Consider the following 144,179-nt stretch of genomic DNA (forward strand, 5'->3'; position numbering starts at 1 on the left):
AATACTGACATGAGGTGGCTGGCCCCGCCCCGGGCACAGGGCACGTGCGCCGCCCCAGGAGCCCGATTGGCTGGCTCTGCCGCTGGTGGGAGGGAGCTCCATGGCTCAACCATGTGGCATGTGACGAAGGACTTCCTTTTATCTCTTCTGACTCTTCCAACATTCAGTTCCATTGGACATCTTTGAGTTCTCGTTTAATGAGAGAGAGAGAGAAACACTTTTATCTATCCACTTTCTCCATGCCACGTGAGACTTTATAAATTTCTATCAGGTAACCTCTTACGTCGTTACAAAAACTGTCGGCTCCATAGTTCAGGAAAAGCAAAATGATTAATAAACAAAGGAATGGGGACACATTTTCCTTCTGGTGTGGCGCCACTGGAAACTGGTGAAGTAAGAAACCTAACTGTGCCTTGTCCAAATCTACAGGGCTCTGGATCACATTTTATTTCCTCTCCAGGCTTGCTGGGTAGGTCTAAGGCAGGTATGGCCAAACCTGGCCCTCCAGATGTTTTGGGACTACAACTCCCATCATCCCTGGCTAACAGGACCAGTGGTCAGGGATGATGGGAATTGTAGTCCCAGAACATCTGGAGGGCCAAGTTAGGGGAAATGTGAAACACAGCAATGGATTCCATTCAGGACCAGCCTGGAACGAGAACTCAGGAGCCTCTCAGAGAAGCTGTAATTCCTTCCTCGCAGGGGGTTGGACTGGATGACCCTCAGGGCCCCTTCCAGCTCTATGGTTCTGTGGTTCTGTAAGCGAATGAGCCTCACCGAGAGGCTCCCAAGAGTCATGTGCAGCCCAAATCTTGGCAACATCTGGAGTCTGCTGGTAGCCTGCTAAAGTTTGATTTAAATTTGCAGCTCACACACGTGCCTCTCTTTACAGTAAATAAAAGGCCTTCAATAAGATCGGCAGCCATCTCCTTTGGAGATCCAGAAAGATAGAGGTAATTAAAAGAGCGGAAGGAGGTACATTCATGCCTCGTTATCTTTTAGTTGTTAAAAAGCCGTGATTAAATAAAGTTGATGGAAGCTGCCAGTAAGACAGATTATCTTGCGCAAAAGGGCTCCATCATTTTTTATTTTATTTTCTAATTTCTCCATAGAACTGATCAGAACAAGACTCTGCATTTAATGGTCCAAATTAGAGGCTAATGAGCACTACAGAAGCAATATCCACCCATCTCCCTCTATGCAGATACTTTAAGCCGCTAAGCGAGAGGAAACGAGTAAGTCGGCAGGTCTGCTTCCTTCTCCAGAGGCTAGAGGTCCCCACCTCCATCCATGCAGGGTTCACACAAGCCAGACCACAGTACATGGTGCATGCAGAGAAGAGCAGAATGGGACCAAAGGGTCGTCTAGTCCAACCCCCTGCAATGGAGGGATCACACCTGGAAGTGGCAGCTGGGTGTGGCAACCCACATTTCTGACATTTGTCCACTGTAAAAGACCCTGGCTAGCTTCTTGCTTCATCTCCGCTGCCCACTGATGAAGAGGAGGAATCCATCTCCTTCTCCCTGACAAACTCCTTCACTCACCAAGGCAGGAGAAGGAGCAGGAGCAGACAGGTGGAGGCCTGGAGCCTGGGGCTTATTGAATATGTGGGGCGGGAGATCACTCATTTGCTTGCAAGGAGAAGAGCAAGAGTCCCTGGCAACACTGGCGACAGGAGCTCCTCAGGGTTCAGCTGTGAGAAGAAGGCAGAATTGGTGGCTGTCGAATCTGTGGTTTGCACAAATCTTAGAATTGTCAAGTTGGAAAGTCCAACCCCTGTGACGCAGGAGTCATGGCTACATAACCCATACAACCTCTGTTGAAGAACCTCCAAGGCAGGAGAGTCCACTGCCTTCCAAGGGAGTCCGTTCTGCTTCTACCCACAGAAAGTTCTTCCGAAGGTTTAATTGGAATCTCCTTTCTTGTAATTTGATTCCATTGATTTAGGTCCTCCCCTCTGGAGCAGCAGAAAACAAGCTTGCTCCCATCTTTGACAGCAGGCGTTCTCTCTCTCCCTCCTTCCCTCTCTTTGGCTTTCTTTGTGGAGATATCCAAGAAATGGGAAGCCCTCCCGGTTGCTCTCCTCATCCATACGATACGTTAATCTTTATTGTCATTGTCCCATACAGAACAACAAAATTGAAAAAAATCTACATCAGACGTTCAAAAACCAACCAGCCTGCTATCCCAGCTATCCCAGCCTGGTTAGCCCCCTAAAACCTCTGACACCCCATAATTAAATACAATATACTCCCATAGAGACTACTTTACACTGCGTTTAAAACCAAAATTGCATTTGGATAGAAACTGTTTCTCAGGCGGCTAGTCCTGGTCTTTATAACCCTGTACCTTCTTCCAAAAGGCAAAAGCTGAAAGAGATAATTTCTGGGGTGCGCACTAACCTGCACTATCTCTGCAGCTTTCTTATGGCACCTGGAAGCATAGATTTGATCCAAGGTGGGAAGAGTGCACCCAATTATTCTCTCCATCTGCATCTTATGGTTGGGGGTAGGACTATAAGAAGAGCCTGCTGGATCAGGCCAGGGGCTGAGCAGATGCCCAACTGGGAAACCCACAAGCAGAATCTGAGTGCAAGACCCCTCTCCTTTCTCTCCTCCTGTGGTTTCCAGAAGCATTGTGGAGGCAGACCATAGCCTCTCTTGTGGCTAGGAGCCATCAGTAGCCCTCTCCTCCTCCAGGAATTTTTGCCACCCCATTTTAAAGCCATCAAGGTTGGGGATCAGCACTGCCTCCCGTGAGAATAAGTCCCATTGTTTATCAATGTGTGGTTTTGTCCCACATTTCTTGAAGGAAGTAAGAGTGAATAGATAGAGTGGAATCTGCCCAGACTGATGTTTCTCAGTTTCTCATTTTTCCCCATCTTCATTTCTCTACATTCTCGTTGGCTGGTCATCGTGCCAATGAGAAAACACCACAGGATGTGAGTTCTTATTTCTCCATGGGACCTCTTGGGAAGAGAAAATTTGCATGGACATCATTCACCTTTCCCCTTCATGGATCACTGCCTTGCCGTGGCGAAGGGGCTTGAATAACTCAGGGAAGCTATGAGCTATGCTGTGCAGGGCCACCCAAGATGGACAGGTCATAGTGGAGAGTTTTGACCAAACGTGATCCACCTGGAGCAGGAACCGGCAAGCCACTCCAGTATCCCTGCCAAGAAAACTCCATGGACAAAGACAACTGCGGGAGGCAGTAGAAGACAGGAGGGCCTGGCGTGCTCTGGTCCAGGGGGTCTCGAAGAGTCGGACACGACTAAACGACTAAACAACAACAACAATTCACCTTTGCAAACCAGCCCTATGAAATTTCCAGAACACAGAGACACGTGGTCTTTCAAATCAAGTTGGTTAGCTCCTAAGAGTTGTAATAAGAACATAAGGGTGTATGAAGAGCCTACTGGATCAGGCCAGTGGCCCATCTAGTCCAGTGGCCAACCAGATGCCAGTGAGAAACCCACAAACAGGATCTGATCGCTACATCAACTCTCCCCTCCTGTGATTTCCAGGAATTGGTATTCAGAAGCGATGCTGAATCTGACCAGGGATGCAGATCATAGCTACTGATAGCCCTCTCCTCCTCCATGAATTTCTCCAATCCTCTTCAAAGCCATCCAAGTTGGTGTCCCCCACTGCCTCCTCTGGTAGCGAGTGCCATGGATTAAATAAGCGCTGCATGAAAAAGTCCTTGTCACCAAACTTCTTTCCGCCTTAAAACTCCCCTCCTTCTTCACATGCTCAGGCGCTGCCTGGTTTTCCACAGCTGTGGAGCAGTTTCCTGGTTCCCCCCAGAGTTAAGGGTAGAGGTTATGATGGGACAGATAAGGCCCTCTGGCAGAGTTTTCTGGAGAAATTGTGTCGCATCTCCATCCAACAAGTCCCCAGGGTGCCCTAAGACACAAATATTATTTTTGTCTGACTTGTTTTTCAGTTCATTAAGCTTCTCTTCCAGCTCACTCATTTTTTGTTGTCGTTTGGAGGCGAAAAGCAAAACATGCAGAAGGATTTCAGACTTAAATTCCTTCATTTCAGCAAAGAGTTTGCCGTGTTCCTTAATCCCGGTCGGTCTCTAGAGGCGGAGTCCTAGGGACTTTTCATGGAGGCAGTTTGTCCTGCCACATTTTCTGCAATCAGCTTCCTCTAATGCAGCACATTTTTGTACACAATTTTCACTAAGCCAATTATGCCCACTCTCCCTCACCTTCCACACATTCCCCCACTTTCTATGTTTTTATATGGAGAACTACATTCCAAGGTTCAGAAATGTGAGACACACACCTCAGGGCCATTGAGATGTGCCTTTGCCCGACCTCCCCCCCCCCCCAGGGGAACCTGATCCTGGCTGCTGAATCGGAGGAAATGTCTGCCAGGTTTTCTCCGGATTGACATTTGCTCTGATTCATTGTGAAAGAGTGAGTTTTCCAGAGGAATGCAGCGGGGCAAGACCAAAACTGATGGGACCTGCATCTAGAATAATAAATATAATAGTAATTTATTACTTATACCCCGCCCATCTGGCCGGGTCTCCCCAACCACTCTGGGCAGCTTCTAACAGGATATTAAAAACACAGTAAAAGATCAAACATTTAAAACTTTCCTAAACAGGGACAAAGGGAAAACTGCTCAGATTCATGCTTTCTAGACACGGGACAAGTGCAAGTCTGTTACGTCCCATTTGGACCACTGTAACATGCGGGTGGCACTGTGGGTTAAACCACAGAGCCTAGGGCTTGCCGATCAGAAGGTCGGCGGTTCGAATCCCCGCGACGGGGTGAGCTCCCGTTGCTCGGTCCCTGCTCCTGCCAAGCTAGCAGTTCAAAAGCACGTCAAAGTGCAAGTAGATAAATAGGTCCCGCTCCAGCGGGAAGGTAAACGCCCTTTCCGTGCGCTGCTCTGGTTCGCCAGAAGCGGCTTAGTCATGCTGGCCAGATGAGCGCCGCAACCCCAGAGTCGGACACGACTGGACCTAATGGTCAGGGGTCCCTTTACCTTTACCTTTAACATGCCCTATGTGGGGCTGCTTTTAAAAAGTGCTGGGACTCCTTGACTATCCCAAAGTACTGCAGCCAGACTGTTGACTGGAGCTGGGCACAGGGGAATCATCCGGGCTGTCTTTGGGGCCAGTTCTTGCCTTGTTAGAGGAGGGAGAAAGGTTGTTTTCTGCTGCTCCAGAGAAGCGGACACGGAGCAATGGATCCAAACTACAAGAAAGAAGATTCCACCTAAACATTAGGAAGAACTTCCTGACAGTAAGAGCTGTTTGACAGTGGAATTTGCTGCCAAGGAGTGTGGTGGAGTCTCCTTCTTTGGACGTCTTTAAGCAGAGGCTTGACAGCCATATGTCAGGAGTGCTCTGATGGTGTTTCCTGCTTGGCAGGCGGTTGGACTCGATGGCCCTTGTGGTCTCTTCCAACTCTATGATTCTATGATTCTATGTTTCAGGTAACTTGCATTACCTAGGCTTGCATTAAAATGTCAGCCAAACCAAATTTCTTCCCCATCCCTGTCAAGGGACCTTCAGAAGGCATCGTCTCATCCAGTTCCCTGCTGATGCAAGAAATCCACAGCATCCCTGATGATCATCCAGCCCCTGTGTCAGAGAATTTCTTTTTTCTTTGCCCTGCCAGGAAAATCCACTCTTTAACACAACAGGAAAAACAGAAATTTGGGTTTTCTGCAGAGTTTTGCTCCAATTTGTGGGAAAGTCCAGGGAGACAGGAGAGGATATCTTGTTTAATAATATCCTTCCTAACTTGCACTAGCAGGTTCTATAACTTAGCAGAGTTTTAACATTCACCTTTTAAATGCACAGCAGATAGCTGTTTGCAGGCTTGCTTAACCCTCTCACTATTGGGTTCCTGGTAAGTTCCCTCTTAAAAGAATAAACACGCCACAATCTTGTGTAAAGTATAGAAAAGAGGTTTACTCACATTCAGTTCACAGTTGGATCCCTGAAGGCAGACTTAGTTACAAAGTTAGCTTGTTGCAGGCTAGTTTTAGCCTCTCAATACAAGATTCCTGGTAATTCCCTTATATCCCTCTTAAAAAGTATAGACATGACACAATCTTGTTTAAAAAGTTTAAAAGAAGCCCCCCCCCCCGGCTCCCCGCTCAGCTGTACGGTGGCAGGCAGACTCCTCCTCGCCACAAGGCATGCAATCTCTGCAGAAAAAACTCAACAACTCTGGCTCCCCCCCCCAAAAAAAGCTCAACAACTTTGTCTCCCCCCCAAAAAAAAATTGAAATAAATTCAAACTATATTTGCAGGCAAAAAAAAAAAAATCAATGGGGGGGTGACAAGAAATTCCCCCCACTGGGTACCACCTGACCTTGCTACGCCACTGGGGCCATTTAGCCCAACCCCTTGAAATGCAGGAATCTCAGCTAAACAGCTCTCCCATCAGAAAGTTATTCCCAGATTCTTCATTAAAATTGAGCCTTGGAGGGTTGCCTCTGGCCCCTGAGCTGAAGATTCCCCACCCCCAATTTAAACCTTGAAAATCAACCCCCAAAATAAGCCCTGATGGGGATTTTTCAGCTGTGATTCCTGCATTGCAGAGAGGTGGACTGGATGGCCTTTGGGGTTCCCTTCCAAGTCTACATGATTCCACGCTCTTTACAGTGCCTTTGTGGAGTGTTTAGGAGAGGGGCCGGAAGCTAAGAAAGAGGGGAAATGAATATTCTTGTTTAAAGCAAATTACATCTTGCGTGCTGCTGTCTTGCAGGAAATCTGTAAGGCAACAACGGAGTGAAAACACGTCCATCATACTTAAGACATCTGACGCTTGATAAGCAGTTCCCCTCCTGCCTCCCCTTGGACTCTGCTTTCGCATCTGCCGCCAGCATTTGGGTAGATTATGGAGCGGATTGATGGGCTGCTGGGGTCTAATTCTTGCGCTTGAAGTGCTCGCGTCCTTCCGTCCTGACACCGGCCAGGAGCGCCTGCCCCAGAGAGAGTCAACCGGGGTGTAATTAAGTTGCAAAAGACTCTAATTCAAGTGTGACATTGCCGCGCTCTTCTCCTCCAAGCCCGCCTCGGCTCGGGAGAACAATAATTAATATATTCATCAGGAAATGTTTAATGTTAGGCTTTCAGCTTCTCGAGACATGTCTGAAGGATGGAGCCGCAATCAAGAAGCTTTAGCTATATTGAAAGCAAATCCCAGGCTATCCGGGTGTTCCTGGAAGCGCAGGAGCCAGGAAGGGGGCTTTGGGCTTTGGACGGCATTCTCTCCGGAGACGCCTCGCCTCCTTCCTCTCCCTGGCACCAAACGGGGCCAGATCGGCTTCCCGAGAGGCACTTTAATTATGGGTCCACTGGCAGCTAATTGGCAGCATGTGGAGGGGGCACAAAAGGCAGGGATCCATCCTGCACAATGCAGAATTAACAGGAGGCGAGAGATGCAGAGAAAGGCAAATGGGCCATTTTTCGCTTCTCTGTTCCTCGGCTTCCCAATTTCAGTAAGTATTTCTATTGAAAGATCTCAACACAAAATGCAATATAGGTAAAGGTGAAGGGACCTCTGACCACTAGGTCCAGTCGTGGCCGACTCTGGGGTTGCGACGCTCATCTCGCTTTATTGGCCGAGGGAGGCGGCGTACAGCAGGACTAAGCCGCTTCTGGCGAACCAGAGCAGTGCACAGAAACACCGTTTACCTTCCCGCCGGAGTGGTACCTATTGATCTACGTGCACTTTGACGTGCTTTCGAACTGCTAGGTTGGCAGGAGCAGGGACAACGGGAGCTCACCCTGTTGCGGGGATTCGAACCGCCCACCTTCTGATCGGCAAGTCCTAGGCTCTGTGGTTTAACCCACAGTGCCACTCGCATCCCTATGAGATATATATATATATATATATATATATATATATATATATATAAATGCAATATAAATCAAACCAATCGCAATAACAAAAACAAGAAGAAACCAAGAGATGCAACTCTGGCTCTGGTTAAGAGCTGTTTGGCAGTGGAACGGTCTCCCTCAGGAGGTGGTGGACTCTCCTTCCTTGGAGGTTTTTCAGAAGAGGTTGGGTGGCCAAATGTCAGGGATGCTTTAAAAAATAATAATATTTATTTGTGTGTTTTTTCTGATTAAAATTTTACAATCATATATCAAACATAGATCATAAAAACAAGATTCCAAGGAATCTCCTGGACTTCCATCTTCCCCTTTGTGGGTCCTATTATTAATCATTTTCTCCTGCATCTTTTATCCAAAATTCATCGTTTAACTGCAAGTGATATTCCAATTCTACTAACAATTTTAACTGTTTACAATGCTCTTTAAGATAAGTTTTAAATTTCCCCCATTCTTTATTAAAATTTTGATCTTCCTGATTTCTGATTCTTCCAGTCATTTTAGCCATTTCGACATAGTCCATCAACTTCACCTGCCATTCTTCTCTGGTGTAGACTTTATCTTCTTTCCATCTCTGGGCCAATAACATCCGCACAGCCATGGTTGCATACATAAAAAGTATTTTCTGCTCCCATGGGATTTTGGCACCTAGAATTCCTAAAAGGAAGGCTTCTATTTTTTTAAAGCAAAGGTTATTTTAAACATTTTTTAAACTCATTATATATCATTTCCCAAAATCCTTTTACTACCTTACATTTCCACCACATATGATTAAAGGTGCCTTCTTTTTCCTTACATTTCCAGCATACATTTGAGCCTGTTTTATACATTTTCGCTAATTTGCGAGGAGTTAAATACCAGCTTTCTGACAGTAAGAGCTGTTTGGCAGTGGAAGAGATTCCCACAAGATTTGGTGGACTCTCCTTCCTTGGAGGGTTTTAAGCAGAGGTTGGATGGCCATCTGTCCTGGAAGCTTGAGCTGAGATTCCTGCCTTACAGGGGGTTGGACTGGATGACCCTCGGGGTCCCTTCCAACTCTACCATTCTTTGATTCTATAAGATGCAACCAGGCAAATCCTGCATTGTATATCAGGTCTCCAGTCAAAAGCAAGGTACAGAAATATTACACGGCTATTTGCAAGCCGTGCAAAGCAATGCTGAGATTATGTAGGGGAAAATAGTGCAGATATAGCAGCTGATGGAGCATGGCTGATGCTCGTGTGCATTGAATGCCATGAGACTCATTTCCATGTGCTTTCAGGAATGCCTGATGTTTCGGCATGAACATTATGCCTTTCTTGACAACTCTGATGAACTGGAAGCTTACCGGTGAAAATGATGCTGAGGAGCCAGGAGAAGGCGCCTATCATTACTTATCCTTTGCTTGGGCTGAACTTTGGAAGATTACGGGCAGAGTAAAGAAAATCCTTCTTCACTCTGCGCACAATTAAACTGTGGAACTCCCTCCCACAGGAGGCGGAGGTGGCCACCAATTGGGATAGCTTTGAAAGAGGGTTGGAGAAGTTCATGGAGGAGGAGGAGGAGAGGACTATCGATGGGACTGTGGTCACAGGCAGGAATGCTATGACTACCAGTTTCTGGAAATGTCAGGAGGGGAGAGTTGCTCTTGTGCTCAGCCCCTGCTTGTGGGTTTCCTATTGGGGCATGTGGCTGGCCACTGTGGGATGAGGATGCTGGACTAGATGGGCCGCTGGCCTGATCCGGCGGAGACTGCAGTGGGGCAGCCTCTCCAGAAGGGACAATACTCGCTTCCTGCTGGATAACCTCAAATCTGTAGCAGAACCTCCTCTTAGGGCTCACCCACAATTTCTGCAATTTAAAACACTCCATCCCAAAGCTTTTCTTTTCCCCCTTTAGTCCTGGAGTCCTGCTGAATTGGAATGAACAGCAATTGAGGGTTTCCACGGACTGCTGTTTGCTCTGGTGCAGCAGGAAAGAGTGAAAGCACAGGGCCAAAAGGAAAAGGAAAAGCACTCGGACGCAGCGCTTGGAAGTGCAGAGCTGTGCCTGGGAAGTGTGGACAGAAGGGAAGACAGCTCTGCTTTATTGCTTTGATTGTATCCCTTTATTGCATCACTTACTTGCTTTTCTTTCGCAATTATATAAAGAAAGGGAGAAAAGAAATCCTTTAAATATTCGCCATCCCCAGCACCTTTATATTGGAAATGCAATTTTTAAAACCATTTTTTTACAAAGAGCTCCAACAATTTACATTCATATCTTGAATGGTTTGCCATGACACATGGAAGGGGCATTTTTAAATAGGAAAAAAAAAAACAACTGCTGGCACTTCAAATTACCACCCCACCCCAACCCCCTCCTTGTTATATCATTTTGCAGCTTCCTGCAGTTCAGAGGCTGCTGCTCCCATTCTAAGAGCACAAGCACGACTGTGGAGAGGAAATGCTGGCGCCATCTTGCCTCTTGGTGGCCCAATCGTTCCACCTTTTACCAGCACCATCAAACTTCCTTTCTCCTGCTCTGGAGGGTAGGACTCGCACCATTGGCTTCAAGTTCCAAGAAAGGAGATTTGACAGTGGTAGAGACTTCCTCAAAAAGTGGTAGGCTCTCCTTCCTTGGAGGTTTTTAAGCAGAAGTTGGATGGCCATCTGTCAAGTATGCTTTAACCGAGATTCCTTCATGGCAGGGGGCTGGTCGAGATGGTCCATGGGGTCACTTCCAACCCAACCATTCTAATATTATTATTATAAGTAAAAATACAAAATTGATTTCAATGTTATCCAGCCCAAGACCATTGGGACTGGTTGGGGTATGGATTCAAACTGTTGTTGCTGTTGGCATCAACACCAGACAAACAGACACACACTTTTTGGGCAGGTTATCAATGCTGCTCACCTTGCCAACAAAGGTCCATATAGTAAAAGCTATGGTTTCCCAGTAGTGATGTATGGAAGTGAGAGCTGGACCATAAAGAAGGCTGATCGCCGAAGAATGGATGCTTTTGAATTATGGTGCTGGAGGAGACTCTTGAGAGTCCCATGGACTGCAAGAAGATCAAACCTATCCATTCTGAAGGAAATCAGCCCTGGGTGCTCACTGGAAGGACAGATCCTGAAGCTGAGGGTCCAAGACTTTGGCCACCTCATGAGAAGAGAAGACTCCCTGGAAAAGACCCTGATGTTGGGAAAGATGGAGGGCACAAGGAGAAGGGGACGACAGAGAACAAGATGGTTGGATAGTGTTCTCGAAGCTACAAACATGAGTCTGACCAGACTGAGGGAGGCAGTGGAAGACAGGAGTGCCTGTTGTGCTCTGGTCCAGGGGGTCGCAAAGAGGCGGACACGACTAAATGACTAAACAACAACAATCAATGCTGCAAGCTCACCTTGGTTTTCTGATACCAGTGCACCTGTCCTGGCTTTCCCCAAAAAGTCTGGGAGCTGTAGTTTGGAGAGGGTGCCAAATATTCTGCCTTAAAGCTCCCCTTCACCCCTTCCAAAACTACAGCCCCCTGGGGGAGGTGCAATGCCCATGAACCCCACTGGCCCAGAGCTGAATCAGAAACGGATGTTTTGCTTGATGATGCCAGCCTGCCAGTCTGGACCAGACGATGCCTCTTCCATTGGAGTGAGTTTGGGGGAGAGTTCCTTGGGCGCTGCCAGGGTTGAGCCCTCCTTCCCAGCCGGCCTGCCCTCATTGCAGAGCTGTGTTGTCTCTCTCCCCACGCAAGGAGGAGGCATGAATTTTTAACTTCATACATCATTTACAATTTGCTCAATTTGCTGCAACAATTCCGCAGAATCAGTAAGCTTTGAAAAGTTAATGAAAGGGAATATGCATTTTCTCTCTCTTTCGCGGCCTGTCATTGCATGTTCTGTAATTAGCCGCACTGGTATCAGGAGGCCTTTATTTATCATGTTTGTGGAAGGCAGAAGGCGAAGGCGGGCAGAGAAGCTCAAGACGCTGCGGGAGAAAACAACTTGGCCATGTTTCCTGGGGTTTCTCTTTGGCAGGGAGCCTGAGGTTGGGGTGTCTGTGAGGCACCCTAGAAATTTCTTGCAACTCAGGAGGAGGCATGGAACGGCAAAAGCTGCCATAGAGGGGCTCCCCCAAGAGGAAAGCTTGGGACTATTCGCTTTAGAGAAAAAGCAAGTCGGAGGTGACACAATAGAAGCTTATAAAAAGCCTTCTTCCCTCATTCATAACACTAGAACTCATGGAATATGAATGTTGGGGGATTCCAGGCAGATAAAATAATGTACTTCTTCACACGGCACTTAGTTAAATGGTGGAACTCCCTCCCACAAGAGGCAGGCATGGCTACTACCTTGGATGGCTTGGAAAAACCACTTCCGAGCTGGAGAGGAGGTGGGGTTGCGGGCCCACCCCCTCCCCACGCACGCGGGGGCTGGCTCACAGCCCCCGTGAAAGTAAGGGAATCCTCGAGTGCGTCACCACCCCGGCCAGCCAATCGGTGGGCCAGGGAGGCGTGGCCTAGAACATTTCAGGCTGGCGTGCCCGGGGACTTTCCTCTCTTCCCCGTTCCAGCTGCTCCGGTTTCCCACCCCGCCCTCCCTTAGGTTTAGCTCCCTGACCTTGCTATGGACTCCGGTTGGTCGCTGCAAGGGGCCTGGTAGCAATTTTCCCACTTGGCAATTTTCCAGCCATTTGGTTTTTTCGCCTACCTCGTAGTAAACGTCGCAACTTTCCTGGTATTGGTGGTTAGGCATTGGAAGGGATTAATTGTTATGCAAATGAAGGGAGAAGGAAGTGCCATCACCTTCCCCCAAAGCAAAGGGTAATCCGGTAGAGGACTCCGGGGGGCATTGCCCTGTCCGAAGCCTATGGAGGTGAGGGCCTAAGACACGCCCCCGAGTGGTGACACCTGTGGGATCCTAGTTGGTGCACTTCAGCAGGACTCCCCCAGTTGGTGGTTAACCCTTCCCGGTCCCCATGCCGGGTAGTCGATAGGAACCAATGCCTAAGGCCAATACCTTTCAATTCCTGTAATCAATAAAGTTGTGGCCTTTTACACCCATTAACCTTAAATAAAGTGTCCTGTGACTTCATTTCACAAGGGGGGAGGGTACTTGCCATGCAAGAGGATTTTCACATTCCCCTAGAAGAGGGCTAGTTATGGAGACCAGCTGGATTCAGCCCTGCTGGAAGCCAGAGGAGGGCAGAGTTGTGCTTGTGCTTGGATCCTGCTTGTGGGGTTCCCATTGGGGCAGCTGGTTGGCCACTGGGAGAAGAGGATGCTGGACTCGTTAGGCCACTGGCCTGACCCAGCAGACGTTTCTTATCTTCTTACGCCATTGGCTAGATTGAGATGCCTCCACATCACTGTGAAGCAATAAGAACAATTTACATGAAACTTCAGGTGCTTCAATTAAAGTCACATGAAAAGTCATCAGCATTTTAGTTCAATTTTATACACATGTTTGCTGATCAGTTCTCTGCAATATAAAGCATTTTGTATTTTTGTTATTGTTGTTATTATTATTGACATATCATGCACACTTGACTTTGGAATATGCATTTTTGTACACAGTAGTTGACGGGAGAGCTGCATCCCTAGAAGCGTGGATTTCCAAAGTGGGCTGTGTTTTGCTCCTGGCATCACTTCGGAAAAGGCAAATCAAGGTTCAGCTTTGGATGCAAACTGAAGGAAGAGTAGCCATCCGCACATCACATCCATCCACTCAACAACCTGCAAAGTAGGCCAGCGCTGTTATTAGGAATTCCTTTCGCAAAACAAAAGGCACTGCTCTGGGAGTGTAGGCAAAGTTTTCTGCGAAAGAGCTGTGCTCCCCTTGCTGGTGGGGTGTGGGGCATTCTTGGCTAAATCCTGCTTGTCTTCCTTTCTTCCCAAGGCCCTTGGAAAGAGACGGGGAAGGGCCACTTTGGGCATGTGGATCAAAGTGTCACAGACTAAGGAGGCGTGTGCAGGGTCAGGACTGGCCCAGGGCATCGAACAGCGAGAGACAAAACAGAAAGCGTCCCCACCTCTGCCAACTCCATTTCCTCCTCTGCTACATGCTGTCCACCGTGGATCCACCCACCGCCAGCACCCAGGCAGCCACCAAGTGCTGCCCACTGCTACTGGGCACACAAACATGGCAGACCCGCAGCGGAAGAAGAGGCGTTGGTCAGAGCCTGCCACCCAGAGGCCACTGCCTCATGGGTCGGCCGGCTGGTCATGTCTAGGAAGACTTGACCACCTTTGCTGAGCTTCGCAAAAGAGCAGGATGGCTCTCCTGACTTCTTGGAGCAAACCCCTCTGGCATCACCCAAACCCAGAGGGTTAGATCTGACCCAAGCAGTGGTCATTGGTGGGCATGATGCAGCCCTTTTTCATCTGGCTGAGAGTCTCCCGATCTCAATTCCTTGGCATGTCCCATCTGCTGAAATGACGAATTGTACGGATGGTTGTTTGCTTATTTGAAGAGCATTCTCAAGAGCGACTTCCTTCCACATTTCCCACAACAGGGGAGAACTTTTGTAATCTTTCATAATGCGAGCCCAAAATTTGGTGGCCCCAAAGGCATCTTCTCAACTATAGCTCTTCTCAATTTTGTTCCTCCTTAGCTCGGTGCCCTGTGGAGTGGAATCGCCCGCCTTGCCCCAAGTCCACCTTTTCTCTCTCTACCCCTGTGGTGTCCCAGACTTCCTGGTGTGCTTCATATCCCTTTCAAACTTCTAGTCCTCACTGTTTCCACTCTCACATTGCTCTACAGGGATTTTCTCTTGCCCCTGCTCTCCCCCCTCAATGCACACCCTTGCCTTCCCACCCCCCCCCCAGTATCCTTCATTCCCCCCCCCCTCTCCCTGGCATGCGAGGTTGCATGCGCCCTTCCACACCCAAGAAAGCACAATTTTGAGTTGTTCCCAGAATGCCGCGGGAGATGTTTGAGCACTCCACTCCCGCTATGAGTTGGGAAACTGCCGGATAGATACATCCATTATGCAAGGCGCATGAAAGGCAGAATAAAATGTCAACTAGACCTTGAGATACTCCTTTTGGGGAGATGGCAGCTCTGATTGATTTATAGGCGTCTTCTCCGGATCGTGCGCCGTCTAACTATTCTCCGCCGTGAAATGCTGAATAACAAGGGGACAAAGGCACGGCGGTGGGATGATCAACTTCGTCTTTCATCCAGATTCCGAGCTCTTCTTCCCAGGCTCTTCAGCGAGGACGTCGGAGTGAGGCTTAGTCACGGAACCACCGAGGCAGCTCTTTGAATCCAGACTCTCCAATTAAAACGGGGCTGTTGAAGTGAGGAAGGCAAAAAGGGATGTGGGTGGGTGTGTTGCAAAAGGAGGGAGGGATGAGATTGGGGACAAGAGACTCTTGCAAAGAATCCACAGGGAAAGGACTCCTGAAAGGACAGTGTGGCTTTGCCCTGTGCCCTCACCCCGGCAGGATTTCCACGGCTGACGCCTGGGCATCTCTAGAGGATGCCGAGGTGCAGAGTGGGAAGGGATGGGGGCCAGGCGACAGTGTTTTTAAGAAATTTCCAAATTCCAAGAAATGAGATTCCACTAAGCATTAGGAGGAAATTTCTGGTGATGTGAGCTGTTGGACAGTGGACCGGTCTCCCTCAAAAGGTGGTGGTCTCTCCTTCCTAGGAGGTTTTTAAGCAGAGGTTGGAGGACCATCTGCCAAGGATTCCAGATTTTCTTCATACGTAAGCAGAAATGTTATGAAAGCATTCACCACAGATGGCCATTTAACCTCCGCTCTTAACATCAGAAAGTTCTTCCTGGAGTTCAGTTGGAGTCTCCTTTCTCGTCATGGTTTTGGTCCTCCCCTCAAGAGCAGGAGAAAACAAGATGGTTCCTCTTCTGTGGGACAGCCCTTGAGATATTTGAAGATGACTCTCATATCTCTTCTTTTCCAGGCTAAACATACCCACCTCCTTCGAGCGTTCCTCATCAGGCTTGGTTTCCAGACCCGGGATCCTCTTGGTCGCCCTCCTCTGCACACCTTCCCGCTTGTCAATATGTCCCTTAAACTGGGCTGCCCAGAACTGGACCCAGTATTCTTGGTGTGGTCTGACCAAGGCAGGGGCAAAGGAAGGGGAACTGACACCCAGCGTGGGGTGTCGGGGCAAACTGCCCAGCAGTGCATGTGCGTGCACAATATGTACGGCGCATGTGTGGCACCACTAGGTACAGTGCATGCACTGCGCTGCTGTGTACAATGCATGCACGTGCACCGTACAATGATGCATGCATGGTGCTGTACGTATCACTCATACACATGTGCTGTACATGTACATAGCGGTGCAGCTAATGCGCCGCTAGGCAGTTTGCTGACAGCGCCACTTGATTGCAGTGCAGACGGCGGTGGGATCCTCTGCTTGTGGCTGCAACAGTGGTGGAAGGATCCCGCCACCATCCATACAGTACTCGAGCACAACCGCACATGTGCCGTACGTATGGTGCACACACATGTGCCGTACATACGGCACATCTGCATGCGCCACCGGGCGGTTTGCTGACGGGACGGTGGTGGGATCCCTCCACTATCACTGCAACCACAAGCAGAGGATCCTCCACACGGCTTGTGCCGCAGTGCCTGGAGACGGTGGTGTGAGCATCCTGCAGGGTGCCTTGTCGTCCCCCCCCAGAGATGGCACCCGGGGGAGGCCACCCCTGCCCCCTTCCTCCACCACTGGACCAAGGCAGAATAGAACAGGACCATGTCTTCCCTTGATCTGGACACTAGACTTCTGTTGATGCAGCCTAGAATAGCATTAGCTTTCCCCCCCTGCTGCATCACACTGCTGACTCCTGTTAAGCCTGTGGTCCACCAAGATCCCTAGATCCTTTTCACATGTACTACCAGCAAGCCAGGTGTCCCCCAACTTGTATTTGTGCAGCTGGTTCTTCCTGCCGCAGTGTAGAAACTTTCATATGTCCCTACTGAGATTCCTTTTGTTAATTTAGGCCCAGTTTTCCAATCTGTTAGGGTCAGCTTGACTCCTGATTCTGTATTATCTACCCCTCCCACTTTGGCAGCATCTGCAAATTTGATGATCTGATTCTTTTGCTTGGTGGTTTTTTGAGGAAACCTCTTGTGTTGTACCGTGAGAGGTGCCGGAGGACCAACCCGCCCCTAAGCCACAGGTTCAAACTTGCCCTCCTTCCAGCTTGCCTCTTTGCACCTCTGCTGTCACCGAGAAAAATAAACTTGGTCTGCAGCAACATTTCCACTTATAAAGGAAATCCATACAGAGTGATGAATAAGAGCGAGGAGTTCCCGGGAGTGCCCTTTTGTCTTCTTGACCTCTGCGAGTGGTTTGCGCTTGCAGGCATTCGAAATATCATTTCTGGGTGGCGCCTGGGTTCCTGGTTATGAGCGCAGAGCCAGGCTGATCATTATCTCAGATGGATTCCTCTGGAGCGAGGCAGTGCGCTCATGCGCACATAACACCCGCATAACAACCAAGGGCTCGGCAGCAGCAGTTCAAGCAAAAAGGCCAGGTTTGGGAAAGACTCATGATAATTTTTGTGGGGTGGTGGGGGGAAGCCTGCTAAGAACACCAGCCTAAGAGCCTTTCCAGACCTCTTGCTTCATCACAGAGCTGACAGGGACCCCCAAGAGTCATGTTGTGCAACCCCCTGCAATGAAGGAACCACAGCTAAGGAGTCCCTGGCAGATGGCCCTCCCACGGGTGAAGGGGAAGGAGAGACTCCCAGAGGAAGAAAGGGTGCGATAAGTTGGCCTTCTTGGCTTTAAAAATGGTGAATAAGGGCTTATCCCCACTTACCTTTTGCCCCATGCTCTCTAGGCACAGGTCTGAGCTCTCCTGCTCTGTGTCGGAGAACTTTTTTTCCCTTTGCCCAGGAGAGGATCTATTGTTTATTAATATCCTTCCTAACTTGCACTAGCAAGTTCTAGAACTTAGCAGAGTTTCACATTCCCTTTTTAAACTCACAGCGGGTAGCTGGTTGCAGGCTTACTTAACCCTCTCACTATTAGGTTCCTGGTAAGTTCCCTCTTAAAAGAATAAACACGTTACAATCTTGTGTAGAGTATAGAAAAGAAGTTTACTCACATTCAGTTCACAGTTGGATCCCTGAAGGCAGACTTAGTTACAAAGTATATGCATGTGGATCTACCCCATATGGGGATAATCCCAGTGCCTCTGTTGGTTGGAAACCAACAGAGCATCTCTAGCTAAAAAGCTGATCCAATGATGAAGGAAGTCAGAGAGAGAGAGAGAGAGAGAGAGAGAGAGAGAGAGCTGTGTGCCTTGTCCCTTTTGTTACCTGGACAGGTAAGGTCACACCCGCCTCTAGTCACATGCAAAGGAAGTATGTCCCAGCCAGGAGGAAGCAGGAAGTCTTCCCCTGGCTGCACCAAACATTCCCCTGCATGTCCACTCTAGGAAAATAAGGAATGTTGTATTTGGCTGCTACTAACATATCACATCCCACACAATTCAGCTGCAAAGACCAGGTTTTCATTGGGAAAGTGGTCTGGAAAGTCTAGAGCTGTGCCTAAAGAATGTGGAGCAGACTTAGATGAGCTTGAAAGAGGATTAGAAAAATATATGGAGAAGGAGATGGCTATTGATGGTTATGGACCCCAATGGCCCTGCTCTACCGCCACAGTTGGAGACAGCCATGCTTCTGTTGGGAAACTGTGTACGTGCAGCTACTCACACAGAGTCAATGAAGGTTTGGCCGACAGCCAGAAGGGCATGTGAAGGAGTAAGTCTGCCTGGTGATAACAGAGACATGGAGACAGCTCCCTGATTGGTCAAGCTCTCTCAAAGGAGTGATAATTAATGGCCTACTAACTGGAATGTGTTAGTTCAGTATTTCAGGGTTCAGTGGTTCAGTGTGTCAGTGAGTGTAGGAGTTGTGAGTCGTGTCAGATGGAGCTAGCTAAAGATCCATGTTCTGTTCCTGTAAATAGTCCACTGTATATAACAAACACCTAACTACAAGTTCCTGCTTCCTTGTTCCTGCTTCCGTGGATTCTGCGTATACTCTGCTAGGTCTGGCTAAGGTCCTGCAAGTAGTCAGAAAGTTGCGAAACACCAAATAGGTTTCTGAATCTCAGCTGCTGGAAACGGCAGGAGGGGAGAGTGTTGCCCCTGTGCTTGAATCTTGCAGGTTTCCCACAAGCATCAGGCTGGCTCCTGTGAGAAGAGGATGCTGAACTAGGTGTCCACCAGCCTGATCCACCAAGCGCTTCTTATGTTCTTACACGCGGCCTCAGGTCAGGAACACGTTTCGGAGAATTCCTCAATGTCTCCCTTCCCTTTGTCCTCCCAGCTGCGCTCGTTTCTGTCTGTGCAGGTTAATTAGTTCCTTTTGCAGCGTGTCCTTTCCGCGTCTCAGCAAACTACTTAGCTCTGTTTGGAGGCCTTGCGCTCTCTTCTTCTCATTACGGTATCCTAGCAATAATTAACTTGTTAGCTTGTCAGGTTCACACGGAGAACACCAGTTTCTGCTGGCAAGGCTGGGAACTGCCTTCCTCTGGGTCAGAGCAGCATCTCTCTCCAGGGTCCTGGGTGGGGCTTCCCATTGTGTCCGGCTCACTGGCTGCTCTTGAGCACAGACGTGACCCCTTGCTTGCAAAGAATGTTCAATTTGGATTTAGGGAAAGGGGAGAATAGAAATGAATTCAGAAGGGAAATATGTTGTTGTTGTTGTTTAGTCATTTAGTCGTGTCCGACTCTTCGTGACCCCCTGGACCAGAGCACGCCAGGCCCTCCTGTCTTCCACTGCCTCCCACAGTTTGGTCAGACTCATGCTGGTAGCTTTAAGAACACTGTCCCACCATCTCGTCCTCTGTCGTCCCCTTCTCCTTGTGCCCTCCATCTTTCCCAACATCAGGGTCTTTTCCAGGGAGTCTTCTCTTCTCATGAGGTGGCCAAAGTACTGGAGCCTCAGCTTCAGCTTCGGTGGCTAACTCACTTAAAACTTCTGAGACAGGAAATAATGGCCTGTTTCTTCCATCATGTGCTTGTGGGTCAGGAGAAAAATCACAGGAGAATCCATATCCCTGAATACAAACCCCTCGTGGATTTCCCCAGGTTTCGTAGATTTTTGCATGCTAGTCTTTTATCCCACCAATGGATTTCTCATTTTTCAGGTATTTCAACCAGATGCACCAATGAGAAACTAGAAAGTGGGATTTGAGCGCAAGAGCAATTCTCCCCTCCTGTGGCTTCCAGCATCCCATAATCAGGAGTGGTTCTGCCTCCGACTGTGCAGGCAGAGTGCAGCCATCCTGGCTAGGAGCCATCAACAGCCCTCTCCTCCTCCATGAATTTCTCCAATCTTCTTTCAAAGCCATCTAGATTGGTGGCCATCCCTGTCTCCTGCGGGAAGGAGTTCCTGTTGGGATTTTTGACTACGTGCCATTCTGTGTAGCATCACACAAAGTTGGCCGAAAGCCAAGGATGACTGAGCAGAGGAGTTATTCTGCCTGAAGATATGGGACCTTGGATACAGCTCTACCATTGGTTGAGGTCTCACACAGGCATGATGACTTATGACCTTGCTGACTGGACAGGTTGTTGGTCAGTGTGGTGTTCTGAGTTCTGAGAGTTGTTAAGAGTTTGTTAAGAGAGAGCTAGTTAAGATCCGTTTCTGTTCATGTATATAGTACAGTCATACCTCAAGTTGAATGTGCTTCAAGTTGAGCGCATTCGAGTTGTGCTCCACGGCAACCCAGAAGTAACGGAGCATGTTACTTCCTGGTTTCACTGCTCACGCATGTGCAGACACTCAAAATGATGTCACACATATGCGTGGAAGCAGCAAAACACAACCCGCGCACCCGCAGACGTGCCATTGTGTCTTACGTTCTGTTCAGGATGCAAACGGGGCTCCGGAATGGATCCCATTCGCATCCCGAGGTACCACCGTAACTTGTAGAGTCTGCTGTAAATAATAAACACCTCTAAGTAACCAAGTTACTAGTAGCAGCGTCTTGTTCCTGCTTCGTCCATCCTGCCTGCAACTGATTGCTTTCTGGAACTCTGCGTATGCTCTGCTAAGGTCTGGCTAAGGTCCTGCAACAGGTCAAAGTTGCAAAACACCAATAGTTCCACAGTTTAACTCTGTACTGCGTAAAGAGTTGTGGGTTCAAGCCCCGTGTTGGGCAAAAGATTTCTGCCTTGCAGTGGGTTAGACTTGATGACCCTGGTGTTCCTTCCAGTTCTACAATTATATTGAGCTCCTTAAAGGAATAGGTAGGATGTACATGCAAGAAATAAATGACTAAAATGTTGAGAAGAGTGTCCTGATGGCATGTGTGGAAGGGGCATCTTTGCCTGTAGGGTTGGCAGAAACACCAGCATGAATCCTGAGCAACTTTGCTGAGTTTGTTCTCTCACGCCACAAGGAAGAGACTTTGCAAAAAAACAACTCCAGAGAGAATGCAGATCCTTAATCAGGGATTGTTCCATGCCCCCAATTCTTTGTCTAGAGATCCGGCAAGAAAGTGTGAACAAGCAATTAGGTGGAAGAATTTTGTACCCAAAGTTGGGCTGGATGACAAGCAGTTCAGATGAAGTTCAGTCATTCGATGCAGTTCGGCAATTTCTGAATTTCCAGCAGCACTGCATTGCATCCTGAGCTCTATTAGCAAAGGACACTCGTTTGCAGATGGAGATAATAATTTTCATTAAGAAAAGGATGGGTGTTGAAGCTGCAGTAAATTGGAGAAAGTGAAGACCTCTGATGTGCTGGGATCATAAAATCATATAATTATAGAGTTGGAAGGGACCCAAGGGTCATCTAGTCCAACCCCCTGCAATGCAGGAATCGCAGCTCAAGAATCCCTGACAGGTGTCCATCCAACCTCCATTAAAAAATGTCCAATGAAGGAGAGTCCACCACTTTCTGCGGGAGTCTAAACAACAACAACACGAAACATGCCCAACTCCTTCAACTGTTTCTCAGACGCTTGAGGAATGGCTGAGGGATGCACTGCAGGGGGTTGGTATCCTGTCCAACTCCGCAATCCTCTGATCCGGTTGGTTCCCCCTCCTCTGGCCCCCCTCCAGCTCGTCCAGATCCTCGTTAAGAAGATGGAGTCACCTCCGCTGCTCTTCAAGGTGAAAGGTTCAGTTGGCTACCAAAGAAGGCAGCCTGGCTGGTGGAAGGCTGGCTCTGAGAAATCCGCTCCTGGACCTTCTTAACAAGAGCTCCGTCTGCAGACTGACACTCCTTCCCTGCTTCTGTGGAGCCGAAAACTTTGAATTTAATAAGGCCTTTTTAAGTTAATGCAAATCAACCCGATAAACAATCCCGTGATCCCCGAGGAGCTTTGGAAACCATCTGTGATGTTTTCTCCCAGCCACCTGTAAGCAGCCTTTATTACTTCCCCTCACTATTTGAAGTTGATTTGCTGCTGTCGGCCAGGGACCAGGGCTGCTTTTTGTGGAGGAGGCTGGGGGAGGGATGAGGGGGTGGGCAGGGGCTCCGAAAGAGGCCTGCCGACTGGCGGGAATCCTCGAGGCAGCCTGCTCATTAAAGGGAGCAGCATTGCAGAACAATCCCTCCCGCATCAAAGGCTTCCTCCTCCCACAGCCAGGCTGGTACCACACACACACACACACACACAAGCCCAGGCTGCAGCGGCTCAGCTGTGGGTTGGAAACCCACAAAAGAAGAGGCCATCCAGACCCATGGATGACTGTGCAGCCCACACCACCGTGGGGCAGCAGGGAGACGAAACAAAGGCTGGCCTTGGGTTGGATTCACCCGCAAGCAGGGGAAAGATAAGGGCATCTTAGAATCATGGGATGGCAGAGGGGGGAGGGACCTCAAGGGTCACCCAGTCTGTTGTTGTTGTTGTTGTTGTTGTTGTTGTTTAGTCGTGTATTGCCCACACTGACTGGCAGCAGTGGTCACCTTGGAGCCTTCTTGGGACTGAGCATGGGACCTTCTATATAAAATAATAATAATACAGCTGCTCTTGCCACCAAGCTAGAGCACTTCCCTTAAAATCAATAGCAAGCTTCTAGTCTTCACGGTTCTGGAGATACAGGAGCAGAGGAAGCTGCCGTCAGGCCCATCTTGTTGGACTGTCGAGTTGAGCATCACCTACACTGACTGGCAGCAGAGCCTCTCTCCAGGCTTTCAGGCTAAGAGGCTTTCCCCGCAGCCCAATCTGGAGATGCTGCCGGCAGGGATTGAGCCTGGGGGCTTCTGCATGCGGAGCAGGCGCTTCTAGCACTGGGCCGTGGTCCTTTCCTGCCTGCCCTGCTCTTCTTCTGAAAGGCTCTGCGGAGAGAAAGTGGGAGATCTGTTCCTCCTGTCATCACAGGGATCCGTGCCCTTCTCACACGCCCACGTCATGGGGGTCCCACACCATGTCGTTGTTGGTTTTGTTGTTGTTGTTGTTTAGTGGTGTCTGCCTCTTCATGACCCCCTGGACCAGAGCACGCCGGACACTCCTGTCTTCCACTGCGTCCCGCAGTTTGGTCAAACTCAAGCTGGTAGCTTTGAGAACACTGTTCAACCACCTCGTCCTCTGTCGTCCCCTTCTCCTTGTGCCCTCCATCTTTCCCAACATCAGAGTCTTTTCCAGGGAGTCTTCTCTTCTCACAATGTGGCCAAAGTCTTGGAGCCTCAGCTTCAGGATCTGTCCTTCCAGGGAGCACTCAGGGCTGATTTCCTTCCGAATGGAGAGGTTTGATCTTCTTGCAGTCCATGGGACTCTCAAGAGTCTCCTCCAGCACCAGAATTAAAAAGCATCAATTCTTCGGTGATCAGCCTTCTTTATTGTCCAGCTCTCACTTCCATACATCACTACTGGGAAAACCATAGCTATACGGACCTTTGTTGGCAAGGGGATGTCTTTGCAGTCTAGCCCCCCGACCATCCAAGCACTGTAGAAAAACCAAAGATGAAGAGGTTAAATCTGTGATGATACACTGGGCTAAAGATTTTGGATATAATATTCAATTAGAATCATGGGAAAGGTTATGGAAGGAAGGTATTGATTTCACTGCATGCAGTACACTTAAAGAAAATGTTATGAAAATGATGTATAGATGGTATTTAACACCAGCTAAACTTGCTGAAATGTATAAGACAAGAACCAGTGAGTGCTGGAAATGTAAAGAAAATGAAGGTATCTTCTACCATATGTGGTGGACTCGTAGAGAGGTAAAGGCTTTCTGGGAGATGATATATAATGAGTTAAAGAAAATGTTTAAAAATACTTTTGTTAAAAAACCAGAAGCCTTTTTACTGGGTATAGTGGGCGAAGAGATACCAAGGGAAGATAAAAGACTGTTTATGTATGCAACAACTGCTGCAAGAATTCTTTTAGCCCCAAAATGGAAACAAAATGGACCAAGGAAAGAAGAGTGGCGGAGGAAGATGATGGACTTTGCGGAACTGGCGAAGCTGACGGGAAAAATCCGAAACCAGCAAGCTCAAGTATTCCTAAAGGACTGGAGTAAATTTATATTATATCTGAAAGATTATTGTAAGCAATTAACACCACTAGCAGGGTTGTCTGAAGACTTGTAATGAGAAGTTTTCTACCTTTCTACCTTTATTTAAATGTTGAGTTCTTTTGTAATGAGTGTCATTAGAACAAAATGCAATGATATAAAGGTTAATTTTGAAAGCCATGAGGCTGGAGGGAAGGGAGATGACAGGCTCTAAAGAGGCAGGGACGTCAAGTGGAGTGTGATGATATGAACGAGTATCATAAAATGGAAAATAAATGTGATATATATATATATATATAGAGAGAGAGAGAGAGAGAGAGAGAGACTTCCAATGAATTATAGAATTATAGAATCCCAAGACCCATCTAGTCCAACCCTCTGAAATTACAGGAATCGCAACTCAAGTATCCCTGAGAGGCGGCCATCCAACCTCTGTTGCTTACAAACCTCAAATGAGTGACAGAATTGTAGAATTGTAGACTTGGACGGGACCCTCAGGGATCATCTAGCCCAACCCCCTGCAATGCAAGAATCTCAACTCGAGCAGGACAGGTGGCCATCCAGCCTCGGGAGTCTGTTCCACTTTCTAACAACCCTTCCAGTCTGAAATGTTGACTTCTTGCCGTTTGAATGCACTGGCTCCGGTCCTCCCCTGCGGAGCTGCAGGAAGCAAGCTGGCCCTGTCTTCTGGGTGGCATCGATGCCCCTGAGCCAGGAGGGCTGTGCTTTGCCCTCCATCCTCAGAGGCAGCAATGTGTATAGATACCAGTTGCTGGAAACTGCAGGAGGGCAGAGGGCTGCTCTGGCGCTCCAATCCTACTTGCTGGTCTCCTATTGGAGCAGCTGTTTGGCCCCTGTGAGAACCGGAGCCTGGACCGGGGGGGCCCTTGAGCAGATGCTCTCCTTGGCTTCTTATTGGCATTTCAAAGCACTCCTATTTCCCCCAGGGCTTTTGACAGCCGAACGGTGGTGTTCCTGGCAATCCCAACATCATTGATTCACTTTTAAGCTGTATTTAGAATGTTTATAAGCTGCTTCTTTTAAAGTGTTGTTTTTAATTGTGTTGTTTTAATTATGTGTTTTCTGTCATGGACTCCCTTGGCAGAATGGGTTGGATATAAACTGAACGTGATGAGGGCGAGATATTCCTGAGGTTGTTTGCGGTTTTGCTTGTTTAGGAATTAGTAGCCTCCGTCCAAAAGGCAGGTTCCAAATGCCTTAGGAGGGAAAACTCAATTTTACTGTTAGAAATCTGCTTTGGGTTATTATTTTGCTGTTCTTTCCCTGCAAATTTCTCCTGACAGACCCATTAATTTGTGAGATGCGCACTTCACTTTTCCCTAGATTGCATTTTATCTCTTAAGTGCGGGATTCCAGAAGTCTGGGTGCCACTAAACCCCATTCATATTTACCAGAAATAATGATTCGCTATTACAGTCAGCCATGAAAGGAGGTGAGCTGTTTTCTGAAGGTCAGAGAGAGCAATCTCTCTTCTCAGCATCAAATATATGGCGGTCCCTAATCAGCAGAGTCTGTGAGGAGCCTGGGAGCAGAGATGCTGGCTTCCTCGCTTGCAGAACGGCGTCGGGAAAAGGCGATGGGAAATCGGATCGCAGAGGTCATTTCTCTCTCACACAGCCGTAATTAATCAAGAGAGAGGATAATATTTGTGAATGGAATTGGCTCCACCATATAGCCTGGGTTGCCTCTCCATTGTGAGGGTGTTTCCCCACTGTTAAATTTACAGGGCTCGGAGGAACATAAAATATTTCAATGAGAATGCCGGTAACGAGGCCTTGCTTTTGCCCTTTTCTGTTTTGTTCTCCTTCCAGCTCCTTCCTCATCTTTCTTTCTTCTTCATCTTCTTCTTTTTCCTTCCTCCTCCTCCTCCTCCTCCTCTTCTTCTTCCTCCTCCTCCTCTACCTCTACCTCTTCCTCCTCCTCCTCTACCTCTACCTCTTCCTCCTCCTCCTCCATCCTTCCTCATTCCTCCTCCTCCCCTCCTCCTCCTCCTCCATCCTTCCTCATTCCTCCTCTTCCTCCCCTCTTCCTCTTCCTCTCTCTTCCTCCCCCACCTGTCTTTGACTCCACCTTCTTCCTCTTCCAAAACATCAGTCCTAACTTCTTCTTAGCAGATTCTCACTTGGTGACCAGGCAGGTCTTCTTGGCCACAACACCCACCTTCCGGAAAGCCTTCCCTAGGGTGATTTCTTCGGCGGAGACAGCACTGACCTTTCCATGCCCCTTAAAAAACGGCATGTTTGCCCCAGCTTTTCTGAATTCTGACTCTTCATTTTTATTTTGTATACTGCTCCGTTTTATTCGTGACATATAGTTTCATTTTCTCTTTATCATTTTCAATCTCGTTTTCAAGAATTTTTATGGAATGTTGTTGCATTTTTATTGTTTGCTCTGTAAACGGCTGGCAGATTTGTATTTATTTTATCGCCCGGGTGCTTCTAAGACCTTCCCAGGACTCCCCCCTTCCCTTTCTCCTCTGACTCCTTCCCCTTTCAAAGGTGACTCTGCTGCTCACAGCCAAACTCAGGGCCCCTTCCTACATTGCAAACCCTCACAATTCCTGGTCATTGGGGGGGGGGGTGCTCTGCTGTTGAACCCAATGCTTTTAGCCTGTCCAGGGGGCATTATCAGAGGGAAATGGGGCCGTATTTTCTGGCAAAGCTGGACTGCTGAGAGGCTGCCTATTTAGCAGCCTCCCTCTGTGGTTTTCTGGGACAGTTGCTCAAAGCCAAGTGGGTGAATTATTTAATGCATGTACTTTACCAAATAAAAACAGAACTGGAATGTTTTGAGGAAGAGGTAAACATCAGTGATTTCTGTTGGTGTTGACAATGTCTCCATTAGATGCTCCTTGGAGCCACTGACATAAAAATCACAGAATTGTAAAGTTGGAAGGGATGCGAAAAGTCATCTCGCCCAACCCCCTGCAATGCTGGAATCTCAACTGAATAAACATACAAGACGTAACCGGCTGTACTTTTGAATAAATACGGTATACTATTTATTGTATCAAATTGTAGATCTAAGACAAGGATTTCCGGAATATTAGCCTTGTTTCACCATCCTAGGCTTCATCAGTAGAACAGGCTCATATGTAATATTACAGGATAGTGGATCTTATAGCATAGTACTAATATTCTGGAAATCCTTGTCAGACCCTGTGAAAGGATTCTGTGGAACTGTAATAACCCTTCATGTGGATTATTGGACTCTATGAACAGACAGGTGGAATAGACACTTATACATGCATGGACCTTATGCATGAACAGGATATAGAATGAACTGATCCACTGGTTCTTCTGCTTTTTCCATTGAACTTTATGAGACTTCCGTTGAAATCTGCAATTTGATACAATGAATAGGATAACGTATTTATTCAAAAGTACAGCTGGTTACGTCTTGTGTGTTTATTGAGTATGTTTCACGTAACCATAGGTTTGTTGTTGTTGTTTTGGAATCCCAACTCAAGCATCCGGGACAGATGGCCACCCAACATCTGCTTAGAAACCTCCAAGGAAGGAGAATCCACAACTTCCCGAGGGAATCCATTCCACTGCTGAACAGCTCTTACCGCCAGAAAATTCTTCCTGATGTTAAGTCCTCCTTTCTTTTTTTATAATAATATTTATTAATTTTCCAAGTGTACAAAAAAGAGAAAAGCTAGAAATAATAATAAAAAGAGGTACATACAATAAGATAAAAAAAAAAAAAAAAAAGGAGGGGAAGAGAACGCAGGGGGGAAAAAGCAAAGCCAAAATATACCCAAACAAGAATCCCACACCCTCCCTCCACCCTTCCCTTCAAAACATACAAAAAGAACATCAAAAAACAAAAAAAAAAACAACAACAACAACAAAAAAGATGAAGAATTGACTTCCGGTGGAGCGCGATCTCGTTGCAAGCGGGGATTTTTCCGGGAGGGAAATCCCAGGCTATTTTGGAGGGACAGGGGGGTTACAGGGCGCAGTAGCCCCCGGAAAACACCTCTGGTGGGAGTCCAGAAGGTCAGGTTCCCGGCGGTACCAGAAGCGGTTCGCCCGGCCGTCAGGTAGCTTCGTAAGAAGTGAAGAGAACGGCGGAGCGGACCAGCGGGTCGAGGGACGCCATTAGCTACCTCCAAATAGCGAAGCCCCGAGCTTGCCGTGGAAGCGCTTCGCTCTCAAAATTACTGAAAACCCGGCACCGGTACTAAAGAGAACAATAAGGAGTAATGAACAAAAAAGGAAGTCCCGGGGAGTAAAAGTTAATATCCTCCGAGTTCAGCCGGCAGCCGAAATCGAAAGGACGCAGCGTTACGGGCAGAGCGGCAACAAAGGAAAGTGAGTCACCCTGGCGGTCATTGTTCCTTTTCCCCCATAAGATATTCGGAAACTTATAAAAAGCTTTGAGCAATTGAAAAATAAGGGGGGAACAGAAGATAAACATTAATTAAAAAAGAGGCTTTCTGTTTAACTGAGGGGGGACTTTTAGTTTTTGTGAAGGGGTGCTTCCGCGACTTTATTTTCTGATGAACAACAAACTGCGGAACGGAAGAGAAGCCCCCGCCGCCATTATTATTTAAGGAGCATTTTCTACAACATAATTAAACGGTTAAAGTTACTACTATCCAAGGACTGGAAAGTTGAGACTGTTAAATAATAGGCTACGTCTTTAATAGACCCGTTCTTTGTTGGGGAATAAGTTAAAATAACTATTAAATTACAGAAAATTTACCTGCTCCGATAACTACGTCACTTCATTGTGCTACACCCTCTGGTGGCGAACAAAGAAATAACAGCTTGTTTATTTCCCTTTTCTTTTTTATGGACTTTTTTGGACTTCTTGCCACGATTGGTATTTCTTTGGTTTCTTCGAAGAACTCTGATGTCTTTTGGCCTTATTTCAAAGCGCCTTGTGGCACCGATGGTTTAATTTGATTTGATTGTTTTTGTCTTTTATTAAAATTGCTGATTTGATTTCAATTGGACCCCTGGAGCTTGACGGATTTATAAATGGATTTTGGCCCCAAAAGTGGATTAGCCTGAGTAGAGGCAAGAAGAGACAGCTTTATCTAAAATGGATTAGCCTGAGTGGAGGCAAGAAGATAATTTATTTTAATTTATAACCTGCTCTATTTAAAAAGGATTAGCCTGATTGGAGGCAAGAAGAAAATGGACAACTGATGAACTATCGATGAACTAAAATTCAGAAAATTTAAAACTTTTGTTTTATAATCATCGGATGTAAATCTATTGTTTGGAAATAACTATTTATATTTTGGGTTATAAACTGAGATATAATGTCTAATCTGGGGAAGAAGGGGGGGGAAGGGACACCATCGGATAGAAAGGGGTCCAAGCAGGAGACAGAGTTTAAGACAGAGATTTTAAAAATGTTTGCGGATATTAAACAAAGTCAGAATAATTTGGAAACAAAATTAGAAAATGTAGACAATAAAATTGGAAATGTGGATAAAAAAATAGATGAGACAGTAAAGGAATTGAAAGGACAACTGAAAGAGGTTGTGAAAAGGACGCAATCACTGGAGGAAGGAATGAAGAAGACAAAGATGGAGATGAAAGATGTCAGAAAGGAAGAAGAGAAAATTAAAATGGAAATGAGAGAACTAAGCAAAGCACAGGAAGACATGAAAGATTTAATTGCTATGAATGAACTCAGGCAGAGAGAAGTGAACTTAAGATTGAGATCGGTGCCAGAAACACAAGGAGAGAATATAAAAGAAAAACTGATTTCAGAGTTAGCACAGTGGTTAGAGATTCCAGCCGAAGAAATGGCAAAAACGGTGCAAAATGCATTTAGAATGAGAGTAAAATCAACAAAAGCAAGAAAATTTGTAGGAGATTGTTTAATCACATTTAAAGATAGAGATATGAGGAATACAATTCTGCAGAAGAACAGAGAAAAAAGATTGAACATAAATGGGAATTATATAATTATATTTAAAGATGTTCCGATTAGACTACTTAAGCGAAGAGATACTTATAAATCACTGGTGCAGACACTGAAAAAGAACAAGATTGACTTCAGATGGGAATTCCCAGAAGGGATAACATTTGCATATAAAGGCAAGAGACACAGATTGACTAGTTCGGAAGAGATGGGAAAATTCCTGAGAAAATATAAAGAGTTGAAACCAGAGAAAGAGGAGGATAAAGGAGTGGATGAAGGAGCAACAGGCGAATCAGAAGAGGAAGAGGAAGGAGAAAAGGAGAAGAAGACAGACGAAGAAGAAGAGGAAGAGGAAGAAGAAGCCAAATTGTAAAATCAAAAAAATTATTAAAACTAAAATTTGGAAGACATGGCGCTGAAAATATGGAATTGGAACATCAACGGAATGAACGATAAAAAAAAGAGGAACAGAATTGAACAATTTTTGAAGAAGAAACACTTAGACATAATTTGCCTACAAGAAACACATGTGGCAAGAAGACAAAAAAAGATATTGATTAACAAAAGACTGGGAAATGAATTTATATCTTCAGACAAACAAAAGAAAAGAGGAGTGGTCATCTATATCAACAACAAAATTGAAGCCCAACAAATATTTAAGGACGAAGACGGAAGGATAATTGCGGTTAGAATCAAATGGCAAGGAGAAAATTTAATTATAGTCGGGATCTACGCACCTAACGGAAACAAGACTGAGTTCTATAAAATTCTGGAGGAAAAACTATTTGAATATATGGACCAAAAAATAATAATAATGGGAGACATGAATGGAGTGGTTTCACTAGAAATGGATAGACACAGAGAAGGAGTAAGTAAAGAAGGGAAACTACCAAAATCCTTTTTTTCAATGATTAAAAATTTGAATCTGATAGACGTTTGGAGACTTAAACACCCACTAGACAAACAATTTACTTACTATTCGGAACCGAACCAGTCGATGTCTAGAATTGATCAAATTTGGATCTCAACAGAACTCACTCCGAGAACCCAACAAATTGAGATTCAACCGAAGGTGATTTCTGACCATAGTCCAATAAAACTTGAATTGAAAGGTTATGAAGGAAGATCCTTCAGATGGAGGATGAATGACTATCTATTAGACGACCAAGAAGTAATAGAAAAAGCACAGAAGAAATTGACGGAATATTTTGTGGATAACTGTAATAAAGGGACAAAAATAAGTGTTGTCTGGGATGCAAGTAAAGCAGTAATGAGAGGATTCTTTATTCAACAGAATTCAATTAAGAACAAAAACAAGGAAAAGAAGAAAAAAGAAATTTTGAAACAAATAATGGACAATGAACAGAAACTAATTAGGCACCCGAACAACACAAAGGCAAGAGAAAACATTAAAATATTACAAAGCCAATTTGCAATGATAATAAACAAAGAAGTTGAATGGAACATCAAAAGACTGAGACAAAACAACTTTGAACATGCGAATAAATCCGGCAAATGGTTGGCTTGGCAAATTAAAAAAAGGAAAGAACAAAGCACAATAAACAAAATTATGGTGGAAGGAGAAGAGATAGTCAATCCGAAAGAGATTAGAAAAGGGTTTTTGGACTATTACAGAGGATTATATAAGAAGAAAGAGAAAAATAATTTGAGAAAAATCGAGAGATATCTAAAAGATAAAAAGGTGCAAAAGATCCCGACTGAGAAAAAACAGTGGTTAAATACCCCAATAGAAGAGGAGGAAATAAAGGAAGTTATAAAAGATTTGAAAAGGGGAAAAGCTCCAGGGCCAGATGGATTCACCGCAGGATATTATAAAGAAATGAAATCTATTGTACTACCGCCGTTGAGGGAAGTTATGAATAACATACTAAAAGAAAGAGACATCCCGGAAACCTGGAAAGAAGCATTTATTACATTTTTACCAAAACAAGACTCGGATTTAACCCAAGTTAAAAATTATAGACCAATATCATTGTTGAACACAGACTATAAGATATTTGCAGGGATACTTGCGAAAAGATTGAAAAGAATATTACGAGATTACATCCACAAGGACCAAGCTGGTTTTCTCCCAGGCAGACAGATGAAAGATAATATAAGAAATGTAATCAATTTAATGGAATATCTGTCTGTCAGGATTGACAAGCAAGCTATGTTGATGTTTGTGGATGCAGAGAAAGCATTTGATAATATAGCTTGGGATTTTATGTTGAGAAATTTGGAACATATGGAAATTGGTGAAGACTTTTTTAATGGAATAAAAGCAATTTACACAGAACAAAGAGCTAAACTTATAATAAATAACGTTATCACGGAAGAATTGAAAATCTCTAAAGGAACAAGACAAGGATGTCCACTTTCGCCCTTATTATTTATAACGGTGTTAGAAGTTCTTCTGAATTCGATAAGACAAAATGAAAACATAAAAGGGGTAACGATTGGGCAAAATGAATATAAAATCAAAGCATTTGCAGATGACCTGGTGGTAACAATAGAAGAGCCAACAACTACGGCCAAGGAGGTGTTAGAGGAGATGGATAAGTTTGGAGAAGTGGCAGGTTTCAAATTAAACAAGAAGAAAACCAAAATGATTGTAAAGAATATGGACCAAAGTGGAATCGAAACAATGCAACAACAACTGGAAATAGAGGCGGTCAAAAAAGTGAAATATCTGGGAATATGGCTAACTTCGAAAAATATTGACTTATTTCAAAACAACTATGTACCAGTGTGGAATGCAATTAAGAAGGACCTGGAAGTGTGGGGAAGAATGAAATTCTCATTCTGGGGAAGAATCTCCATAATTAAAATGAACGTGTTGCCAAGAATGTTATTTTTGTTCCAGACTATCCCCATAATTAAGGGGATTAGCTTATTTAAAGAATGGCAAAGAATGATTTCAAGGTATATATGGCAGGGCAAAAAGCCGAGAATACAATATAAACTTCTAACAGATACAAGACAAAGAGGAGGCTTTGCCCTGCCGGATCTGAAACTATACTACGAGGCATCATGTCTTTGCTGGTTGAAAGAATGGATAAAACTAGAAAATAAGGAACTGTTAGATCTAGAAGGTTATGATAATAGATTTGGTTGGCACGCGTATTTGTGGAAGGATAAGAAAAAAGTACATAAAGGTTTTGGAGACCACATCTTCCGAGGCCCATTAATAGAAGTCTGGGATAGGTATAAAAACCTATTAGAACCTAAAGTACCACACTGGTTATCACCATTAGAGGTTATGAGTGTCAAAAGAACCAATATGAGAAGTGATTGGGCGACATATAACCAATTGTTAATGAAAGAAGGAGGAAAATGGAAGATGAAACCATATGAACAAGTTAAAAAAGATGTTTATGATTGGTTGCATTACTATCAGGTGAATGAAATGTTCAGGAAAGATGTAAGAGAATGGGGTTACACAGATAAAGATTCGACATTTCAGTCCGAAATAATCAATAAGGAGGTTAAAATCCTGTCAAAAATGTATAATCTGTTGTTAGAATGGAATTTAAAAGATGAAGAGGTAAAGTCGGTTATGATTCATTGGGCCAGGGATTTTGGTTATAACATACAATTGGTAGAGTGGGAAAAATTATGGAAAGAAAATTTAAAATTTACTGCATGCATGTCACTGAAAGAGAATGTGATGAAAATGTTCTACAGGTGGTATATTACACCTGTAAAACTGGCAAAAATGTATAAGACTTGTAATAAGTGTTGGAAATGCAAAGAAAATGTGGGTTCTTTCTATCATATGTGGTGGGATTGCAAGAGAGTGAAAGAATTCTGGGAACTGATATATAACGAATTGAAGAAGATTTTGAAGTATACTTTTACAAAGAAACCAGAGATCTTTCTGCTCGGTATTTTAGGAAATGAAATTAAGAGAAAGGACAGTAAATTTTTTCAATATGCGGTGACTGCAGCAAGAATGTTACTGGCGCAGAAGTGGAAACAACAAGAGATACCGACACTTGAAGAATGGAGGTCTAAGTTGTTAGACTATGCTGAACTGGATAAGATGACTGGAAAGATTAGGTACCTAAGAGACCAAAAGTTTACAGAAAACTGGGGGAAATTTGTTAAATATCTGGAGAGCCTAAGTGATGGACAAATAACGCTAGAAGGCTTTAAAAGAGCACTGTGAATATTTGGGAGACATTGTTCAAAGAAAGGTGAAAGAAAAATATATCTAATGGCAATGGGTAAAAAAGGAAATGCGAAAATTTAAATATGGCTACGAAAGATTTGCGGAAAAGCTGAGGGAAGTCAAAACTAAGAACTAATATGCAACATGAAATGTGAACTATATTTTATTTGTTTATTTTGTTGTAAACCAATAAAAAATTATTTAAAAAAAACAACAACAACAACAAAAAAGAATAAATCTCCATCATTCCACATCTATTTTCAAATAACTTATTTCCTTGGCCTCCTCCCCTCTCCCCTTCTGCATTCCAGTTATTAATCAGATCAGCAAATTCTTTCCGTCTTTTACTGCTTACTCACTTATTTACTTAATCCATTTATATCTTATTATCTTCCCAGTTCAAGTAAGCGCCTAAAAACAAATTTAACTAAACTCCAATTCCCTAGTTAAAAAGAAGATACAAAAAACAGCCACAATAAGAACCTTAAAACTTATACTTTTAACTCATATACCTTTAAATCTTATTCCCTCATTTCCTTATGTTGTTTCCACAAAAGCCGAATGAAATCATTCCACCATCTCCCATTTGTTCTTGATTATACCATATTATTTAAATACTGTTTTTTATTTTCCCAATTTTCCCCACCGTCTCATCTCCCTGGTATCAGGTACTGCCAGTCTTTTTTACCAGTTTTATCAATCTTATCAGTCAAAATTAATTTCCTAACCCGGTTCCCTTATGTCCGAGGCCCTCAAATCGTCTCCCTGTACTGCCTGCAAGTTTCTTCTCTGGCCTAAAGTTAAGTCCCAAAGAGCTTTTCTCTCAACGTCTTCTTTAATTTTCTTCAGCACGCTCGCCCAAACTTCATAATTCAGTTCGTAAACCAGTAAGTATTCCAAGGCGTGCTCCACAGTTTCTTTGGGGTAACAATCGTCCATCCTTTCAGACTTTCTCGCAGTGTCCCCCTCCAGCGTGTTTATCATCCATCTTGCGTCACTCAATCCATGAGGGACACTGCTCTGTCTTTCAACCTCAGTGTCCTCAAAGTCAGATTTGTCTCCATCAGTTTGGGACTCTGCTCCTAAGGCTTCCCCTTGCAAAATCAAGGCCGGTTTTAATTGCTTCCTCGTCTTTTCCAGTGCTTGACTTTGTGAATTTGGTTCCTTTTCTCGAGCCTCAGTTATTAATTTGTTCCCATTCTGTACCAAAGTCATTACATTCTTCCTCAGATCAGAAACACTCTGTTCAAAAATATTCACTTTATTTAAAATGTCATTCAGTAGAGCTGTTATTCTCTGAGCCATATCTTCCAGCTTGTTTTCCCAGTATTGTCTGCTGCCTCTCAAGGTCACTTCAGAACTTCTTGTCTACCATCTGGTCAAAATTTTCCATCTGCTGTAACTATGTAACAGTCCCATTATCCAAACAGGCAACATTTAGAAACTTTTGGCAACAGCATTACTCTGGTAATTTTCCATTCACTTCAGTTGTAAAAATCTGCCTTTCCACTCCTTTTTTCTTTCAAAACCTGTGAGTCGGTGCCAAAAAGTATATGTCTCTGATCCTCTTTCTCATTAAGATATAGTCCATTCCACCATTATTGTTGTTTTTAAATTATACAGGCTGACAGCCCGGTCCCAGGTTCTGAGACGGCGATAATCCAGGTCAGGTTTTCTGTCCTGCAGGGCTCAAAAGATAAAGATCTCCCCCTCTTCCCCTGCTTCCGAGGGAGGGTCGGCAAGCTTAGATGGTAAAATTCCTCGCTTTAAAAGACACCTTTCCCAAGCTCCGGATTCTAGCGTCTTTGCTTTAGTCTTTATGCAGAACGGAAGGTGAGCTTCCTGTTTATACCTTCACGTTCAAATGCCAAATTCAAATAATTTATCGTCCAATTCTGTTACTTACGAGGTCTTTTCGAGTCCAAATGTTCACAGGAAAAGTCGGCGCTTTCTGGCAACAGCTGTGCGGCTTCACTCCCTGAAAACAGCGATTGATCCGATGTGCCGTGCCACTCACCCCACGTCGCTCCGGAGCCCCGAAACCGGGGTCTCCCCGCGAGTAGGGGGGGCACTGAAGGCACCTACCGAACCCCAAGTCCACGGTCTTCCTCCGACCGTGGTTTTTAGCGGGTCTCCGCCTCGCCGTGGCGGTCAGACCCTTCTTTTCAGGGAGCAGTCTCCTCCGCAGCGGAGGAAATCCGCCATTAGCCAGCGCGTCGACTCGGAAGCCTCGTTAAGTCCTCCTTTCTTGCCTCCTCCTTCCAGATTCTTCAGAGGTTGCTTTCTCTAAGCCAGATGGTGCATCTTCAGAGTGATAGGAGAGATGTGAATAGCAGCATATGAGGGAAATGTGGGGAGGAGGCGATCTGGAGTTTGCTCATGGACAGCTCTAGCTTCCAATCAAAAGCTAGAATCTCTCCCCACCCCTCCCCACTCTCCAATCACTGTGCTGGGGAGGGGAGACAATGCTACACCACTTCCCCCCCCCAAGCCTATTTAACACGCTCTTTGTCTAGTTCTCTGAACATTGCAATGAGTTTGTTGGTGGCGTTTTCTGATTCAGATTGTCTCTTCTTTATCCTCACCACAACTTTTCTACCTGTTTCCTCCACTCCCCACCCCCAGTTCTTACCCTATATGGTTACCAGATATCCCCGTTTCCCGGGGACAGTCCCCAGATTTACAAATCTGTCCCCAGACAAAATCCGTCCCCGGATTTCATTTAATGTCCCCGGATTTATATTTTAAGTGTTGTAGATTTATTAGCAGGGAATGAATGTTGTGTGATTGGTTCAATGGCACAAGAAACATCATATGGGGATTCTGGCGAGGCAAAATGGTGGGTGCCACGGCAGCGAGCAGCTCCTGAAGCCAGCCAGAGCCAACTGCGCTACCAGGCTGGCTCCGGGCTGCTGAGGCTGCCACTGCTGCTGCTGGGGGTAACCGGGGACACCCAGCACATCAACTGGGGGAACTGTTGACCCCCCATGACCCAAATCGAGCTGGGAGCGAGAGTGCCTGGCCACCTGGGCAACTGCCCAGTAGTGCTCCAGGGCCAGTAAAATCCCCGGAGCCAACGCAAGGAGAAGGAGGAAAGGAGAAGGAGAAGGAAGAGAGAGAAAGTGGAAGGAGAAAAAAGAGGGGAGCCCTGACCTTGCCACACTGCTGCCGCCACTACCTCTGAGGAAGAGAGGTAGGAGAGCACCGGCAGGGCAAGGACACATGGCCAAGCCCAGGCCCAACCCGAGCCTATTCCATGGCAGATAGCGCTCCAAGAGATCAGGCTGGAGCCCAGAGAAAGGCCATGTGACAGAGGAGACCCAGAAGAGAAGATGTTACTTCTTATTTTATTTTATTTCTAAATGATTTTTTCCTCTTTTCAAAAAAAAAGTGTCCCCGGATTCTTTGAAAAAAACCTGGTAACCTTCTCTTACCCTCCCAATCCATCCCAGTTTCCACTGTTGCATCATTTTCAATGGAAGCTGCCTTGTCCTTCCTTTGTCCCCACAAGGTGGGGGTCACGGACGTTGTTGCAAATGCACACATCATAGCCCCCAGCATTGTGTTTTCTGTGAGCATTGCAGAATTCCCCATTCCTGCAGCCCAGCCAGATGCGCGCAGAGGGCTCTCAATCCCTGGGAGTCTTTTCTTGGCCTCTGCAAGGCAAAGTCCACCTGAAAGGCTATGGAGGCCTTTCGCCCAGCGCCTGTCTCCGTGTTAATCTCCCTGCATCTCAGAATGCTGGATGCCTGTCAAATCCCCTCTCCTCTGATTCCAGGTGTATTTCTCTTAATCCAGGTTCCCCCGCAGGAGCCTCTGCCTCCCGTTCCTGCCCCTCCTCCATCTTGACTATCAAAAGGCCTCTTTTGTGGAGGCAAAGCATGAGCGGCAATTGGAACATATTATGAGCAGTTGCCTTCCATTTCTCGAGCCTCATTTATCAGGTTCCCTGCAAACAATGCTGTCAATTCGCGGAAATTTCCTGTAGGCAGGGAGCCATTTGCAGCAGTTACGTTGCAATTATGCACAGTGGCACTTCGGGGAAAAGAGACTTCGTGGACACATGGAGGAGAGCTCCAGAAAGCTGTTTGCAGCATCAGGCTGACAAACCGAAAGGCCCCACCAGGACCGGGGCGTAGCTTTCGCCTGTGATGTAATCCAGCACTGCATATGTCTCATGGCTTGACTGTTTGCCTATATCATCCATATAGTCGAGGGATGGAACCTGCTGCCCTTGAATGGCTTTAAATGAAGATGAGATGAGTTCATGGAGGAGGAGATGCAGCAATGATTCCGAAGACCAGTTTCTGGAAACCGCAGGAGGGGAGAGAGCTGCTCTTGTGCTGAAATCCTGCTTGCTGGTTTCCCGCAGGCACGATGAGAACAGAATGGTGGACCAAATAGGCCTTGGGTCTGATCCAGTGGGCTCTCTTATGCCATTATAGAGGTCTCCTTCCACTTGCACCCTTTGTTGAAGGCAGCTGCTTCCTGGTGCCATAGGAATTTTGAGGTCTTAGATATATGTTAAAAGGTAAAGGTACAGGCCAGTCGTGACCGACTCTAGGGTTGCGCGCTCATCTCGCTCAAGAGGCCGGGAGCCGGCGCCGTCTGAAGACACTTCTGGGTCACATGGCCAGCGTGACTAAGCGGCATCTGGCGAGCCAGCGCAGCACACGGAAACGCCGTTTACCATCCCACTATAAAGCGGTACCTATTTATCTACTTGCACTTAGGGGTGCTTTCGAACTGCTAGGTGGGCAGGAGCTGGGACCGAACGATGGGAGCTCACCCTGCCGCAGGAATTCGAACCACCGACCTTACGATCAGCAAGTCCTAGGCACTGTGGTTTTACCCACAGTACCACCCGCGTCCCTTAGATATATGTTAAATGTTCATAAATGTACCATCCAAGCACGTACATAGATCAGCACAGGAAGACTGACCTGAAACCATTTTTTTATTCCCAAACTGACCAAGTGTTTTCTCTGCAAGGTCAAAGGAAAATGGAAAGGCCTCCCCATTGTCTTTTCCTTCACAAATCCTATCTTAAGGGCACATTTAAGATATGAATAGGGTGTGAGCCTGTGACCTGGCTCAGGAACTAAGTATTTATCATTACAAAAGACTGGCCAGGCTCCTCAGGTAATCCAATCAAGTGACCATTAAACAGGTAACCTGGCAGACAGGAGGTAAACAAAGCACTCAGATTTCTGCTGTAGACTGCCTTTTTTGTGATGTAGGTATGATGTATCTGGGGGGGTGGTCTTGAGCTACACCCCTTCTGTGATGCATGTATGATGTATGGAGGGGTGGTCTTGAGCTCCAGGGCAGGAAATTTAAAATATCTATATAAGGGCAGGCACACCTTTGTTCTGGGACCTCCTCCTTTCCTGCGTGTGAGGGAAGCACGCTGTTGCAACAGATCAATAAAGATCAGGCTTACAAGCTGCTTTGCTTCTCAATATTCTCTGGTTGGCCTCTGTTATTTTCTCCTACCAAGAGGGAACCTACATAAGGACTCTATATGGGCTCTTGGATACCCCATAAGGGAAAAGGGCAGATTTTTGTTTACAACACTGACAGCTGTCCATGGTGCTGCCTCCATCATGGACACTTTTGTCGTGATTCCTGCAGAGGGTTGGAAAAGATGACCATTGGCTTCTCTTCCTCCAACTTGACAATTCTATGTTTCTACGATCCACCAGCCTCCCTGTCCCTCGTGCTCTTTGTTGGGAGCAGAACAAGACTGACATTCCTCAGCTCACGAGAAGGTCAAGTGCTCGATCTACTTGCCTGAGTTATATTGATGTGTGTTGATAAATGCTGCATGTTTTGCAAACCTTTAGTCTGTGCCTGACCTTCAGGAGTGATGGATATACTCTTGGGGTAAAAAACCACACCAAACACCTCGCTTGGCATGGTAGCGGTTGCAGCACAGCCAACTGAACAGGACAGTCGCCGTTCTGTTCACTGGACCTTTTTGAGAGTGCAAATACTTAAGTGCTGGTGGGGAGCGAGCACAGCATTCCTGGAATCACGGGGGCAGAATCCAACACAATGAGTGAATGCAACACACACACAAGTACACACCCCAACAATATGTGCCAGTACTGCCAGTGGGCTACCAGGCCCAAATCAAGGTGTTCATGATAGGATATAAAGCCCTAAATAGCTTAGCACCCAGTTACCTAAAAGAACACCTTCCCCAATATCAACCACCATAAGATGATATGAAGAGCCCAGCAGGATCAGGCCAGATCTAGTCCTGCATCCTGTTCTCCCAGTGGCCAAACAGATGCCCCAGAGGGACAGAAGGATCCATATGGAGCCCACTTCACATTTCCCTCCTCCTCTTGGGGCACTAGCGTCTTCTGGTCTCCAACTCCGTTGCAAAGAAATTTCTAGATTCTATTTTTTTCTTATCTAGTGTGTGCAACAATGGGAATGGTTTCTGTTATGCACTAAGCTTGGATCCTAGAACAATAGGCAGGTAGGATCCTAGGATCCTTGGATCCTAGAAGACAGCAACCTGATTGGTCGGCAGGAGCCGCCCAATCAGGCTCCAGGAGGAAGTGAATCAGCAACCAGATTGGCCTGCAGGAGCAGTCCAATCAGGCTCCAGGAGGGAAGTTGAATCAGCCAATCACGAGGGAGCTGTTGTGTAAATTATATATATATATAGCCAGAGGTTTTTGGGGAAATCACTCACTCACTGTTTATTTACCATGAGCTGAAATAAAGAGCATGGAATCAACACTCAACCCTGAGTATATTTGACTTTCATAGACTCTCTGGACGCTGGCCTGTAAAGCGTTCCTGAATAAACTCTGGGAGTTTGGTCTAAGGCTCCGTAGTGAAACCCCAAAGGAAGTTTTTCTCTCACAACCCCCTGAGTGGCTTTGCTGAGGACCTTCCCCTCCATCCAGTCCTTGATTTCTTCTCTGGCGAGACATCTTGCCAGCAGTGCCTTTCCTGAAGCAGCCCTGTGCCTCAGCTAACGTTCTGGAAAACAGCTCCATAGGAAGTGCAAATATTATCAGTGTTTGGGCACGGATATTGCAGATAGCATCTGAAGGAGACATGTGTGCATGTGTGTGTGTGTGTGATTAATGAATTCATCTGAAAGATGCTTTGAGACCGCCTACAGCGACCAACAGCTTATTAGACCCAAAGCAAACCTATTTTTCATCCACGTTGCATCCTTAGAAACACAAGCAGATATCTGAGGCCATTATTTTCTGAACTGGAGTTGCTAATGATCTGTGCAAAGACTCCTTTGGAGAAAAAAGAGGACCGACGCCAAACATTAAACAAACTGCAGATATTTGGGTGTTAATATTCTGTCGCCTAGATGGGATTTTGATAATCTAGTCAACTTCCCCTCTTTGCCTTCGTTATCACTTCATGAGCCAGTGGCTTAGAAAGATTGCATCTTCCTCTGAACTTCAAACTTCACACGCTCTTCAAGTGAATGTCACCAGAAAGGCCTCAGAAGTTTAAGGAGACGGGCAGCGGAGCAGAGGCAGCCGGCAATCGCATACGGTGGTTCCATGTGAGCAACTGCTGGATCTCGAGCTAAAGATCGAAAATGAAGATTTTATACAGGGGACTTAACGAAATGGGCACACAAAAGCCTGAGGACAGTTGGAGATGCACACTTTCCAGGCTGCTAAGAGGGAGGTTGGCAGTTGCAGGCAGAGATTCCACGGGAGAGTGAGGGTGGGCCGTGGGGAGAAATTCAGGTTCAAATTTACCCTGGGGGGTGGTATGTACCACATCCCCAGTCAGTCAGACTTTATTCAGTAATGCATTTTTGGGCAGTGTCTGGAGAGTCAGAGGGCTTTCAACACATGCTTACACAGACTGGAAAAGAGGAGACTGAGGGGAGATATGAGAGGCATGTTCCAATATCTCAAGGGCTGCCCCATGTAAGATGGAGCAAGCTTGTTTGCCAATGGCTTCAAGTTGCAAGAAAGGAGATTGTAAATAATAATAATAATAATAATAATAATAATAATAATAATAATAATAATAATTTATTTTCCATATTTTTCGCTCCATAAGACACACTTTTCCCCTCCTTGAAAAGGGGAAATGTCTGTGCGTCTTATGGAGCAAATGTGTGGTCCCCGGAGCCGAATTGCCCAGGGGCAAAAAACAGATTGTGCTTTTAAAAAAAAAAGAAAGAAAGAGGGAAGGGGGTGTTGAAATGAAGTCGCTGAGCAGCTGATCGGCAAGTGATCAGGAGGAAGATAAGGGACGCTAGCGATAAAGGAGGCTGCCTGGGAGCGGGGAGGTAAAGGCAACAAACTTGCACAGAGAGGAGACAGGAATACTAAAGCAAGCAATGAGGAGAGAAACTCACCATCAAATCATAATAAAAACATAATAGGGGAGGGGGGGAATTTAAAATTCAGGTTAAAAATACAATTTAAAATGCAGCCTCATTTTAAAAGTAGCCCATAGATCAAAACCATAAGGGGAGGGAAACATAAGGGTCAGACTGAGTCCAAAGCAAAGGCCAGGCGGAACAGCTCTGTCTTGAAGGCCCTGCGGAAAGATGTCAAGTCCTGCAGGGCCCTGGTCTCTTGTGAAAGAACGTTCCACCAAGTCGGGGCCAGTACTGAAAAGGCCCTGGCCCTAGTTGAGATCAATCTAACCACCTTGCTACTTGGGACCTCCAAAGTGTTGTCATTTGTAGACCTTAAGGTCCTTTGCTACAGGAATGTGTGTGTGTGGAAATGGTTATAATTAAATTGAATCATTTGCTGCTGGAACGAGGAAGCAGCCATTACGAGTGTCAGGTGAAGAGACCACTTGTCCAAGGACAGGGCCGGGAGACCTTGGGTTCCAGTCATTGTTTCTCAACCTAACCTACCTCACCGGGTTGTTCTGAGGATGAAAGAGCAAAGGGGAGAAGCATCTATGTCACCCTCCACTCCTTGGGGAAAAGGTGGGGTATCAACACCAAAATAAATAAATAAGTTGTTGTTTGTTTGTTTTTAATTATTCAACTTGCATACCACCCTTTATCTGAACCTCCCAGGGCAGCGTAGAACATTAAAAACATAATTTACACAGCATAAATTGCATGTTGTCTTCCAGTTCAACTTCATGAAAGTGTCTAAATCCCAAAAACCTTCCATACTGCTGATAAGTTCTAAGAAAGGCATGCTACTTGTTGAGTTGTTTTAAACTGTTTTTAAGATTGTGTTTTAATGCTGTAACCCACCCTGGGATTTTAGGGTTAAGGGCAAGTACCATATTTTTTGCTCTATAAGACTCACTTTTTCCCTCCTAAAAAGTAAGGGGAAATGTGTGTGCGTCTTATGGAGCGAATGGAGGTTGTGCAGCTATCCCAGAAGCCAGAACAGCAAGAGGAATTGCTGCTTTCGCTGCGCAGCGATCCCTCTTGCTGTTCTGGCTTCTGAGATTCAGAATATTTTTTTTCTTGTTTTCCTCCTCCCAAAACTAGGTGCGTCTTGTGGTCTGGTGCGTCCTATAGAGCGAAAAATACAGTAATTAATCACAGTAATAATAATCCTAGAAGCCTAGAGCTGGAAGAGAACCCAAGGGTCATCTACCCCCTAAAACAAGGGGAAATATTTACACAGTCCCTACATCATATAACATGCATTATTTCACAATTAATAAATATTTAGATGTCACAAGCTTCAGCTGATCTGCTAGTTTTGAAAAGTTGTGGAAGGAATCCCCAGGAATCAAGCAGTGAGATAGATGGATAAAAGCCTTTTAATTTCCCCCACATTCATTACAACATTAAAATTAAGGAGTAAGCAGCGTTCCCATTGTTTTCCCTCTTGAGTATGTTGGAAGAAACTTTGTTCTCTGTTGTTTTATCAACAAGATCACTGCTTCGAAACTGAAAACCCCAGACTGCGGGTCACCAAAGGCATCTTATCATTGCAATTTATCTTCCTGCAGCACAGAGATGATTGAAAGGTCCCCAGCAATTCCCGGATGCATTGCAGCAAACTTGATTGTTTGGTTCCTCTGTATCTGGAAGAGAGAGGCGGAAAAGTGTTGGGAAGGAGAGAGGGGAAGAAGCTGCTTGAATGATGCTTTTTTCTGAGGGAAGTCAGGTTAAGACTGTTAACTAAAGATGCTTATCCACAATCTATGCCACTCTTCATCCAAGGATCGTTGCGGTGAGATCACTAAGTCCGACCTCACCGTCTGTGTGGGTGGGATCGTCTGGATAGCCACAATGACCCGATTGGGTCCCTCGGTTGCTGGGGTAATTCTGGCCAATGGGGTTGAGAGAATTTGCAGCTGGGGGACCTATTTATGCCGCTGCACGTTGCATCTGTTAGAATTCCTGCTCTGTGATTGCAGTCATGGGATTTCTATCTATCACATGACGGTGTATGTTTTGACTCCACAGAGTGGGAAGTGACGGAGACAGGATGTTTGTGTTCCTGTGTTCCGTGAAGTGAGACTATTGTCCTTTGTTCTTTTTCTCTTTGCTGTCTGATGCTAGAGAGAGAGAGGGAGCCATGTTGCAGTGCTCCGTGTGTGTTGATATGTAAATAAAGTAGATTAGCCAAAATGCTGAGTTGCTGAGGTCTGTCACATGCCTGCTGCACAAACTCTGCGGATCCCTAAGTGTGTCGGTATCTGTTGGCATCGGTCGCTGTGATGTTTGGGCTGAAGAAAGCTTATGAAACTCCCAAACGATCGACCAGGAGGGAGGGAACATGCCAGTTGGGCATGTGTCTCTGCCAGGGTCCTACTCGAGTGTAGGACAAGCTCCTGACAGCATCGAGCTTCCTCTTTTCACCTCATGCATTGGATCACCCACCCACCCTTTCTATATTTAGGGTTCATAATGACCTTGTTATGCCGCCGTGGGTTGTCTGCTTTTGGGACAGGGCTCGGTAGGAATTTCCCCAATTGGCGGAGTGGCTGGTGCCACTTGGGTTTCGCCTGCCACGTAGCAAATCGTCACAACTTTGTAAGGTTTGGCTGTTAGGCATTGGTTCAATGTAGAGGGGAGGGGAGGTTGACACACCTGCCCCTCCAATGCACGGAAGGGTATTCCGTTAAAGGAATCCAGTGGCTCGCCTTGCTTTTGTCCGATCCCCTTCCAGGGGTTAGGGCCATGCTAAAGCACCTGAGAGCATTTTGGGGTGAGGTTGTGTTTGTGGTAGGACCAATGCTCCCCCAGTATGTTTTTTCTTACTGACTTCTGCCAGTGTCCAGTTGTCAGTGCCAGCCTGCCTGAGGTGTAGGTGCAGCTAGTCAAACCAATGCCTAAGCAAACCACTCACATTCTGTAAGTTGTGGCCAAAATTATGCCAATAACCTTAAACTAATATTGGTGCCAAGTGTGTCTTTCTTTGGGAGGTCTTGGGGGGTCTTCGCACGCAATGAGCCACCTCCAAGCAAAGGTTTGCAGCCAACAGCAGAAAGCAGCCGGGAACAGAGAGGCTTAGATGTTAGTCAGGCAGGGGGGAGCCGGCAGCTGCAGATTTCAGCTCTTCCTGACCTTGATGGGCAGGCTGATAAGGCAGCACCTGAGAGCGGGCTAGAACACTGACAAAGCTCACAGGAAGTACAAGTAGGAGCAAATAGACATAGAGATTGAGTGTCTGTGGGGGGGGGGAGGCTCAGTTAATTTCATTGTATACAGGTTGTACATTGACAATAAAGTATTATTAGATAGTCTCTTGGAAAAGGAAGAGGCTGGAGCTGATCCAATAATCCGAGGAGTCGCTGAATGGGAGGGCTGCTAGACAGGAAGGAAAACAAGAGACGCAAGGGGTGTTGGTTCCATATATTCTGTAGACACCGGAAGGAGTCTTCAGAAGGGTCATCTTGAGTAATGATGCTGGAGGCTTTGTCAGAGCCGTCTGGAGCTATCTGTTTGCTTTTGCAATAAATCCTCCTTTTTAATTACCTATGCTTACTGTGTTATCATACTGGGAACCTGGACTCCTGACACCCGGTGAGCAACCTGGCAGCCCAATTCTGCACCAGCTTAACTTTCCAAACCCTCTTCAGAGGCAGCCCACATAGAACTTGTTCTTGTAATGGCAACCCTATTATAACTTTGCTTCTGGAAACCCCCCTGGGGGTGCCTGCAAGCCCCCGGAAATCTGAGCATCCTCTGGTATGTGCAGCTCTGGAAAAGGCATCTCCCTTCTCTTCCAGTGCGCTTCTAGAGACATATACCAGATGGTATATGCACACTACACTTCTGGCAAAAGACAGTAAGAAGCGTGAAACATCGTAGAGCTAATCTACTATTTATTTACACACTATGTACAGACAACAGCATCTTAAAAAGTAGAGACATCACCTTGCCAACAAAGGTCCGTATAGTTAAAGCCATGGTTTTCCCAGTAGTGATGTATGGAAGTGAGAGCTGGACCATCAAGAAGGCTGATCGCCGAAGAATTGATGCTTTTGAATTCTGGTGCTGGAGGAGACTCTTGAGAGTCCCACAGACTGCAAGAAGATCAAATCTCTCCATTCTGAAGGAAATCAGCCCTGAGTGCTCACTGGAAGGACAGACCCTGAAGCTGAGGCTCCAAGACTTTGGCCACCTCAGGAGAAGAGAAGACTCACTGGAAAAGACCCTGATGCTGGGAAAGATGGAGGGCACAAGGAGAAGGGGACGACAGAGGACGAGATGGTTAGACAGCGTTCTCGAAGCTACGAACATGAGTCCGGCCAAACTGGGGGAGGCAGTGGAAGACAGGAGGGCCTGGTGTGCTCTGGTTCAGGGGGTCACAAAGAGGCGGACATGACTAAATGACTAAACAACAACATGTACAGACAAAAACATAATGGTGTCCGTTCTCTCCAGCTCCAGGAGAACAACAGGCACAAGTAAAAGTGAAAGTACATTATAAAGTACATATACAGCGGAAGAGATAAGACTGTCTTCCATTTCTCACACTCTTCTCAGACAGGCATGTGATTTACACCAAACTCATCTGCAGCATCGGAGGCGTGAAATTGCTAATAGCCCTGACCTCCGAAGTTAAAAGTTGTATTAGGCAAATGCTGCAGACCAAGACAGGGATCTCACCCAGACATCCCACTGGCCCAGTACAATGTACAGGTTACTCCACCTGGGGTCCTTTGTCCAGTTCTGGGCACCACAGTTTAAGAAGACTATTGGTGAGATGGGAGGCGGGCAGAGGAGGGCAACCAAGGAGCTGGAAAGCAAGTATGATGAGCGGGTGGCAGGGTCTGCAAGGTTTGTGGGCCAGATTAACAAGCCCTGTGGGCCTCATCCAGCCCCCAGGCCTGAGTTTGCTGACCTCTGAGCTAGACTGGCTCCCTCCTTGCTGTCTGTGCACCAGCAGGGGGAGGGGGAGACTGTTTTATGCCAACACGCCTTTGGGAACCAATAGCTGGTTTTGAAAGGAAAGGGCTTTTTATCCTCGGTACATTAACAGATTTGTTTTTCATGTTGTTTAAAGTCTATTTTAGTTTAATTCCCTTTTTGCAGTTGTCTTTTAGCCTTCCGTATTTTATGTGTTGCTTTCATTTGTGTCAGTCCTGGTTCAGGAGAAAGGCAGGATATAAATAAACGAATGCATTATTTTTTCCTCTTATTATCTTTATCACTCTGTCCAGCACAGAACACACTCACAGAAGAAATGATGCCGCCATTGCCGGGGGGTGGACTTGATGACCCCTTAGGGGCCCCATCCAGCTCTACAATTGCATGATTTTCAGTTGCTCAAAGTGCCACTGAAATGTTTCCGGCCGTCATTTTCCAGCGGCCGTTGTGGCAGGCGAGGGGGAGGAGGGGGATGTGCTTCTCAGTGGAGCCATAATGTTCCTGTCATTGATCTCTCGTGCTGACACGCATGCAAAGCCCCACACTTAGAGCCCAGCCGAATGCTGGCAGTGGCCTCCTAATGGCCCTAGGAGGATCCTATCCATCACTGGGTCCTATCCAGACACCCCCATCTGCACCAACCTGCCTGTTCTTTATTAGGCCACATGTTTGGAAAGATACTGGGGGGGGCGGAGGAGGGCGAGGGAGGAGCTGTGTTAAAGGGTGTCGGAGAACGAGGGGGACATAAGCGATAGGCATTGCTTAAGCCCCATCAATTTATAATATTAGCTCTCCCCGCACGCCAATTAATCTTCCCCTTCCTGCAAGCCTGCCAGCGCCTTTGCGCCACAGATGCAGAGGGCCTGTCACTTTGCAAATCAGCGGGACTTTGTTTGTGGAGAGACAAATTGTCCAGAGGGCGTCACCTCGGAGCGCGGCTGAGCAGCGGCAAAGAGAAAGAATACAAATTACATGGCACCCAAGCTGAGACTCAAATTATCACCCAGAGCGTCAGGAAGAGAACAACGCCAGCAGAACAATCAAAGAGCCCAGGGACACCGGGGGAGAGGAAGGATGGGATCGAAGGAGGAGAACCGAGGCCAGTCTGCTCCAGAAAGGAAGAAGAGAAGAAGAGCTTGCAGGATCAGGCCAATGACTGCCCCAGTCCAGCATCCTGTTTCCCCCAGAGGCCAACCAGATACCTCACTAGAAAGCCCACAAGAACATTCTCCCCCGTCTGTGGATTCCAGCAACTCCCACCATGGAGGGCCAACATCTGCTCTCGAAGTAGCCACCCAGATGTCTGTGGGGAAGCTGCAAGCAGGATTCGAACTCTCTCCCCTCCTCTGGTTTCCATAAGAAGAGCCTGCTGGATCAGGCCCATCTCATCCTGCATCCAGTCCAGTGCCAGATTTACCTATAAGCTAAACAAGCTATAGCTTAGGGCCCCACTTTCTTGGGGGACCCCAAAAATGTAAAGGGGGAAAAAAACCCTGCATGTGCATTTCCAAAATATAAGATAAAAAACCAATAAAATAAAACCAACACCCAGCAACAGTGTTTTGTGTTGTGGAGGCTCCTGTGATGTAAGTCATGGGCCCCACCTGCTATCCTGCTCCCTCAAATATCCCTGGTTTGCTCCTTTCTATATAGAGGGTGCCTACATTCTGCATGGACTGGTTGCATGGAAACATGTGCAAATGGCTTGAGATACCTATGAGGTCCATAAATTGCCATATAGCACATATTCAACACAAAAAACAGTGGCAATTTGTTGTTGACAAATGACAGCTGGACAGATAAAGGGCCCCATTACCTTCAGTAGCTGAGAGCCTCATAAAACCTAAACCCGGCCCTGATCCAGTCCTCACATCGACTGTCCTGATGCCCCAGTGGGACACCCATGAGTAGGACCTGAGCACAAGAGCCACATTCTCCCCTCCTGTGGCTTCCGGCAAATGGGATTCACATTGTGGGGACAGAGCATAGCTATTGTGGCGAGGAGCCATGGGCAACCCTCTCCTCCAGAAATTTGTCCAATCCTCCTTTCAAGCCATTCAAGTCAGTGGCCATCACTGCCTCTAGTGGGAGAGAGTTCCATAGTTCCAACTGTTTATGGCATGAAGAATTACTTTGCCCATGCCTCTGATATTCGGTTAGCCTTCAGTGGGCAGCAAAACCGCAGTGAGCCCCGCCCAATCGTCCAACATGAACACACGGAGAAGGAAATTTGGTGGCAACTATCCTTTGGGGACTGTGACCCATTAGGGCTTTGGAGGGTCCATGTCTCTGTGAAGAGCGAAGGCTGCCACCTGCCACCATCTCACCCCCTGTCATTCATATATATATATATATATATATATATATATATATATATATATATTGTCTGAAACGTCGGTCTCTGTGTGCAAACTCTGATCGACGTTTCTCTTTGGCAGAGCAGCATGTGGGTTATTGCCCAATTACTCATGAAACTTCATCCAGGGAAAGTGTCATAAAACAAGGCTGTGAGTGACTCAAAATGGGGAGTTTATTTCGAAAGAGCTGCGCCAGGTGTTTCCCTCCTGGAGGGCAAAGCCACAGGCCCTGCCAGGAGAGATATCCTTTCCTTGGATAGGAGAAGATCTGGAATGGATCCTGAATAAAATTGGCGCTGGCACGGAAGAGTTCTCAGGGGCAGCTACAGACCCAGGCAATGCCCTTCACCCGCCTTTCAAAAGCTCAGGGCTAAGTTACCGCAATATACTCTCCACTGAACTCCTCTTGGAGACTGTCTGGAAAAATCTTCTGGTTCTGATTCCAAGCCTGCCCACCTCATGATACAAAAGGCATTGCAAGGAGATGAGGTCCTCAGCGCTCCATCATCGGTGAAGCTATTGGAGGCAAGAAGGCTTGCTTCTTATTTGTTTTTATTTCCCCTGTCGTGAGGGGACCTTATGGAGGAATATGAAGGTGGGTGAAAGTTTGGCAAGGTACCACTGAGGGCATTCAAAGAAGAATTGCGGCAAAAAGTCTCAGAGGTATTTCAGCGTCTTGTGGCCTTTCCTTGCCCCCTTTATGTAGGATAACCAGCCTCGTATAACCAAAATGCTTAAGACTGATTGATGCATGAAGGGATTGATGCACGAAGGGGTTAATGCTTGGCAGGGGGTTGGACTCGATGGCCCTTCTGGTCTTTTCCAACTCTATGATTCTATGAGTAAACGGTCCTGCCAGGCTTAAATATGTCACTCTCCCTCACCTCGGAGGAAGGTAAAGTTTCTGTTCCTTCAGTCTACCATGTGAATTCCAGTGTTTCAAAAGGTCTGAGCTGGTTGTCCAAACTCAGACTTCATGGCCTTTTCTACAAAGCCCTCTTTGTGTTCCTATATAAATAATTTCGACCCTTTCACCACTTTGTGCCGCCTGTGCTTTCTGGATGCTGTAGGGAAAAACACATGAATTGGATCTTTGAAGAGTTTGTAAGTGAACCATTTTTAACCTACTCCATGTGGTCTTTTCCCATGCTAGGGGAAGCGGGAAACTTTGCAAGGAGCTTAGAAAGGCGTATTTTAAAAGTCTAACAGCCTATATCTCAACACCTTACTCTGCTGCATGTTTTGTTGCTGATATTATAATTTATTAAATATATATACTGCCCTTCACCCATAGATCACAACATAAAATTGCTATATACAAATCACAGAATACATAATAAAAATAGGAACAAAACAAACCAAGAACTGCCCCTCCCGCAACACATTTAAATGGGCATCAGATGTAAATCAGCCAAGGCCTGGCTGTGATCTTAAATCTCTGCTGTGATTCTCGCCTCCTGGAATCACAGAACTGCAGAGTTTGAAGACAAGGCCCTCAGTCAGGGATGCTGCAGCTCAGGCATGTCCAGAGTCCGGCCGGGGGCCAAATCCGGCCCGCTGGTCGGTTTAATCCTGCCCCACCAGCAGTTTCTTTCCTGGGTGTGGGCATGGATGCCGGTTCCACTGGGTGGCTAGTTGCTGGGTCTGGCTAACCTGCCCGCCAGTCGGCTCTTCCAGCTGCTTGCCGTGTGGTTTGAGCACCCGTCCAGCCATCGTCTCGTGCATGCCCCCTCCTCTCTCTCCCTGTTGGTTGCCTGCTTGCGCTGGCACCCGGTGTGTGGCTCTAGGTCCCGTCCACCCACCGGCTCTTGTATGCACCCACTCTGTATCCCATCCGTCTGCCGGCTCTCACACGTGGCCTGCGTTCAGGCTTCTCTCCCGCCCACCATTTGGCTTGTGCCATGCTCCAGTCATCTGTCACTCCTGCCCGTTGTTCGTCTCCCCCCCTGTGCTGCCTGCGATCTGAGCCAAAAGGTATACAAAAAGTAAAGGTGAAGGGACCCCTGACCACTAGGTCCAGTGGTGGCTGACTCTGGGGTTGCTGCGCTCATCTCGCTTTATTGGCTGAGGGAGCCAGTGTACAGCTTCTGGGTCATGTGGCCAGCATGACTAACCCGCTTCTAGCGAACCAGAGCAGCGCACAGAAATGCCGTTTACCTTCCCGCCAGAGCAGTACCTCTTTATCTACTTGCACTTTGATGTGCTTTCGAACTGCTAGGTTGTCAGGAGCAGGGACCGAGCAACGGGAGCTCACCCCGTCGCGGGGATTCAAACCGCTGACCTTCTGATCGGCAAGTCCTAGGCTCAGTGGTTTAACCCACAGCGCCACCCACGTCCCATATGAAAAGTATTCTATGACTAATATGTGGTGGGAATGTAGAGAAATTTTTTAAAAAGGGAAATGATATATAACGAATTGGAAAAAAAATGTTTAAAATGACATTTGTAAAAAAAAAACCGAGAAGCATTTCTGTTAGGGATTGTAGGAAAACAGTGAATATGATATTTTTTGATAAATTGTTATGTTGAATTTGTCAATAAAAACACTTTAAAAAAGAAAAGAAAAGAAAAGAAAAAGTCAGCAACTTCAATACTTCAACCCAACGTCAAGAACTTTGGTCGGCCCTCACGCATGTTCACTTTATCAAATCTGGCCCTCGCTGAAAAAAGTTTGGACACACCTGCTTTCGCTTGCATTGCTGGGGGCTGGACTAGATGACCCTTAGAGATCCCTTCCAACCCTCCAATTGCACGAAACACATCCTGCCTGCAAAGGACACCATGGCCCCTGCCTGCCATCATCACAGGGTGGCGATCCTTGCCTCGTGGCCTCAACAAGTGTGGCAGCAGAGAAAGTGATCTTTCTCCCTCCTCCCGGAGACGCACCTGCGGAGAGTAAACGTAAACAAGGAAGCCGAGAATTCCTACTCCTCAATTACCTCTCCCCACACCAGGCAAGCGGTTCCGTGCATTAATGCCCTCGCAACCATTTATGGAACACAACAGATTGCAATACAAAAAACCTCTGTCTGAGATCGCGCTTGAAAGAGCCCTAATCCCCTTTTCTAATTCAATTACTTTGTATCACTCGAGTCAAATGGGTGTTGCAGCTCCAGACGGAAGAGCGAAAATACCTGTGCCGGGAGCAAGATGCTCATGAAATTCTATTTCTATATCATGTTTGCATGAGCATTCCTGTGCCGGTCCCATTAAAATGCCTCACTCCATCAAATTACCTGCTAATCAGAAACACTTCATGGTACAATAAGCCAGCAGAATACTGCCGATGTTAATGGAGTCTTTCCAGGCGCGGAAAACATGACTCTGGAATGGGGGGGGGGGAGGCAGGTGAACGAAGAGGCCAAGCAGATGTGGCTCTGGTGGGCGGGGGGCGAGACACCCCCCCCCCAAGAAGGAGGGCGCAGTTGCGTACTGGGAAGGACAGGGCCTGCTTTTCGCCTTAGCGTCTCGTCATAAAAAGATCTGCAAACTAATGCATAACCGTGTGAACTCTCTGCGCATGAAGCATTGTGTGTGTGTCTGCGCATATGTATTTTTAATGCATTTTCCAGAATTTGATGTACACGACTTACAGATATTCTTATTTATCTTTTACTGTTTAGGGAAGTTTTTAATGTTTGATGTTTTATTCTGTTTTAATATTCTGTTGGGAGCCGCCCAGAGTGGCTGGGGAAACCCAGCCAGATGGGCAGAATAATAAATAATAAATTGTTGCTGTTGTTGTTGTATCAGTGTGATGCCACATGGGTGGCGCTGTGGTCTAAACCACCGAGCCTCTTGGGCTTGCCGATTAGAAGGTCAGCGGCTCGAATTCCTGCGGCAGGGTGAGCTCCCGTTGCTCTTTCTCAGCTCCTGCCCACCTAGCAGTTCAAAAGCATGCCAGCGCAAGTAGATAAATAGCTACCACTGCGGCAGGAAGGTAAACGGAATTTCTGTGCATTCTGGCTTCCGTCACGGTGTCCCATTGCACCCAAAGCAGTTTAGTCCTGCTAGCCACATGACCTGGAAAGCTGTCTGTGGGTAAATGCTGGCTCTCTCGGTCTGAAAGCTAGATGAGCGCCACAACCCCATAGTTGCCTTTCACTGGAGTGAAGAAGAAGAAGAAGAAGAAGAAGAAGAAGAAGAAGAAGAAGAGGAGGAGGAGTTTGGATTTGATACCCCACTTTATCACTACCCTAAGGAGTCTCAAAGCGGCTCACATTCTCCTTTCCCTTCCTCCCCCACAACAAACACTCTGTGAGGTGAGTGGGGCTGAGAGACTTCAGAGACGTGTTACTGGCCCAAGGTCACCCAGCAGCTGGAGGTGGAGGAGCGGAGACGCGAACCCGGTTCACCAGATTACGAGTCCACCATTCTGAACCACTGCACCACACTGGCTCTCTCCATCCAGGGGTCCTTTACCTTTACACATAGTTTAACTGTGGAACTCCCTCCCCCAGGAGGTAATGATGGCCACCAACATGTATGGCTTTAAAAGAGGATTAGACAAACTCATAGAGGAGGAGAGGGCTATGGAGGGCTGCCAGCCAGGATGGCTCTGCTCTGCCTCCACGGTCGGAGGCAGCAATGGTGCTGAAGACCAGCTTCTGGAAACCACAGGAGGGGAGAGAGCTGCTCTTGTGCTCAAATCCTGCTTGCAGGATTCTAGGCAGGCAGAATGGTGGACCATACAGGCCTTGGGCCTGATCCAGTGGGCTCTTCTTATGCCATTATAGAGGTGTCCTTCCACTTGCATACCTGAAGTAGTGTCTCCACCCCCATCACCCAGCCTGGACACAAAGGTCCAGTGCCGACGGCCTTCTGGCGGTTCCCTCCCTGCGAGAAGTGAGGCTACAGGGAAGCAGACACAGGGGCTTCTCGGTGGTGGCGCCTGCGCTGTGGAACGCCCTCCCAGCAGATGTCAAGGCAATAAACAACTATTTTACTTTTAAAAGACAACTGAAGGCGGCCCTGTTTAGGGAAGTTTTTAATGTCTGACGCTGTATTGTTTTTAATATTTGGTTGGAAGCCACCCAGAGTGGCTGGGGAAACCCAGCCAGATGGGCAGGGTATAAATAAATTAATAATAATAATAATAATAATAATAATAATAATAATAATAATTTATTATTCCAGCCTTTGTTGGAGGCAGCTGCTTCCTGAGAGCTGTCCATGGTGCTGCCTCCGTCGTGGACACTTTCGTCATGATTCCTGCAGGGAGTTGGAACAGACGACCATTGGCTTCTCTCCCAACTTGACGATTCTATGACCCACCAGCCCCCCTGTCCCTCGTGCTCTTTGTTGGGAACAGAATAAGACTGGCATTCCTCAGCGCCCCAGAAGGTCGGCTGCTTGAGGTCCTACTTGGAGGCAGCACCGCAGGCAGGGAGGGTTCATCTTCTGCTCAAATCCGGCTTGCTGGTTTCCCAGAAGAAGCATCTGGTTGGCCTCTGTGAGAAGAGGCTGCTGATCTCACAGGCTCTTCTGCTATGCTCTTATGCTCTCATGCTCGGTTCACAGCAATCGGGAATCAAGCCCAAGAGCCCTCTTCCCTCCTGCAGTTTCCAGCAACTGGTATCCATCAGCATTGCTGCCACATCTGGGACCAGGCCTGTCTCCAGTTAAACAAGCAGTAGCAGCAGCAGCAGCGACGGCGGCAGCAGCATTTTTAACATTGCCTTTTTAATCCATCCTAACCCTTCCCAAGCCTTTCAGAGGGCCACACATTCTAAAAAGCACAGAATGCAACCTTAATAAAGGACAGAAGAGACCAGCTGTTTCCCGTGGACTCATAAGGATTCCTCAGACCCCTCAGCCTTGGAGCAGAATGAGAACTTTTGTCCAAAAGGCGTCTTTCTTCTGCATCCAGCACCAGGCAAAGCACATCCAAAATTGTCGTTCTGCACAGAGATGAGCTCCCTGTGGAAGGTCATTCTGACTCCATTTCCCCCCTTGCCTTGATGAGAAATGGCTGTTCTCTTCTGGCACAAGGCTCTCTGTCTGCAGCAAAGCCGTTGGGCTGCAGGAGAAGCGAATGAGACTCTTTGATGTTTGCCTGCAAGAACTAAAAGGCAGAACTTTTCTTTAAAAAAATTCATAATAGGGACCTGAATTAGGTCAGAAGATTGCTAAGGTAACCAGGAGCCTGCTTTCTGAGGAAGTCAAGACAAGGCATATTTGCCGGTGACATTTGACCAATTCCAGAAGCAAAAAAGCTCCTCTCTCTCTCTCTCTCTCTCTCTCTCTCCAGATCAAAATCTTCCTATTGTAACATGATGGGAAACTGGAGAGGCGTTCATTTCTAAACCATAAATGGATACTTATCCTGTGTTTGAATTAACAGCATTCACATTCATTGCCATGCAGCAACTCTTATCACTATGCGTTCATCTCAAACAAAATAGGATCTTTTCCACCCGTTATAAACATATCTTTAGCTGTGTTAAATAGTCCTGATTCTATATGATTTCCTATTATTATTTTGGTAGATCAATATTTCAGTGCAGATGGGGAACAGCCGTACAGCGAAACCAAGAGGCCACATCAATTTAAATAAAAATGTAGACTTTTGAAATTACAAACACTTTCAAAGCATCTGTAACCAAGTATGTCGCAGAAATGTATAGAACAACTGCATTTGGAAAGGATATTGTAGACTTTGGAAAGGTTCAGAAAAGAGCAAGCAAAATGATCTAGGGCAGGGGTCAGCAAACTTTTTCAGCAGGGGGCCAGTCCACTGTCCCTCAGACCTTGTGGGGGGCCAGACTATATTTTGGGAGAAAAATGAATGAATTCCTATGCCCCACAAATAACCCAGAGATGCATTTTAATTTAAAAGACACATTCTACTCATGTAAAACATGCTGATTCCTGGACCGACCGTGGGTCGGATTGAGAAGGCGATGGGGCCTCAATTGGGCTGGATCCAGCCCCCGGGCCTTAGTTTGCCTGACCATAATCTAGGGAATGGATTGACTCTCCTATGAAGAGAAAGGTTTCTGCGTTTGGGACTTTTTAGTTTAGAGTAAATGTGAGTCAGAAGCAACGGGAGAGAAGATGATGATATTATGCATGGCATGAAGGAAGTGGAGGGAGAAAATCCCTTTTCCACTCTCACAGCACTGGAACTCATGGATATCCGAGGAAGCCAATGTTGGAAGATCCAGGACAGAGAGAAGGAAGGCTTTCTTCACAAAGTGTGGTTGAGCGATGGAAGTCCTTCCCATGGGAGGCCGTGATGGCCACCAACATGAATGGCTTTAAGAGATGAGGAGACAACTCTACGGAGGAGGAGAGGTCTGTTGGGGCCGCTAGTCACAGTGACTGGGCTCTGCTTTGCCAGTTGCTGGAGACCACAGGAGGGGAGGGAGGTTCCTCAGGTCCTGCTGGTGGGTTTCTGACAAGCATCTAGTTGGCCACTGTGAGAACAGGTGGCTGGATAAGATGGACCACTGGCTATCTTCTGATGTTCTTAGCCCCTGCTCAGAGACTTTTGGGCATATTTGGATGGAGGAATCCATAGAGCAGGTGAGATTGGTCGGGAGGTTCAGAGGCAAGGAGTCCCTCTGGTCCAGCCTTTCTCAACCTGTGGGTCCCCAGATGTTGTTGAACTACAACTCCCATCACCCCTAGCTAGCGAGGCCAGAGCTCAGGGATGATGGGAGTTGTAGTCTAACAACATCTGGGGGCCCACAGCTTGAGAACCGCTGCTCTATTACCCCAGGACAAAAATCCCCGTAGGTCTTCATGGTCCATAATCACCAAGGGACATCTTCTCACCATTTGGCCTAATAGACCACCAATATTAGGGCCTGGGCTAGATTATTCTTGGGGTTCCCTCCAACTCTACAATTCCATGATTCTATGACTAGAGCACCACAGGTGTGATCTCAGGCAGGCATCCTTTGACTTTGCACAAATGAACTTCGGCTCATCCTCCTCCTTGCAATATTTTAGCCCTACCAGCAAATAGATCTTGCGCATTGTCAGTTTCCTGCTTGACACGACCGCCGGTCAGATTTCGTGGTTCTCAGCCCCAGAAGGAGAAGCCGACAGTCTCTTTAGCAATACAATGAGGAGACAGTTTAATCTTTGCCAGGGATAAATATATTTGTTACAGTTGTGAATTGTTTTATCACTGTGGAAATGATTTAAGAAAGATTTGAGCGGCTTCCTCAAAAGTATTTTTCAGCGCCTGTAACACGGAACAGAAGAACTCGTATATCTCTGCCTGATTTAAATTTAAACTCTCCAATATGAAGTGTTTCTCTTTGCTTTCATGTGTTAAAAATGTCGGCTGCCGCTGGAAATCGGTTCTCGCTGACATATAATAAATGGCTACCAGGGGTCAGTGCCTGCTGCAAGATTGAAGAGAAAGCGCCTGGGCCCAAACCCATCATCTTCACTTCCTCGCAGAGGCATCTGGTATTTTGAGTGGAACCGAAACAATTGTTTTTAGAGGAGCAAGCACAACAGCAAACAAACACACACTCCTTTTCTCACAGGCTTGAAAGGTGGGGCTTTCTTGTCACAGGCTTTCATTGGCAAGCACAAAGATCATTTTCCTGTTTCAGCTGCCACCCAACACTGTATCTCTGATATGATTTTGTTGTTGTTTAGTCGTTTAGTCGTTTAGTCGTGTCCGACTCTTCGTGACCCCCTGGACCAGAGCACTCCAGGCCCTCCTGTCTTCCACTGCCTCCCGCAGTTTGGTCAGACTCATGTTTGTAGCTTCGAGAACACTGTCCCACCATCTCGTCCTCTGTCGTCCCCTTCTCCTTGCGCCCTCCATCTTTCCCAACATCAGGGTCTTTTCCAGGGAGTCTTCTCTTCTCATGAGGTGGCCAAAGTCTTGGAGCCTCAGCATCAGGATCTGTCCTTCCAGTGAGCACTCAGGGCTGATTTCCTTCAGAATGGATGCGTTTGATCTTCTTGCAGTCCATGGGACTCTCAAGAGTCTCCTCCAGCACCAGAATTCAAAAGCATCCATTCTTTGGCGATCAGCCTTCTTTATGGTCCAGGTCTCACTTCCATACTTCACTACTGGGAAAACCATCGCTTTAACTATACTGACCGAAGGGCTATCACACAGAAGATGGAGCAAGCGTGTTTTTTGCCGCTCCAGAGGGGAGGACCTGAACCAACAGATTCAAATGACAAGGAAGAAGGTTCCAACTAAACATTAAGAAGAACTTTCCAACAGTAAGAGCCATTCAACAGTAGAACTGACAACCTTGGAAGATGATGGGCTCTCCATTGTTGGGGGATTTTAAGCAGAGGTTGGATGGCCCACTGCCATGGATGCTTTAGTTGTCCCAGCTCCTGCCAACCTAGCAGTTTGAAAGCATGCCAGTGCAAGTAGATAAATAGGTACCACTGTGGCGGGAAGGTAAATGGCGTTTCCATGCGCTCTGGTTTCCATCATGGTATTCCATTGCACCAGAAGTTGTTTAATCATCCTGCTGGCTACACAACCCGGAAAGCTGTCTGTGGACAAACAGCGGCTCCCTCGGCCTGAAAAGTGAGATGAGCGCCACACCCCATAGTCAAGTTTGACTGGACTTAACCATCCAGGGTACCTTTACCTTTTTTTAGCTGTGGTATCTGTATTCCAGGGGGTTGGACCCATCTGTCAGGGATCTGTAAGTTGCACTCCCTGCATTGCAGGAGGCTGGACTAGATGCCCTTTAGGGTACCTTCCAACTCTATCATTCTAGGATTCTAGGAAGCTAGGGCAGCCGGGCAGCCCTCCAGACAGCCATGCCTGGCATATTGTGCATTGGAGCAAGTGCATTTTATCACGATGGAACAGATGGCCGCTCAGAATAGGCAGATCTCGGCCAGGAAGAGAACAGCCATCCATCACCTGTGTGAGCACCCAACTGGACCCTTCCGGGTCCCCGTGGCTCCTGGCTCCATCATCCCCAACCTCTGAGTTCAAACCTGGCTGGCAGTTCCTTGCCATCTCACCACGGCTCCATCTGCATAATCCCCGCTTGATGCTTCGAAGGGCCTCTCAGCTCGAAAGCAGCACACTTGTCAAAATAATGTCACTCGTGCAAGGCGGAGGTGAGCACCAGCGCTGATCCCCCTTCCTCCTCCTCCTCCTCCTCCTCCTCCTCCTCCTCGGTGCGTCAGGCCGTTTCTAAATAGGTCACAGATTCCTGTCAGACAAAGGGAGAGCTGGCAGCAGTTATCTTGTCTGGTTTTACATAAACCTGACAGGCAGATTAGAGCAGGAACCTTCTTGCAGGCATGTCAGCCACAGAGAGAGGAGCCCCCATTCCGACTCAGGGACCTTCTTGGGTTTACACAACGTAGTCCTGAGACAACTACAGAGTTATTGCATGAGTCCTGTTGCAAGTTCATCAAAGAGGGGGGGGCAAGAGGAGTAATTCCTGCCCTCAATGGCCACTGATGGTCACTTCAGGAGGTGGCAATGAGGTCCCAGCCAAAGGCACAGCTCTTTTTAGATGGGAAATTGTCCCCAGAGCCAATGGAAGTTTGCTGCCCTCTTCCTTTAGACAGCTATGGCAAAGTGTCTCATAACACTACAAGCTGCAGGCATCCAATGAATGTTCTTCTTCTTCTTCTTCTTCTTTGGCAATCCCTAGTAGCTGAATAAGATTGTCCTCCATAAACACAGTCTTAACACTGAGTTCATAGGTGATTGTGGAGGCCAATTCTGGATCCACATGTCCTTCCACAGTGGGGACATTGGTTTCTGGGTGGGAGTTGATCATGGTGAGGGTTTGCCAAGCGTGCCTTCCTCTTAGCATGTTTTTCCCTTGTGTCCTGAGTTCGAGTGTCTTCAAAGCCCATGACACCTTTGGTAGAGACTGTTCTCTAATTGGAGTCCTTGTAGGAAAGTGTTTCCCAATTGCTGGTGTTTATACCACATTTTTAAAGGTTTACCTTGAGAGAGTCTTTGAACCTCTTTTGTTGGGATCCAGGACACATAGAAGAAATCACTTCTTCAAGGCGTGTATGGTTAAACTGTGGAACTCCCTCCCACAGGAGCTTTAAGAGAGGATTGAGCTAATTCATGGAGGGGGAGAGGGCTATCAGTTTCTACTAGGCACGATGACCATGCTCTGCTTCCACAGCAGGAGGCAGTGAATGCCAGTGGCTGAAAGCAGCAGGAGGGGAGGGGGCTCTTGTGCTCAGAGCCCACTTGCAGCATCTGGTTGGCCATGTAAGAACAGGATGCTGGATTGCATGGGACATAGTCCTGATCCAGCAGGACTCTTGTTAGGTTCAGTATTGTTGTGAGTTTGAGGGGTCAGCCTGGCTGATATCCTGAGTCTCCTCCAGTTCTTGGGGTTCTGTACCCAGGGAGGTTTATGTGCTGTGTGAAGAAGGACTTTCTATTCTCTCTGTCCTGAATCTTCTAACACTCAGTTTCATTGGATGCCCTTGAGTTCTCATGTAAGAGAAGAGTGCGGGCAGAGGTGGTGTAGTGTGGTGTAGTTGGTTAAGAGTGGTGGACTCATAATCTGGTGAACTGGGTTCGATTCCCCGCTCCTCCACCTGCAGCTGCTGGGTGACCTTGGGCCAGTCACACTTCTCTGAAGTCTCTCAGCCTCACTCACCTCACAGAGTGTATGTTGTGGGGGAGGAAGGGAAAGGAGAATGTTAGCCGCTTTGAGACTCCTTCGGGTAGTGATAAAGCGGCATATCAAATCCAAACTCCTCCTCTTCTTCTTCGGGGTCCTTGGAGAGCTGGTGAACACATATAAAAGGATGTCACATAGAGGAGGGAGAAAGGTTGTTTTCTGCTGCTCCAGAGAAGCGGACACGGAGCAATGGATGCAAACTACAAGAAAGAAGATTCCACCTAAACATTAGGAAGAACTTCCTGACAGTAAGAGCTGTTCGACAGTGGAATTTGCTGCCAAGGAGTGTGGTGGAGTCTCCTTCTTTGGAGGTCTTTAAGCAGAGGCTTGACAACCATATGTCAGGAGTGCTCTGATGGTGTTTCCTGCTTGGCAGGGGGTTGGACTCGATGGCCCTTGTGGTCTCTTCCAACTCTATGATTCTATGATTCTATTATCTATCCAAGCAACCTGTTCATGAAACCAATGGCCCAGCCAGCAAGGGCCTCTTGTGGCCACCTTCTGCCATGTTGACTTACCTTGGGAAGGCTCTCGGAAATGTCCAGTAAGAGCAGAGAGGATTTACTGCACAGCCGGTGGGGAGGTGATGCTTATCGATCACATCACAATTTATTAGCGAGCTTTTGACTTCTGCAGCCCAGGGCTGTCATACTTTTTCCAGAGGACATGAATTGTATTGGCTATTCTTCAGGAAGGGACATGAAGGTAAGGGAAAAGATCTATGAACCCAATTCTGTAAAAACAGCCCCAGATCCCATTTTGGGGACACTCTCACATTCAATAAAAACATATTGCGGCAGGCTGATCTCTGAGCGATGCGAGATTCTGAGGGTTCAAGGTTCTCACCCAGGGTCTGTGCTCCCTTTTGGAAAGGAGGCCCACTGGAGACTTGGGTGACTTTATGACAGATTGTTTATTCACACCTACATACAATTTGGGCCTATGATGGAGGGGCTCAGAGCATTAACACCCCAAGAGAGTTTTGTTTCTCACAGCCTTGGATTCAAACAGAAATCTATCTCTCTCTCTCTCTCTCTCTCTCTCTCTCCCTCTCCAGTTTTCTGCTTTCCCTCTAGCTCACTTCACTACAACTCTCTGGCCTCAACTCTCACTTGGTCCTTCTAACTACCTGGAATTGAGGGAGGGGCCCCACCCATTTGCCCATAAAATCACAGTAAAAACATAATAGGGGAAAAAGAGGGGGGGGGATTAAAATACAGGTTAAAATGCCATTTAAAATGCAGCCTCATTTTAAAGTAGCTGATAAATCAAGACCATAAGGAGAGGAAAACATAAGGGTCAGAGTGAGTCCAAACCAAAGGCCAGGCGGAACAGCTCTGTCTTGCTGGCCACGCAGAAAGATGTCAAGTCCCGCAGGGCCCTGGTCTCTTGAGAACATTCAGGATAGATAAAAGAAAGGACTTCTTCATGCAGTGCAGAGTTAAACTATGGAACTCACTCCCACAGCAGGTGAGGTGGCCACCACCTTCAATGGCTTCAAAAGAAGATTGGACAGATTTGTGGAGCAGAGGAAGGCGTGGAAACATATCAGTCAGGATACGTTTTGACTGATCAGTCAGGATAGCCAGGATGGCCATACTATGCCTCCACATATATCACTTTACACATCGCTTGGGAAGACAGGCAAACTAATGCCAATGTACCGGAAGAAGCAAATATCACCAGTGTTGAAGCAATAAATCTTCCACATCAACTTCGTTGGACTGGTCATGTTGTGCGGATGCCTCATGATCGTCTTCCAAAGCAACCACTCTATTCCAAACTTAAAGTTGGAAAGTGTAATGCTGGTGGTCTAGAAAAGAGGTTTAAAGACTGTCTCAAGGCAATTCTAAAAAAGGTAGTATACACACCTACAACTTGGAAACACTGTCCTGCGAGGGCTCCAGTTGGAGAACAGCCTTGACCAGACACCACAGGAGGAGAGAGTTGCTTTTGTGCTCAGATCCTGCTTGTGGGGTTCCCTTGATGGCGTCAGGCTGGCCACGGCAGGAACAAGACGGTGGACTAGACAGCCCATTGGTCTGCTCCTGCAGGGTTTTTCTTATGCTATCCAAACTTGGATGAAAACCTGTTTGCCGGTCTGAGGAACCATCATGCAAAATCTGGATGCCAGAGGATCCCTGGTGGAACAGGCCAATGGATCATCCAGTCCGCCTTCTGCTTCTCATGGTGGCCAACCAGATGCCCCAACGCAGGACTTGAGCACAAGAGTAACTCTCCCCTTCTGCAGTTTCCAGGAACTGGTATTCAGAAGGTATTCTTAAGAGCAAGGGGAGGCAACCTAAGGCCCAGGGCCCGGATGCGACCCAATCACCTTCTCAATCCAGCCCACGGATGGTCCAGGAATCAGCGTGTTTTTACATGAGTAGAATGTGTCCTTTTATTTAAAATGCACATCTGGGTTATTTCTGGGGCATAGGAATTTGTTCATCCCCCCCCCCATATAGTCTGGCTCCCCACCAGGTCTGAGGGATGGTGGACCATCCCACGGCTGAAAAAGTTTGCTGAGGCCTGCTTAAGAGGTGTCTGAGTGAATCACAGAACCACAGAGAAGAGGTGGGCAGACAGATAGACAACTTTCACACACACACACACACACACACACACACACACGTCTCTCCGCAGCTGTTCCTGAATGAGCTAATAAAAGACCTCTGGTCTTTCTGAGGCCAAGGTGCCAGCAGTTTCCTGCATTCCTCCTCTTGCTGTAAGTGCTGACCTTGGGCAGACAGCGGGGTCTCCGTCTTCCTTGCCAGACAATGGAGAGTGTGATGACACCCAACAATCAGCCCTCTTCAAGGTGCACTTAAAGGAGAGGTTTCCTTTACAAAGGCAGGAGGACTTTGAAAGCCAATAAAATGCATTGTGCTCCTTTACTGCAGCTCTCGCCTTCCCTTGTTTGCGGATCCGCGGCTGCAGATTGTTTCCTTTGTCGCCTGATATGATGGGAAGCTGCGAATTACAGAGTTTCTGAGGATTAAAAAAAGAGAAAGATCAAACCCGATGGATGCTTGTGGATGCTGCGAAACGCATTTCATAATACACTGGGCAGGCAAACCTTCTCCCTATGCTCAGGGTTTGACCCCTAATGAGCAAACTAGGCAGGAGGCAAATACCCAGGGAGGAAAGTAGGGCTGAGGTTGGCCTTTGCCCCCCACTTTTGCATTTTGCTCTGCAGATGCTATTCTGGAGAAGCTTCTCTGCCTTGACTTTGGAGATTTGCAAAAAAAGGCCCTGACTTTAAGGCTGCCTTGGCAGATGCTTGTCCAACATTCATGTTGCCAACCGGAGAGCAGCACAGGTTTGAAATTAAATATTTTGCCAGCGATCACAGACTCCACAGCTATTTGTGGATCCCTTTCTCAAAGGAAAACATGTTGTGATATTTGGAAGGGGCGGAAACGTATCAGTCAAAACGCTTGCTTTAAAAATACATTTGCATAACAAGTTTGCTTATAAATATCATGCATTTTAATATTTAGCCGCTTTCCCTGGTCTGGTGCTCTGAATGAAACTATTTCGGAGAGAGGGCGGCGGCGGGTAGAATTGATATAAATATGTATTTAACCATTCGGCTAGATACAGCGCGCGGCAGAGAGAGAATTTTGGTCTGTGTGCTTCTTAAATCTAAAATGTGGATTAAACATTGCCTAAAGAAAGATTTAGCATCTCATTATGTCTGTGCATTGGAGAGAAGAATGCCACAGTTATAGAAAGCGCAAGGGGAAGGAGGGAAATAAAATGAGACCCAAAGCCGATGTATAAACCAAATTAGCCGAGGAGACTCGTTGAGATTCTAAACAAGAATGAGGACCCTCTGTGGCTTCAGAATTTGATCCTCTCCTTGCTATGTCTGCTTCAGTAGCATATATGTACAGTGGTACATCGGTTTATGAACTTACCGTATTTTTTGCTCTATAACTCACTTTTTCCCTCCTAAAAAGTAAGGGGAAATGTGTGTGTGTCTTATGGAGCGAATGCAGGCTGCGCAGCTATCCCAGAAGCCAGAACAGCAAGAGGGATTGCTGCTTTCACCGCACAGCGATCCCTCTTGCTGTTCTGGCTTCTGAGATTCAGAATATTTTTTTTCTTGTTTTCCTCCTCCAAAAACTAGGTACGTCTTATGGTCTGGTGCATCTTATAGAGCGAAAAATATGGTAATCTGTCCTGGAAGTCCGTTCTTAAACCAAAACCGTTCTTAAACAGAGGCACGTTTTCCCTAATGGGGCCTCCCACCGCCAATGCCCTTCCACCAGTCGGCTTCTGTTCATAGACCGAGGTAAAGTTCACAACCTGGGACACTACTTCCAGTTTTGCGGATTTTGTAAACCAAACAGTTCATAAACAGAACTGTTTGTAAAGCGAGGTACCACTGTACTTCGAGGGGAACCTTGCTGCTTTGAGATGCCTGGACCTTAAGGCTCTGCAAATTATGCTGATCTAGTCATTATACGTCCATTCTTAAGGAAATCAGCCCTGAGTGCTCACTGGAAGGACAGATCCTGAAGCTGAGGCTCCAAGACTTTGGCCACCTCATGAGAAGAGAAGACTCACTGGAAAAGACCCTGATGTTGGGAAAGATGGAGGGCCCAAGGAGAAGGGGACGACAGAGGACGGGATGGTTGGACAGTGTTCTCGAAGCTACCAGCATGAGGGAGGCAGTGGAAGACAGGAGTGCCAGGCGTGCTCTGGTCCAGGGGGGCATGAAGAGTCGGACACAACTAAATGGCTAAACAACAACTGTCATTATATGATAGGGAAGAGATCTACCCTTTGATGATGCTGTGGGTTGGGGGGAGCAGTCTAGATGATGTCCCAAGGCCAAACCTCTTCTTGGGGTTCTGGACCCAGTGAGGGGTAGTATCTAAGTGCAAATTCTATTGCTAGTGAGACAAGTTTCTTTGCAAGATGATGGCCACTTAAGTGTCCTCTTCTGAATCCCAAAAGGATGAGCCAAGTTGCAAGAGCTACAATAATAATAATATTATAATAATAATTTATTATTTGTACCCCTCCCATCAGACTGGGTTGCCCCAGCCACTCTGGGAGGTTTCTGGCATATAGATGTAATGAATGGCATGGTTTGCATGGGCCTAGAAGATGGCTAAAGAACACCACAGAATGGGCTCAATGTCTTTGAACACATCATGAACAGCGTTATATAAGCACTGATGGACATCAGGATAATCTGGCGGGAACGGTGTGTGCTAGGCCAAGAACAGAACAGCATACACAAAGAGGCAAAGAGATGGCGTGTGCAACATTGTTGTTGTTGTTTAGTCGTTCAGTCGTGTCCAACTCTTCGTGACCCCATGGACCAGAGCACGCCAGACACTCCTGCCTTCCACTGCCTCCCGCGGTTTGGTCAGATTCATGTTTGTAGCTTCGAGAACACTGTCTAACCATCTCGTCCTCTGTCGTCCCCTTCTCCTTGTGCCCTCCATCTTTCCCAACATCAGGGTCTTTTCCAGTGAGTCTTCTCTTCTCATGAGGTGGCCAAAGTATTGGAGCCTCAGCTTCAGGATCTGTCCTTCCAGGGAGCACTCAGGGCTGATTTCCTTAAGAATGGATGCGTTTGATCTTCTTGCTGTCCATGGGACTCTCAAGAGTCTCCTCCAGCACCATAATTCAAAAGCGTCAATTCTTCGGCGATCAGCCTTCTTTATGGTCCAGCTCTCACTTCCATACATCACTACTGGGAAAACCATAGCTTTTACTATACGGACCTTTGTTGGCAAGGTGTGCAACATTACATGCGAGATAAGTGTTGTGAGAATGATGCCAAAACAAGAGTCATAAGTTGTGCAAGGCCAAACGTCAGATATAAAGGTAAAGGGACCCCTGACCATTAGGTCCTATCGTGGCCGACTCTGGGGTTGTGGCGCTCATCTCGTTTTATTGGCCGAGGAAGCCAGCGTACAGCTTCCGGGTCATGTGGCCAGCATGAATAAGCTGCTTCTGGTGAACCAGAGCAACGCACGGAAACGCCGGAGTGGTACCTATTTATCTACTTGCACTTTGCTGTGCTTTCGAACTGCTAGGTTGGCAGGAGCAAGGATCGAGCAATGGGAGCTCACCCCGTCACGGGGATTCGAACCGCCGACCTTCTGATTGGCAAGTCCTAGGCTCAGTAGTTTAACCCACAGCACCACCCACGTCCCCATATATATATATATATATACACACAAATCCCTCCTGTGTGCCAGACATTTGACAGCGCTGCCCATCTGCCACCCGTGGCTTTTACCGAACCTGATCAATTGAGTGGAGAGTGGTGTAAGTATGTCAGGTGTATGTACGGCTGTATGACTGAGTGTATATTCCTTGTCTTGAAATGTGAACTGTTTGTTGCCTGTTAATCTATAAAACACTATTTAGAGAGAAAATCCAATATTGGTTGTCTGAGGATTATTTGTGCCTTCCCCGGAGCGTACTGGGTCTCATCTATGTTAAACACCTAAACAAATTAAAAGAACCTAATTGTTCATAACACAGAAAAACTAACGGATGAGTCCCTCTTGGCTATTGGGTGGCCTGTTAGGTAGGAGAACAAGAACCAGAGGAAGTTTGGGCAAGTTGGGCTGGGAGCTTGCGCTGGATCCAAAGCTGTGACTAATGGAGAATCAGGATCTGTTGGGGGTGCTGATGCCCTGAGCCCCTCCATCTTATGTTCAGGTTGTCCAGATATGAAACCATATATCCTAAAGACACCACAGTATTTGCTGAACTTTGTTCCAAGGAAGCCAAACTCTGAGCAAGCGCTGGAACTCCCTGGAATCTCTCCCTGATCGGAAATTCAGGTGGCATGCAACAATATTTATGTGGCAGCGATGGGCAGGGTGTGTTGTGCATCTATTGTGAGAGGCGGGGCTGCATGGTGTGATAGGAATCTTGAGGTCTTAGATATATGGAAACGTTCATAAGCCTGCCAACCAAGCACATACATAGATCAGCACAGGAAGACCAACCTGGAACCATTTTGATTCCTAAACTGAGCAAATGTTTTCTCTGCAAGGTCAAAGTGGAAAAACCTCCCCATTGTCTCTTTCCTCACAAATCCTGTCTTAAGGATATGTCTGTGTTGGAATAAGGTGTGAGCCTGTGACCTGGCCCAGGAACTAAGTATTTCTCATTACGAAAGACTGGCCAGGCTCCCCAGGAAATCCAATCAAGTAATCTGCCAGACAGGAGATAAACAATGACAGGAGAAAAACAACATTCAAATTTCTGTTTAGACCGCCTTTTCTGTGATGTATGTATGATGTTTCGGGGGGTGGTCTTGATCTACAGGGTGGCAATTTCAAAAGTCTTTATAAGGCCTTGAGCACCATTTTTCTGGTTTCCTCCTCTCTCTCCAGCAGGTGAGGGGAGCACCCTGTTGCAACAGTTCAATAAAGATCAGGCTTACTAGCTGCTCTGCTTTTCAATAGTCTCTGGTTGGCCTCTGTTATTTTCTCCTACCAATAGGGAACCTACATAAGGACTCTATATGGGCTCTTGGGTACCCCATAAGGGAAAAGGGCAATTTTTGTTTACAACAGTGGCACTTCGGCAAGCACTGCAACCCACAACACAAGATTCCTGCCAGGTTAAGAACTTTGCATTCACCCTGAATCTTCTTCCCTTTTTTTGCAAACAGAGTTTGGGAGTCAAGCTTCTCAAATCTTGGCAGCTGCTGTGGGACTGGTTCTCTGCTTTTGAAATTGCTGAACCAAGCATAGACAGCCCCATGCTCCAGAGCCCAATTTTCTGGCTGCAAAGCAAGAGCCTTCCTTTCCTCGAGGTGGGGGAGGGGCTCGCAGGATGGCCAAATCCAACCATTGCCCTGAGAATGGGAAGGAGGGGGCATTGTCCCTTTCCCCCAATTCTGCCTTTAGGTAGGTAGCCGTGTTGGCCTGATGCAGTTGAAATAAATTATAAAAATTAAAAATTGTCCAGTAGCACCATGTTGTTGTTGTTGTTTAGTCATTTAGTCGTGTCCGACGCTTCGTGACCCCCTGGACCAGAGCATGCCAGGCCCTCCTGTCTTCCACTGCCTCCCGCAGTTTGGTCAAACTCATGCTGGTAGCTTCGAGAACACTGTCCCACCATCTCGTCCTCTGTCATCCCCTTCTCCTTGTGCCCTCCATCTTTCCCAGCATCAGGGTCTTTTCCAGGGAGTCTTCTCTTCTCATGAGGTGGCCAAAGTATTGGAGCCTCAGCTTCAGGATCTGTCCTTCCAGTGAGCACTCAGGGCTGATTTCCTTCAGAATGGAGAGGTTTGATCTTCTTGCAGTCCATGGGACTCTCCAGAGTCTCCTCCAGCACCATAATTCAAAAGCATCAATTCTTCGGCGATCAGCCTTCTTTATGGTCCAGCTCTCACTTCCATACACCTTAGAGACCAACTAAGTTTGTTCTGGGTATAAGCTTTCGTGTGCATGCTGTTGTAAATAAAAATATGCCCTTTTCCCTTATGGGGTATCCAAGAGCCCATATAGAGTCCTTACATAGGTTCCCTATTGGTAGGAGAAAATAACAGAGGCCAACCAGAGAATATTGAGAAGCCAAGCAGCTAGTAAGCTTGATCTTTATTGATCTGTTGCAACAGGGTACTCCCCTCACATGCAGGAGAGGAAGAGGACCCCCAAAATTGCTGTGCAAGGGCTTATAAAGACTTTTGAAATTCCCATTCTGTAGATCAAGACCACCCCCAGAAAACATTATGCATACATCACAGAAGGGGTGTAACCTAAGACCACCCCTCAGATACATCCCACCTACATCAGAAATTTAAATGTTGTTTTTCTCCTCTCACAGTTTATCTCTTGTCTGGCAAGTTACTTGATTGGATTGCCTGGGGTGCCTGGCTATTCTTTTGTAGTGTTAAAAGACTTATTTCCTGGGCCAGGTCACAGGTTCACACCTTATTCAAACAGACATATCTTGTGAGGAAAGAAGACAATGGGGAGGCTTTTCCAGTTTAACCTTGCAGAGAAGGGATTTGGTCAGTTTAGGAATCAAAATGGTTCCAGGTTGGTCTTCCTGTGTTGATCTATGTATGTGCAGTTATGAACATTGCCATATATCTAATACCATAAAATTCCTATCACAATGCACACTTCTTCAGAGACTCTGAAACAGAAGTCACCAGACCACGGCTACCTACCTGAATCTAGAATCATGGAAGGCATCACATTGAGCCACATGAAATGGAAGTCCATCAGCCTCACAAAGAAACTTGCACAGGTACAGACTGATATCGCCTTTCTGACTAAATGTAAGAACCTGGACCCCTTGAGTCAATCACCCGTCTCCTACTCCCCTCCTGAGAAAAACCCCATCCCACCCTCCTGCTATATAGAAGGGTCTGGTGACTTCTGTTTCAGTGTATCTGAAGAAGTGTGCATGCACACAAAAGCTTGTACCCAGAACAAACTCAGTTGGTCTCTAAGGTGCTACTGGACAATGTTTTTTAAAAAAATAATTATCCCAATTCTGCCATTTGTCTGCAGTGCTGAGCACCAGGTGTGCAAGAGAGGACCAGTAGCATCAGTGACAGGAGGGAAACCACACCCTCAAATTTCAAATTGTAGACCGCCTCTTTCTGTGACGTGTGCATGATGTTTTTGGGGTGGTCTTTGACTAAGGGGCTGCATGATTTCTAAAGCTTTCAAAAGTTCTTGCACCCTTTGTCCTTGCAAGTGTGTGTCTTATGCAACAGGACAATCAAGATTCCTTCCTTGCTTTCATCTGGATCCTGCCCCCATCTATTCTTCTCTGACTGATAATGGACTTAGGGGTGTAATAAATGGAAATCTGCCCTTATTCCTTTATGGGGTACACAAGAGCCCTTGTAGAGTCCTTTGCAGGTTCTCCATCAGTTGGAGAAAAAGAACAGAGGCCAACCAGAGAATATTGAGAAACAAAGCAGCTAGTAAGCCTGATCTTTATTGATCTGTTGCAACAGGGTACTCCCCTCACATGCAGGAAAGGAGGAGGACCCAGAACCCAGGTGTGTCCACCCTTATATAGACATTTTAAATTGCCCGCCTGTGAGTTCAAGACCACCCCCCAGACACATCATACATACATCACAGAAAGGGAGGTCTACAGCAGAAATCTGAGTGCTTTGTTTACCTCCTGTCCGCCAGGTTACCTGTTTAATGGTCACTTGATTGGATTGCCTGGGGAGCCTGGCCAGTCTTTTGTAATGATAAATACTTAGTTCCTGAGCCAGGTCACAGGCTGACACCCTGTTCATATCTTAAATGTGCCCTTAAGACAGGATTTGTGAGGAAAGAGACAATGGGGAGGTTTTCCACTTTGACCTTGCAGAGAAATATTTGAGGTCAATTTGTTCACGACTTTTTTTCTGTGGGGTTTCAGACACGTGGTTTATATATTTATGTACGTGTTTGCTTGGTACATTTATGAACATTTATTACATATCTAAGACCTTAAAATTCTTATAACAGGGGACACAGAGTCCTTGATGGAGAGTTGGGCTGCGAAGGCCAGCCTCCCAAGTTTTCTATAGCAGAGACTAAAGATGAAGAAGAACTTTCTGACAGCAAGAGCTGTTTGATAGTGGGAGAGACACAAGGCGGTGGACTCTCAGTCACTGGAGATTTTTAGGCAGAACTTGGGTGGCCATCTGCCATGGATGCTTGAGCTGAGATTCCTGCATTGAGGGGGTTGAACTAGATGACCCTTGGGTTTCCTTTCAAATAAATGATTCTATGAAGGTTTCAGAGCTGCCAGCAGCACTCCACTACTTCAGGCCTTGGAACCAGATGTTTGAAGAAGGCTATACAATAAGACGCCGGACCAGATAACCAGCAGCCAGCCATTGTCAGCTTCCACCATCTGCTCAGTCATTCTCTGCTTGTTTTCCTTTGTTCCCCTGGTTTTTCTGGAAGTCCAGATAAGGCTCTGCAGGATGAATTCCAGAGCAGCTAAGACAAAGGATGAAGGAAGTGGTGACATGAAATAATTGCATTTCTCAATGTCTGCGGCTGCAGTGATTTTCAGCTCACCAGATGCTCTCTATAATCCATGAGTCCACTACAGACCAATTCCTTGTGCGTGTGTGAACACTGTCCCAATGAACGTCTGCTTTGAGTGGCCTGTAAGGTGAATGCTCCTGAGTCTTCATTTCACACCCACCCACCCCAAAATAAATGATGGGAGAGTATTTATTCATCAATGCCCAGACTGAAGAACAAAGCATCTTTGGATTCTGCACACGTCACTTTCAAATTCGGAATAATTAAAATAATTATATTTCCTGCTGTGAGTTCCAGTCTAATTGATTGAACCAAGCAATGAGGCTGTTAGCAATTTCAAAAGGACGATCACACACACCCAAAATGTAATTATTCTCTCCCTTTCTCCCTCGCTACGGAGGGGCTTGTGGGCCGGCTGGAAACCCAGATAATGAAAAGGCTGCTTCCCTTTGATGATAAAACTCTGCATGTTCCCCATCGGCTTCTGCCACAACCCATCCCAGGAGGCAACCCAGTGGAGAACTCCAGCCCCCTTCTAACTCTTGGTCTTCACAAGGGTCCTGGAATCACGTCATGGATCAGTGATGGGCAGAGCTTCTTCTTCTACTACTACTTTGGAGATCCCTTGTAGCCAAGTAAGATTGTCTTCCATAAACACAGTTTCAACAATGAGTCCGTAAGTGACTGTGGAGGCCAATTCTGGATCCACACGTCCTTCCACAGTGAGGACATTGGTTTCTGAGCAGGAGTTGATCACGGTGAGGGTTTGCCAAGTGTGCATGTTTCTCCTTTGCGTCCTGAGTTCGAGTGTCTTCAAAGCCCAGGACACCTTTGGTAAAGGCTGTTCTCCAACTGGAGCGCTCACAGGCCAGTGTTTCCCAGTTGTCAGTATTTATACTACATTTTTAAAGATTTGCCTTGAGAAAGTCGTTAAACCTCTTTTGTTGACCACCAGCATTACGCTTTCCATTTTTAAGTTCAGAATAGAGTAGTTGCTTTGGAAGATGATAATCAGGCATCCGCACAACATGACCAGTCCAACGAAGTTGATGTTGAAGAATCATTGCTTTGACACTGGCGATCTTTGCTTCTTCCAGTACACTGGCATTAGTTCGCCTGTCTTCCCAAGTGATGTCTAAAAATTTTCAGAGACACTGTTGATGGAATCTTTCGAGGAGTTGGAGATGGTGTTTATAAGTGGTCAATCCCACCCTGGCCGATGGAGGAATCTGAGTGCCTGAACCTCCACAGCATCTCAAGATCCAAAGATTGATCACCAGGCAGATTTTGGTCCAGCGGATCCATGAAGACCCCCTTTTAGGACCCTCCACCAGCTCCTGCCTGCAGCTGCATGGCTTTGCAGCCCTGAGACCTCCAGGTATATAAATTCAATAAAGAACAATAAAATAATAATTTGCAGTTGCCTCCCATGATTGAGTACCTGAATGGTTATTCATAGAATCACTGGATTGTAGTATTTTAAGAAAAATCTGCTCCCTTTCCCTTATAGGGTACCCAAGAGCCCGCATAGAGCCCTTAAGCAGGTTCTCTATCGATAGGAGAAAATAACAGAGGCCAACCAGAGACTATTGAGAAGCAAAGCAGCTAGTAAGCCTGATCTTTATTAGACTGTTGCAACAGGGTCCTCACTCACCACACGCAGGAGGGAGGAGGAACCCAGAACATTGGTGTGCAAGTCCTTATATAGACTTTTGAAATTGCCACCCTGTAGCTCAAGACCACCCCCGAAAACATCATACATACATCACAAAAGGAGGCAGGCTACAGCAAAAATCCTGTTTGCCAGGATACCTGATAATTGTTACTGATTGCTTTACCTGGGCACCCTGGCCATTCCTTTTGAGATGCTAAATATTTTAGTTCCTGAATCCAGGTCACAGGCTCTCCCTATTCATATGCAAATATGAATTAAGACAGGATTTGTGAGCAAAGAGACCATGGGGAGGTTTTCCCATTTCCTTCCTCACTGCAGAGGAATATTTGACTCTCACTGGGAAAGTCAAAACGGTTTCAGGATTGTTCTCCTGTACTATTTCAGACACATGGTTTATATTGCTATGTATGTGTTTGCCTTGTACATTTATGAACATTTAATTTATACATTTGAGACATTAAATCCATATAACAGTAGGGTTGGAAGAGGTCCCAATGGTCATCTATTCCAACCCCCTGCAATGCAGGAATCGCAGCTAAAGCTCACTGGGTCACCTTAAAAAAATGCAGTTACCATCAATCCATCCATCTTAAACATCTAAATCGATGCATGCTGTCTGGATGTCCAAACAGGTATCGACATGGAGCTGACATTTATAAGAAAGGTGTCCAAATGCAGCAATGGTGGGAAAATTCCCAGAACATCTCACCATCATGTTAAGCACTCCAAAAAATCGGGGTCCACATTCCTGAATTTTTTTGGTTGTGGGTTTCCCATTGAGGCATCTCGTTGTCCCCTGTGAGAGCAGGATGCTGGACTAAACAGGCCATTGGCCTCATCCTGCCCCAATTGCTTATGTTTTTAGTCTGGCTGCAGCTTAAAGGTTTCCCCTTTGCAGTTCTCAGCTCAGGAAATGCAATTTTTTAAAAGTGCCCTTTTTGAGGAAAGGGGGGGGGGGAGAGTTATGTCCCCTTTGACATAAAATGCACAGTGCATTTAGGCACAAATGTTCCTACAGATTTTTCTTTGCAAAACATATAAACCACAAATTAATGTGGAAACGAGGCAGAATTGATTGCTGAAAACAGACTGATTTATTCAACCCTTTAAAAAGTGTAATTAAGATGATTTTAAATTGATTTTTGTATGTGCGTATTCCAGGAAATATGCCGTCAGCAGCTCCAGAAGTGATGCAACATTATCAAACCAGCCTAATCTACGCAATCTGCCTCTGGCAATAGCATGTGTGGATCCAGGAAACCTTAAGCTGCAATCTATGCAGCCACCAGCATCTCCACCCAAGAAGGCAGTTGTTTCTTTCTGTTTCCTTATATCCTGCTGTCAAGTATCCCTGCAAGATAAAATAAAGTTTCGGCAAATTACTGAAAATGGACTGTTCTCCAATTTAAGAAAAGAGAGAGAGAAAGGGAGCAAGGGAAGAAATAGATCTGTCTGAGCCAATGAAGAGGCCAAGAGTTCTATCAAGTCAGAAATCAAATTTACAGGGAGAACAGATGTCCAATTAAGAAATGAATTGGAATGCCAAATCACCATGAAATAGTTAAGAGCATGTACAATTAATGACATACATCAAAGACGCCCGTGGAAGTTTTCAAGCAGATTCTGAAGAAGGATTTTGTTTTATTTTTTATTTCTTTTGGACATATTGCGACAAGTGAATTCACTGAGCAGAGAAATGCCAGCAAACAGCCTGGGTGGGGACTGTTGGGAAGAAGGAGGACCTAGAATTCGCAAGCAAAAAGGCCTCTAGGAGGGACATGGGTGGCACTGTGGGTTAAACCACAGAGCCTAGGACTTGCCGATTAGAAGGTCGGTGGTTCGAATCCCCACGACGGGGTGAGCTCCCGTTGCTCGGTCCCTGCTCCTGCCCATCTAGCAGTTCAAAAGCACATCAAAGTGCAAGTAGATAAATAGGTACCGCTCTGGCGGGAAGGTAAACGGCGTTTCCGTGTGCTGCTCTGGTTCGCCAGAAGCGGCTTAGTCCTGCTGGCCACATGACCCGGAAGCTGTACGCCGGCAAACTCGGCCAGTAAAGTGAGATGAGCGCCGCAACCCCAGAGTCATTCGCAACTGGACCTAAAGGGTCCCTTTAGCTTAAGGTGCTACTGGAATGATTTTTTTTAAAAAAAAAGCTCAACAACTTTGGTAGATCGCTGCCAGCTATCTTATAGTGGGAGCAGATCTCCGTCTCTTGAAAGTTGGACATGCCTGTTCTATGGCACAAAACAACTTCTTTGGTTATGCCAATCGTGGTGCTTAACTAGCCAGCCCAAACTATCACCTTGACAGAAGGGCTGGTTTGACAAACTTGCTACTGCCAAAGATACAGATCCAAAGAAATGGAAGGGACTCTGGGCATCATCCAGACTGACCCCTCCAATCCAGAGAGGCAGAGAGAGAGATAGAGACAGGGAAACCTGGAAGTTTCAGCCCAGTGGTGGAAGCCTGAATCCTGCAGAAGCATCAATTCACCTTGGGGTGCTGCCAGGCTTTGAGGAGCCCTTGAAAAAATGGAATCCACCTACACTCTCCTCCCTGGCTCCTTCCTTTCTGCCTGGCAACCCTGGCATTGGAGGGGATTGGACTAGATGACCCCTGGAGTCCCTTCCAATTCTACAATTTGATGATTCCATCTCTCCTGGCAAGCAGTGGGGGGAGGGAATGAGTCACTTAAGGCATGGGCAATACTGCACTCAATTGACTCCTGGTCTGGGGCAACCTCCTCGGCTCCTATGATTGGCAGGTTCCTCTTCGCAGGGGTCGGTTCAGCGCTCCTTGTCTCAGATGTGTGGTTCCTATGCAAAGGAAGGAGCAAGCAGGAGATTTCAGCAGAAGAAGAAAAGTGATGCCTTGATCGAGTCTTCCTCAGGGTGGGTCAAGGGGTCTTTATCCACAAGGCACCTCCATCTGTTTCTGAGAAATACACAAGCCCTCAATGAAGAACATGGGCTTAATTGGTCTGGAAAAGAGGTAAGGGAGTCTGTGTCCATTGACATCCCCCTTCAAACCAATTTGTTTTCCTGTTGCAAAAGAGATGTTTTCCTACAGGTCAGGCTTGCAAAAAAAAAGAAAGAAAGAAAGGGGGGGAGGGAAGCTGTTTGCTCTGCAGTCTCGTTGCTTCCGCTGCCTCAGGCAACTGCAAAGTTCTGTTTCTAGGGAGCAAAATAAAAACAAGAGCTGGCAAATGCACACAGCCCAAAGCCCTCTTCTGAAACACGGGTGCACAGGGAACAATTTTAAGTGCTATTTTGGATTGGGAAAGTCCCCTTGCCTGCCTTTCCCAAAAAGGAAGGGACTCATCCTGCCAGTGGCCTCTTGCACAGCACCCACTTCTCCTATTTAAATAAATAAATCCCCCCCCCCCGATGTTTTGGGACTTCATCAGACCCAGCGGTCAGTCCAACAGCTTCCCGGGAGTAAACAAGACTGAGAAATGACTTTAGAGCCACCTCTGACTTTTTGACAGGCTGCCCCATGGAAGATGGAGCAAGCTTGTTTTCTGCTGCTCCAAAGGGGAGAACCCGGAACAAGGGATCCAATGGCAAGAACGGAGATTCCGATGAAACATCAGGAAGAACTTTCTGACAGTAAGGTAGGAACCATAGAATTATAGAGTTGGAAGGGAACCTGAGGGTCATCTACTCCATCGCCCTGCAAGACAGGAAGCAAAGCTCAAGAATTCCACCCAACCTCTGCTTAAAATCCTCCAAGGAATGAAATTGTCCTTTTGGGGCAGAATCTCTACGATAAAGATGAACGTGCTTCCAAAGAGGTTACTTTTATTTCAGACTATCCCCATTATAAAGGGGATAGGGATTTTTAAAGAATGGCAAAGATTGATTTCAAGGTATATCTGGCAGGGGAAAAAGCCAAGAATAAAATATAAGTTACTAACGGATGCAAAAGAAAGAGGAGGCTTTGCCCTGCCAGATATGAAATTATACTACGAAGCAGAATGCCTATGTTGGTTAAAGGAATGGATAAAATTAGAAAATAAGGAATTATTAGATCTGGAAGGCTTTGATAACAGATTTGGATGGCACGCATATTTATGGTGTGACAAAAAGAAAGTTCATAAAGGTTTTGAGAACCACATCTTCAGGAATTCGTTAATAGAAGTATGGGACAGGTATAAAAATCTATTGGAACCAAGAGTACAACATTGGTTATCTCCGTTGGAGGTTATGAGTGTAAAGAAAGTTAATATGAGAAGTAAATGGATTACATATGGTGAAATGGTAATTAAAGAAGGAGGAAAATGGAAACTGAAACCATATGAACAAGTTAAAGAGTATGTTTATGATTGGTTGCATTATTTCCAAGTAAATGAAATGTTTAAAAAATATATAAAAGAAAGTGGTTATGGAGAAAAAGATTCGAAGTTTCAAACTGATATAATAAATAATGAATGTAAAATTTTGTTGAAAATGTATAAGATATTATTGGAATGGTATACGAAAGATGAAGAGGTTAAATTGGTAATGATACAATGAGCCAAAGACTTTGGGTATAATATCCAATTTGATGATTGGGAAAAACTGTGGAAGGAAAATCTAAAATTTACTGCATGCATGGTATTGAAGGAAAATGTGATGAAAATGTTTTATAGATGGTACATCACACCGGTAAAATTAGCAAAAATGTATAAGACATGTAATAAGTGTTGTAAAGAAAAAGAAGGAACGTTTTATCATATGTGGTGGGAATGTAAGAAAGTGAAGAGTTTCTGGGAAGCGATATATAATGAATTGAAAAAGATGTTAAAATATACTTTTGTGAAGAAACCAGAAGCTTTTCTTTTAGGGATTACAGGAAAAGAAATAAGAAGAAAGGATTGCAAACTTTTTCAGTATGCAGTTACAGCAGCAAGAATTTTATTGGCCCAGAAATGAAAACAAGAGGAAATACCGATGATGCAAGAATGGAGAATGAAACTGACAGACTATGCGGAATTGGACAAACTAACTGGGAAAATTAGTTATGTGAGAAACCAAAAGTTTACCGAAGACTGGGAAAAGTTTGTAGAGTATCTGAAAAATGTGTGTGACGTGCAAACAACGCTAGTGGGGTTTCAAGAAGCACTGTAAAAGTTAAGATGTATTGTCAAAAAGAAATAGAACGAGGAGCGAAGACAAATGGCAATATAATGAAGGGAAAGTATATGGAAGAACAACTATGGATGATTACCAGAGCAGCTGAAGGAAGTCCAAAAAAGATTTTGTTTGTTAAAAAATTTGGATAAAATTGTATAATTTTGTTGGAAAATTAATAAATATATAATCCAAAAAGAAACACCCCCCAAAAACCAAGACACAGAAGAAAACAATGGCATAGCCCTCCTTCCTTATATCAAGGGCACTACAGATAAAATTAGCAAAATCCTCCATAAACACAATATCAAAACAGCCTTTTGCACCAACCAAAAAATAGCCAATATCCTCAGAAACCCCAAGGATAAAATTCAGTTGGAAAACCAAGGGGTCTATGAAATACCCTGCAAAGTCTGCCCAGCCACGTACATTGGACAAACAAACAGACGAATAAATGCACGGATCGCAGAACACAAGAATGCCGTCAAAAAAGAAGAAAAAACTTCCTCTCTTTTCCAACACATGAAAGAAACAGGACACGAAATTAATTTTGCAGATTCCAAATTGCTCTTTAACATGGAACATCACCACAAGAGAATAATCATGGAAGCCATCGAGATAGAGAAACACCCTCACAACATGAACAAGCGTGACGACACATCCCGCTTGCCAGACATCTGGAAATTAGCCCTCCCCACAAAATCTGACACCAGATCCAGAGGCACACAGAACGCCATCACCAATCAACCACACCAGACCCAAACCCAGACCCTCTCCACAGATAAATTACAGACACCATCCAGTAGCCAAACCAGGGTGGCACCTCCGGATGCTGCACCCCCCTGCAATCCCTACACAGATCTGGCTGGCACAGGCCACAAAACCACAGCTCGCCCCTATACACGAAGCCAAGCCAGAGCACAACCAAGTGCAGTACAGCCATCTTCTCAGAAAAACTCTTCACAAAGTTCAAGAGTTCAAGACACGAAGGCTTTAGCAACTAATCCACACCTAATGACCCACCTAAGTGGGATTCAGGAAATCACTCAAGAAATCACTCAAGATATCCCTCAAGTAATTAAGGAACAAAAGAAGAAAAGGCACACTAGCCTGGGAACCTCCTCTCTGCCCAGAACATTGGAGGCTATACACCACACCTCCTCAACAGTATTTATAGGAACTCAAACACTGAGATCCTGCTCTGTTCCAGTAACAAGAAGCCGAAAGCACCAGCCTGAAGATGACGAGTGAGACCTCGTCGAAACGTCGCCTAGACACCCCAACTTTTACACGGGAAGACACCCGAGGACACCAAAACCTAATAAATATATATATATATATATTAAAAAATCTCCAGACGGAGAGAGAAGGTACGATGACGCTTCTAAGGTCGCTTCCGCTTTCTAAAACAGAAAGTGAACTTACAAAGCTGACGTCCTTTCTGCTTCCTGTCTAGCAAGCCCCCCATATGCTGGCTCCGGGGAGAGATTTGATCAGCTCCAACCTCTTCCGAGTCACTATCTCGGTCTCTGTTCCCGCCTGATGAACTGCTTTCTTCTCTCTTTGCAGTCCTTTGCACTTCTCGAAAGGGTTGGCACGGTTCCAGTTTGCCCTCCACTGGCATTCCTACGGGTGGGAGAGCTGGCACTCAGCTATGCTCATCTTGTCGAGCAGTGAACTCTCTCTCTTCCTGACTGCTTCCTTCACTGGGAGCTGGCTCAATCATGACACCGGATGAGATGGCCCTCCAGGCCTCCAAATAAGTGGCACGTCCACCAAGTCATGGAGGTCCATATCTCAGCGGCTAGAGCACCTGCCTTTCATGATGAAGGTCCCAAGCTCAGTCCCCAATGGCATCTCCTGGCATGGCTCAGAAAGAACCCGTGTCTGTGTGGGATGTAATCCATGGGGACCAGTCAAGCTCAACATTCCTTGTAATCCTAGAGAAGACATATGAGAGAATGTTTGGCCCAGCCAGTCGGAACTTCCTGTTCATCCTGGCTGGAGCATCATTCCTCTTGTATGTGACTAGAAGGTGGGCGTGACCTTACCTGTCCAGGTAATAAAAGGACAAGTCACGCAGCACACCTCTCTCTTTTTCACTTCCTTCTTCATTTGACCAGCTTCTAGCAAAGCTTCTCAGCTAGCAGAAGCACTGGGACTATCCCCCATATCGGACAGATCCACGTGTAAAGGTAGGTAAAGGGACCCCTGACCATTAGGTTCAGTCGTGGCTGACTCTGGGGTTGCGGCGCTCATCTCGCATTATTGGCCGAGGGTCATGTGCCCAGCATGACTAAGCCGTTTCTGGCGAACCAGAGCAGCGCACGGAAATGCCGTTTACCTTCCCACCGGAGTGGTACCTATTTATCCACTTGCACTTTGACGTGCTTTCGAACTGCTAGGTGGGCAGGAGCAGGGACCGAGCATAGAATCATAGAATCATAGAGTTGGAAGAGACCACAAGGGCCATCGAGTCCAACCCCCTGCCAAGCAGGAAACTGTTGGATTCCAAGCCTTTATCAGGAGAAACTGGCAACTCTCCCAGGCACCCGGCTTGGTCTCCTGTTGACCTCCCGGTCTGCTCTCCCGGCAGGATCCAGGCAGAGGTCGCGATAGGCGATCCTTCTCAGCGTGAGAAGAACACACCACTCTTTCCTGCCCCCCCGGCAGGGGAAAGAGATAGACAGAAACGTATTTACATGCTTTTATTCCTGTCTCTGCAGTGTTACAAAAAACATGTCTGCTCTCTTTAAACTCCAGCAGACGACTGAACAAGCACTTCCTGTGCAGCTCATATTACACTCTGAGCTAATTCCGGTGCCCTCTGTTTCCCACAGACCCTCCCAACATCATGTGACATATTCAAGCAATCAGCTTGCAGCATCATTGCCTTATGAGGAACGGCTAAGGGAGCTGGGCATGTTTAGCCTGGAGAAGAGGAGGTTAAGGGGTGATATGATAGCCATGTTCAAATATATGAAGGGATGTCACATGGAGGAGGGAGAAAGGTTGTTTTCTGCTGCTCCAGAGAAGCGGACACGGAGCAATGGATCCAAACTACAAGAAAGAAGATTCCACCTAAACATTAGGAAGAACTTCCTGACAGTAAGAGCTGTTCGACGGTGGAATTTGCCGCCAAGGAGTGTGGTGGAGTCTCCTTCTTTGGAGGTCTTTAAGCAGAGGCTTGACAACCATATGTCAGGAGTGCTCTGATGGTGTTTCCTGCTTGGCAGGGGGTTGGACTCGATGGCCCTTGTGGTCTCTTCCAACTCTATGATTCTATGATTCTAAGTCCTAGGCTCTGTGGTTTAACCCATAGCACCACCCGCGTCCCAGATCCATGTGTACATATTTGTAACTAAGTCTGCCTTCAGGGATCACACTGTGCTCTGCCTGATGTAAGCAAACGTCTTCTATGGACTTTGAATAAGATTGTGGCGCATTTGGTCTTTTAAGAGGGATTCAAGGGAACTTACCAGGAACATACAATTCAATCTGAGACAGACTGAATTGATCAATAGTGAGAGGCTCACACGAGCCTGCGACCAGCCATCTGCTGTGCTGTGTAAAGGGGAATGCACTCTGCTAAGCAAAGGAACTTGCTAACGGAAGTTAGGAAGGGTATTAATAAACAATATATCCTCTCCTGCCACCCTGAACATTCCCACAGACTGAACTCTGGAGATCTGCAGTGTAGACAAGACAGAGCTAGCAGGACCAGTAGTCTGACTCACTATGTGGCCACTTTCTGTGTTCCCTACATACCAAGCCCCATCATGATCAGAAGATGTGGTCTTGATGTATGAGGAGCACTGTGTGAAGCCTCCAAATGTGACACACCTGGGGACGCCCAAGTGCAAAACAAGAGAGCAGGGTGCTTACTGCGAGCCGCAATCACCAACCTGATTGGTTTTGATTTTAAAAGGGAGCAGATCTGTTATAAATGACCTCTTTTTCTTTCTATGAGAGCCTAGCCTCCTCCTGAACTGAAAGGGTCCTTGCTAAAAACGACTCTGCAGAACTTTGCCGCAAAACCCGATACATTTTTATGAATACAAGGCAACTAATTAGCTGTCCCCAACTTGTCATCATCTGCATAGTGCACAACCACTTTGGTTAATTGGGGCTTGCTGGAGCGGTGAATTTTTAAACTTGTTGATTGGCGAGGGGTGCCAGAAAGGAGGAAGGATGAAGAGGGTGGGGGGAGAGGCAGAAGAGAAGGGGGCAAAGAGAGGGAAGCTTTCCTCTCATAACATGAGAACTCGTGAAAATCCAATGGAGCTGAATATTCAACAAAGGATTTTAAGTTTAAAAATGCAGTAGGCATATAAACACATAAAGACTTTAAGTTAGACTACCATACAGAAATGACCCAGAGTCGCCTGTGGATCCGAGTTTGGGAATTTTCTTAACAAACTATATTGTGTGTTGTTGTTGTTTAGTCGTTTAGTCGTGTCCGACTCTTTGTGACCCCCTGGACCAGAGCACGCCAGGCACTCCTGTCTTCCACTGCCTCCCGCAGTTTGGTCAAACTCATGCTGGTAGCTTCGAGAACGCTGTCCCACCATCTCGTCCTCTGTCGTCCCCTTCTCCTTGTGCCCTCCATCTTTCCCAACATCAGGGTCTTCTCCAGGGAGTCTTCTCTTCTCATGAGGTGGCCAAAGTCTTGGAGCCTCATCTTCAGGATTTGTCCTTCCAGTGAGCACTCAGGGCTGATTTGCTTCAGAATGGAGAGGTTTGATCTTCTTGCAGTCCATGGGACTCTCCAGAGTCTCCTCCAGCACCATAATTCAAAAGCATCCATTCTTCGGCGATCAGCCTTCTTGATGGTCCAGCTCTCACTTCCATACATCACTACTGGGAAAACAATAGCTTTAACTATACGGACCTTTGTTGGCAAGGTGATGTCTCTGCTTTTTAAGATGCTGTCTAGGTTTGTCATTGCTTTTCTCCCAAGAAGCAGGCGTCTTTTAATTTTGTGACTGCTGTCACCATCTGCAGTGATCATGGAGCCAAAAAAAGTAAAATCTCTCACTGCCTCCATTTCTTCCCCTTCTATTTGCCAGGAGGTGATGGGACCAGTGGCCATGATCTTCGTTTTTTTGATGTTGAGCTTCAGACCATATTTTGCGCTCTCCTCTTTCACCGTCATTAAAAGGTTCTTTAATTCCTCCTCATTTTCTGCCATCAAGGTTGTGTCATCTGCATATCTGAAGCTGTTGATATTTCTTCCAGCAATCTTAATTCCGTATAGGGATTCATCCAGCCCAGCCTTTCGCATGATGAATTCTGCATATAAGTTAAATAAGCAGGGAGACAATATACAGCCTTGCCGTACTCCTTTCCCAATTTTGAACCAATCAGTTGTTCCATATCCAGTTCTAACTGTAGCTTCTTGTCCCACATAGAGATTTCTCAGGAGACAGATGAGATGATCAGGCACTCCCATTTCTTTAAGAACTTGCCATAGTTTGCTGTGGTCGACACAGTCAAAGGCTTTTGCATAGTCAATGAAGCAGAAGTAGATGTCTTTCTGGAACTCTCTAGCTTTCTCCATAATCCAGCGCATGTTTGCAATTTGGTCTCTGGTTCCTCTGCCTCTTCTAAATCCAGCTTGCACTTCTGGGAGTTCTCGGTCCACATACTGCTTGAGCCTTCCTTGAAGAATTTTAAGCATAACCTTGCTAGCGTGTGAAATGAGTGCAATTGTGCGGTAGTTGGAGCATTCTTTAGCACTGCCCTTCTTTGGGATTGGGATGTAGACTGACCTTCTCCAATCTTCTGGCCACTGCTGAATTTTCCAAATTTGCTGGCATATTGAGTGTAGCACCTTAACAGCATCATCTTTTAACATTTTAAATAGTTCAGCTGGAATACCATCACTTCCACTGGCCTTGTTATTTGCAGTGCTTTCTAAGGCCCATTTGACTTCACTCTCCAGGATGTCTGGCTCAAGGTCAGCAATAACACTACCTGGAGTGTACGAGACATCCATTTCTTTCTGGTATAATTCCTCTATATTGTGTAGTTCCACAAAAAAATGTCTGGGAAAACCTGGACATATGGCAACCCATGCCAGAAGTGCAATTTTCTTTAAAAATAAATAGTTCGAAAATTTAATTCCTTTGAGATTTAGCCACAACTTTAGCCAATATAGCTATCTATGCATCTCAAGAACCTCCCCCCCCCCCAAAGCTCAACAACAAATTTTGTGTCCCTTTTTGAAATATGGTAACTCTTTGGAATGGTTGACCACTGTGAGAAGACAAGACTGGACTGGAAAGGCCATTGTCTTGACACAGCAGGATCTTCTTACGTTCATAGATTCTTATCACCAATTAATCTCAACCCCATTACACCGGAAGATGCGTTGACCTGCCATTCTGAGCTCTAGGCAGAGAGCGGCCGCCTCTCTCCCAGCGTCAGGATCTTAGCAATGAAATAACACCTTGATCTGCGCTTTGGAGGAAGGACAGAAAGCAATAAGGGTGTTTTATGAGGCTCTGGCCCACTTCAGTCAGGGAAGGTGCTGGAAATGATTCAAGCTCCTTCTCGCTGGCGGCAGCAAGGCGGCTAATCTGAACATGGCACCGTTATACATCAGTGAAAACATCTTTTGTGCAAGGATAACAAAGGGGATATTTATTGCACCCATTACTCAGTGGCAGCTCAGCCCTTCTCCGTGCGTCCCAGGCCTGCTCTAATCTGCCTGGAAGGCTGGACCTGGAGAGATTATTGATTGCGAGGAAACAAAACCAGGACAGTCCCTGTGTGCCTAGTGCTGGGACAGAGGAGGCACCCAGAGAAGGAAGGAAGGAAGGAAGGAAGGAAGGAAGGAAGGTGCCATTCAGAGATAATGGCTTGCTTGCTTCACAGAATCTTAATTGTTCATAGAATCGTAGAATTGGAAGGCACCCAAATAGCCATCTAGTCCAACCCTCTGAAAGGTGGGAATCTCAGCTAAAGCGCCCGAGACAGATGCCCATCCAACTGTTGCTTAAAATCCTCCAAGGAAGGAGAATCCACCATCTTCTGAGGGAGTCTGTTCCACCATTGAACAGCTCTTACCTGCAGAAAGTTCTTCCTAACAATTTAATCATTTGAAACCATTGGTTTGGGTCCTCCCCTCTGGAGCAGCAGAAAGCAAGCTTGTAACAAATGAGAGCATTTTGGGTCTTTGAAGATGCCTATCCTATCTCCTTTGTCCATGGAGTTTTCTCGGCAGGGATACTGGAGTGACTTGCTGGTTCCTGCTCCAGATGGATCACGTTTGGTCAAAACTCACCACTATTCTGAAGGAGATTCCTCCATTCTGAAGGAAATCAGCCCTGAGTGATCACTAGAAGGACAGATCCTGAAGCTGAGGCTCCAAGACTTTGGCCTCCTCATGAGAAGAGAAGACTCCCTGGAAAAGACCCTGATGTTGGGAAAGATGGAGGGCACAAGGAGAAGGGGACGACAGAGGACGAGATGGTGGGACAGTGTTCTCGAAGGTACCAGCATGAGGGAGGCAGTGGAAGACAGGAGGGCCTGGCGTGCTCTGGTACAGGGAGTCATGAAGAGTCGGACACAAATAAACGACTAAACAACAACAACAACATCCTATCTCCTCTCAGTCCCCTCTTTCCCAGGCTAAACATACCCAGCTCCTTCAACCGTTCCTAATCAGGCTTGGTTTCCAGGCCCTTGGTCATCTTGGTCGCCCTCCTCTGCACACCTTCCAGCTTGTATATATATATTCTATATATGCTCCAAAAATAATACATGCCATGTTTGTTTCAAAGTCCTTCATAAGTTCTCATTTTCTACTGCCTTGTTTTGGAGGGTACTTTTCAGTTCCAGTTATCTGAAAGTTTTCAGGGGCTTAATTTATTTCCTTATGGTTTTAATCCTACCCCTGAGGCTGATGGTGGATAATACAATTTATCCTTGATTAGCTCCACTTCTTTGTCACAATAATTATGTGAGGCAAGTTGTTCCTGTTCCCTTTTTACGGGTGCAGAATCTGTCCTCAGAGGACCATCGAAGGCCATCTGCGGAAGGAGCAGGAGGCGTGAACTGCCATTTTCTAGGTCAACATCACATCCCCCTGAAAGTTATGGGACACCGTTTCGTGCTTGGGAAGAATCATGTTCTTTCAGAAAGGATTCTATTGAGAATGTGCCTTTTTTATATTTTCCTCGCAACACAAGGCTTAATAATACCCTTGCACAGCTTCCCTCTAATGTTCTGCAGGGGAGGGTTTCTCCACGCGACCGTGAAGGCCCATTGCGGGTCCACACACCAACCCGTAGCTGCTGTGCCGAAAGTAGAGGCGATGGAATTAATTTCCGGCTAATTGGAAGGTCTAGCACAGGAGTGAGTAATGCTCTACCCACACTGCAAATTTCAGGGGAGAAAATGATGCTTTTCTCTGTGGGGATTGTAGCTGCGACAAAGCCAATCGCTAGGAAAAGTGGGGGCTCCTTGACTGTTACAGTGCATGAATTAGCCCCTGCAAAGATTAAGTAAGGCCCTGAGCAATAAATCTGGATGCTCTACCAGGACTGCAGTCCTCCCCATTTCAAAAAAGTATTTCTGGACGTGATGACAATGGCCATACTCTCTAGGTCGGGGGAAATCCCCCACGTTGTGGGTTTATGTTGCAGTTCCTGTTTCCCAGGGGAGTTTAAGAAGAGCCAGAAATAACTGAGAGGGCATGAATTAATTCTTCTGCTTCCAAGGTTTCATAGAATCATAGAATTGTCGAGGTGGAAGGGACCCCAAGGGACATCCAGTCCAACCCTCTGCCTAGCAGGAATCTCAGCTGAAGAGTTCCTGACAGGTGGCCATCCTACCTGTGGGGGAAGAAAAACTCCAAAGGCGGAGAGTCCACCACCTTTTGAGGTCATAGAGTCACAGTATCCTAGAACTGTAGAGTGGGAAGGGACCCAGGGGGCATCTAGTCCAACTCCCTGTGTTTCAGGAATCATAGCTACAAGTCTCCTGGCAGATGACCATCTAACCTCTGTGTTCAGAAGCTTCCAAGGAAGGTGTGCCCACCACCTTCCAAGATGGGAGAGCTGGAAGCAATGATCTGGACCAGAGCACACCAGGCACTCCTGCCTTCCACTGCCTCCCAGAGTTTCATCAAATTCATGTTGGTCGCTTCAAAAACACTGTCCCACCATCTCGTCCTCTGTCGTTCCCTTCTCCTTGTGTCCTCAATCTTTCCCAACATCAGGTTTTTTTTTCCAGGGAGTCTTCTCTTCTCCTCAGCTTCAGGATCTGTCCTTCTAGTGAGCACTCAGGGTTGATTTCCTTCAGAATCGAGAAATTTGATCTTCTTGCAGTCCATGGGACTCTCAAGAGTCTCCTCCAGCACCACAGTTCAAAAGCATCCATTCTTTGGCGATCAGCCTTCTTGATGGTCCAGCTCTCACTTCCATACATCACTACTGGGAAAACCATAGCTTGAACTATATGGACCTTTGTCGGTAAGGTGATCTCTGCTTTTTAATATGCTGTCTAGGTTTGTCTTATTCTTCACAGTGTGGGCCTAAACTGAAAGCTCTCTCTTTGAACTCTGCCTGGTAATGCATCATTGAATAAATTCTGACCAGTTGGGAACTGGGTGTGAGGCTCCATACTGGAACCATCAAGGAGAACTTCTCCTACAGACCCTGCTGAGCAGTTGACAGTCACTGTGGACAATACTGAGCTATGTATGTTCAGGAAAATCCAGCTTCCTATAGCCTTACGTACCTAAGAAGACACCTCTCCTTATGGTTTTACTGCAAGCAAAGGGTGTATAAATCTTGTGAAATAAAATAAAACAAGCCATCAGTAGCTGGGCTCTTAATCATCTCCCAGCTCTGTGACTCCTTCTTCGGTTGGACCACGGCCCCTTCCTGGCCATACATCTAAATATATATATATCAGCAAGGCCCTTTCCTCTTAATTCATCTGTTCCATCACCATTTTACAAACTGTCATCTTACAGCTTTTTCCATTTGCCTTTTCAGAAATTCCATTAAGAGCAATATTAAAAGCCTCCAATTTCACTGTATCAGTAACTAAGCAAAAAATGTTGTGGAATCTTAAGGTGCAGACTGTAAAATAAATGCGTTTTTAATGCTCCCCCTCATTATTTTGAAGATTCACTCGCACGCCTCGACGTTTAGTACTTAAAAGAGGCTGCTTATCCATAAACTGCCATTTTACACCTTTGCTTATGGTGTACTTTGTGCTAGTCTATTTCAGATTATTTTATACCTGAGAAATCTAAATCATGTGGCATTTAGTTCTCTTTCTTCTGTTGCTTTTTCCTTCTCTCTCAAAAGACGTTTGCTGTCCACAGAATGTCCATGGCTCCATCAGTGGGTATCTCAGCAGCCTCGTGGCAGCTCTGGGGTGCCTGATATGATGAAGGCAGCCCCCAATTCCCTTCCTCCCAGCTCCCCATTTCAGACAGGAGGGGCCAGAAAAATGTGAGCAGAATGTGTGGGGTGGATTGGGGCAGGGAGAAGGGAACCAGGCAAAAAGGGGTTGACAGTGGCTGGTGGATCCTTAGACCTGACGGAGGTGCCATAACTATCTTTTGCTAAGGTTGGGGAAAGTGTCAAGGGGGAAATGTGTTCAATGCTTTCAGGAGAACAAAGATGTCTCCCCTATAGAGCCCATAATAATATTAATACTAATAATACAAGGAGACTCTTGAGAGTCCCATGGACTGCAAGAAGATCCAACCTCTCCATTCTGAAGGAAATCAGCCCTGAGTGCTCACTGGAAGGACAGATCCTGAAGCTGAGGCTCCAAGACTTTGGCCACCTCATGAGAAGAGAAGACTCCCTGGAAAAGACCCTGATGTTGGGAAAGATGGAGGGCACAAGGAGAAGGGGACGACAGAGGACGAGATGGTGGGACAGTGTTCTCGAAGCTACCAGCATGAGTTTGACCAAACTGCGGGAGGCAGTGGAAGACAGGAGTGCCTGGCGTGCTCTGGTCCATGGGATCACAAAGAGGCGGACACGACTAAACGACTAAACAACAACAACTAATAATACCCTGTCCATCTGGCTGGGCTTTCCCAACCACTCTGGGCGGCTTCCAGCAAAATAATAAAAATGTCAAACATTAACATTTACCTGTTCTATGTCGATGGGGGGTTTCTGTTAAACTCGTTGTTAATAGGCAGGGAGTTTCAAGGTGTTGAATGCTGCTGCAACCCCCCCAAGGGTCCCAATTTCCCAGGGACAGTCCCAGAATCACAAAAGGCCACCCCGGCTTCTGATGTGATCCCAGAATGTCCCTATCCTGCCCCCCAAGGGCTGCCATCCTCCGGGGGTAAATAATGTCTATAAAGCAGACGTTCTGGGTGAACTTCCATTCCTCCTCACCACTATGAGCTGGACAAAGAGCATGAAATCCACTCTCGACTCCGAGTATATTTCAGAGAGCGAGGAGGAGGAGGAGATCCTTCCTTTTCCACCAAGGCCCAGACTTGCTGGATGCACTGGGTTTGATGGGCAGGCAGGGGGCAGGGCTCCCGGGGGGGGGGGGGGAGAGAAGGAAGGAGAAGCAAGGAGTCTTGATTATTATTATTTAAATGCTTTGTGCATTTGCCTCTAATCTTACCCCTTGCTAAAATTTATTTATTGGTGTGTGCTTCCCTTTTTGTAAATCTACCAAAGAGCAGACCAGAGCAGAACAAAACAAAACAAAACATTAGGAGGTTTTTCAGGACAGTGGAGGGCCAGTGTCCTGTGTCCCGTTGGTGAAGTGGTGATGGCACTCATGCTTCTTCTGATAGGAAATGCTCAGGGGGGATGGACAAAAGGGGGGGTTCGAAGAGGGTCAGTTGGGGGGGGTGAGAAATGTCCCTATTTACATCTGAGGAACACTGCAGGGTATGTTGCTGAGTGAAAAGACTGAGTTCTTACAGATGTGGAACCTGCAATTTGTGGCCTCTTTCACGGTGCCAGTTCTGCCCATCAAAGCCGCCACCGCGAGGGCACTTGTGGGGCAAAGCCGTCTCACGTGAAAGGGGCCTGCTTCCCTTTTTAAATGTGCATTCAGGGGGGTTAATGAGTTGCTTTTATTTCGATTACGTATGTCGTGCTTTTATATTGTGCTTTTATGCTGCAACCACCCTCACACCGATGGGTGTAGGGTGGTACATAAATTTAAATAATAATAATAATAATAATAATAATAATAATAATAATAATGTAGTAGTAGTAATAATAATAATAATAATAATAATAATAATAATAATAATAATTGCAGGATAAGCAGCATTTGGGAGGTTTCACTGAGCGGGCAGTAGCAGCCCCTTGTAGAGAAGCCCATCTCATGGCTGTTCAATTTGGGGGATGATCTGGGGGGCTGGGGGGGACACCCAGTTTTCCATGAATGCAGGGAAGCTGGGCAAGGTCACCTTCTGAACTGTTGTGTCCTCCAGCTGAACTCGCCCACAGACAGATTGCACAGGTCTGGGAGTCATGATGGCACCATCATTTCACTGAGAAGACGGCCAGCTGGCTCTGGGGCAAAAAGGAAGAAAAAGAGAGACTTCAGAAGGGCTGGTGGAAAGTGGCTTTATATTAATTTATATAATAAGGCGTCCAGCACTTATCCTGAAGGCTTATTCTTCGTGCGTTATGATGGCAAAACGTTTAAGGGGCGGCAGTGAAACAGCGTGAAAATGAAGCAAAATGCCCTCTAGGGAAGAGGAATTAGCTTCAGAATATCCTCGCTAAAGCTCACCTCTGGATTGTAGAACACAGCAATAGCAAATCCGCTGCCTTTTAAAGCTGATTTCAATTCCTTCGCTCAGCCCAGCAAAGAAATCATTACCAGGAAGCTCAGCCGATTGGGAAAAGAATCAGAGGCCATTATTTTAAGGAGCATGATCTGACTTGACCCGCACAGATGAAGACATTCCTTTGCATTTCCAACTCTCCGTCATCAGAAAGAAAAAGAAGACATGGCTTAAAAAAATAAAAATCTACATGTAGAATTCTTATAAGAATTCTAAGGCCCCAAATAATAAAAAAAAGGCCATAAATGTACAATGCAAACACACACATAGGAATATAAACCATGTGTTTGAAATGGTGTTGTTATTTAGCTGTGTCCACCTCTTCATGACCGCCTGGACCAGAGCACGCCAGGCCCTCCTGTCTTCCACTGCCTCCCGCAGTTTGATCAAACTCATGCTGGTAGCTTCGAGAACACTGTCCCACCATCTCGTCCTCTGTCGTCCCCTTCTCCTTGTGCCCTCAATCTTTCCCAACATCAGGGTCTTTTCCAGGGAGTCTTCTCTTCTCATGAGGTGGCCAAAGTCTTGGAGCCTCAGCTTCAGGATCTGTCCTTCCAGTGAGTACTCAGGGCTGATTTCCTTCAGAATGGATTGGTTTGATCTTCTTCCAGTCCATGGGACTCTCAGGAGTCTCCTCCAATACCAGAATTCAAAAGCGTCCATTCTTCGACGATCAGCCTTCTTGATGGTCCAGCTCTCACTTCCATACATCACTACTGGGAAAACCATAGCTTTAACTATACGGACCTTTGTTGGCAAGGTGATGTCTCTGCTTTTTAAGATGCTGTCTAGGTTTGTCATTGCTTTTCTCTCAAGAAGCAGGTGTCTTTTAATTTCGTGGCTGCTGTCACCACCTGCAGTGATCATGGAGCCCAAGAAGGTGGAACAGGAGAGCAATCCTGAAGTCATTTTGACTCTCCCAATTGACCTCAATATATTTCTTTCAGTGAGGAAGGAAATGGGAAAACCTTCCCTTTGTCTTTCTGCTTACAAATCCTGTTTTCAGGGCCTATTTGTGTATGAATTGGGTGAGCCTGTGACCTGGATTCAGGAATTAAAATATTTACCATCACAAAAGAATGGCCAGGCTGCCCAGGTAATGCAGTCAGTGACCATTAACTGTTATCCTGGCAAACAGGATTTCTGCTGTAGACCACCTCCTTCTGTGAGGTATGTATGGTGTTTTTTGGTGGGGGTCTTGAGCTACAGGGTGGGCAATTTCAAAAGTCAATATAAAGGCTTGCACACCATTGTTCTGGGTTCCTCTCCTCCCTCCTGCGTGTGGTGAGTGAGGACCCTGTTGCAACAGTTCAATAAAGATCAGGCTTACTAGCTGCTTTGCTTCTCAATATTCTCTGGTTGGCCTCTGTTATTTTCTCCCACCAATAGGGAACCCACTTAAGGACTCTATAGGGGCTCTTGGGTACCCCATAAGGGAAAAGGAGCAGTCCCCCCCCCATAACACTGCCCTGGATCATTTTGGTTGTCCTTTTTGGAACCTTCTCCAAATTTGCAATATCCTTTCTGAGAGGAGGCGACCAGAATGGCACACAGGGTTCCAAGGGCAGCTGCACCGTAGGCTCATAGAACATCTTGATGATATGGGCAGACTTGGAGATGGTGCTAGGGTCCTTCCTGTTGAGCCGGGTCTGCTTGCAGAAGGTCTCAGGTTTAACCCGTTGCTTCACTGCAGAGAGCTTGGATAGCCAACACCAGAGGAAACAACACTGGAAAAGAGGATGCGCAATGATATTTTGAGGACTGCCTAGAACATGGGTAGGCAAACTAAGGCCCTTCTAAATCAGTCCGGGAATCAGTGTGTTCTTACATGAGTAGAATGTGTGCTTTTATTTTAATGCACCTCTGGGTCATTTGTGGAGCCTAGGAATTCGTTCATAATTTTTTCCCAAAATGTAGTCTGCCCCCGGCCCACAAGGCCGACCAGCCCCCTGCTGAAAAAGTTTGCCAACCCCTGGCCTGGAAAGTTCAAAGGGATCCAGTTCCTCCTTGAGGTCTTCCAGGGTCCCAGGGCATTAAGAAGCAAGAAGCAGAGTCTGGTTCTTCCCATTCTGCAAAACTTGTGGCACTGACTCGTTTACTAAAACTGCTCCCTTTTCCCCAGACATGCAGTGACTTGCTCTCCCCGCACTGAAACACAAGGTTCCCTCCCTGAAATGGCTTCTTTGGTGAACTATTATGGGGTACGTAGCTTAAGAGTCAGGAAATATAATTGGCTAATTCACACCTGCAGATAATTATGGTTCAGGCAGAGTTGCCTTTGTTGAGGAATTTAATAATGTGATGGTGAAGGAGTAAACAAAATTAGGATAATAAGCCAATTATCCCTTAACTCTGGACTACTTATTTACTGGGCCAGGACTGAGGAGATATTGGGGTGAGGGGGTTACAGGTGTCCAGGGCAAAAGTGCAGAGCCCCCAAGTGCCGCTAGAACACATTACACTAGAACTTGGGACTCGCCCAACAAAGCTGAGAAGGAGGTGATTCAGGAGATGCAAAAGGAAGGACTTCTTTTTCGCATAATAATACATATAATCCAATAGCCCCAGTTTTACAGGGTGAGGCTTATGCAGTGATGATGCAGGGCAGAGCCTCCTCAGTGGTGGCACCATAATCAGGGAGCAATGTCAGTGCCAACATTTTTGCCATTTTGACGCCAAGTAAACCCTACTTCTCTCCTCACGTTTTATAGGTTTTTTTTAATGAGGGTCCATTTTTGTCTCTTCTTCCGTGTGTTATAGCTGTTCTTAGCTGTCTCTCTCTGCTGGTACAGTTTGATGCAGGGCTGCCCAGATAAGCCCCCCGCCCTGCATAATCAATCACACCATTTTAATGGGAATGCCCATTAGCTTTAAGCCCCTCAAATATTTTAATGTGGAGACCAAAGACCCCACAACCACTAGGAGTTAGCGCCTATGGTTTGAAGCTACCCCACAACACAGGAATCTTGGCTCAAGAATCCCCGGCAGGTGGCCATCCAACCTCTGCTTAAAAACCTCCAGTGAAAGGCAGTCCACCATCCTCTGAGGAAGTCCCTTCCACCATCAAGCAGCTCTTGCCCTCAGAAAGTTCTTGCTAATGTTCTGTTTTAAGGCAGCATCTTAAAAAGCAGCGACATCACCTTGCCAACAAAGGCCTGCATAGTCAAAGCTATGGTTTTCCCAATAGTGGTGTATGGAAGTGAGAGCTGAACCATCAAGAAGGCTGATCGCCGAAGAATCGATGCCTTTGAATTCTGGTGCTGGAGGAGACTCTTGAGAGTCCCAAGGACTGCAAGAAGATCAAACCTCTCCATTCTGGAGGAAATCAGCCCTGAGTGCTCACTGGAAGGACAGATCCTGAAGCTGAGGCTCCAAGACTTTGGCCACCTCAGGAGAAGAGAAGACTCCCTGGAAAAGACTCTGTTGTTGGGAAAGATGGAGGGTGCAAGGAGAAGGGGATGACAGAGGACGGGATGGTTGGACAGTGTTCTCGAAGCTACCAGCATGAGTTTGACCAAACTGCGGGAGGCAGTGGAAGACAGGAGGGCCTGGCGTGCTCTGGTCCAGGTGGGCACGAAGAGGCGGACACGACTGAATGACTAAACAACAACAATGTTCAGTTGGAATTTCCTTTCTTGTCATTTGAATCCATTGGTTGTCTTCCCTGGAGAGCAGAAAGATTCTTGCTCCATGTTCTGTGCAAAAGCCCATCTGACACTGGAGGAGAGCTATCATATCTCCTTTTATCCAGGCTAAACACCCCCCAACTCCCTCCTGGTTGGCATTGATTTGTCTTGGGAGACAATGTCATTTGAAGCTATTGATTTGAGTCCTACCCTTCAGAGCAGGAGAAATCAAACTTGCTCCATCTTCCATGTGACAGCCCGAAAGGTATTTGGCTATCCTATCTCCTCTCCATCTCCTCTTTCCAGGCTAAACATACCCAGTTCTCCAAACTGTTCCTCATAAGGCTTAATTTCCAGATCCTTGACCATCTTATTGCCCTCCTTTGCACACATTCCAGCTTGTCAACACCCTTCTTAAATTGTGGTGCCCAGAATTGGACACAGGACTCCAGGTGGGGTCTGATGAAGGCAAAATAGAGCAGTACTATTCCTTTCTTTGATGACAAGAGAGAGAGAGATGATGAGGGTCAAGAAAACCCCTGGAACAATGCGTGGTGGGAGAAGATGGGGGATTGAGATCCCTGCATTGCAGAGGATTGGTTCAGATGACCCTTTGGGTCTCTTACAGCTCTACTGTTCCATGATCCTATGCTGTGTCACGGGGAAGCCAAAATGCTTGGGGTGTTGGCCTTATCACAACGCTGAATGCCTCCTCTGTACCACTGCAACAGCAACATGCAGGAAGCCATGGTTCAGGGCAAGTGGCCACGGCATGTCCTCCTCCACTCCACTTGCTCTTCATCTCCACTGGGGGGTTATTTAAAGACATCTCTAAGGCCATCACAAGGCTCTTTCTTGACAGTGTGCAAGTTGGCCTCTTCCACGGAGGGCAGCAAACAGGATGCCCCTGTCCCCTCTCAACAGAAGGGCTTGCGAGATGTGTGCATCATCAGCCTGCGCGTTGGGGGGGGGGGAGAGAAGGGAGGGAGGGGAAATCATCCCCAAAAGATGAAGCACGGAAAGGAGCTGGTTCACAACACCATTCCCCTTGTTCAGCAAAGCTGAAAGTAATTTCAGTGCCGATTCAGCAAACGGGAGGCCAGCGAGGCGTGAAAGGTTGTCCGTTTTGTCTTCTGGTATGTGCTGAATTGGCTTAGTCAAAAGAAGAACGATTATGGCTCCATGTTTATTTGATGCTGGAGGGGTGTCGAGGGAGCCAGACTCCCTCCTGGGGAAACCCGCAGCCCCACTCTCTGTGCTCCCCAGGGAAGACTCTTCTCGTGTACCTTGAGCTCCTCAGAAAAGTCCTGCTGCATCAGGCCAGTGAGTCCAGTGTCCTGTTCTCACAGTGGTCAACCAGATGCCTCTTGGGAAACCTGCAAGCAGGACTTTAGCACAAGTGCAATGCTCCCCTCCTGTGGAGCAGCCTCTGCTTAACAATCTCCAAGGAAGGAGAGTCCACCACCTTCCAACAGAGTCTGTTCCACTGCTGAACAGTGGACTCGTACTCTGGTGAACCAGGTTCGCTTCCCCGCTCCTCCACCTGCAGCTGCTGGGTGAACTTGGGCCGGTCACACTTCTCTGAAGTCTCTCAGCCTCACTCACCTCAGAGATTGTTTGTTTTGGGGGAGGAAGGGAAAGGAGAATCTTAGCCGCTTTGAGACTCCTTCGGGTAGTGATAAAGCTGGATATCAAATCCAAACTTCTCTTCTTCTTCTTCTTCTTCTTCTTCTTCTTCTTCTTCTTCTTCTTCTTCTCCCTCAGAAAGTCCTTCCTGAAAATCCTGCCCTTTGGACAGAGGACAGACTCCCTCTGAACAAGCTGTATTCTCCTTCCTTGGAGGTTTTAAAACAGAGGACGGTTGGCAATTTGTTAGGGATTTTTTTTTACCTGTGATTCCTGCATTGCAGGGGTTGGGCTAGAGGAGCTTTGGGGTCCCTTCCAACTCTACATATGACGCTGTGAGTGTTATGACTGTGAGTCTTAAATATGGCAGCAGCATCTGATGCTCCTGATCTTGGTAAACAAACTGTTATAAGAAAAAACCTGCTCCTTTTCCCTTATGGGGTGCCCAAGAGCCCATATGGAGTCCTTAAGTAGGTTCCATATTGGTAGGAGAAAATAACAGAGGCCAACCAGAGAATATTGAGAAGCAAAATAGCTAGTAAGCCTGATCTTTATTGAACTGTTGCATCAGGGTGCTCACTCACCACACGCAGGAGGGAGGAGGAACCCAGAACAATGGCTTGCAAGCCCCTATAACTGCCCACCCTGTAGCTCAAGACCACCCCCCAAAACATCATACATACATCACATTTCTACAGCAGAAATCCTGTCTGCCAGGATAACTATTAATGGTCACTGACTGCATTACCTGGGCATCCTGTCCATTCTTTTGTGATAGTAAATAATCAGTTCCTGAATCCAGGTCACAGGCTCACCCTTTTTGTGTACAAATATGCCCTAAAGACAGGATCTGAAAGCAGAAAAACAAAGGGAAGGCTTTCCCATTTCCTTCATCCTTGCAGAGAAATATATTGAGGTCAATTTGGGAGAGTCAAATTGGTTTGGGAAAGTCAAAATGACTTCAGGATTGCTCTCCTGTATTTCAGACATGTGGTTTATACACTTATGCATGTGTTTGCCTTATACATTGATGAAAATTTATTTTATATTTGGGACAGTAGAATTCATATAATAGCAGGGAATGACTTCCTTATGAAGAAAGGCCCCTTCCAAACACTACATTTCTTCTTCTTCTTCTATCCCTCATAGCCGAGTAAGATTGTCTTCCATAAACACGCTTTTAACAATGAGTCCGTAAGTGACTGTGGAGGCCAATTCTGGATCCACACGTCCTTCCTAAGTGGGGACATTGGTTTCCGGGCGGGAGTTGATCACGGTGAGGGTTTGCCAAGCATGTCTTCCTCTTAGCACATTTCTCCCTTGCGTCCTGAGTTTGAGTGTCTTCAAAGCCCAGGACACCTTTGGCCAAGGCTGTTCTCCAACTGGAGCGCTCGCAGGCCAGTGTTTCCCAATTGGTGGTGTTTATACCACATTTTTTAAGATTTGCCTTGAGAGAGTCTTTAAACCTCTTTTGTTGAGAACCAATATTACACTTTCCAACTTTAAGTTCAGAATAGAGTAGTTCCTTTGGAAGACGATCATCAGGCATCCGCACAACATGACCAGTCCAACAAAGTTGATGTTGAAGAATCATTGCTTCAACACTGACGATCTTTGCTTCTTCCTGTACACTGGCATTAGTTCACCTGTCTTCCAAGATGATGTGAAAAATTTTCGGAGACACCATTGATGAAGGAGTTGGAGATGGCGTTTATAAGTGGTCCATGTTTCACAAGCAGACAGTAAGGTTGGTAGTGCAATAGCTTTGTAAACAAGCATTTTGGTTTCTCTGTAAATGTCCTGGTCCTCAAACACTCTGCACTTCAATCGTGAGAAAGCCGCACTCACAGAGCTCAGGTGATGCTGGATTTGGGCATCAATGTTGGCCCTTGTGGAAAGATAACTGCCCAGGTAGGACAAGTGTTTGGCATGGCTACAATTCTATGACTGCAGGGGCCTCTTATGTTTCTAATGAGGAGGCACATAGAGGAGCTGCCTGTTCTTCTCCCGCCCACCAGTTTCCCTACCACCAACACCCTTCTCCACCATTACTAACCCCCCTCCCCCTTTGACTATGCAGCGCAGCCTGGGTGCGAATCCTGCTTCCACCCTGACTCTGCACATTGGAGGAGAACGACATTGGGAATCCACTGGACGTCTCTGGTTCTGCCTTCATTTGCATCTCATCGGCTGGAAGTTTCCTCCAAGGCTGCTGCTCATGGCTGCTGCCAACGGATACAGGAGGGGGGTGGAATGCAAAGCGAGGTGTCCAACGCACGGCATCCTAATATGACTGATGCATAAAACAAGAGTGTAAACAACGGCGCCTCCATTGCAGCCTGAACCTCGGTGCTTCCAAAAGGCCCCACTGTAATGAGATGTGCAGGAGCTCCGGCAGCAGCAACTCAGGCTGAACTAATACAAGGCAGTGCTTTAAACAAGGGACCAGAACCTGTCCATACGTAATGCGAGGTGAGGCTGCGTTTGGGTCGCTGTCAAGCGTGGCTGCAAATCCATGGTTTGCTTATTTAAAACATTTCTGTTGCCTGGTGGTGTTTGAGGGACGCTGGCAAGAGGTTACACTTGGATAGTGGGAGACAGCAGTGCAAAAAGTATCCAGATTACAAGGCAGGAGTGAAACAAAAAGTTATTATCAGCTGCCCGCAGATGACTGCAAACAATATTAACCACAGTCAAACACAGCTATGGAAACCACCAAGCCAGAGCTCAGGGAAGCAGGAATGCGACGGCCAGGTGCCAAGTCTGCCTCTCCAAATGAGCTCCCCACAAATTTCCCTTGGGAGGGATTTGCATTGACTGGCAGGAGAGGCTCTCCTGGTTTGCAGACTCAGGGAGTCTGGCCCAGGCCTAGCTTAGGAAGAGAAGAGCCTGCAGGATGAGGGCAATGGCCTGTCTAGTCCAGCATCCTGTTCTCACAGTGGCCAAGCAGATGTCTATGGGAAGCCCGCAAGCAGGATCCGAGCACAAGAGCGCTCGCTCCTCTTCTAAAGCCATCTGGACTGGTGGTCATCCCAGCCTCCTGTTTAACTCTGTGCTACATGAAGAAGTCCTTTCCTAAATAATAATAATAATAATAATAATAATAATAATAATAATAAATAATTTATTTCTATCCCGACCTCCCCATCTGAAGCCGGGCTCAGAGCAGCTAACAACAGTAAAAATCAATTCTAAAATCAATTCATTCTAAAATCAATGCAAAATCAAATTAATGGCAACCATTGGGCTAGAGTTCTATGAGGATTGCCAAAGGACTGGGTCAGGCTGTGCCCTGGCCAAAGGCCTGGGGGAACAGCTCTGTCTTGCAGGCCTTGCGGAAAGATGTCAAGTCCCGCAGGGCCCTGGTCTCTTGTGACAGAGCATTCCACCAGATTGGGGCCACGGCCGAAAAAGCCCTGGCTCTGGTTGAGGCCAGGCTAACCTCCCTGTGGCCTGGGATCTTCAAGATGTTTTTGTTTGAAGACCGTAAGGTCCTCCATGGGACATACCAGGAGAGGCAGTCCCGTAGGTACGAGGGACCTAGGCCATATAGGGCTTTAAAGGTTAAATAATCGGCTTCATTGCACATCCACAAGTTCTAGAATTAGGAGAGAGGAAGAAGAACGTTTCTCTCTCCACTTTCTCCATTTTACAAACTTCTGTCATGTTGCCTCCTGCCTTCCTTTTGCTCTAAACTAAAATGCTTGGACTTTCTGAATGCTCTAAGCCCTTTCCCTTAATTTGGGGGCAACCAATGAGAAGACCCCCTTCCCAACTGCCTCTCCTCCTTCAAGCTGCCATAGAAATCTTCCCACAGAGCTTGGAGGGCCATCTGTCAGGGATTCATTAGTGGTGATTCTGGCATTTTGGGGTGTGTGTGTGTGGATTAGACTCTTAGGGGTCTCTTCTGCCTCTGCCATTCTGTGATCCTAGGATTTCTTCCTCGGCCTCAAATGCTGTCACTTCTCCGCACACGAGCAAAGGTGAGAGCGCCTGGCTCTGAAAACCTTCTTTTGGGGGCTGAGTGATGTTGGGGTTTCTTCTGCCCCCTCCCTATGCAAAGCCCCGGGCCTTGTCAGGGCTCGCTGTCACTCTCGCCCTGACGCTGCAGGATTAACTTCTAACTTCATTTGCTGTTGTTTAGTTCAGAGACGGATTCGCTGCCGAAATCCTGATGGGGCTCTGCGGCTTCGGTGCTCTTCAGGAGAACAGCCAATCAGTTGCCATGGAGCTTACCGGAGCTTTGGAGGAGAAAAAACGAGCAAACTTGTTTGCCTTTGCAATATCTTTCCAGGGGATTTTGTTCCTCCTTCTATTTTCCCAGCGTTTTGTTGTTGTTGGGGTGGTAGAAGGAGAGCCCCACTGTTCCACTACACACACTGCAGGAGATAAAGGATGGAGGGGTGTGTGTGTCTCTGTAAAGGAGAACTAACCTGATTTCAATCAGCCCACGAAAAGGAGTGCAGGAAATCAATATTTTGCCTTCCTTCCCACTCCAGGGATCATCTGCAGCACACTCTGCATCTCTCCGTGGAGCCAGGGAACCGTTCACTCTGAATGGAATGAATGGATCTGAGCCTCCTGCATTCACCTGGCCAACCGAGGGAGAGAGAGCTTGGTGTTTGTTTGCATTTCAATAAGAAAATCTCCCCCTTGCCCTTCTGCAACCAGCTCCTGAACCAAAACAAGGCTAGCTTGCATCTCTGAATTTTGAGGCGTGCTTCTCCAACTAAATCACGTCCACAAAAATGCATATGAAAGGGTAAATAATGAATTAAAAATGTATCTATTAATAAAAACAACATATAAATATAAATTATATCAGGGGAAATTGGTTGCAAAAAAAAAAGGTGCATATTAGTCACAACAGGACAAGGTGTTTATTAGGAGAAATTTATACGAAAATGCTTCCTGAATCTTGATTCCAGGTTTTCCATTAGGGCACTTGGTCAGCCACTATGAGAACAGAAGTAAAAACTGGCTGTGAAGCCTTTTTAGCAGAATAAAACACTTTGCAGCTTAATAAAGCTGAGGAATTAGGCAGTCAGACCTTTCCATCCCTTTCGTTTGTGCTCAGCTCACCTTCTCCTCTTCACCCCCATTGCAAAGAATGAACCAAATGTTCTTAATAAGATAAACAAAAAAGGGGGGTTTACTTACATTTCAGTGCAAGCAGCAAACACAACAAAAGTAGTAGCGTGCAGAAAAATGCTTCTAACTTACAGTAAAATTTAAAAATGGTAGTCTTAGCTAACATGGCTGAAAGCAGGAGCTTTAGCCACGCACGTCTGGTCAGCTTGGAGGCATGATGGGGGGAAAGAGATGTTCTCCTCATAGGCAGAAGGAAATAAGAAGGTTTGTTTCATTTGTTAGAGAGTTCTCACCCAGTGGAGGCAAAAGAAGTGAACACATACAGAGTGTCCTCTCTGGGAAGAACTCTTGGTATATTAGCCCTGTGCTTGTCTAGCAAAACACATGTTTGTGATTTTGTTTTCTTCTTCTTTAGTGATCCCTTGTAGCCAAGTAAGATTGTCTTCCATGAACATCGTCTTAATGGTGTGTCCGTAAGTGACTGTGGCGGCCAATTCTGGATCCACACGTCCTTCCACAGTGGGGACATGGGTTTCTGGGCAGGAGTGGATCACGGTGAGGGTTTGCCAAGTGTGCCTTCCTCTTAGCACATTCCTCCCTTGTGTCCTGAGTTTGAGCGTCTTCAAAGTCCATGACACCTTTGGTCAAGGCTGTTCTCCAACTGGAGCGCTGGCAGCCCAGTTTTTCCCAGTTGTCAGTGTTTATACTAAGTTTTTAAAGATTTGCCTTGAGAGAGCCTTTAAACCTCGAGAGAGTCTTTAAACCACACAGAGGGTCTTCTCTGGGAAGTTCAATAACTCTCAGTGTATTAGCTCTGTGCTTGCCAAGCAAAACACAGTTGTGATTTTAGTTGAAAACCCCACAAGAAGGTGGTGGAATCTCCTTCATTGGAGGCTTTTAGACAGAAGTTGGGTGGCCGTATCCCAAGGATGCTTTAACTGTGATTCCTGCATTGCAACTCTCCAATTCCGTGATTCTATGCAGGCTCTCAGCAGGTGCCTTTCTGGCGTTCCCTTGAAACCCTTTCTGTGGCAAAGGAGGTAGCCTCATGGCTGCCAGCTCCAGCAGTGAGCAGCTTTGGCTGGCAGGCAGTCCTGCAACTCCTAACTAGAAAGGAAGGGGGGTTCTTTGCATTTCAGTGGGCGCCTCTGCTCCTCTGATGTGCACACTTCCAAGCGCATGTGAGGCACTGGAGAGACGGTGGGCCTAACAGGAAGGGACAAATATGAGCCTCTCTGAAATGCTCTTGTCAAAGTAACCAGAAGAGATGGGATCCAGAGCATCAGATATTAAATTCTGCCTTTCAACGTCTCCTCCTAACTCCTGAGCTGCTTCCCAAACACGTGACGCGTGAGCCGCTTTTTGCAAAGGACAGGCGTAAACCCAAACAGAAAAGGGTTGTCTTGCTTGGTGATGTGAGATGTTATGGCGGAGACGACGGGGCAATGCAAAGTCCGTCTGCTCCTTGGCGGCCAGGAGAAGCGAGGTTGGATGCGGGGAGCATTTAGAGGGAGCACTGGAGACTGAGGCTGGGAAAGACCAATCTCCTTCTTCTCGAGCAAAGCAAATCTGTCTTTATTAAGTATTTCAAAGGCAGAGCCTAATGGAGGCTGGCTCTCTGTCAGAGGCCATTTGTGTGGATCTTCTCTTTCCCCCTGTGCTAAGAGTGGCTTCAACAAGAAGTCAGAATCAGTTGGAAGGGACCCTAAGGGTCATCTAGTTCAACCCCCTGCAATGCAGGAACCTCAACTAAAGATTGGAATTTGTTTTGTTAGACTTGGCCCCAGTCTCCAATATTATTGATTGATTGATTGATTGATTGATTGATTTAATTTCTACACCGCCCTATACCTGAAGGTCTCAGGGCGGTTCACATAAAATATCAAATACATAAAATCAAAACAAAACCAACAACCCAATAAAAAAAGATAGACGTGTAGCTGGGCCACCAGCAGAAGCTGATGGAAGGCACTCTGTGCCGCTGAGGTGATCTGTTAAGTTCCTACTGAATCCTGGTTCACGTTTCTGTGGTATCAGCTACACTGCCCCCCACAAGGAGCTAATAATTCCATAGGATAGGGAGAAGGCCAATATTGTGGACTTCTGGCTGAAGGAAGTGGGAGATGCAGTGATCAGGAGCTTGGAATATATTAGCAATTTACAAACATCCAAAGGAGTGGGCAAGGGGAGAGAGATTTTCATTCAGTCTGCTGAGAATGTGACAAGAGGGAGCCATTGATTCAAGGTCCAGAGAAGCATTTTCTTTTTCATTAAGGCAATGGTTGTCATACCAGCCAAGGATTCATCTGATCACAGAATTGTAGAGCTGTAAGGGACCTCAAGGCTCATCTGCTCCACCCCCTGCAACACAGGAATCGCAACCCAAGAATCCCACCCAACCTTGGCTTAAAAACCTCTAATGACGGAGCGTCCACCATCGTCCAAGGAAGACCATTCCACTCTTCAGCAGCTCTTACTGTCTGAAAGATCTTCCTGATGTTTAGTTGCAATCTCCTTCTTGTCATTCGAATCCATTGTGGGAATGTTCAGGGATCCGGGGGAGGATATATTGTCAAAGATATCCTATCCCAACTTGTCTTTACAAGTACAACAAAAGCAGCAGAGTTAACATCCCCCTTTTTTAAACATGCACAGCAGATAGCTTGCTCAGTCTCATTAGACTCAGACTCTGTAAATCTTTCCTGGTGTTTCCCCCGTTTAATCCCTCCTAAAATAAGACGCTACACAGTCTTCTGTAAAGTATAAAACATTTACTCACAAGTAATCATCTGTTCACACAAAGGTTCCCAGAAGGCAGACTTAAAAGGTTAGAATATAGTTTAAATGTGGTGACTATCTCCTTATGGGAGAAAGCCCCCCTTTCTTCTCTTGGCCTGGAGCCAAGGGGGCATCTTAGTAGTGCTGTTGTTAAGACGGCATCGATAGAGAGACAAGATGGTCGCCGGCCTGTGGTTCAGGTTCTTTCTACTTCAGGAGAGGCCATGCCCACCTCAAGTTACACATAGGAGGTTTCGTCTTAGTCCTGGAAAGCAGGAAGTTCCAGCTGGAGGACTGAGACAACCTTCATGTCTACTCTAGCAATGGTGTGTTTGACTGCACCTGATTCTTACATCCCACATCCATTGGTTTGGTTCCTCCCCTCCAGAGCAGGAGAAAACAAGCTTGCTCCATCTTGCACCTGACAGCCCTTGAGATATTGGAAGATGGCTCTCATTTCTCCTCTCAGTCTCCTCCTTTCCAGGCTAAACATACCCAGCTCCCTCAACCGTTCCTCACAAGGCTTGGTTTCCAGACCGTTGACCATCTTGGCCACCCTTGTATGTATACTTTCTAGCTTGTCAAAATCCTTGAATTTTCTTTTAATGCTGACTCAGCAGAGCCAAAGAGAAGGCAACCTTTTCCTGCCACGCCACCAAGTCCTTTTGGCGAATCCAAGCCGCCACCGGGTTTTGCGTCTCTCTCAGCTGCCTGAGAAGTTACACTTTCTCTCTTCCAGACTCTCCATTGATTTACTAATAGGCATAATAAAAGAGTTGCTGAAAAGCGCCTGCAAATTTACTTACCCATGATGGGAAAAAGAGAAGAGGCAGGCAAGGCAGCCTGTGTTCGAAGCAGAAATTGCTCCAAGGTACAATTTGCTCAACTTGCTGTAATGTACATTATGGATTTAATTTTAGCATGTTTCTGCTATATAATAAACCTGACTTGAAAATCTAAATGCAAATTAAATTTAAATAACCTCTATTTTTATTTTTTGCCCTTTTGGATAACACTGGGTTCCATAAATATTCAGTACAGAACCATTCTTATTTAAACAACCAGTCTTTATTTTATATATATATATATATATATGCAGGTTTTGGTGTCCTCGGGTGTCTTCCCGTGTAAAAGTTGGGGTGTCTAGGCGACGTTTCGACGAGGTCTCACTCGTCATCTTCAGGCTGGTGCTTTCGGCTTCTTGTTACTGGAACAGAGCAGGATCTCAGTGTTTGAGTTCCTATAAATACTGTTGAGGAGGTGTGGTGTATAGCCTCCAATGTTCTGGGCAGAGAGGAGGTTCCCAGGCTAGTGTGCCTTTTCTTCTTTTGTTCCTTAATTACTTGAGGGATATCTTGAGTGATTTCTTGAGTGATTTCCTGAATCCCACTTAGGTGGGTCATTAGGTGTGGATTAGTTGCTAAAGCCTTCGTGTCTTGAACTCTTGAACTTTGTGAAGAGTTTTTCTGAGAAGATGGCTGTACTGCACTTGGTTGTGCTCTGGCTTGGCTTCGTGTATAGGGGCGAGCTGTGGTTTTGTGGCCTGTGCCAGCCAGATCTGTGTAGGGATTGCAGGGGGGTGCAGCATCCGGAGGTGCCACCCTGGTTTGGCTACTGGATGGTGTCTGTAATTTATCTGTGGAGAGGGCCTGGAGAAGAGGAGGCTAAGGGGTGATATGATAGCCATGTTCAAATATATAAAAGGATGTCCCATAGAGGAGGGAGAAAGGTTGTTTTCTGCTGCTCCAGAGAAGCGGACACGGAGCAATGGATCCAAACTACAAGAAAGAAGATTCCACCTAAACATTAGGAAGAACTTCCTGACAGTAAGAGCTGTTCGACAGTGGAATTTGCTGCCAAGGAGTGTGGTGGAGTCTCCTTCTTTGGAGGTCTTTAAGCAGAGGCTTGACAACCATATGTCAGGAGTGCTCTGATGTTTCCTGCTTGGCAGGGGGTTGGACTCAATGGCCCTTGTGGTCTATTCCAACTCTATGATTCTATGATTCTATGGGGGAAAAAAGAAAAAGAAAAAGCAAGGACAGATAGTAGAAGATCATTCCAAGAGTCATTTGGAGTGATTGAACGCAGTGGGAAAACGTTCTGTCTTCTGTGCAATGACAGTGTTGTGTGTCACACATCAAGTGTCCGACGGCACTCTGACACCAACCACAAAAGTGTTGCCCAACTTGGTGAAAGAAAAGAGTTTCTTGAAGGGAAATTGAGGAAATATCATTCCCAGTATCTTAGTTTTTGCAGCTACAGTATCTTTCTAGAACAGATCACCCAACAGCTTACAAAGTATGAGCCAAGTTATCAGCATGCAGACAACAGCAAAAATCACATAAATTGTTCAAAAGCATGCCAAATGCAAACTTTTACCTTTCAACAAAAAGTGGTTTGTGTCATTGGAAGCTCTGTCATTGTGCTTTTCTTTTAAGGCAAATGATGTTAATGTACGAGTTGCTTTTTCTAAACTAAAACCTCCGTATTCAGGTTAAATTGCTGTGTTGGCACTTTGCGATAAATAAGGGGGTTTTGGGTTGCAGTTTGGGCACTCAATCTCTACCAGGTTCGCCATCGCTGCTCTAGCCTCTCCCTCTAGACTTGCTTTCTATGGGCAGCCCAAGTTGGATGGCGCTTCCTCTGGCTGCATCCCATCCAGCTGCCCTCTCCACAACCAATTCCAGGTGCAGAAGGTTTCCTGAGTTTTCCAGGGGGTCCAGAGCATGAGAAGAGAGACCCCTCTCCACTCCCAGCTCTCTCCTCACCCTCCGTCCGCCTCGCCTCCTCCAAGTCACCCCAACTTTTCAACCCCTCAGCAGTTTCAAGGCAGCTGTTGATGGGAAAGATCTTCCCTAAGAGGGGTGAAATAGACTCTGAGTTGAGAGTGGATTTCATGCTCTTTAATCAGCTCAGAGTGGTGAGGAGGGATGGAAGTTCCCCCAGAATGTCTGCTTTATATACATTATTTACACAATGGGCCCCACATGATTGGCTAATTCTGGGATTCTCCTGTAGGCCAATCAGGTTGCAGATTCCCTTCCACCCGGAGTTGGATTGGGTGGCTCCTGTGGACCAATCAGACTGCTGCATTCTGGATCCTATTGTTCTAGGACCAATCAGACTGCTGCATTTTGGATCCTATTCAACTCAGTACATAAGAAGGAGAGAGGCCTCAAGGAGATGTCCAGGCTGGCTCCAGATCCAGCTCTGTATTCCCAGCAACGGCTCTCTGGGGAAGCTCTTAGGCAGGCAGGTTTGGGGGTCTGGAGCCAGGACTTCTGCCCTATCTCTTCTTTCAGGGCTGGCTCACCTGTGAGGCAAGGGGTGGCCGTTGCCTCAGGCACCGGATTTGCTGCTCAACGCAGCTGCCTCCTCCATACCTGCCCCCTGCAGCACACCACACTAGCACCCTCACTCTTCTGGCAAGAGCAACTCTGAAGGGATATTTTGAAGGTCTAGCAGGCAATATTTCAATGCCTTGCAGCACATTTTTTCCCCGGAGGGTGTAATCAGGTTGTTTTTATTTTGATTATATATATTGTGGTTTTTATGTTGACCTTTTCTGTGAACCGCCCTGAGACCTCCAGGTATAAGACAGTATAACAACAACAACAACAACAACAACAACAATTTGTGATTTTTAAATCTCTGCCAGGGTTCTCTCTGGGCTCAAACCTAGGCATTCAGGGAATTCTCCTTTTTATATGGAGCTATATTTTAGCCCTTAAGTAAAACCCAAAGCCCTCTCCTTGGACCCCGATATGCTGCCTAAAGCAATGGCCTCACCTCACCTCATGGGCTGCCTGGCCTTGGTTAAACTGTGGAACTCACTCCTGCAGGAAGCAGAGATGACCACCTACCTAGATGGCTCTAATTATTGCAACCATTATTTAAAGGAAGGCTACTGGCCAAGAAGGCTGATCGCCGAAGAATTGACACCTTTGAATTCTGGTGCTGGAGGAGACTCTTGAGAGTCCTATGGACTGCAAGAATATCAAACCTCTCCATTCTGAAGGAAATCAGCCCTGAGTGCTCACTGGAAGGACAGATCCTGAAGCTGAGGCTCCAAGACTCTGGCCACCTCATGAGAAGAGAAGACTCCCTGGAAAAGACCCTGATGCTGGGAAAGATGGAGGGCACAAGGAGAAGGGGACGACAGAGGACGAGATGGTTAGACAGTGTTCTCGAAGCTATGAACATGAGTCTGACCAAACTGCGGGTGGCAGTGGAAGACAGAAGTGCCTGGCGTGCTCTGGTCCAGGGGGTCACGAAGAGTCGGACAAGACTGAACGACTAAACAACAACAACACTGGCCAAGATGGCTGTGCTCAGCCATCCTTCTGGAGAGCAGTTGCTGGAAACCCCAGGAGAAGAGAGTTGCTCTTATGCTCGAATCCTGCTTGGAAGTTTCCCAGAAGAGGCATCTTGTGGCCTGATCCACCAGGCACCTCTGAGGCATTCTTCCTGCTGTCGCTCCCTCTGCAGCCCATTTCCCTTTGCCTTCTTCCTCTCCTCCAGCTCTGGAGCCCTCCAGTCGAGGCCCCAATGAATGTTTCATTACTCAGCTGCAAAGAGGAAGAAACGGCCGGCGCTCTGGGTTCCGTTGGCGCGTTCTGTTGGCGGGGCCACAAAGGGCCTCCTTGGAAGAGCAAGGAGGCAGCTTGGCTTCATTTGCTTAAGCAACATTTGTGTTTGTGTAATGAGGCAGGCTAATCAGAATAAATGGCCTTCCCTTGGCACTTCGCTCATTCCGGCAGAAATGGCTCCAAGTGCCACCGCCACCTCTTCCTGGAAAACAGGAGGCGGGTTGGGAAGGCAGAAGAAAAGCACCAATTAGCCCTGGAAATAGTGAGGGCTTGCTCCTTCCTTCCTTCCTTCCTTCCTTCCTTCCTTCCTTCCTTCCTTCCTTCCTTCCATTTCCCCTTCCTTCCTGTGCTTTTCCTTCCCTCCCTTTGCTTTGCCCTTCCTTCCTTGCCCCTTCCTGTGCTTTTTCCTTCCTTCCTTCCTTCCTTCCTTCCTTCCTTCCTTCCTTCCTTCCTTCCTTTTCCCCTTCCTTCCTGTGCTTTTTCCTTCCTTCCTTCCTTCCTTCCTTCCTTCCTCCCTTCCTCCCTTCCTCCCTTCCTCCCTTCCTTCCATTTCCCCTTCCTTCCTGTGCTTTTTCCTTCCTTCCTTCCTTCCTTCCTTCCTTCCTTCCTTCCTTCCTTCCTTCCTTCCTCCCTTCCCAGCTGCAACTGTCCCATCACCCCTGTTGGGGCCCTCATTCATGCAAACATAGAATTGTAGAGCTGGAAGAGATCCTGAGGGGCGTCTAGTCCACCCCCTTGCAAGGCAGGAATCCCAAGAACTCCTGGCAGGTGCCAATCAAACCTCAGATGGAAAACCTCCAAGGAAGGAGAGTGTGCCACCTTCTGAGGGAGTCCCTTCCACTGCCCAACAGCGGTTGTCCTCAGAAAGTTCTTCCTGAGATTTAGTTGGCATTTCCTTTCTTGTACCTTGAATCCATTGGTTTGGGTCTTACCATCAGGAAGAGTGGAAAACAAGTTTCTACAGTTCTGTAATTCTATCTTTTGAGCCACAAGTTGTACAGGGACATTCAGCCATTGTTGTTGTTGCTGCTGACCAAATGTCCCAGTGCAGCTTGTAGCTCCAAAATATGTGGGAATGTTCAGGGATGCAGGAGAAGATATATTGTTTGATTATAGCCTTTCCAACTTGTGTTAACAAGTTCACAATTTAGCAGAGTAACATTCCCCTTTTTAAACTCACAGCGGATGCGTTTGCTCAGGCTTGCTAAAGCCTCTATAATAACTGCTCTGGAATTTTCCCCTTTATTTCCTCATAGAAGGTAAGACATGACACAGTCTTCTATAAAAGTATAAAAGAGTTTACTCACTCACATTCTGTTCACAGTTGGATCCCAGAAGGCATACTTAGCTTAGAAAAGTAACATACACCTGGAAACTATCTCATAAGGAGACAGTCCCTTTGTCCTCTCTTGGCTGCCAAGAGAGCATCTTTGGCTAAGCAGATGTTGCTTCTTCGACAAAAATAGCCACAGAGAGAGAGATGGCTGCCCTGCCCTGTGCTTTTGTCGTTACCTGCACAGGTGAGGCCATGCCCACCTCTAGTCACATGCAGAGGAAGCTTGTCCCAGCCCAGAAGGAAACAGGAAGTTGACCTGCTGGCTGGACAAACATTCCTCCCCATGTGTAAACATGTTCACTCTAGGAATGTTGTACTTGACTGCTCTTGTGTTTTGCATCCCACAAAAGAGTATTTAGAACATTTGATTTTGAGAGAAAACACATTTGGACATTGAGATTTTAAGAGTGGCTCCTTTGGGGAGAGAAACCACAGATCAATGGGCAACTGGAGAGGACAGAGGGTGGTGAGTGAACCCTGGCAGACAGAGTTGACCCTCGCTTTCTGCAGCTGGGTCCTGGGCACTGCTCTCTCACCTCCCGTTCATCCCCCTGAGCCTGCTTGCTTGACCTGGTGTGATAGCCTGGGAATCCGATTCAGAGGCTGAACCGGAGGAATCCCAGCCTGCACAGGAGTCCCCGCCTCCAGGGCCAGCTGAGCTGGGGCAGGGCCTTGATTCTGAAGCGCCTGCACCTGTGCCGGATCCTCAGGAGCAGGCACCAGGTGAATCCACTCTGGCTCCGGAGGCAATTGAGGGCGCACTGCCTACAGGTGCGCCTCTCCCAGCCCTGTCAGGGGAAAGTGAGTCTCCCCCTGGGTCCAGTAACCCACCAGCCTCTTCTGAGCTGCAGAGGCTCAGGGCAGAGAGGCGGAGGGAACTAAGTTCCTGCAGGAGGAGTGCTCACCTCCAGACCAGGAGAGGCGAGTCACCTGAGGATCGGGGCTGCCCTATGCCTTGGGGCAGATAAAAGCCGGCCAGCCCCAGTCCAGGTTGCGGGAGCAACATCGTTGAAGAGCTGTTTCAGCCAGCATCCAGTCCTGTTCCGCCAGAGTTCCTGTCCTTGCCCAGCTCCTCGCTGTGGACCCCGCTTCGCCCGTGGAGGACTGTCTGCCGACCCTCGATTCAGGTCCTGGACCTCGTCCCACGGTAACCTCCCCCCTGGACCAGCACACCTGGTCTGCGGAGACAAAAGCTTTGATGCCTAGACACTGGCCAGAGCCAGGCTGACCTCTCCTCTGATGCAAGAAGCAGCTTTCACCAGGACTGCAGCAGGGTGAGAAGGGGTAAAACTGTCCCCTTCTTGAACACGAACTGTCTCTTTTCCCCTGCTTTTTTCCTTAAATGTGCAAGGCCCTTCATTAATATGCAACACCTTTTTTTCAGTTAAGCTTGTGCAAAGGCTGTGATTCCTGCATTGCATGGGGTGGGGCTAGATGACCTTGGGGGCCCCTTTGTGTTGTTGAGTCGTTTAGTCGGGTCCGACTCTTCGTGACTCCCTGGACCAGAGCACGCCAGGCACTCCTGTCTTCAACTGCCTCCCGCAGTTTGGTCAGACTCATGTTTGTAGCTTTGTAGACACTATCCAACCATCTCGTCCTCTGTCGTCCCCTTCTCCTTGTGCCCTCCATCTTTCCCAACATCAGGGTCTTTTCCAGTGAGTCTTCTCTTTCCATGAGGTGGCCTCAAAGTATTCATAGAATCATAGAATCATAGAATCATAGAATCATAGAGTTGGAAGAGACCACAAGGGCCATCGAGTCCAACCCCCTGCCAAGCAGGAAACACCATCAGAGCACTCCTGACATATGGTTGTCAAGCCTCTGCTTAAAGACCTCCAAAGAAGGAGACTCCACCACACTCCTTGGCAGCAAATTCCACTCTCGAACAGCTCTTACTGTCAGGAAGTTCTTCCTAATGTTTAGGCGGAATCTTCTTTCTTGTAGTTTGGATCCATTGCTCCGTGTCCGCTTCTCTGGAGCAGCAGAAAACAACCTTTCTCCCTCCTCTATGTGACATCCTTTTATATATTTGAACATGGCTATCATATCACCCCTTAACCTCCTCTTCTCCAGGCTAAACATGCCCAGCTCCCTTAGCCGTTCCTCATAAGGCATCATTTCCAGGCCTTTGACCATTTTGGTTGCCCTCCTCTGGACACGTTCCAGTTTGTCAGTGTCCTTCTTGAACTGTGGTGCCCAGAACTGGACACAGTACTCCAGGTGAGGTCTGACCAGAGCAGAATACAGTGGCACTATAACTTCCCTTGATCTAGAGGCTATACTCCTATTGATGCAGCCCAGAATTGCATTGGCTTTTTTAGCTGCCGCGTCACACTGTTGGCTCATGTCAAGTTTGTGGTCAACCAAGACTCCTAGATCCTTTTCACATGTACTGCTCTCAAGACAGGTGTCACCCATCTTGTATTTGTGCCTCTCATTTTTTTTGCCCAAGTGCAATACTTTACATTTCTCCCTGTTAAAATTCATCTTGTTTTTTTTGGCCCAGTTCTCTAATCTGTCAAGGTCGTTTTGAAGTGTGATCCTGTCCTCTGGGGTGTTAGCCAGCCCTCCCAGTTTGGTGTCCTCAGCTTCAGGATCTGTCCTTCCAGTGAGCACTCAGGGCTGATTTCCTTCAGAATGGAGAGGTTTGACCTTCTTGCAGTCCATGGGACTCTCAAGAGTCTCCTCCAGCAGCAGAATTCACAAGCATCAATTCTTCGGCGATCAGCCTTCTTGATGGTCCAACTCTCACTTCCATACATCACTACTGGGAAAACCATAGCTTTAACTATACACACCTTTGTTGGCAAGGTGATGTCTCTGCTTTTTAAGATGCTGTCTAGGTTTGCCATCGCCTTTCTCCCAAGAAGCAGGCGTCTTTTAATTTCATGGCTGCTCTCACCATCTGCAGTGATCATGGAGCCCAAGAAAGTAAAATCTCTCACTGCCTCCATTTCTTCCCCTTCTATTTGCCAGGAGGTGATGGGACCAGTGGCCATGATCTTCATTTTTTTGATGTTGAGCTTCAGACCATATTTTGCGCTCTCCTCTTTCACCCTCATTAAAAGGTTCTTTAATTCCTCCTCACTTTCTGCCATCAAGGTTGTGTCATCTGCACATCTGAGGTTGTTGATATTTCTTCCGGCAATCTTAATTCCGGCTTGGGATTCATCCAGCCCAGCCTTTCGCATGATGAATTCTGCATATAAGTTAAATAAGCAGGGAGACAAAATACAGCCTTGTTGTACCCCTTTCCCAATTTTGAACCAATCGGTTGTTCCATATCCAGTTCTAATGACTCTGCAATGCACTGATTCTACAAAAAGAAATTCCTGTTCCATCGACATGCCATGGTATCTGGCAGAGGCATAAAAACATCGGATCATTAAAAAAAAAATACTTAGCAATCAAGGCCTCCTTCTCTCCCCCGCCCCCTCTGCTGCGCTGCCTCCATCGATTGTAAGTCAAAATGGGGAAATTCCACCAGGTCCTTGAGCCTTCTGCTGAGCCTGCCTGTCAGACTTGAAAGTTTTCCATGGAGACACTCGGAGCATCACAAATGCGACGCCGCACAACAAAGGCGGTTTGGGGGATTTTGCAAGCCAAGCGGCAGAAGCCGAGAGGAGGCGGGATGATCTAGCTTTAGAGTGCCAGATCCCAGCTGAGTCTCTGAGCCGGATGCGTAAAGGATCCCTGTGACCCACTTAGGCTCACTCAGAATGGTTCTGCGCTTCCCAGCGTGCTCTTTGCAAGAGGCAGATCCGTTCGTCTTTGGATATTTTTCTGTGGCTCAGTTTGTCTCTGTTTGGGTTACTGGTTGGGTTTAGACTTAGCTTTACAGAGCGGGGAAATGTACCTCTTTCGTCAGCTCCGTGTTCCCGGGTGAAAAGTCTTGTATTTGTAGCCTTATAGGAAAAGTTACTCCTTGGTGCAGAAATGGATGTTGAATCCCTCCTGCTCTCTCTCTCTCTTTCTGGAAATGAAAGTGCCCAGCCACTTTGGAAGGAAGATAAGCACAAGAAAAAAAACACCTGTAGATAATAATAATAATAATAATAATAATAATAATAATAATAATAATAAATTTATTATTCACACCCCACCCATCTGGCTGTGTTTCCCCAGCCCCTCTGGGTGGTTCCCAACCTAATATTAAAAACATGAAAAAACATGAAATATCCAGTTTTATATCCAGTAAAATATGAGTAAAATGTGGGTAAGACGCCCCTGATTCCATGGATGAAAAAAGGCAATATGAATGCAATGAAATAAGAAACAAGTAAATAAGAAACAAGTAAAGCAAAATTGACACGCAAATTCGTGAAGCGTTCCATATTTTTTAGGGACGCAGGTGGCGCTAGGGATGCGGGTGGCATTGTGTGTAAAACCTCAGTGCATAGGACTTGCCGATCGCATGGTTGGCGGTTCGAATCCCCGCGGCGGGGTGAGCTCCCATCTTTCAGTCCCAGCTCCTGCCCACCTAGCAGTTCGAAAGCACCATTAAAAAGTGCCAGTAGATAAATGGGTACTGCTTTATAGCGGGAAGGTAAACGGAGTTTCCGTGTGCTGCGCTGGTGCCGGCTCACCAGAGCAGCTTTGTCATGCTGGCCACGTGACCTGGAAGTGTCTGCAGACAGCGCTGGCCCCTGGGCTCTTAAGTGAGATGGGCGCACAACCCTAGAGTCAGACACAAATGGCCTGTACGGGCAGGGGTACTGAAATATCGCAAAGTGATTTCATGCTCTTTATTCAGCTCATAGTGGTGAGGAGGAATGAATGAAAGTCCCCTCAAAGTATCTGCTTTATATACATTATTTACACAATGGGCTGCACATGATTGGCTAATTCCGGAATTTTACTGTAAGCCAATCAGGTTGTGGATTCACTTCTATCTGGAGCATGATTGGGTGGTTCCTGCCAACCAATCATACTGCTGCATTGTTCTAGGACCAATCAGACTGCTGTATTCTGAATCCTATTGTTCTAGGACCAATCAGACTGCTGCAGTTTGGATCCTATTCAACTCAGTACATAACAGGTACCTTTACCTTTAAAGCAAAATTAACTGGCAGCTTCTCATTCCATGGCATCCACCTCCCTCTCCAACAGATTTTTCTATAGACTTAAAGAAGAGCTTCCTGGGTCAGGCCCAAAGTCCAGCCTCCTCTTCTCCCAGGGGCCGACCAGATGCCACCACGGAAATCCCACCTGTAGGGTTTGAGCCCAAATGCAACTCTCTCCTCTGGTGCCTATTGAGATCAAACTGGCAACTTGATTCTTTTTTGGCAGCTGCTAAAAGCATCCTACCCAGATGCGTAGAAATGCCGGTGTGAATTTTAACTTTTTGTACGTGTTTAAAGTATTGTCATTGTTCAATGGATTTTATTGTTTTATCTTTTGGTAAACCACTTTCAGGTGCTTTAAAACAACAACAACAATTTAATGGAGTAAAAACAAGGGGTGGGTGAATTTCTCTCTAAAAACAAGGAGCAACTGAGCTCTGGGAGTGGGTCTCCTCGGCTCCAGCGCCTTGCAGATCTCTGGCTTTTCCTTGAAGCAGTTGGGGGACATGCAAAGCTGATGGGAGAACCAACTGATTTTGAAGCCCCCCTGCGTCAGGGGCGGGTTGGTGGGGCTGCCGACGTCTCCTTCGCGAGCCGCTCCTGCTGCAATAAAGAATTAATGGTGGGCAATTTATTAGCACAACTCTCATTAGTTTAATTAGATTACATTCTTTCCCTCTTTGCTGGCTTCTAATTTGGCTATATGAGAATGAAAGTTGAATATTAATTTCCATGTGTTTATTCAGACTTAATGAACTGATTGGGAGGCTGCGCCGCGTTTCGCATCTGAGTCTCTGAGTGCAGTTTAGCCCTTTTTGTTTAATAGGGACGCCCGTTTGGATGAAGACTTCAAGGCAAACAAAAGGCAGGGAGTTCACTCTGCGCACACGGAGAGGAGGCTGCAGGCTGTGCGAGAAGCCACCGAGGGAGGAATCCAAGATTTGGGCATGAATGTTTCATCTCTCTCTTTGATGCTGCATTTAATCCATAAACGAAACGTTTGACTGCTAGGCTTTGCTTTCGCTCCACAGCAGTGAAGGCCTGCCCAGTTTTCTTATCTAGCCAAATCACCTCTGAAGGGTTGCGTTGGTACAACAACAACATACAGCTCAGACTAGATGATGCTTTGGGTCCCTTCCAACTCCACAACTCTATGAAAACATGGATTATTTAGTCTGGAGGCAACAGTGGCCCCCGTCAGTCCATGAAATCAGCCACCCCTTCCCAAAATGTAGACCCCTTTCGCACCTTCAGGGGAGGTCAAATGTTAAGGAGATAACTTGGGTTATGTTCTTCTTGAGGTCAGATGTGCCATTTGTTAACCACTACAAACCTCTGAATGGAGCTGCTGCCTAAGAATTTATTCTCCGCTTTCCATTGAGGGCTCCTTTACGGAGTATAAAATGCCCTCATCTCTCTCTCCCCCACTCCACCCCATCTATCAAGTGGAAGAGAGATCCTGAGTTGCATTTGCTGTTATTCCAGAGCCTGCGACCATCGAAAGGTGGGAACCACAATGACAACCCCACAGCAGGGATGGTTTTTGAAGGACTTCCTCCCCTGCCCTGCCCCGATGGAGGAGGACAGCTAAGTACAGTGGTACCTCGGGTTAAGCAATTAATTTGTTCTGGAGGTCCGTTCTTAACCTGAAACTGGTCTTATCCTGAGACACCACTTTAGCTAATGGGGCCTCCCACCACCGCTGTGTGATTTCTGTTCTCATTCTGAAGCAAAGTTCTGAACCCGAAGTACTATTTCTGGGTTAGTGGAGTCTGTAACCTGAAGCATCTGTAACCCGAGGTACCACTGTACTATGAAATAAAAGTCTAGCCGTATATATTGGAAGCCTGCTCCTCTGCTCTTCTAGCTTGGGGAAGATAACTGCCAGCCAGGGCCAGATCTAGGTTTGATGAGGCCCTCAGCTCCTGAAGATAATGGGGCCCTTTTTATGTCCAGCTGTTGTTTGCCACCAACCAATGGTTGCTGTTTTTTGTGTTGAATATATGCTATATGGTAATTTATGGACCTCATAGGTAGCTCAAGACATTTGCACATGCAGAATGTAGGCAGCCTATATCTAGCAAGGAGCAAACCGGGGATATTTGAGGGAGCAGGCGGGGCCCATGACTTACATCATAGGAGCCTACACAACACAAAACACTGTTGCTGCATGTAGGTTTTATTTCATTTGGTTTTTTTACGTTATATTTTGGAGACATACATCCAGGCCTTAAGCTATAGCTTGTTTAGCTTATACGTAAATCTGGCACTGCTCCCAGCAGGCAGAGAATAACAGCATAATGGAATCATGGAATCATAGGGTTGGAAGAAGGAACCCAAAGGCCATCTAGTCCAACCCCCTGCAGTGCAGGAATCTCAGCTAAAGCATCCAGGACAGGTGACCACCCAACCTCTGCTTAAAAGTAGAGTCCACCACCTTCCAAGGGAGTCCTTTCCACTGTCAAACAGCTCTTACTACTGGACAGTTCTTCCTAAAATTGACTCAGAATCTCCTTTCTTGTAACTTGAATCCATTGGTTCGGGCCCCACCTTCTAGAACAGCAGAAAACAAGCTTGTTCCCTCTTCCGTGTGACAACCCTTCAGGTATATGAAAGTGGTTCTCGTATCTTCTCTCCCAACTCCCTCGACCCTTCTTTATAAATAGGAGTCTGGCTTCCAGGCTCTTGATTATCTCTGTCGCTCTCCTCTGCACACCTGCCAGCTTATCAATATTCTTCTTAACTCGGGTTGCCTGAGTGACAGTCGCTGTCACTTAGACGACAACCAGAAAAGTATTTCACGTGGAGGGAAAAGGCCCTGCAAAATCGCACCTCTTTCTCCTGCTCCCCCTTTCCAGCGCAGAGCGCATTGTCTTTTGCGCATGAACAGAACGGCCTGCGGTCGCCTGACACCTGGCAGCCTGAATTTCATTTTTGCTCATATTAAAATGGAACTTGTTACGGCAGCAACTGGTCTTTTCATCAGGCGAGGAGACAAGAAGGAGTCCCAGGGAGGTTTTGCCGGCAGCTTCTGCCTCGGAGGGGCCTCCTTCTTCTCCCCCTTCTTGCCTCTCCCATTTAAGAACTGGACACGGTTGTTGCTTATTCACAGAATTGTGGAGATGGAAGGGACCCCAAGGCTAGTCCAGCCCTGCACAATGACTGTATTCCCTCATACACACCTGCCATAATAATAATAATAATACTTTTATTTGTATCCCACCCTCCCCAGCCGAAACCAGGCGACTAACATCAAATATATAACATTAGTATAAAAACAACAGGGATGCGGGTGGCGTTGTGGGTTAAACCACGGACCCTAGGGCTTGCCGATCAGAAGGTCGCGGTTCGAATCCCCATGACGGGGTGAGCTCCCGTTGCTCAGTCCCTGCTCCTGCCAACCTAGCAGTTCAAAAGCACCTCAAAGTGCAAGTAGATAAATAGGTACCGCTCCAGCGGGAAGGTAAACGCCATTTCTGTGCGCTGCTCTGCTTCGCCAGAAGCGGCTTAGTCATGCTGGCCACATGACCCGGAAGCTGTACACTGGCTCCCTCGGTCAATAAAGCGAGATGAGCGCCGCAACCCCAGAGTCGGTCACGTCTGGACCTAATGGTCAGGGGTCCCTTTACCTATAAAACCAAACAATAATTAAATTACCTCCTGAAAACAAGTTGGATCAAATTAAAATCAAATTAGATGGCTTTCCGCAGGCTCGGGGTTGGGAACAGTAAATGCTCATCCCCTAGCGGGGGAAGACTTTTTCCAATTTCAGCAGCACCTGGTGTGAGGCCCAAATAGGCCCCCTTCTGCCTCTCACCTTCTGCTCTGCGCATGCACCAAGTCATAGCTGTGATGCCCAGTGGCACCAGTTGGGGGGAGCCAGTTGTGCTGCCTTAAATCCACCTCTGCCCTGGCTGGGAGATCTTCTGGGGAGACCCTTCTCTTGGCCCTAGCACCCCCCAGGATCATTTGGTGGGGATGTGGGAGAGGGGCTTCTCGGTGGTGGCTCCTCGCAGGCAACATTGGAACTCCCTGCCTAGAGGAGCCAGACTGCCTCCCTCCTTGCTGTGCTTCCCCGGCAAGCAAATACCTTTTTCCAACAGGCCTTTGAAAAGTGAGCGTTTCTTTTCTTTTTTCCTTTTGATACTGCCGTGCTGTTTTTATTATCTGCATAGATTTGCGTTTTATATTGTGTCGATCCTTTTACAGTTTAATTACTTTTTATGATTGTCTTTTATATGTTTTTTAGCTTTCGGCATTGTATCTGCATTGGTTGAAGCAGCCTTCGGTCGTGATCTGGGGAAAAGGCAGAATATAAATTAATATAATGATGATAATAGTCTCCAGCAAGTGGAGCATGAGAATATAGGATATAAAGTATAACTTTATAAAAAATACTGAAGCTTTTCTACTAGGAACAACAGACACAGGTATAGCAAGAGAAGATCAGAAAATATTCCTCTATGCCACAGGAGCGGCAAGGATCCTAATTGCTAAAAACTGGAAAAAAGAAACTGTGCCAACGAAAAAAGAATGGCAAGACAAACTGTTAGAGTATATTGAACTGGCTAGATTAACAGAGGCAATGAGAGATCACACTAGACAAGAGTTTCAAAAAGCATGGGGGAAATGCAGAGAATACTTCACAAAACAGTGCCCTAAATTACATACCTGGACTTGTTTCGATTAATGTCTGCAGGAGACTTTGTGGATATTTAAGTTATAATTAGAAAAATCTTAATAATTATTCATAAAGGACACAGCTTATAAGAAGTAAATAAGGAGGCCAAATACAGGATAAAGGAAGTCTTTTATTTGGTTGTTTGTATTGTATGTTATGCTTATTGTATGTTATGTTCGCATTTAATGAGGGTGGATTTCTGTATTGGGGGGGTGGGGGTGATGTTATGTTGTAAATAAAATTTCCAATAAAAAATTAAAATATAAAAGAGAATACAGGAAGAGCTGGCTGCTGGGTCAGCCCAACGGGGGCCCATCCAGACCCGCACCCTCTTCTCACAATGCCCAGCCAGATGCCCCTGACAAACCCTTAGCCAGGATCCAAGCACAAGAGTACCGTATTTTTCGCCCTATAGGACACACTTTTTCCCCTCCAAAAATGAGGGGGAAATCTGGTTGCGTCCTATGGGGCGAATACAGGCTTTCGCTGAAGCTTGGAGAGCGAGAGGGGTCGGTGCGCACCGACCCCTCTCGCTCTCCAGGCTTCAGGAAACTATCAGCAAGCCTGGGGAGCCTAGCGGGAGTTCCTGCAGGGCTGTCTAGGCTGCGGATAGCAGCCTGCTTCCCTGAGCATCGGGTGCCCTGAAAGCAGAGCGCCCGGCGCTTCGGGAACACATCCGCAGCCTAGGCAACCCTGCGGGAGTTCCCCGCAGGGCTCCCCACGCTGCGGATAGCAGCCTGCCGCCTGGCGCGAGGGGCGCCCTGAAGCAGAGCGCCCAGCGTGCCGGACAAACATCTGCAGTGTGGGGAGCCTTCCAGGAGTTCCCGCAGGGCTCCCCACGCTGCGGATAGCAGCCTGCCACCCAGCAGGTGGGGCACCCTGAAGCAGAGCGCCCCTCGCGCTGGGCAGACATCAGCCAGCCCCAGAAGCTCGGGGGACAGGAGGGAGGCACAGCGCCGCCATCCCGCTGTTCCTCGACCTGGTTCGGTTTCCCCGACCTGCTTTGGGGGGGGGGGGATAAAGGAAAAAAAAATTCCCTTTATTTCCCCCCCAAAAAACTAGGTGCGTCCTATGGGACGGTGCGTCCTATGGGATGAAAAATACTGTAACTCTCCCCTCTTGTGGTTTCCAGCAACTGGGATTCAGAACCATTGCTGTCTCTGCCTGCGAAGGGAGAGACAGAGCCATCCTGGCAAGGAGGAGCCCTCCATGGCCCTCAACTCTCTCCTCCTCCATGAATTTATCCAAACCTCTTTTAAAGCTGCCTAGGTTGGTGTCCAGCCCTGTGGCAGGGAGTTCCAGAGTTTAACTGTGTGCTGCGTAGTCCCAACTTTCAGCTTTTTTGGATGTCCCTTAGTTTTAGTATTGTGAGGGAGAAAAACATTTTGCCACATCATTTTACGAACTTCACTCATTTTACAAACTCTCAGTCTCCTTTTCTCTAAAGTCTCTTTTTCTCATGGGAGTCCTTCCGCTCGATCCTTTTGACGGCCCTTTTCTGAACCTTTTCTGCTATGTACTGAGTTGAATAGGATCCAAAATGCAGCAGTCTGATTGGTCCTAGAACACTAGGATCCAGAATGCAGCAGTCTGATTGGTCCTAGAACAATAGGAATCAGAATGCAGCAGTCTGATTGGTCCACTGGAGCCACCCAATCCAGCTCCAGGTGGAAATGAATCCGCAACCTGATTGGCCTACAGGTGAATCCTGGAATTAGCCAATCACGTGGGGCCCATTGTGTAAATAATGGATATAAAGCAGACATTCTGGGGGAACATTCTGAATAAAGAGCATGAAATCCACTCTCGACTCCGAGTATATTTCATTTTCCAAATGCAGTATCCGTTTTGAGGGGAGGGGATCAGAATCGGGCACAGTTCTCCACAGGTGGCTGCACCAATCCTGCGCATGCAAGCAGAGCAGGCAGGCGAAGATGGGAAAGAGCTGGCTCCCTCTACCTGGTGGGATCCTTTCTGGGCCCGGGGGGGGGGGGCGTCATGCAGCAGGATGGAGAGAAAGAGCTTCTGGGAACGAGAAAGTCCTTTTGCACTCCTTCCTCCCCCTGCCAAGAGAGAGAGAGACTGAGAAACCACTCAAGACTGTGGTGGGTATCAGAAGGAAAAGGAAGAAATTAAATTACGCAGCAGTACAATGCAAAATCCTCCCCAAGGAAACAAGCGATCAATAAAAACCGCAGATGTTTTTTCTCTGGAGATGATTATGCAGCAGCAATTAAAGAGAGAGACCAAAAAAGAGGGGGTGGAGGTGGGGACTAAGATGGAGGGAAGGTAATTAAAGGGATGCGGAGGTTAGTTACAGCATGCCAGACGTGACCACACTGGGCTTGGCGCCTGATTCCTGAGATCCGGAGTTCTAGGAAACGGCAGCCTGCTTGTGTGGCAGGCGGGGAGGGGGGAGCACGTCCCCAAAGAAAGGACACAGGCTCCTCTTCCTCCTCCTCCTCCTCCTCTTCATGAACCAGCAAGCCCCTCACTCAGAGAAGGAAGACGGACACTTTGGGCACAGAGTCCAGGCATCTCTTGGAACGAGCTGCGATGGCTCTGCTCTGCCTCCACAGACAGGGATTATTATTATTATTATTATTATTATTATTATTATTATTATTTAATTTCTTATTATTATTTGTACCCCACACATCTGGTTGGGTTTCCCCAACCACTCTGGGCGGCTCTCAATCAAATATTAAAAACACAATATGGCATTAAACATCAAAAACTTCCCTAAGCAGGGCTGCCTTCAGATGTCTTTTAAATGTAGGATTGTTGTTGTGGTTGAGTCGTTTAGTCATGTCCGCCTCTTCATGACCCCCTGGACCAGAGCACACCAGGCACTCCTGTCTTCCACTGCCTCCTGCAGTTTGATCAAACTCATGCTGGTAGCTTCGAGAACACTATCCAACCATCTCGTCCTGTGTCGTCCCCTTCTCCTTGTGCCCTCCATCTTTCCCAACATCAGGGTCTTTTCCAGGGAGTCTTCTCTTCTCATGAGGTGGCCAAAGTCTTGGAGCCTCAGCTTCAGGATCTGTCCTTCCAGTGAGCACTCAGGGCTGATTCCCTTCAGAATGGAGAGGTTGGATCTTCTTGCAGTCCATGGGACTCTCAAGAGTCTCCTCCAGCACCATAATTCAAAAGCATAGTTGCTTATTAATACATACAGTGGTACCTCTAGATGCGAATGGGATCCGTTTCCGAAGCAAATGTAACTAGCGACGGCATGTCTGCACACGCGCGCATCACTTTCCGCCGCTTCTGCGCATGTGCGTGACCTCGTTTTGAGTGTCTGCGCATGCGCAAGCAGTGAAACCCGGAAGTAACACGTTCCATTACTTCCAGGTTGCCTCGGAGCGCAACTCAAACGTGCTCATCCCGAAGCACATTCAAACCGAGATATGACAGTATAAGAATATGCTTCTGAATGCCACTTGCTGGAAGCCAGAGGAGGGAAGAGCTGCTCTTGTGCTCAGGTCTGGCTTGATGGTGTCCTGGTTGGCCACTGTGAGAAGAACAGGGTCAAGGCAGGCTACTGGCCTGGTCCATCAGGTTCTTCTGAGCTTCTCATGGGTTTCTTCTGGCATCTCGTCAGCGGACTCAGGAGATCAGAGTAGTTCCCTAAATGTTCCTTGTAAATCAGAGTATGATAGTGTTAGAGCCTGGTGCTTCCTTCCTAAAGCCTGGGACTCCTTTGCTCGGCTTAGGGAGGGAGGCACAATACTGTCATGCATGGCATTGGGACATTGGGATGTCATGCATATGATGTCTCTCTCACACATACACACACACTGTTTCTCTCTCTCTCTCTCTCTCTCTCTCTCTCTCTCTCACACACACACACACACACACACACACCCGTTGCCCTCACAAGCTGGTGCCTCTGGGTCTAACTCTTTCCCTACAAAAGTTTCACTGCATGCCAGATCTGGTTGGCCACTGTGAGACCAAGATAATGGACCAGATGGACCACTGGCCTGATCCTGAAGGCTCTCCTGAGGCTCTTGGTTTCATTTCAGCACTGGGTCCCAAAGTGGTTGAAAGAATTTTAAAATACAACGTTGAAATCCACTGAAATCAAATTATAGTCCCAGGAAGAGTTTGTGTAGTCAACAACCAAGGTAAAGAGGAGCATCTTCTGCACACCATGGGAGCTAGATAATGAAGGTGTCAGATGCCAGTTATATCACCACCTTCTGCATTAGGGGGCAACTGCATCATATGGAAAATTCCCTGAAAAACACATTATATAAAACAGCATTGCTAAATATGAATTCGGAGGGGAGAGAAAGAGAGAGACCTGACTAAGAGAACAGCCCTAAGCAAGGCTCATAAAATCCTGAATTCGAGAAGCACTCCCCCTCTGCATCTAATTATTCACAGAAAGCACACTTTACTCCATGCTCAAATAACATTTGGAAAGTCTATATTGCCAGAGGCACCAATTCCTACACTTCAATATGCTGAATTATCAGGTGAGACAGCAGAAAGAAAAAGAAACTCAGTATCTCCGAGTGGAAAGACTATAAAGCATTTTAGACTTTATCAGTTGACAACAAGTGATCACTGAAACTTTTGGACACCCTGGGTGATGATATCCATGGAGCAGCCCAACTGAAATCGATGGGCTAAAGGGATTTGCGTCCATTGATTTGAGTTGGTCTGCTATGGGAATGACTTAGCGGGAGACCACCTTCTCTTGCAGAATATAATTCAATGATTGGGAAGCCCCCTGTTTACAAACTTGAAGATCTGCCCAATTACATCTCAAATGTAAAATAAAAAACAAAAATGTCCATATGGCATTACTGGGAGTTTTCCCAGCCATAAATAGTTTTTTGCTGCCTGTAGGGTTTTCTTTATTAACTGGCAGACAGATGTTCACCTTCCTGGAAAACTGGAACGTCTAAGATATTCATCGTCCTATTATCCTGACAGAAGACGTGTCTCCGTATCCCCAGAGATAACGGATTCAAAAGTTGACTCAGCTGCTCTGAATTTTCTTTCCATAGAATAAAAATATCACCAATACGCCAAATGAGAAGGGGTGAAGGAAACTGGGAGGGTCCATACCCCACCCTGGGAGGTGTCCTTGGCACTACTGCAGACGGCTTTGTGATGGTCTGGGATTCAGACTCAGATGCTGAACCTGAGGGATCCCAGCCTGCACAGGAGTCCCCGCCTCCAGAACCAGCTGAGCCGGGGCTGGGGCTTGAGCCTGAAGGGTCCTCACCTGTGCTGGATCCTCAGGTGCAGGCACCAGCTGAGTCTGCTCTGGCTCCTGAGGGGGTGGAGGACCCATTGCCTGCAGGTGCTCCACTCTCAGCCCCATCAGGGGAAGGTGAGGTGGCCTCTGGGTCCAGTAACCCTCCAGCCTCTCCTGAGCTGCAGAGGCTCAGGGCAGAGAGGCGGAGGGAACTAAGTTCCCGCAGGAGGAGGGCTCGCCTCCAGGCCAGGAGAGGCGAGTCACCTGAGGATCGGGGCCACCCTGTGCCTTCGGGGCAGATAAAAGCCGGCCAACTCCAGTCCTAAGTTGCAGGAGCAACATTGTTGGTTGCTAATTCCTGCCTGCACCCTGTCCTGCCGGATCTCCTGACCTCGCCCGACTACTCCTTGCCTTCGACCTAGCTTCAGCTTTGATGGATGGCCTCAATACTGCACCCTCGACCTCGGACTGGACTCGGACCACGCCTCACGGAAACCCACGGGACCAGCCCAGGTTTCATCCTTGGCCTCTGCTGGAAAACGCATGACCACCTCTTCTAAAAACCCAGCTCCATCTCTCATATGTGGCAGCAGGGATTCAAACAGCCTTGGGGTAGTTCTGAGCCACTATGAGGGTTGCTAGGAAGAAGAAGAAGAAGAAGAAGAAGAAGAAGAAGAAGAAGAAGAAGAAGAAGAAGAAGAAGAAGAAGAAGAAGAAATTAAAGGACACCCTCCCCAGCCTCTCACACACATGCCAGACAACGTGTCTTTCTTTGATCCACACACACTTTTCTTGAGAAGAGCATTTCATTTTCACTCTTCCCTCCATGAATGGCTGATACAAAAACCCTCCCAAAAATATCGGTTCATCTCTAATAAAAGTGGATTGTCCAAAGAAAATCTTGCTCTCGATTTCGATTTCTTCCATGCGGGGATTAGCTCTCTCTCTCTGGAGCTCAGATGCTAGCTTGATCTGATATATTTTTTTAAAAAAAACAACAACACAAGAACTTATTGCTAAAAGGAGGAGGAGGAGAAATCCCCCTTCCATGATCTAATCTCTGCTGAAGAAGGGTGGGTGTGTTTTGAAGGCCCCCCCCCCGGCAGTGTTCCCTATGGTGAGGAGTGGGCTGCTTACATTAAGTGATTTGGCATCCTTTGCCAGTGAAATATCTCCCTCCTGTGAAGTGCTGGTCTGTTTCAGTTTTGCAGTTAAAAAGAAATGAAGAGTCTTGTATGAATGCCTCATCGTGAGGTCTAAAGGGCTTTGGGGAACTCTTCAATGCAGGGAGACAAGGGATCTCCAAACAGAATCAAACTGGGACGTGGGTGGCACTGTGGTCTACATCATTGAGCCTCTTGGGCTTGCCGACCGGAACGTTGGTGGTTCGAATCCCCATAATGGGGTGAGCTCCCATTGCTCTGTCTCAGCTCCTGCCAACCTAGCAGTTCAAAAGTAGATAAATAGGGACTGCTGAGGCGGGAAGGTAAATGGCATTTCCATGCGCTCTGGTTTCCGTCACAGTGTCCCATTGCACCAGAAGCGGTTTAGTACCGTACTTCTGGCCCCATGTGTGCTGGTCCTGTGGGTTACCCGAGAGGCAAGGTCCAAGTCCAGTCTGTGGTCAAAAGTGCAACATGGAGGCAGTCCGTAGTAGCTGAATCTGGATGCAGGACAGGGAGTCAGGTGAAGTCAGGAACAGACATGCAAGCCGGGAGCCAGGGCGGGTCAGGAGCTCAGGCAGGAAAGCAGGACAGGGTTCAGGCAGGAACTAGCAACCAGCAATGTTGCTCCCGCAACCTGGGACTGGGGCTGGCTGGCTTTATCTGCCCCGAGGCACAGGGTGGCCCCGATCCTCTGGTGACTTGCCTCTCCTTGCCTGGAGACGAGCCCTCCTCCTGCAGGAACTTAGTTCTCTCAGCCTCCCTGCCCTGAGCCTCTGCAGCTCAGGAGAGGCTGGAGGGTTCCCAGACCCAGAGGCAACCTCCTCTTCCTCTGACAGGGCTGAAAGTGGAGCACCTGCAGGCAATGGGTCCTCCATCCCCTCAGGAGCCAGAGCAGACTCAGCTGATGCCTGCACCTGAGGACCCAGCACAGGTGAGGACCCTTCAGGCTCAGGCCCCAGCCCCGGCTCAGCTGGTTCTGGAGGCGGGGAATCCTGTGCAGGCTGGGATTCCTCAGGTTCAGCCTCCGAGTCTGAATCCCAGGCCATCACACCACGACCCAGAAAGCTGTCTGTGGACAAACGCTGGCTTCCTCGGCCTGAAAGCGGAGATGAGTGCCGCAACCCCATAGTCGCCTTTGACTGGACCTAACTATCCAGGGGTCCTTGACCTTTTACCAATGATCAATCCGAAGCAGGGGGCAGCCTGAAGGAGGGACGATCTCCAGCACAATGTAAAGAACAGATAGCGTACAAAAGTCTCAACAACTTGGCACCAATTTACTCGAGAGATCACCTTACCCCATATCTGCCCCCTCGGTCTCTTCCATTGGCAGAACTCACTCTCTTACAGCTGCCACATCAGACCTGATCCTTTGGATACTATGATTATATAACAGATAGATTACAGTAAAAGATGCAGGAATAAAATTTAGAATTGGAACCCACAAAGGGAAGGAAGGAGGTTTCAAGGTTCAAAAGAACACCTTTTTTAGTGTGTGGAAATGTGATGTTTCTAGTGTATAACTTCTATGGAAAACTAATATATATCTGTAAAAACAACAACAGCAGCAACCTAAGTCCTGATCCACATTTATAAGAAGAACTCGGTCGTTTAGTGCAGCAGCATCTACACTTTGGAACTCCCTGCCAAGTGACACCAGGAAGGTTCCTTTCCTGTCCTCTTTTGGGCACCTGATAAAGACATTTTAGACAAGCCTGTCTAGATGTTTGGCAAGTTGATGCTAGTTGGGGGGTAGGCATCCAAGAGGTAAAGGTAACCTTCCACCTGACCTTTTTGCCACTCTTTAGTGCTCAATTGGAACAAATGGCGATTTGGGTTTTCTCCGGATTGACGTTTGCTCTGATTTAGCACTAAAGAGGGGTTTTCCTTGGGGAAGGAGGGGGACAAGGGGAAACCACTCAGACCCAGGCCTAGAAAGTGTTGGTCAGGTGGAAAAGTGCCTGGACCTGTGCTCTCTAGGCACAGACCGTGCGGATGAGCCCTCGGCTGCCCAGGGAAAGTGGCGGGATATATATAAATAAATAGAACGACAATAAACTGGACTGATGTCCAGTTCCCTTAGATGAAGGAGTGTAGCGTTTGCTTTAGTGAGGCCTTCTGTGCTGGAATGGGATGTTCCTATACTGAGCTTTCTGCTCCAACAGCCTCCCCCCCCCCCTTTGAGCACTGATTAAATTGCAATTGTGCAAAGTCATGAAGGCAGATTCCCCAGCACAGTGTTTTAATCAATGTGCTTTCTAAGCACTGGAAACCTGTAAGGGAAAATCAGGAGGAAAAATGTGCCCAGCTGTGATTGCACAGCAGTCCAGACAATGTCTGGAAATAAGAGTCAGAAGGGGGGGGGGGTTGCTAAGGTGGTAGAACCACTTTTGCAATCAGAATCGGGGAATCTGGAGGTGGAAAATCCAGAGATCGTGTTGGATCAAAACAATTTCCTCAACATTCTTTGGGGCGCCAGCTTTTAAATCACTTTGCTAAAGGTGGGGCCCATGGGGACGGGCACTTTTTGTAAATAAGAAGAGGCTGTTGGACCAGGCCAAAGACCCATCTAGTCCAGCATCATCTTCTCAAAGAGGCCAATCAGATGCCCCTTTGGTAATACCTGCCCATCATCTGATGTCACAGAACCACAGAATTGGACGTCTGGAAGGGACCCCAAGGGTCATCCAGTCCAACACCTTGCAATGCAGGAATCACAACTGATTGTCATCTGATTGACAGGTGGGCATGGTTTGAGGGAAATGGCCCCATGGGCCAAACTGGACGCCCTGGTGGGCCAAGATCAGCCCGCAGACCGGAGGTTCCCCACCCCTGACAGAAATAAACTAGAATGTGATGGATCCTGGATGAAATTTCACATGCACAAGAACTTATTATGCTTTTTAAAAAGGTCCATAGAATCTGCACTGTCTGCCTTGTTGAGAAAAGAAATAGGAAATTGGGCTGCTCTTGATCAACACAAAGAACACAGGGATCGGATCCCAGAAGACAAAGAGCTTCAATTTGCTGTTTACCCCCATTTTTACTTTCCATGTCTAGCGAGGATCGAATCCCCCATGACTTATGTCACTGCAGGGACATTACATCTGCAATCCAACAGAGAGAGATATTTTGGCATGAATAGATTTTCCCCATTTTAACATTTCCTGAGGATCCAGGGAGGACGAGCTGGTTCAAAATAGATACACTATTTTTAGAACGGCGGATGCAAGATGCCACAGAGAAGCCAGTGTGGGGCGTGGAGAGGAGGGAGGAGACAGACAGCCCAGGGAGAAGCAGCGCTGGCAAGCACAATCCTGTCCAAATGGGCCTCCTCAAGAGTCAGAGGTCCTGGCTGAATCGGGACCACTTTCATTCAAATACAGTCATAATTCAAGTTACAATCACACCAGCAACTTCATACATAAACACAAATGAGCACAAAGGGACTCATGGTGGAAAAATATAATTTAAATACTGTAGCACAATAGCCATAATCAAGGGAAGTGAAGGGTCCATCAATCCTATCCTGCCTTGGTCAGACCCTTTCTGGAGTCCTGTGTCCAGTTTAAGAAGGATATTGACAAGCTAAGGAGAGCTCACGGGAAGGACAGATCCTGAAGCTGAGGCTCCAAGACTTTGGCCACCTCATGAGAAGAGAATCATAGAATCATAGAATCATAGAGTTGGAAGAGACCACAAGGGCCATCGAGTCCAACCCCTGCCAAGCAGGAAACACCATCAGAGCACTCCTGACATATGGTTGTCAAGCCTCTGCTTAAAGACCTCCAAAGAAGGAGACTCCACCACACTCCTTGGCAGCAAATTCCACTGTCGAACAGCTCTTACTGTCAGGAAGTTCTTCCTAATGTTTAGGTGGAATCTTCTTTCTTGTAGTTTGGATCCATTGCTCCGTGTCCGCTTCTCTGGAGCAGCAGAAAACAACCTTTCTCCCTCCTCTATGTGACATCCTTTTATATATTTGAACATGGCTATCATATCACCCCTTAACCTCCTCTTCTCCAGGCTAAACATGCCCAGCTCCCTTAGCCGTTCCTCCAGATTCCCTGGAAAAGACCCTGGTGTTGGGAAAGATGGAGGGCACAAGTAGAAGGGGATGAGATGGTGGGACAGTGTTCTCGAAGCGACCAGCATGAGTTTGACCAAACTGCGGGAGGCAGTGAAAGACAGGAGTGCCTGGCGTGCTCTGGTCCAGGGGGTCACGCAGAGTCGGACACGACTAAACAACTTAACAACAACAATTGACAAGCTGGAAAAGAAGGGTTGAGGGAGCTGGGAAAGAGGAGGCTGAGAGGAGACATGTGAACCTTTTTCAAACCTTCCTTGCCCCAAGGAAGAGGGAGCAAGCTTGCCTCCTCCTGCTCCAGAGGGTGGGACCCGAACCAATGGTTTCAAATTTCGAAAAAAAGAGATCGCAGCTAAACACTAGGAAGCACTTTCTGAGAGTAAGAGATGTTTGACAGTGGAATGAATGACCTTGGGAGGTGGGGGACTCTCCTTCCGTGGAGGTTTTTAAGGAAAGGTTGGGTGGCCGCCTCTCAAGCCTTCTTGAGCTGTGGTTCCCACACTCAATGAGCCTTGGGATTCCTTCCAACTCTGCAATTCTACCATCTCCTTGGAAATTTCATTCCATTAAAGAAGTCATGGGAAGTGCCTGTCCCAGAAGAGTTGGGAAGGTGGCCAGGAAGGCACCTGGAGACCAAACAGGATCCCCGCCTTCTGTTGACTCCTGACAAGAACCAGAGGGACGTATCAGAAATTCTGTAGCTGCATCTCCCACTGAGCCGAGTCTGCAGAGGAGCTGATGGGAAATGGATCAAGATGGTCACCGACATTTATTCAAATCTTGCCAAATAGGAATTCACTGCTCTCTGGAAGACAGAGAGGATGGTGGCAACAAGGAAGCAAGAGAGCTGGGCTTCCACTGGGGTGACCTGAACCCTGAAAAAAGCCATTCACCTGGAAACAAGGAGACCAGCCGGGAATCAGGGCCTCATGTGGTTCCTGACATGCACTGACGGATCCAGGGAAGACAATTGTCTGCAAAGTCTAGCTAAGGAAAAGACTGGAGAGCGGAATGTGGGAATCCAGGATATGCCAAGAAACAGACGTGTAAGTTGACAACTGCAACTTGGGGTGCGAAGGGACGTATATTTTGATTGGGCGGGGGGTATAGAGCTCACATTAAGGGACTTCTCCTTCTCTTACCCATCAGATTTACTCATGCTTCGAGTAGGCCCATGGAAATAAATGGGATTTAAGTAAGTCATGTATAAGCCAATATTCCCCCCCCCAAAAAAAGCAATTGCACCCAATAAAACAGGAGTCATCAAGAGTTGGAACCCAACTGTACAGAACCCAAGAGTCATCTAGTCCCACCCCCTGCGGTGCAGGGAAGTGCAACTCTGGGAGGAGGGACTGGACAGCTGTCAATCCCACCCGAAGGCGACAAGCTTGACCAGGCCAGGGAAGAAGCAGCGATCCTCTGCCCTGGTGCTGGCGTGGCTCCTTCTCCCCACCTCTGCCTGGTTCCCAGCCCCCACTCTCCTCCTCAGCCTCTCCAGCAAATCACTATTAATGCTTTGTTGTGCCATCCTCAAGTAAACATAATAAAGCAAATAACAACTCTAATTGCATCAGGAAATGAATAGAACGATGATTAGAACCAATCAGATTGTCAACTCGAAAACCCCAGGGAAGCTCGTAAATAATCCTTAACCTTTACGTGCGACAGAAAATTACTGCATCCCCACGTCAGAAGCCAACGGGATCGACTCCAGCGCAGAAGGAAAGTTTCATGGCTGCAAGAGGGGAAGAAGTTGACTCCTGCGGGGGTTTCCTCTCCCTTCCTCTACCCCAACCCACAATAATCTCTGGCTCTTGGGGGTGCTGGCATCTCAGAACGGGCACTTTGGGAAATTCCCGGGACCCTGAGCATAAAAATGCCAGAAGAGGCTTCTGAAGGACCAGGTGCGCAGCCTGGGAGTCATTCTGGGCTCACAACTGTCCATGGAGGCAGAGGTCCATTCTGTGTCCGGGGCAGCTGTTTACCAGCTCCATCTGGTACGCAGGATGAGACACTATCTGCCTGCGCACTGTCTCGCCAGAGTGGTGCATGCTCTAGTTATCTCCCGCTTGGACTACTGCCATGCGCTCTACCTTTGAAGATGACCTGGAAACTGCAACTAATCCAGAATGCGGCAGCCAGACTGGTGACTGGGAGCGGCCGCAGAGACCATATAACACTGGTCTTGAAAGACCTACATTGGCTCCCAGTACGTTTCCAAGCACAATTCAAAGTGTTGGTGCTGACCTTTAAAACCCTAAATGGCCTCGGTCCTGTATACCTGAAGGAGCATCTCCACCCGCATTGTTCTGCCCAGACACTGAGGTCCTGCTCCAAGGGCCTTCTGGCGGTTCCCTCACTGCGAGAAGTGAGGTTACAGGGAACCAGGCAGAGGGCCTTCTTGGTGGTGGCGCCCACCCTGTGGAACGCCCTCCCACCAGATGTCAAAGAGAACAACTATCAGACTTTTAGAAGACATCTGAAGGCAGCCCTGTTTAGGGAAGCTTTTAATGTTTGATGCATTGCTGTATTTTAATATTCTGTTGGAAGCTGCCCAGAGTGGCTGGGGAAACCTAGCCAGATGGGTGGGGTATAAATAATAAATTGTTGTTGTTGTTGTTGTTGTTGTTATCATCTGGATCAGGCCAAGGGTCCATCTAGTCCAATGTCCTGTTCTCAGATGCCCCAATGAGCAACTCTCTCTTCCTGGGCTTCCCACAGAACAGAAGAAGGTTATGGATCAGGCCAGTGGTCTACCTGCTGCCTCCAACTGTGGAGCCAGAACAGAGCCGTCCTGGCTAGGAGTATCAACAGCCCTCTCCTCCTCCAGGAATTTGTCCAATTCTCTTTCTGAGCTGTGGGAGGGAGTTCCACAGTTTAACTCTTTGCTGCAGGAACAAGGACTTTCTATCATCTCTCCTGAATCTTCCATGAGTTCTTGCATTAGGAGGGAGGGAGATAAACTTTGCTCGATCCGCTCTCTCCAGGTTGTGCCGTAGTTTTTTTTAAAAAAAATCTACCATGCCACCTCTTTCTTCTTGCTTCCCAGAGTGAGAGCAGGGGTTGCTTTTGTGTGTGCTTTGTGTTGTGGCTTAATTCCACTCAGTGTGAGAGAACGAGCTGGTACAGAGTCAGGTCTTGTGTGGGTGGGAGAAGAGGAGGGGAGGCATTGCGTGGCTCCTTGTACGAGGCAGATTTGCCTTATCTGGGGGGTGGGAGGGAAATGAGCTGGTGGCAAATTGCACTTAATGCTCCCAGGGATGTTTTTTTATAGACCAGACTTCGCTTTGCAACAAACAGTTGTCTGGAAATGAGCTATGAAAGTTAATTTTGCAATAACTTGCTTGCATTGGATTGTCATGTGTGATCGTGGTTGCATATTTTGTTTTTTCTTCAGCTCGTAAAACATCTTGCGTGGTGCTTCCCCCCCCTAAAAAAACGTTTAGGGGTACAATCCAAAATGGGGAAAATAAATACAGTAAATATACAAAAGTACAAAGATCCACAAAATGTTTAGGAGTAAGCATACCCCTGTGTACCCCCAGAAAAAAGCACTGATCTTGCGTATAGCAATGTAGAAAGGAGGCATAGATATAATAATAATAATAATAGTAATAAAAGTTTATTTATATCCCTCCCTCCCCAGCTGAAGCCGGGCTCAGAATGGCTAACAACCGTAAAAATAGCACAATTTTCATAAAATCACAGTCAATTAATTGAAATACGTTCTAAAATCAATTCAGAATCAAATTAATGGCAACCATTGGGCTAGAGTTCTGTGAGGCTTTCCAAAGGAGGGGGGCAGACTGTGCCTTGGCCAAAGGCCTGGTGGAACAGCTCTCTCTTGCAGGCCCTGCGGAAAGATGTCAAGTCCCGCAGGGCCCTAGTCTCTTGTGACAGATCGGGGCCAGTACCGAAAAAGCCCTGGCTCTGGTTGAGGCCAGCCTAACCTCCCTGTGGCCTGGGACCTCCAACATGTTTTTGTTTGAAGACCGTAAGGTCCTCCATGGGACATACCAGGAGAGGCGGTCCTGTAGGTACGAGGGTCCTAGGCCGTAAGATGACTTTAGAAGAGGACACAGAGGTTTCTGGAGGTACTCAAGGATATGCAATGGTGGCACATTTCCTTCTAGAAGAAAAGCCTTGGTTAAAAATGTGGTACTTGCAGTAACAACTTCACAGTGAGTACAATTTTTTCAAGAAGAAGATCACTGAGAGGACGGGACAAATTTATGGCTATCAACATCAACTTCTCCTACGAGCCCAGAGGGCTCAGCTCTGTCTACACAGTTCGGCAGGAATCTCAGCTCAAGCATCCATGGCAGGTGGCCCTCCAACCTCTGCCTAGAAACCTCCAAGGAAGGAGAGCCCACCATCTCTGGACGGAGACTGTTCCACAGTTGAACAGCTCTTGCTGTTAGGAAGTTTTTCCTATATTAGGTAAAGTTAAAGGGACCCCTGACCATTGGGTCCAGTCGTGGCCGACTCTGGGGTTGCAGTGCTCATCTCACTTTATTGGCCGAGGGAGCCGGCGTACAGCTTCCGGGTCATGTGGCCAGCAGGACTAAGCCGCTTCTGGCGAACCAGAGCAGTGCACGGAAACGCCGTTTACCTTCCCGCCGGAGTGGTACCTATTTATCTACTTGCACTTTGACGTGCTTTTGAACTGCTAGGTGGGCAGGAGCAGGGAGTGAGCAATGGGAGCTCACCCCATTGTGGAGATTTGAACCGCCCACCTTCTGATCAGCAAGTCCTAGGCTCTGTGGTTTAACCCACAGCGCCACCCACGTCCCTATTTCCTATATTACACCTGTAAAAATTGAAAAAATGTATAGAACAGGCTCCAACAAATGTTGGAAGTGTAAAGAAAAAGAAGGCACATTTTTTCATATGTGGTAGAATTGTAAAAAATTCTTTAAAAAATACTGGGAAATGATATATAATTAAATGAAAAGAATGTTTAAGATCACCTTTGTGAAAAGACCAGAAGCTTTTTTATTAGGCATTTCAGATCAAGATTTAACAAAAGAAAAGAAAAAAACTTTTTATGTATGCTACAACCGTGGCTAGAATATTGCTAGCCCAAAGATGGAAAAGGGATGAAATACCAACCAAAGAAGAATGGCAAGTAAAGCTGATGGAATATGCTGAAATGGCAAAGTTAACTGAAAGACTCCGAGACAAGGACAACAGAGACTTTTAGAAAGACAGGGAACCATTGATGTTATGCCTACAGAAACAATGTAAAGACATGAACTCACTAGCAGGTTTTGATTAAACACTTAACAGCTAGCAAAATAAACGCAGGAACTATAAGGTGGATGTGAAATGAGAAGAGTATAATAATATTCAAGTTAAAGATTGCAAAATTAAGATATTAACGTCAGCAGGAGAAGTTAATATGGAAAAATATCCAGGAGAGGAAATTGAGGGAAGTCGGGGGGGTGGGGTGAATTGGGGAAGTAAGATATTGGATATATATTTTTTTTCCTGTTATGTGATATGATATTTGGATGCTTAAAATGCAAAACTTAATAAAAATTATTATTATTATTATTATTATTATTACTGAAGTTTTTCCTGATGTTTGGTCAGAATCTCTTTCCTGGTAATGCAAAGCCATTGGTTCCGCTCCAACCCCTGGAGCAGGAGAAAACAAACCTCTTCTTCCATGGAACAGCCCTTGAGATACTTGAAGATATCTCACCCACCTGGACACTGTGGAGTTTCAGAAGATCCCAGAGCCCCTGTTTCCCAACGCCAGGGGATTTTGAAATGCTTAAGTTTGTTCTGGGCAGTGATGGAATCTCGCATCTTTTCTCCCCTCTTAAAATAGCGCTGGATGTTGTGACAACCAGAGTTGGTTTCGAAAGCGCTTCCTGCATTCTGAAGAGGCACCTCTATGTTACGGAATAATTAATCTTTGCCCCTGCTGCATTTGAAGTGAGGGGTGAGGAAATTCAGCGACTCATCTCCCGGCTGCCTTTCGTTGGGGGGCGTCCTTGTCCTCCGCAGAGGGGAGGGGGAGGCAGAGAGGTCAAAGTGTTGCGCTTCAGGAAACATGCTCAGCCTGACCTCCAACATGAGCCGAGTGGCGGAGAACCGCTCCGAATGTTGATGCTTCCAGTGGCGGAGGACGTTCCCTCGATTGCAGACTGTGATCCGAATGCACAATGTCAGCGTCAGGGCTTCAGCTTGTTTATGTCTCTCTGACATGTCAGGAATTCTGTTTACTGCTCTAGACTCTCCTGTGTTTTGGACAGAATTTCATTTGACACATCCGGAGATGAGATTTTCATATTTGAGAGCGAAAGGAAGAGAAAAACGTCATTGGGCATCCATACACTCTAAATCAGAGAACTGTAGAAAGGTAGACTTGGAAGGGACCCCGAGGGTCATCCAGTCCAACCCGCTGCAATGCAGGAATCTCGACTGAAGCATCCATGGCAGATGACCATCCAACCTCTGCTTAAAAACCTCCCAGGAAGGAGAATTAACAACCTCCCGAGGGAGACCGTTCCTCTGTTGAACAGCACTTGCTGTCAGAAAGTTATTCCTAAAGTTTAGTCAGAATCTCCTTTCTTGTAACTGGAAGCCATGGGTTCGAGTCCTACCCTCCAGAAAAGAAAGCTTGTCTCAAGGGATGACTTTCAATAGATGGCAGCAAGGGGCTCCTCTGCTACGTACGAGACCCTGAGATTGTCATCCACACACGGGTGAATAAGCAAAAAAGTGGAAGGGGTCGTGCCATACCTGTCCACAATCATGCAGCTAGAAAAATGCAACCTGTGCTGCTGAAAGAAGCAGTGTGACTCATGTAGCACGTTGGCGATTAATGTACACAGAACAATAGTTATACATACTTTATCAACCTTTTTGCACCTATTCAATCTTATAGAGAATACTCTTTCAGTCTCTTAAACTTAAGCCAAGAAAGAGTATTCTCTATAATATTGAATATCAATACAGTAGTACCTCAGGTTACATACGCTTCAGATTACAGACTCCGCTAACCCAGAAATAGTACCTTGGGTTAAGAACTTTGCTTCAGGATGAGAACAGAAATTGTGCTCCGGCGGTGCAGCAGCAGTGGGAGGCCCCATTAGCTAAAAGGGTGCTTCAGGTTAAGAACAGTTCCAGGTTAAGAACAGACCTCCAGAACAAATTAACCTGAGGTACCACTGTCTATGTATCAAGACTTTAATATTAGACCACTGAAGAAGCCCAGAAAACTAACTTGGGAGTGTGATACCTGCAAGCCCCAGTAAAAGGGCCCCACTGGAGGCGAACAGCGGCCTCTTGATTACTTGGACTGCTGGGCGAAACAGGTGCAAAATGCCGACACCCTGTCGTCCGCAACTTCATTGTCTACAACTTCACTAACATCCATCTAAAACTTCACTAGCGTCTCTCGGTATTGTGAACAGCACCGAACTTACCTTTTGTTGGTATCTGCATGAACTTATCCAAAAGACTGATTTAAGCGTTTGAAAAATCTATTGAAACCAGACATTCTAAGTTCACCTTAGGTTGGGTAGTTTGCAAGTCTCTGTGGCTTTGCAGATGGTTTTGTATTTTTCTCAGAAGGTTGATAAAGTATGCATAATTATTGTTCTGTGTATATTAATCACCGACGTGTGGCCTGAGTCGCACCACAATCATGCAGCGGCAGAGCGTGTGTCTGCATTGCCCAGGGCAGGCACACTCCCCGGGGAGGGGGGCGTGGTGCAGATGGTGCCCTCCCAGGCCCAGGATAGCCACTTGGGTGCACGGAGCGGGGGGGGGGGCGCCCGCCCGGCAGCCAGGGGCAGAGTGAGCCCCCCACGGGACAGAGCGAGCTGCTGATGGTGGACATTCGGCACACTGCCCACCCGCAACTCCCAAGAACCCCCCAACCTGTCAAAACAAAGGGGGGAGGGAGAATGCCCGGGGCAGGCTTGGGAGTTGTGGACAGGCGGCGTGCCAAATGTCACCCCCTCAGCAAAGACACCCAGGGCAGTCCACCCGACCGCACCCCCTTCCTCCGCCCCTGCAATCATGCATAGTTTGGGATTTATTTTCTAAACGGTTAGCGGGAGATTTGCATCCTTGGCAAGTAGCAGCTGGGAAACGGCAGCACTTACAGGGGTGCAACTGCCGAAGATGTGCATGTCAAAAATTGCTGATTTTCTCACGAGGAACAGCCTTTGGGAAGGAGAGAGGAGATCCCTTTCAAGGAAGCAGCAGAACCAGGAACACATGCAAACCTCGGCCGCTGAACAGATTTCGCGGCTCCGATTCTACTGAGTCCCACCCCCCCAAAAAATGCACGCTACGCAGCTAATTAATGGACCACATTGGTAATTAACCAATTCCCAGATGTTTAGACATCCGTGCGATTTGCAAAAGGATTCTACTTAGCGTGCAATTTTCTCTCCAGGCTCCTTTGGCTGTGAAAATGCAGATCGGTTTCTGGGCACAGAACGGGAGACCCAGAATAGGAGCCACGCGGCTTCTGTTTTATACCCACCCCCCGGAAGCTTTCAAGAAAAGGCAGCGGATAAGTGTTTAAAATCAATAATTGCATTAAGTTGATGGTTCCATTTATTGCCCAGCCTTCCTCCAAGGAGCCCAAGGGGGCGCCCACGGTTCTACCCCTCTCCACTTTTATTTTCACAACAACCCTGGCAGGTAGGTCAGACGGAGAGGCAGGGACCGGCCTGTGAGGCCACCCAGTGAGTGGGGATTCGAACCCAGCACCCCACCCAGAACACAACCACTGGCTCCTAAACAAGAGGAAGTGGTTCTCTGGAAACCTCAGGGCAGGGGTAGGCAAAGTAAGGCCTGGGGGCAGGATCCGGCCCAATTGCCTTCTCAATCCGCCCGTGGACGGTCCGGGAATCAGCATGTTTTTACATGAGTAGAATGTGTCCTTTTATTGAAAATGCATCTCTGGGTTATTTGTGGGGCATAGGAATTTGTCCATCCCCCCCAAAAAAAAATATAGTCTGGCCCCCCACAAGGTCTGAGGGACAGTGGACTGGGGGGGGGGATGGACAAATTCCTATGCCCCACAAATAACCCAGAGATGCATTTGAAATAAAAGGACACATTCTACTCATGTAAAAACACACGCTGATTCCTGGACCGTCCACAGGTTGGATTGAGAAGGCGATTGGGCCAGATCTGGCCTCTGGCCGTTAGGTTGCCGACCCCTGCCCTAGACAGGAAAGGGCTTTTATATGTGCAATGGTGTTTTTTAACTGTTTCTATATACAGTGGTACCTCGGGTTAAGTACTTAATTCGTTCCGGAGGTCCGTTCTTAACCTGAAGCTGTTCTTAACCTGAAGCACCACTTTAGCTAATGGGGCCTCCTGCTGCCGCAGCACCGCCAGAGCACAATTTCTGTTCTCATCCTGAAGCAAAGTTCTGAACCTGAAGCACTTTCTGGGTTAGCGGAGTCTGTAACCTGAAGCGTATGTAACCCGAGGTACCACTGCATTTAACGGTTCTTTGAAACGTCAAAAAAGTGTGTTTTTAAAAAACTCATTTTTATGAGATTTTCCAAAAATAAAGCAATCCCAAATACATATCCGTATAGATTACTCTGAATCTCACGACTCCCCCCCAGTATCCCTTCTAATGTGAACATTTTCAACCACATATTATCTCCTAATCTATATTTTGTATTCACCCATATTATCCATAATACCTGTTACATTACAGGTGATATTAAAATCCTACTAATCTTTTTATCCACCTACAGTGGTCTCCTAAGTAAATTATAAATCTTCCCCATTCTTTTTTAAAGTTTTTGTCCTCTTGGTTCCTGAGTTTTCTGGTCAGCTTTGCCATTTTGGCGTAATCCATCATCTTACTTTGCCGTTCCTCTCTGGTAGGGACATGGTCTTCTTCCTATCTCATAGAATCATAGAATCATAGTTGGAAGAGACCACAAGGGCCATCGAGTCCAACCCCCTGCCAAGCAGGAAACACCATCAGAGCACTCCTGACATATGGTTGTCAAGCCTCTGCTTAAAGACCTCCAAAGAAGGAGACTCCACCACACACCTTGGCAGCAAATTCCACTGTCGAACAGCTCTTACTGTCAGGAAGTTCTTCCTAATGTTTAGGTGGAATCTTCTTTCTTGTAGTTTGGATCCATTGCTCCGTGTCCGCTTCTCTGGAGCAGCAGAAAACAACCTTTCTCCCTCCTCTATGTGACATCCTTTTATATATTTGAACATGGCTATCATATCACCCCTTAACCTCCTCTTCTCCAGGCTAAACATGCCCAGCTCCCTTAGCCGTTCCTCATAAGGCATCGTTTCCAGGCCTTTGACCATTTTGGTTGCCCTTCTCTGGACACGTTCCAGTTTGTCAGTGTCCTTCTTGAACTGTGGTGCCCAGAACTGGACACAGTACTCCAGGTGAGGTCTGACCAGAGCAGAATACAGTGGCACTAGTACTTCCCTTGATCTAGATGCTATACTCCTATTGATACTCCTATTGATCTCTGAGCTATTAGCATCCATGCGGTTGTTGTCGCATACATAAAAAATCTTCTCTGCTCCTTTGGAATATCGGTACCTAAAAGTCCTAATAAGAAAGCTTCTGTTTTTTTAACAAAAAATATTTTCAACATTTTCTCCAGAAAGGGAGAAAAAAAGTGCAACTTTTACACCGGTTTTATACATGCAAATGTGCCTGTGTATAGAATAGAATAGAATTTTATTATTATGGTCACAGACCAGTTCCGGGTCACTTACAATATCAGGAAAATCATAAAACACAACACGAATACATTGAATCACAATTGGGTATAACAGAGACAATTCAGATATAGCGGCAGTTAAAAAATATGTTAAATCTGATCACTAAAATATAACCTAAAATTATCATTTTAAACCTTAATCATTTTCGTAGGCCTGTGTATATAATGGTCTCATGAAATCACCTTGCGGTATATGTAAAATATTGGGGGAGAGAGAAAATCTACCATATTAGAGGATGGCATATAAAACTGCAGAGGAAACGGCTAATTTTGGCAAAACTACCTAGTTTTCATGGGTTAAAAATGGGGAAAAGGAAGACAAAATGAGCAAGATTGGAGAACACTTAAAGAACAAGGGACAATTAACTATAATTCTTTAACAATTACATGAGAAAATATGGTTTGACTCAGAATAACCCTCTTTTTTGGGATGGTAATTATCAGAGGCTAAAATTACCATCGATTTGTTTTTTGTGATTCTACAAAATTATTATGTAGTATAAAAGGGGATTGTTGTTAATTGTCAAGAATGCAGTCTGTCACGATTCCTGCAAACTGCACTTGTATTAAAAATAAATTGTTTTAAAAAGTTAATTAAAAGAGAGAGAGAGATGCAGAAAGGGAATAAATAAATAAGTCCCAGAAACAATTGTGGGTCTCCAGGAGTTCCCTGGATAATGAGGACATTTAATTCTCCAGAGAGTGCCTCCCCCCCCAAGTGGGAGAACATGGGGCGATCATTGAAAAAGAAGAGATTGTTTTGCATAACATGCATATCTACTGCTTCACATAAATGTATGAATATTTAAATATTATTTTTATTTATTTTTAAAATGTATATTTATATCTCCACCCTCATCATTCAGCCCAGACACTGAGGTCCAGCTCCGAGGGCCTTCTGGAGGTCCCCCCCCCCCCCCGAGAAAAGCGAAGCTACAGGGAACCAGATGTCAAGGAAATAAGCAACTATCTTTCTTAAAAGACACCTGAAGGCAGCCCTGTTGAGGGAAGTTTTTAATGTTTGGTGCTTTATCGTGATCTTAATATTCTGTTGGGGGCTGCCCAGAGTAGCTGGGGAAACCCAGCCAGATGGGCAGGGTATAAATAATAAATAAATAAATAAATAAATAATAATAATAATAATAATAATAATAATTAGAGACTTATTAGTTAATGATAATTAAGAGTAATAGAGAAATTAAGAAATGCAGAATAAGTGATAAAGAAAATAATCAGAGGAAAATCATCAGAGGTTGTTGACGGAAGTCTAAAATATTGTATAAGATAAGAAGTTATGATAAATGATTGTTGAAAATGATATGTAAAAAAACCAATAAAAATGCATATAAAATAAATTATTATTATTACTATTATTATTATTATTATTATTATTATTATTATTATTATTATATACCACTGCTCATTTATAAAGCCCAAAATGGTGTACAAGATATATCTATATCTATATATACTATACTATATACTATTTCTATATAAAACCATGGACATTGATGGCTAACAACAGCTAAAACATCCAGATGGTCATATATAAATCTACCCACTGCAGCAAAGAAAATGGAATCAAATTATTTGTTTTGTAGCAGGACAGGCAAAATTGGACAAAATTGAGAAGAAGCAGAGGGCTCTTGGTGGCTCCTGGCCAGGATGTCTCAGTCGGAGGCAGAGATGCTTCTTCTGAATCCCAGTTCCTGGAAACCTCAGGAGGGGAGAGTGATGCTCTTGTGCTTGGATCCTGTTTGTGGGTTTCCCATTTGGGGCATCTGGTTGGCCCCTGTAAGAAGAGGAGGCTGGGCTAGTTGGGCTACCAACTTGTCTGATCAACGTTTCAATGCATCTAGTTCAAGGGTAGGCAACCTAAGGCCTGGGGGCCGGA

The 144,179-nt window shown here is 46.7% G+C and overlaps 1 long non-coding RNA gene across 2 annotated transcripts; it reads right to left on the minus strand.

Annotated features, from left to right (window-relative positions):
* Window positions 1–64,131: 64,131 nt before the first annotated feature.
* LOC310677925 lies at window positions 64,132–115,340 on the minus strand. 2 transcript variants are annotated; one of them, XR_014511520.1, is made up of 3 exons: window positions 115,176–115,340; window positions 92,219–92,411; window positions 64,132–64,664 (listed from the first exon to the last, which is right to left on the minus strand). It is a non-coding gene; the product is annotated as an uncharacterized lncRNA (long non-coding RNA). The 2 variants fall into 2 exon arrangements; XR_014511521.1 differs by lacking the exon at window positions 64,132–64,664 and adding an exon at window positions 91,879–91,995.
* Between the last annotated feature and the right edge of the window lie 28,839 nt (window positions 115,341–144,179).

Source organism: Podarcis tiliguerta (genome assembly GCF_965153285.1).
Source record: "Podarcis tiliguerta genome assembly, chromosome: 1".
Lineage (NCBI taxonomy): Eukaryota > Metazoa > Chordata > Lepidosauria > Squamata > Lacertidae > Podarcis > Podarcis tiliguerta.